This window comes from Nansenia antarctica (assembly GCF_963989245.1).
Source record: "Nansenia antarctica genome assembly, chromosome: 1".
NCBI lineage: Eukaryota > Metazoa > Chordata > Actinopteri > Argentiniformes > Microstomatidae > Nansenia > Nansenia antarctica.
The window spans coordinates 96,371,185-96,514,802 of record NC_137674.1 but is presented as its reverse complement, the minus strand read 5'-3'; the positions used below and the strand labels follow the sequence as shown (position 1 = coordinate 96,514,802).

The 143,618-nt window shown below is 44.5% G+C and overlaps 10 protein-coding genes across 11 annotated transcripts in view; 6 read left to right on the top strand and 4 right to left on the bottom strand.

Moving 5' to 3' along the window:
- Positions 1–18,119: 18,119 nt before the first annotated feature.
- On the top strand, positions 18,120–20,342 carry pdcb (phosducin b; the record flags this gene model as incomplete). The annotated part of the gene is made up of 3 exons (XM_080528039.1): positions 18,120–18,174; positions 19,027–19,172; positions 19,821–20,342. The coding sequence occupies 3 exons, from the start codon at positions 18,120–18,122 to the stop codon at positions 20,340–20,342; spliced, it is 723 nt and encodes a 240-aa protein (XP_080384165.1).
- A 21,062-nt stretch (positions 20,343–41,404) lies between these two features.
- LOC308154809 (kelch domain-containing protein 10-like) lies at positions 41,405–42,508 on the top strand (the record flags this gene model as incomplete). Its single annotated transcript, XM_080528028.1, has 1 exon — positions 41,405–42,508. The coding sequence occupies one exon, from the start codon at positions 41,405–41,407 to the stop codon at positions 42,506–42,508; it is 1,104 nt and encodes a 367-aa protein (XP_080384154.1).
- Positions 42,509–43,220: 712 nt separating this feature from the next.
- Positions 43,221–67,738, top strand: tprb (translocated promoter region b, nuclear basket protein; the record flags this gene model as incomplete). 2 transcript variants are annotated; one of them, XM_080545748.1, is made up of 51 exons in its annotated part: positions 43,221–43,374; positions 43,677–43,781; positions 43,907–43,980; positions 44,126–44,222; positions 44,310–44,413; positions 45,035–45,199; positions 45,395–45,487; positions 45,579–45,659; positions 45,884–45,971; positions 46,556–46,696; positions 47,365–47,471; positions 47,672–47,869; positions 47,997–48,104; positions 48,396–48,622; positions 48,855–49,018; positions 49,283–49,422; positions 49,730–49,878; positions 50,158–50,320; positions 50,417–50,551; positions 50,794–50,934; positions 51,129–51,306; positions 53,973–54,139; positions 54,430–54,582; positions 55,200–55,316; positions 55,744–55,947; positions 56,168–56,355; positions 56,541–56,688; positions 56,869–57,006; positions 57,288–57,419; positions 57,679–57,809; positions 58,115–58,325; positions 58,669–58,815; positions 59,429–59,627; positions 59,712–59,908; positions 60,373–60,458; positions 60,578–60,774; positions 60,975–61,259; positions 61,378–61,526; positions 61,655–61,735; positions 63,021–63,215; positions 63,320–63,475; positions 64,047–64,140; positions 64,438–64,598; positions 65,124–65,177; positions 65,400–65,491; positions 65,670–65,773; positions 65,924–66,022; positions 66,177–66,318; positions 66,703–66,821; positions 67,055–67,156; positions 67,599–67,738. In XM_080545748.1, 51 exons carry the CDS (start codon positions 43,224–43,226, stop codon positions 67,649–67,651), a joined length of 7,110 nt encoding a protein of 2,369 aa, XP_080401874.1. In that variant the 3' UTR covers positions 67,652–67,738. The 2 variants fall into 2 exon arrangements, with proteins under 2 accessions (XP_080401874.1, XP_080401873.1); XM_080545747.1 differs by having other exon boundaries at positions 43,224–43,374; positions 65,127–65,177.
- Positions 67,406–76,456, bottom strand: prg4b (proteoglycan 4b). Its single transcript, XM_080545765.1, has 13 exons — positions 76,252–76,456; positions 76,027–76,116; positions 75,250–75,366; positions 74,069–74,191; positions 73,444–73,518; positions 72,652–72,720; positions 71,447–72,409; positions 70,930–71,016; positions 70,601–70,737; positions 70,090–70,246; positions 69,730–69,837; positions 69,105–69,233; positions 67,406–68,093 (listed from the first exon to the last, which is right to left on the bottom strand). The coding sequence occupies exons 2-13, from the start codon at positions 76,091–76,093 to the stop codon at positions 67,978–67,980; spliced, it is 2,148 nt and encodes a 715-aa protein (XP_080401891.1). The 5' UTR covers positions 76,094–76,116; positions 76,252–76,456; the 3' UTR covers positions 67,406–67,977.
- A 1,637-nt stretch (positions 76,457–78,093) lies between these two features.
- Positions 78,094–86,473, top strand: scyl3 (SCY1-like, kinase-like 3). Its single transcript, XM_080549549.1, has 14 exons — positions 78,094–78,221; positions 78,900–79,105; positions 79,238–79,423; positions 79,563–79,676; positions 80,074–80,130; positions 80,265–80,367; positions 80,632–80,743; positions 80,943–81,020; positions 81,292–81,431; positions 81,964–82,151; positions 82,521–82,692; positions 82,853–83,023; positions 83,121–83,935; positions 86,122–86,473. Exons 2-14 carry the CDS (start codon positions 78,941–78,943, stop codon positions 86,182–86,184), a joined length of 2,364 nt encoding a protein of 787 aa, XP_080405675.1. The 5' UTR covers positions 78,094–78,221; positions 78,900–78,940; the 3' UTR covers positions 86,185–86,473.
- Positions 86,474–87,516: 1,043 nt separating this feature from the next.
- firrm (fignl1 interacting regulator of recombination and mitosis) lies at positions 87,517–98,798 on the bottom strand (the record flags this gene model as incomplete). The annotated part of the gene is made up of 24 exons (XM_080538242.1): positions 87,517–87,736; positions 88,781–88,915; positions 89,010–89,090; positions 89,259–89,363; positions 89,498–89,611; positions 91,200–91,295; positions 91,427–91,543; positions 92,237–92,422; positions 92,542–92,631; positions 92,927–92,978; positions 93,276–93,358; positions 93,738–93,924; positions 94,110–94,239; positions 95,004–95,152; positions 95,316–95,380; positions 95,491–95,574; positions 95,914–96,052; positions 96,220–96,304; positions 96,841–97,003; positions 97,127–97,267; positions 97,488–97,592; positions 97,887–97,975; positions 98,468–98,507; positions 98,709–98,798. 24 exons carry the CDS (start codon positions 98,796–98,798, stop codon positions 87,518–87,520), a joined length of 2,745 nt encoding a protein of 914 aa, XP_080394368.1. The 3' UTR covers position 87,517.
- Positions 98,799–108,382: 9,584 nt separating this feature from the next.
- LOC308175927 (14 kDa phosphohistidine phosphatase) lies at positions 108,383–109,687 on the bottom strand. The gene is made up of 3 exons (XM_080550505.1): positions 109,503–109,687; positions 108,835–108,959; positions 108,383–108,627 (listed from the first exon to the last, which is right to left on the bottom strand). Exons 1-3 carry the CDS (start codon positions 109,645–109,647, stop codon positions 108,535–108,537), a joined length of 363 nt encoding a protein of 120 aa, XP_080406631.1. The 5' UTR covers positions 109,648–109,687; the 3' UTR covers positions 108,383–108,534.
- A 4,597-nt stretch (positions 109,688–114,284) lies between these two features.
- Positions 114,285–123,919, top strand: LOC308154798 (P-selectin-like; the record flags this gene model as incomplete). The annotated part of the gene is made up of 22 exons (XM_080528018.1): positions 114,285–114,663; positions 114,927–115,031; positions 115,161–115,352; positions 115,791–115,982; positions 116,490–116,678; positions 117,115–117,300; positions 117,466–117,570; positions 117,704–117,895; positions 118,334–118,525; positions 118,744–118,932; positions 119,407–119,592; positions 119,758–119,862; positions 119,992–120,183; positions 120,631–120,822; positions 121,038–121,226; positions 121,662–121,847; positions 122,015–122,095; positions 122,414–122,611; positions 122,801–122,998; positions 123,436–123,549; positions 123,726–123,747; positions 123,859–123,919. The coding sequence occupies 22 exons, from the start codon at positions 114,285–114,287 to the stop codon at positions 123,917–123,919; spliced, it is 3,645 nt and encodes a 1,214-aa protein (XP_080384144.1).
- A 3,718-nt stretch (positions 123,920–127,637) lies between these two features.
- Positions 127,638–142,530, top strand: selp (selectin P; the record flags this gene model as incomplete). The annotated part of the gene is made up of 21 exons (XM_080528007.1): positions 127,638–127,755; positions 129,016–129,171; positions 129,709–129,713; positions 131,906–131,984; positions 132,214–132,606; positions 132,892–132,999; positions 133,197–133,382; positions 133,508–133,696; positions 134,285–134,515; positions 134,667–134,855; positions 134,982–135,170; positions 135,655–135,753; positions 135,981–136,169; positions 136,296–136,484; positions 136,982–137,134; positions 137,308–137,496; positions 137,862–138,047; positions 138,217–138,402; positions 138,510–138,698; positions 139,937–140,059; positions 142,220–142,530. The coding sequence occupies 21 exons, from the start codon at positions 127,638–127,640 to the stop codon at positions 142,528–142,530; spliced, it is 3,657 nt and encodes a 1,218-aa protein (XP_080384133.1).
- Positions 142,531–143,029: 499 nt separating this feature from the next.
- Positions 143,030–143,618, bottom strand: part of lmx1a (LIM homeobox transcription factor 1, alpha) — a gene marked incomplete at both ends in the record, with an annotated part of 10,108 nt that continues 9,519 nt past the window's right edge. The window contains one exon of the mRNA XM_080527996.1: positions 143,030–143,172. Coding sequence (XP_080384122.1) covers positions 143,030–143,172 — 143 coding nt within the window. The remainder of the gene's footprint in view (positions 143,173–143,618) is intronic.

Here is a 143,618-nt window from a genome sequence, read left to right as displayed (position 1 = left end):
TGACATCCTTTTCAGTTTCTCCCACTTTAAATACTCTCTGATAGACAGGTCAGACTGCAAAAAACTCCACAGCAATCGTTACAATGGTTATCTCCTCTTAACATCAAGTCCTATAGATGAGGTCAGGGTGATCAGGGTGGGAGGCCAGGGGGATTGTTGTAACTAATGACAAAGGATAAACAGTTGGAGGTGTTAACCTACAGGGGTCAAGGAGTCATTTTGCTAATGAAGATACCAGTGATGGGACATCTCACAAAACACTGCAAAAAAGGGACCAGTGTGTGTGTGTGTGTGTCTGTGTGCGTGCGTGCGTCTGTGTGTGTTTGTGGTAGTGCTATGTTTTGTTGTTGTTTTTAACGCTGGCTGTCTTTCTCAGAAACTGAAACTTCCTTTATGCACTAGACCCATATAAGGACGCTCAGCGACTCCTCCATTCATGATACACACACAAGATGAGATAAGACACAACTGTGAGGCGGTCCAAATTACACCAGCGCCGTCACTGACATACACAGAGAGAGAGGGGCGGGCAGTCCCAACGCATCACACACACATACATCACTCCACAACATCACACACATGCATTACTCATCTCCATACATCACACGCACATCCTTTAGTGGCACACAGCTCCAGTCCCAGACAGTGCGAAATCACATGCCTGTGCTATTAGTAATACCTATATTTAGCCTCCTAATGGAACAGAATAAGAATTATAGCTGTCTTGGTGTGTGGGTGGAAATCCAAACAAGGTAAACGAAAATAATCAATGGGGCTTGTCTCTGACAGGAAGTCATTGTTAAACAGTCCATCTTGTAAAATGCAGTGAGTGGTCTTGTACTTTGACCAGAGAGAGAGAGATGAGATCCACTGTCTGTCACTGTTAGAAGTAAGGAAGCACCCTAACGCCTACCAGGGGAGGCCTTTCAAGTTCACTTTGAGCTCCTTAACTACCGTAGAAATGTTTAATACTCTGTTTGTATATTTGGCCTATGGTAATATGGCGCACCCTCTTTCCCCTCTCTTGTTTCTTGAGATAACACTACCAAATAAGGTGACAAACCAACACCTGTCCTGTGCACACATACCAACTGACCTCGTCAGACCTCTGTCACCATCTGACTGGTAGATCACATAGCCTGTTTGATTGGCAGTGGCAGTCCTATGACAATAGGACATATTCAAATATGCAACACACACACACACACTCACGCACACACACACAGAAACAATGGTTTTGTTTTGCTTCAGAGTGTTCATAGATATCACTACCATGTCATGTCCTGTTCAAACTAAGATATGATTACAGTTTTTCTCAATCGCTTACACACTAACACTTGAGGAACTTGAGACACAATGACCAAAACCTGAAACATTTCCTGCTTTTCACTCATTTTGCAGTTCTAAACCACACCACACACTAAACACAATTCTCTACATTTGGCACAATCTTCCTTGATAAAATCTCTTGTGTTCACATGGAAAACGCTACCATTCAGAATGCTAAATCACACAATCACACCCCTCATATGGGCAAACACCTATTGCTTTTGAATTAGCAATCATAGCTTTAGCAATAAAAGGTGAGCTCTCCTGTGTTGGGGAACAATGGAAGCCAACTTTGCAGAGAAAGGTAAAGTGAGAGGTGTGAGAGTCAGGAGGAGGACGAGGAGGACGAGCAAGAGCAAAAGGACAACCAAGACTATGACTGAGGAGAGCCATCGCCTCTGATGAGATTTGTGCCACTTTGGTTGACCACGTTGATGAAGTGGGTTTCAACCTCGCAAAAAGGACGGCAACGGGGAAGGAACGTCATCGGCCACAATGACATTGTTGAGGTTCCTGGCCAGCGAGGGGGGAACATCACCATGTGCGCAGCTATAAATCACCAAGGCGTCCTCCATCACCATTCAACCCTTGGTCTCTACAATAGTGCCCATCTCATCACTTTTCTGGACACATCCTCACCCCAGCCAAGCAGATGGATAGCCCAGAGCAGCCCAGGTACGTTGTCATCTGGGACAACATACGTTTCCACCGGGCTGCTCTAGTCCACAACTGGTTCCTCGACCACCCACGTTTTTCCGTTCTTCATCTACCACACCATATTCTCCACCATATTTTTCAGCTTGGCATTGGAAGGTATATGAACGCAGGCCCCATGAGCGCATACCCCTTCTACAAGCAATGGAGGACGCATGGTTATATAGTTGCTGAAGTATATCAGAGCTGGATTCGTCATGCCAGGCGATACTTTGCACGCTGCTTGGCCAGGGAGAACATTGCCTGCGATGTCGATGAGGTCCTGTGGCCAGACAGAAACAAAAGCAGCCTAATTTTCTTTTTCTTTACAGTATATACAAAATGCTTTTTTTTTCTTTTTTCTATTGTTTGTTCTGTGCGAAGAACATTTTACAAATCCAACTGTTTGCTGAGATGTACTGTATACAGTATTTCAGAATAAAAAACATTCTATTCTTGTATTTGTGTGTTTTATATTTGAGTATGAAAACATTTTATAATAGGCTACAGTAAGTATGTAGTATGGCAATGAAAATGCAAAAGGCCTACTGATAATCTTATCATAGTAGTGTTTTCCACTGAACACAGAAAAGCCAAATGTGTCATCCGTGTGTGTGTGTGCGTGCGTGCGTGCGTGCGTGCGTGCGTGCGTGCGTGCGTGCGTGTGTGTGTGTTTTGGCCAGAAATCTCTCTGTACTGAATATGTGGTTTTGATATACAGTGTTTCATTGGAGTGCTCTGAGAGGCAGACATCCCAGTGGAAAAAAAAGGATTTGGCAATGTTGCTGGACCTCCTCAAACTCTTTGGCAGAGGTTCCATACGCAGCAATCCCTTTTCTAATTAGTGTCTGTGTTCAGCACGTAACTGGGATTTCAGCTGATCCCGGTGTATGTGTGTGTGTGTGTGTGTGTGTGTGTGTGTGTGTGTGTGTGTGTGTTGAGATTCAGTGTACGCAGACAGCACACTGAGCCTTAACTCAGCAATTAGATGGTCAATTTCTGAATTAAAGCTGGAGGTGAATGCCCTTTCCTGTACCATACTGTACATAGCTACCTTAACTGTACATAGCTCATAACTGTACATATACCTCTAACAACCGTACTTGCAATACTGTACCTATCATTATCACTGTTATGTTTTATATCATGTTTTATATAATATTATTTTATTTGCACTTCTGGTGCTAAACTGCATTTTGTTGTTTGGGAGTCGGGACTACTCTGGAATGACAATAAAGTTGAATCTAATCTAATCACACATGTAGTTGGAGGTTAATCCATAATAAATAATAATAATTATAATAATAATAATAATAATAAAAGGACAGCTTGAAAATCACCCTTCACTCACTTACACAATACTAAGTATTCCAACAACAGACTACATGTCACTAACATTACAGTCTACACAGTCTACACTGTATTATACACTGTATTATATGTATCATCAAATCAAATAACATTTTATTTGTATAGCGCATTTCTTACAAGATGCAACTCAATGCGCTTCACATAATAAACATTCTCGGGGCGCTTAGGTGGCGTAGCGGGTTAAGTGCTGACCATGTAACCGCAGGGTCCCTGGTTCGATTCCGGCCGGGGACATATCCTGCATGTCATCCCTCCTCTCTCTCTCACCTGTCCTTCCTGTCTAAATCTTCACTGTATCTGTCAAATTAAAAAATTAAAAATATGAGTGGGACTGCCCCACTCAGAAAAAATAACTTAAAAAAATAAATAAAAACATTCTCAATCAATCAATCAATACTGACAGAGCCGCAAGCAGGCAAAAGTAAAAACCTGTACACTATGTAGCCAGGAAAATTCCCTTGCAGCCCTCTACACATAGAGCAACTACTAGCCAGTTTGCCTACCAGCACCCAGCGGTTGAATAAGTAGGTTTTAAGGTCTCGCTTAAAGATTTCCTGAGTTTTAGACAACCTCAGGCCCTCAGGTAGGGTGTTCCACAATCTAGGAGCATATATGCTAAAAGCTGATCCTCCAAATATCTTAGTCCTAGCCTCTGGCACTATTAGAAGTTCTGTGCCACTAGACCTTAGGGGTCTAGCTGGTGTGTATTTTATGAGCATGTCCACCATGTAATTGGGCGCGTCGCAGTGGAGTGATTTATAGACTAGTAAAAGGATCTTAAAGTCTATTCTATAACTGACAGGGAGCCAGTGTAGTGATCTCAAGACAGGTGTGATGTGCGCTCTTCGTTTGGTCCTAGTAAGGACACGAGCAGCAGCATTCTGAACCATTTGTAGTCTATTAATCATTTTTTTGGGGAGACCTGTCAGGAGAGCATTACAGTAATTTTGCCTACTAGTAACAAACGCATGCATTGATGGGTGTGTGGATGGGGGTGGGGGTGGGGGTGTGGATGGGGGTGGGTGTGGGGATGGGGGTGGGTGTGTGGATGGGGGTGGGTGTGTGGATGGGGGTGGGTGTGGGTGTGGGGGTGGGTGTGGGTGTGGGGGTGGGTGTGTGGATGGGGGTGGGTGTGGGGGTGGGCATGCGGTGACGGTCTGAGCACTGTCTGACATGAGACAATGGGTGGGGGAGGTGAAGACTTGTTGTCACAACATGGAAATACCAGAGACTCTCTATTCTCACAAAGGCTGTCGAAATACCCTGTTTTCCCAGTTAGGGTCAATTGTAAGGGCTCAAGGCCTTATGACCACAGAGGCAGGGTTCCTCTATTATGACCTCCAGTCATCAATTAGACAACAGTTTGTGTGGATGCTGATGGAGGTTGAAATTGCAAGACAGGCTCATTGCAATGCATGGGATGGAAGTGGTTTCTATCTCCACCAACCTCGTCTTGCTTCCACCCACCACTACATAGAGTACAGTACATACCTCCACTCCTCCAGCTTTTGGCTCTTCATGTTTAGGGAAGTATTTAATGGCGGTATTATATTAATCATTCATCATCACCTGTCAAATGGGATCATGTGAACAAATGTTTGGACATAGTGCATTTTATCTGGCATACATAGGGAATGCGGAAACTGAAATGCAACAGCGGAAACTGAAATGCAACCGCTCCTCTCCTCTTCCTCTCTCACTCTCACAACCCCCCAACTACGTGAAATATAAGCACTACATCACCATCTGGACTTTCCGACCGCCATCCTGCCCAGAAGGATCTGTAATTAGATTATCCATGTTGTTTGTTACTTCGGTATAAACATGTTCAAGTTGTTGCTTCTCCTTGGACTCTGTTGCTTCTCCTTTGCTGCTCCTTTGACACGGTGTGGGCTTTGAAACCCCTCTGTGTTGGACAGATGTATACATCTTCAAAAGTCAAAAGTGTAGGAGAATCTTCTTGTTTAGGTGTTCTAGTTTACCTTGCTATGAAATTGACTTAGGGGCCTGGAAGCGTGGGCTTTGAAGAGCAGAGCATCATGGTTGTGTATGTTTAGAGGTCAGAGAGTGGGGAGTATGGCGTATGTATGGAGAGGCAACTGTATACAGGAGAGCTCCCACTCAACATTACAGGTTGTACCAGCAAAGGGCACTTGTGAGAATAAGGACAAAATCCATAAAAAAAAAAAAAAAAAAAAAAAAAGCCTATTTCGAAGGACAGTAGGGTTGAACTGGAAATTATGGAAAAATGTAGATTTTTACAGCCTTCCATTGAGTTTTTACAATCAAAAGTCTGGTCTTACATAGAAAGGAGAGTGTAGTATGTCTATATTTTATCAGTGGAACGAGAATGAATGAAAATTAAAAATCAGGTAATGCACACTGTCTTTGAATACATTTTGGAGATCGATTTTACATTTTCAGTTGCATTATTTCAGCATTAACTCTCCTTTCTTGTTACTTGGGGTCACATGACGTGCGTCCTCTGCCGCCACTGCTAGAGGAACTGTAAATGTAACATTCTGAAAAAGTGGAACTGTCCTAAAAAGGCTGTAGTAAAATTCTATAATACTTCTATTCTATAAAACTTACATACACCAAAACATTTGCTGCTATTGGCCTGGTATTCATTGTGTGTAGTGTGCTCAAGAGGGAGGCTACAATTGTCCAAGCTGATATTTATGCTTGACTAGTTATGTGAGAAAATTCAGCTAAGGTGAAGATTTTTGTGAGAGTTTCTGATCAGATGAATATGTTTGATGTATATGCTTGATGTATATGCTTGATGAATATGCTTGGTAAAAGTTCTGAGAAATCAAAATGATATTTGACTAGCGATTACATACAAAACATAATTGGAAGCTGCTTCTTCTTTCTATCATAATGTGATATCAGAGCGGCGTTGGCTAATTGAGTAGGCCCCCTGTGTACCCTGTGAGTGTGAGTGTGTTTGGGGCGGGGTATGTGGGATGGGTGGCTTCATGGAACAGTGGAGGCCATCTGGGAGAGAGTTCAGCTGGTTTTGGTGTGTATTGACACATACAGTAAACACCAGGGTTTGTTATCAGAGTCACCATGCTGATACTCTTACATCACCCAATTATAAAAAGTCACCACTACAGTCACCACCACAACCTGTTTGAGATTTCATATATATAACGTCACCCTGCTGATACTAGTACATCACCCCATTCTAGAAGTCACCACCACAACCTGTTTCTGATATACCGGTAGACTACCGGCGGTAGTTCTGAGTCAGGGTGGGTGACCATGTACAATGTTACTGTCTATGAACTATCTGTCGGACAGGAGACAGGATGTTTGTATAATAACAGCCACTAGTTAGCGCTCACAAGTCAAAAACGTGGAAACAAAATATTGCCAAGAAATGACCTAATTGGACAGAGAGGGGCACACTTCCCTACTCCCATGAGCAAAACAAATATTTTATTTTTTAAAGTTTGTGGCCTTAAACGGAGGACTGTGTGGTCTAATGAGATAACAAACGGATTCACATCACATCATGCAATATGACAACCCTCGGGTACATAAGGTTCAGAGATAGGAAATGTTAGGATATTTATAGCATAGCATAGAGTACAGCACAGTGTTTTATTTGTATAGTATAGTATAGTGGATAGTGGATATAGCCTTTATTTATGTAAACCAGCTCTTTTCCCTTCTTGTTTTTAGTATTTTTTTTCCTAGCACCAGGGGAGCCCCCCCTCCCAAATTTCGTTGTATGGTACCTGTACTGTATTAATGACAATAAAGACCATTCATTCATTCATTCATTCATTCATTCATCATGAACCATATAGTCAACTCTTAAGCCAACATTTTTATGTCAAGAATTAACACCAAATCTGAAGCATCTCGTTAAAAGGTACAGCCATAATTCCAGTGATATTAGCCTCCAGCTCTAAAACTATAAATCTCTTCAATCCAGCTGTGCCCCCACAGAGGCAGAAGAAACATTTGGTCACATTCCTAACATTCCAGGCATCATGAAGCCTACCTCAGAAGTTGGAATGAAAAAGTTTTTTTTTTTTTTTTGCAATTAGCATCTTAGGAAACATTTAGACGGACACTTGTATACAGTCTGTCAAGGACAAGGGTCAGGGTGGCCTTTCACCAATGGCGGTTTAACCCGAACCCACTGAGTGAACTCTGTTTGCAGCTGTACTACTTTGTGTTCCTGCAGTGCCTCCCAGTGGCGAGTCTAGTCACTACAACACAACATGAGTCACACACAGCCCGTCATTATTCCACCATGGGAGCCATAAAGGGGGCCCCCTCATTAAACAGAAACAAAAACATTACGGTCAAACTAGTAATCATTCTGAAAGTAAATCTGTCATCTGTCAAAGTAATAACAGGAAGCAGTAGAGGGGGGGCCGGGCGGTCGCTGCGTCACTCCCTCCTCCTACTCTTACGTACTTCTGCTAAACTGACCCAGTCTAATGTTGCGCAATACAACAACACACAGTAACGCACGCTCACACAAACACAAACAGAGAGAGTGAATCAGGGGGTCTATGCATAATTCCACAAAACCACCAAACCGCTAAGAGTTATTTCTCCCGCTGGGAAATATCCTGCCCTGCGCTGACTTTCTCTTCTTTCCCAACCGCATGTGTGTGTGATGATGAAGGGGAAATGTACTGACCCAGTTGACATACCGGTGTCTGCCTCCATGTGTGAGGGATAACCTGGAGAAAGGGGGGGGGGGGGCACTGGGAGCTCAGAGGGGGGGGGGGGGGGGGGGGGGGGGGGGGGGGGCGGGCAGGAGAGCTCAGAATCCCACGTGTGTCTGATCCACGCGAGTGGAGAGAGGGGGTTCTTCCGTTTGTATGCCTCTTCTGTACTCACCTGACTCCACTCCTGAGTTGTAGATTTTGGCACGACAAACTCTTTAATTTGATTGATTGTAAATTAACTTAATTTAATGATGAAAGTGTACAGGTTGTGACAAGATTACAGGTTTCTCATTATGTATTTGTGTGTGTGTGTGTGTGTGTGTGTGTGTGTGTGTGTGTGTGTGTGTGTGTGCGTGTGTGTGTGTGTGTGCGTGTGTGTGTGCGTGTGTGTGTGTGCGCGTGTGTGTGTGTGTGCGTGTGTGTGTGCGCGTGTGTGTGTGCGCGCGCGTGTGTGTGTGTGTGTACTGTAGATTGACAAAGGTCTCTAAAAGGTCATGCAAAGGAGGATTACATTTTCATAGGTCATACAAAAAGAATGTGCTCTGTTCTCCTTCAAGCAGACCTGCCTGTCACTCTACACAAACTGCATGCGTTGTTCTTCACTCACTCACTTAGAACAATCGTTTAAGAGGCAGTATGTAACCACAATGAATCATTCAGACCAAAGTGGTGGTCATTAGCATTCTTCTCCATACTGTCCAGAACACGTGAATACACTCATACGCAGACACATACGTAAAGACCATGTCATGCAGACAGACACAGAGCAATCGGTCAAAAACATACAGACAGACAAAGACACACACACAGCTATGCATACATGCATAGACAGATACAGACTCACTTGTATGCAAATATCCCACACCCATGTTGAAGACAGTGGCTCAGGAGGTAGGCTGTGGCTCAGGAGGTAGAGCCGGCGTCTAATGATCGCAAGTTTGGTGCGTTCGATTCCCAGCTGGCCACGTGTCGAGGTGTCCTTGGGCAAGACACTGTACCCCAAATTGCTCCCAAGGAGCGGGCCGGCGCCTTGCATGGTAGCTTGCCACCATGGTGTGTGAATGGGTGAATGAGAGGCCATTGTAAAGCGCTTTGGAATAAAGATTCCATCCATTCCATTCACACTCAAACAGAAACACGCACACAGATACTCATACTCAGATGAAATATATTCATATGGGGTGAGCTCACTCCATCAGTGGTTAGTTGTAAAAAATCTGATTGATACTTGAATCTACAAGACTAAATTCATCAATTTCCCTGCAACACCTTCATTCATTCATAATTTAGTCATTGATGCATCCGTTACATACTGTAGGCCTACAATATATTCTCTCACCCGTTGGCTTCACTTGTCAGCAATAAATCAATATCAGCATCTATTAGCCACGCAGGGTAAACACACACTTTATTCCATCAGGGCAGTGAACCTGATTTGCCTATAGGAACTATGATACGTTGCTTGGTTTTACTGTAGTCACCACGCTGCGTTCAAAAGTTCACCAGTGTTGTGAGGAGTTGTTCAGCCTTGATTGATTTGTTTATCAGTTTGACTGAAGCAGCCGCCAACCCCCAGCTCACCTCTGTGGTCGCAGCCTCACTGAAGGCAGAGGGAGAGAGAGATACATGCCAGCGGGAGGGGAGTTGGCAATAAAAAGAGAGATTCTAACCAGAGGATCATGCCACCTGGAGGCAAAGAGCAAAACTGAAAATCTCCAAAACTGAAAATCTCATTACATCACAAAGTAATGCATTTCTCTTTCTCTTTAGAAGATCATTCTTTATTTGACTTGACTGTCTTGTGAACACAAGACAAGAGGACCTCTAGGCCTGGATGAGCACTGAAAATATCACGTTCATTTCTCAGAGCCATTGAAGAGCTCCATTGAAAGTGTTTTTTTGGTCCAGGAGCAGACTTCATCTGAGTCAAGAGAAAACAGCTCTTAGACTGCAACAGAATGCTGCAGATGTATCACCTACATCTCCTTATTCCACTCGACTAACCCCTGTTCATCATAGGTCGTCATGTTATTAAAAATCTATGTTCATCACGTTTCTTCACAGAATATGGAAGTGAAAGGACAGAGGTCTGAGTCAGAGCAGCAGGAAGGAGTTGGCTTAATGGTAATCTTGGACTTTCAGAGGGCTAGTAGTGATAATTCTGTAGTAATCATGACAAGACACGGTCTCTTCCTGTCTTCCTGCTTAGCGATGATGATGCATAGGTCAAAGGAAAACACAGTATCATGAAATGACCATATAGCCCACGTTCTTACAGACCACCACTCAGCTTACACTCACACAATGTTATTCATCCATCCCATTAGAACAGAAAGGAATAGAACAGAATGGAATAAAACTAGACTAGAATTCATGAGAGTATTCATCAGTCAAGACAACAAAACTTGTGTGTCTGTGTGCGTGTGTGTGTGTGTGTGTGTGTGTGTGTGTGTGCACGTGCATGTGTGTGTGTGTGGGGGGGGGGATTTTAATAAAATGAAACTTTATTTGTCACTTATATTATATCACAGTTGTACAGTTGTAATTGACATAGAGAAATGTTTTGGGATCTTGCTCCACGATCTTGCGTCATGCTGATTTTGGCAGAGAGGCTATTTAGACTCAGTCATAGCAACACCTTGGTTATTCTCTCTACACCAATGTCAACATTCATTATCATTATTAGGTGTGACACATCTGCAATGTGTATTGTCACAACATAAAATAAATAAATAATGGTCTTTCTTTAAGAAAATGAAATGAAAACAACAACATCACGAAATACCAATAACATCCGCAACCATTCAACCCAGACATATTGTTGTGCAACAAACGCCATGGTAACCGTAACTCAAATAAATGCCAATGAAGTCTCCTGTCACCTGAGCTCTTAGACACCGTCCCGCATCATCACATTGAGATGACGAATCAGTCTGGAGCGCGGGGGAATCCATTTGGCTAAGGGTGGCCTACTGCCCTTCTAGAAACAAGAGGGAGGTAAGGAGGTGACTAATCTGGGAAATATATCCTAATGAAAAGGCCACATACATTTGATGACAGAGAGTGGGAGAACTAGTCAAATTGCATTCAAGTGCTTACACCCACAACATAACACATAACAATGGTACAGGAAATCTAGGCAATAATTGTATTGGATAATAGATCATTTCCTATATGGCATTATACTGTACAGTTTTCATTTAGGCAAATCGTGAGCTTAGAATTATAAGGTTCTATCTCCGTCTAGGGCAGTTCAGAGATATTGAGCGTCAAAGTTTTTACATTCCATCATGTTTTGTGAGATGGAACCTTTGTATTTTATGAATTACTAACTCAAAAATGTCAACATTTTTAAAATAACACCACACAGGCATTAATAAACACCTAATGGATCAGATTATGTAAAAAACTCAATTTGGACAAAAATGGAGATAGAACTTTATAATTCTGACGTCACGACATCAAATTATAACCCTGAGTAGTCAGCCATGATGTGAGTTGTTCTCTCAGGAAAAAGAGCAGAGTAGCTTACTTCCCGGATGTATGAAGTCAGGGGCTGGCTGACGAATGTAGAGGAAACTCTACACCCCCTTTTCCAGGAATGCACGTCAGAACACATAATGTTTCCTATAGGGTCTCATTATAGAATGATAGAATGATAAAAAAAATCTCCTTCATGCCTATGGAGGAAAAATTCAGAAATGGAACTGCACTCACAAGGACTCTCTCCCCACATAACCTCACTGTCTCCACTCAAACTCTCCTTTTATCCCTTTCTCTCACACATACCCAACCGTTCTCTCTCGTTGTCTTCTTTTCTCTGTATCCCGACCCGCTTTTCATCCTTTATCTTTCAAACTCAGCTCTCTCTTTCTTTCTCTCTCTCTCTCTCTCTCTCTCTCTCTCTCTCTCTCTCTCTCTCTCTCTCTCTCTCTCTCTCTCTCTCTCTCTCTCTCTCTCTCTCTCTCGCTGTTATGACACAGGTGAGTCATAAAAGATAAACCATCCACATTTCAATCACTCTTATGGCTTTTCACCATCTCAAACACTGACACATGAACGGTAAATAAGCAATACAACAACGTCTCAATGGCATCAGAGGCTGAGCCCTTCTCTCCTTAAACACTTAGGTACTGTACAGTATATCATCATCAACAAAATCAACTAATCACACTAATCAATGATTTATTACTTCTATTTATCTCACGACACACCTTTCCATTGTGCCGAGATAAAGCCATCAGTGGAAAAAGAGTGTCAACATTCCAAGTCGATGACCAAGTATACACCGTAGGTCAGAACAAAGGGTTACTGTAGAGCTAACCATGCTAATGGAGAGGAGTTTAGCTAGTTTCCAAAGGCTATGAGAGAATAATGCATTATTTCGAGATATCTGCTTATTTCATTGGTCATTATTATTGTGTCATCCATTCTGACAATATCTGCCAGTGCCATTGTAAGACACACTGTATCAATCAACAGGTCAGTGTGTTTGATACTATTCCTCATTCCATTCCATGCATTACAATGAGCCCGTCCTCCGATTTCTACCTCCACCAGCCTCCTCTGGAACAGATGATAGCTTGAGAGACAGTGCATCTTATGACCACGGTCATATCTGAGCCAATTGGATGCTAGCTAGCTTATTGTCTTAAGATCTATGTTTCAAGACAGGGAAAGCAGAGGGACAGGGTGGCAGGTAATATAGATGATCTATGGTGGGTGGATGATGGTCTATCCTGGAGTGTGGTGTTAGAGGAAATGGGGTCAATCCTGTTACAAGTCTGTCTGTTTCATTGTGTGCACTTACAAAAAGAGAGAATGAGAGAAATAGCGGGAAGAGTTTTATAAAAAATGTAAATGTGCCATTGTGACACTTTAAAAACCGTCACAAAGCTGGTGATTGTATTGTGATTTGGGATTGGTCGTGATTCGCGTGGTTTTCTCTCTGATCTAGACACACGACTCTGTTGATTTGAAGTGATAGATTGTGTTTGACACCTGAGTGGGGGGCCATGCGACGATGGTTAAAGAGGATCTGCCAGTTCTTGGAGTCACTTGCCGCTGTAGTATAATTTTTAATTTTGCCATTTAGCAGACGCATTTAATCCAAAGCGATTTACAATTACGAATTAGAGGGACATTCCCCCTGGAGTAACTGCCTTACTCAAGGGCACACTAGTAGTGGTGTGCTTTCAGGTGGGATTTGAACTCACAACCTTCCGATCACAAGTCCAACTCACTATCCACTAGACCACCACTACCCTACAAATTAAAATTAAATTAGTATACATTTCACTGTACACAATCCATCACCTTTTGGCTTGAAGAGGTAGTGATCAGTAAGCAAAGTGTCCATCTCATGTCGTTCCTACCTAGAAAGTGATAGATTGTCTGGATGATGAAACTGGATTAGGGTTAGACGTTATTACCTGTCATGTGATCTAGAGACCACTGATAATGACCACTCATAATTCAATGAGAATTATTAGCATGATAATACTCATTATGACAGGTTATTATGATATATATACTCTATCCGTATTTATGTATTTGTTTATTTGGAATTCATGTGACAGGATTAAATCCGTTGAGATGCAAAGGGGGTCTCAACAGCATTTCAAACTAACAGGCAGAAAGACAATCGAACAATAGGTAAGAAAATATAAGGAATGATAATGCTGAGTATTCATATCATACTGTGAGAGTTGCCACCAATGGTGGGTGGACCTCGAGGATTGTGAGAAGCTAATATTGAACGCCAAACTAAAATAATCTGATGATAATCTAATGATTCAACAGAACCTGAACTCTTGACATTCACTCACACCATGTGTTCGAATAAAGTCCAGTAAGCCTTTAAGCCAATAGAGACAGAACAGTTCTGAACAGAACCGTTGCAAACAGGGCTAGATGATCCGTTCTCACAGATCTGGTTGTGTGTGATATGTCTGTAAACGTACATTTGCTCTGCAGTGACAGCATTCCTCTCCATTCCATTGAATTATAGAAGAAAGAAAGAAGGAAAGAAAGAGAGAGATTGGGGTTTCCTCAGGGTCTTTAATACACACACAGGACATGCATGATTTACGCCCTATACCCTACCCCACCCCACAAATGTTTGGCCTGTGTATGCTGTATCACTTAGTACTGAATGTGTGGTCTTTTTTGGTCTATTAAGTTTGTGTTCTATTCTAGTCTATTGTCCATCATATTAGGCTAAGCTTGTGGTCTATTCTAGTCTATTGTCTATCATATAGATTAGATTCAACCGTTGTCATTGCACAGAGTACAAGGAAATGTATTTCTTGCTCTAGGTACAGGGTCAGCCACAGTCAGTGCCCCTGGAGCAATTAGGGGTTAAGTGCCTTGCTCAAGGGCACAAAGGCAGTGGTAGCCACCTTAGATATGATGCCAGCAAACCTTCAGTCACCAGCTCACATCCAGCTCCCTCCTGAGGCGGGGATCGAACCAGCAACTTTCCGATTGCTAGACGGCCTCTCTAACCTCTAGGCTACCTGCCGCCCTGGCTAAGCTTGGGGTCTATTTTGGTATATTGTCTATTATTACACTTCTCTGTCCTGGAAATAATTAGTGAGGAGTCTCTCACCTTGACTCCATGTGACATTTGTTATGTCACACTGTGACCTGTCATCGATCTCACAATAGGCCTATCTGAGTGTCTTCACCCCCACTGGATTGTGTGATTTGGTTGTGTGAAATGCGTTCCGTTTGGATCTAGGGTAATTTTCATGTCCAACACAATCAACGGTAAGATGAGAAAGCACCGCACATTCCGTGCTTGTTGCTGGCGGTGTTTTGCACTTTGAAAGTTTCCCGCGTGCAGTCAGTTCGTGTGAAGCCATATGCCTCCAAGAACTGGGAATTCCAGAGCAGAATGCTTTTTTATCTGAATTAGGTTCATCTCGGGGATATGGTGCCCTTGCTTGAGCCGCTTTAACTCCTTGCCTTCTGTCAAAGTTCAGATCTATTCCATTCCTTCATGCAAAGATTTCTCATATTAAAAAACAGCAACACAAAATGTCTGTGAAAAAAAAGAACAACAATATAAGCCAATTGATATTTAGAAGGAAAATAAATCTGTTTGTTATATGGCACTACCATTTAACGTTTCCAGTTGTTTCCAGAACATGGCATGATGCATAACCGTTTAGTCCTACTTGTGGCTTGCCCCCTACAAATTTCATCTCAAGAAAACATTCAAACCTCTCATCATCACTTTTGAGATGTTTCGTGGCAGTCTGACAAATGTGGTTCAAATTGCACCAAGTACAAAAACAACACTGGGTGGTTTTAATTGCACGCTTTGATAGAGGTAGTTCTCGTGGTTCAGTGAGCTGCTTGACAGAAACCACTGGTGTGTTGGCACGTTAAGGGTCTAGGTTCTGTCTAACAGAGACATCAACGCTCATCCGTTGAACATTTCAATTAACAAAGAAGCACCTTGATGTTTTCTCATATTTTTAAATGATAGATTAGTAATGTTTGCAAATTGTGACAGATTTATGCACATTGTGTCAGTCAATGTCATAAAAAAATGCTTTGTTATTGACACCACTTGATCATCTTGATATATTTTCATATTGGTAGAAAAAGACACAATTAATCTCATTTCCAGGTAGAGAGCTGAGTGGTCACAACTAATGTGTCCATGGCATTAGCCTTATCTCTTTCTCCTGAATCCCTCCTCTCTCTTCCCTTGATTCCAACTGTTTAGAATCGTTCTATCTTCCTTTATGTCCATCTCTCTTTTATATCCTCTTCATCACTCGCTCTTTCCCCCTCTCTATCTTGCTTGTGTGTTGTTAAACCTTTCCAGGTAAAAGTCTCTAATCTTGCCCATGGGTTGTTGAACCTAGCCAGACAAAAGGGCTCTAATACCCACCTCTAAATCCTCTTAGGATCCATGAGCTATTTTTGGGAAGTGCCACCATGATGCCTAGGGCACCTTCTCTGAAATCTCCTTTAGGGCCAGCCCATACACACACACACACACACACACACAGACACAGACACACACACACACACACACACACACACACACACACACACACACACAGACACAGACACACACACACACACACACACACACACACACACACACACACACACACACACACACACACACACACACACACACACACACACACACACACTGCAACATTAGACATCATTAGTGAGTGACCATAGACCAGTACAAGAGGAGCCACTGACGACAGCAGAGTGCTGAAGGAGCTACTTGATTTTGACACCAGAATCACAGGTAAGTGGAGAGCGGTAGATATTTAATAGTGTGGACGATTAGGACAAGTGGATGGACATGTTTTTGTGTTCACTTTATCAATACCTGTTTTTTGACTGAGCAAAGCAACCCTGGTCAGATAGCCAATGGAGAAATGTACATAACATACCATATCAGGTGGATGGAGTTCATACTGTACTTGGAGGAGAATGCCTCTTCTCTTATGTGGATGTCTTGGCTATCCATTTATGTCTTCGGCATCTTTTTATATTTTCTATCATTTTCATTCATTTCATTTTAATGTTTTGCATTTAGTGCTTATTTTGGGTTGGTCTATAGAGACGTAAACTATTTTAGTTGAAGTCTGTGACAGTGGCGTGTAAACATTTTCAATCTCTTTTATTGATCTGTCTACTCCATTGGTTTTGAAATCAAGACAAACTCACACACACACAGACACAAACACACACACACACACACACACACACACACACACACACACACACACACACACACATACACACCTCGGACCCTGAATCCACAAACCCACCCTGAGAGCTGGCAGTTGCCATGGAAATACCCTTCCCTGATGCAAGCAGTTGGACAGAGCAGGGTGGAGATTAGATACAAGAGGAAGGGAGGAGACTTCCTCTGTCGACTTTGGCATTAAGATTGAAACACTGAAGATTAAGTCCATTTAATCCAATGACGTATTGGCTTTGCGTAGGCCTCTCAATACCTGCCCAACCACAAGCATTACCTTACACGCATAGAAAGACTTTGGAATGCCTTTCAAAGTCACTGTAACCTTTGATGCTTGTCATAGATCATCTACTGTAGCACATAGGAGAATTGATCATGTTAATTCATAGAAAGGTGGGACCATGTCTACGCACATTCTCTTACAGTATGATATCACAATTCCTTCAGATCAATCTGAAGAGATATCGGATACCAGTGTAATCGGCACATATATTTGATTAGCCTTTAGAGTCACCCGTGCTTGCAACACCATAGGCTGACAAGGCCAGAAGTACCTTTAAGTGTAATCAATTACTCTTGAATGCATAACATTGGGAAAATGTTACAAACCGGACGTGAAAAGGGTAGAACAGTCATTCCAGCGGATGTTGACGGCTCTCCTGAATGCCAAAACGGACAAATAGACTGAAGCTCAGCTTCTACCCTAGGGCCATTCAGGCCCTGAACACAGCAAAGACCTAGGTTCTAGGCCCTGGACAATCTAGACAATTTGATGGCAGCTACTAGATTGTAAACATAAGTGCAATATTGAAATACAACTGTGAACATTTCAAACCTGCTAACTGCGACACTTTAAATGAATGTGCAACAATACTATGTGCAATATGACAACCCTTGTGTACATAAGGCTCAGATCTAGGAAAAGTTAGGATATTTATAGCATAGCATAGAGTACAGCACAGTGTTTTACTTTATTGTATAGTATAGTAGTATAGTATAGTAGATAGTGTACATAGCCTTTATTTATGTAAACCAGCTCTTTTCCCTTTTTTATTTTACCCTTGGCCCTCTTGTTTAGTCTTTTTTCCAAGCACCAGGGGAGCCCCCCCCCTCCTAAATTTCATTGTATGATACCTGTACTGTATTAATGACAATAAAGACCATTAATTCATTCATTCATTCATTCATTCATCATTCAAAAAGGATGACACGGGGCCCTCATGTATCAACTGCCACTAAGTGTTCCCTCTCCTCTATCTCCAACAGATCACTCAAACAAAATGTCTGACATGGCAATAGATGACGAGGATCTTGACCTCCCAGTCAGCCACACAGGTGAGGGGGGGGGGGGGTGCTTTTTGATGATTTTCCACTTGTTTGCTATCTTGTGTATAAGAGAGTTTGCAGTGGGCAGGAGGGGCCTTATCGACTTAAATGTCAATCTCAAGCACGTTCATGTTTAATCGGAGCTGCATCATCTACTGTATGCTGTGAACTTCCTATTGTTCGTCTGGGCTTTCATATTAGGCTTGTTAGATTGTTACAGTATGGTATTATTTCATTGACTACTATACAGTAGGTGGCAGACAAATGACAGCATACATACTACAGCCATGGTAGAGAGGGGGTGAGCAGTGTTGAGAGACAGCTCTGTAGTGCTTTGGCAGTTTGACAATCGCTCTAAGCTGCTTTATTTACCTGCTCTTACACAACCAATGTGCAATTAGAAGACAGCCTTAAGGGTCTAGTTTAGGCTTTAATCCATCACAGGGATGCCACACGAACCCAAGGACCTACCAGTGACTCACTGCTGCATGTTGTACTGTCAATCACACTGAGGCTGTTTTACTTGTTGTTATTTTCCCTGACTTGGAGTTGGAGCCCAAAACAAATAATATGGCCTCCGCATTGCTCCTGGCATCAATCCCATTTTGTTTGGGGGGGGGGGGGTATTTTCAGTCTCATTTTGGTGTTCCATAAGAATACAGTACAACATCAGTCACTGAATAATTTGAGCATCCAAGAGGGCCACAACTGATGATATAAATATTCTACATGAAATCAGTATTTACAGTGTTAAATCATAAAATCACGGTTGTATTGTTTTTACAGTATATTCCACCTAATGATGATGATTGAATGCCACAACAATATTGCATTGACTAATTGTTGTATTGATTGATCAAGGTCCAAAGGGAGTGATCAATGACTGGAGGCGGTTCAAGCTGGAGAGTATGGATCAGGAGTCCCTGCCCCCCAGCAAGAGAGAGCTGCTCAGGCAGATGTCCTCCCCACACAAGCCCAACGACGACCCCAAAGGACTCAACCGCAAGGTCTGTCACATTGGCCAATATACAGTATATAGTATGCTGTTACAGTACATGCACACAAACCAGCACATGCTTGCAAATGTCCAGACTAGAGGTGTCGACTCATTTAATCCAGATGGCTAAGCTACTCTATACATAGGGTTTGACCCTAACGGCTCGAACACACACACCGCCAATGTGAAGCTCAGTAGCGTGTGTTCTTTTCATTTTGGTTACCCATGTGAACGGGTTAGAGCAGCCATACAGTGCACGTGAGATGCGTGTCTCAAGCGTGGGTTGAGCCACGCTGGCTGCCGCGACACGCTATCTAGAGATTAGGACTCTTGCCTATTTTTTTTTTACGTGTGCCGCCCGCACGCGCAAAGGCAAAACTGTACAAAGATAGGGCTGCCAGCTAGCAGCTTCTCAGTTAGAGCTGCAGCAGAAACGCTGCCAGTATGGAAGCCGCAAGCGTAAAAAGCTGCAGCAGTTCCGCCACGCCACACACACGCTGCTGAGGTAGAGGTCGGCGGTGCGTTCGAGCCATAAGGATATCTGTGATCACTAACTTGGTAGACTGCACTAAAAACAGTAGTGTGTAATGGTACCAAGCATTTGAACAGTGCATTATTACCAGTAAGGTTATTAGAACACTCTCCATCATGCTTTCAGATGAGCGCCCAGGAGTACGAGCTGATCAAGGAGGAGGACGAGAAGTGCTTGAAGAAGTACCGCAAACATTGCATGCGGGAGATGCACGAGCGCCTCAGCTTCGGGCCCAGGTTCGAGGGGGTGTACGAGCTGGACAGCGGCGAGGCTTTCCTGGAGGTCATCGAGAAGGAGCACCGCCTCACCGTGGTCGTGGTGCACATCTACAATGGTGAGGTCAAAGGTTGCGAGGAGCTCAACAACTGCCTGGACTGCCTGGCCACAGAGTACAACAGCGTCAAGTTCTGCAAGATCGATGCCGTGGCCTCGGGCGCCAGCGAGCGGTTCTCTAACGATACTCTGCCCGCCATGCTGGTGTACAAGGCCGGCGAGCTGCTGGGGAACTTCCTGGCGGTCACACAGCACATGAACGAGGAGTTCTTCGCCACGGATGTGGAGGCGTTCCTCAACGGGTACGGCCTGCTGCCGGAGAGGGAGGGGCCCGGGGAGGACAACGATGAGGAGAACACGCCTGATGTGGAGTGAGAGAGAGAGAGTGAAGTGGAGAAGCGGTTAAGAGAGAGTGTGTTGAGGAGGAGGATAGAGGTTTAATATGCATGCATCTGATATTAAAAAAGAATAAGTTGAATTATTCTTCTGGGTATAACAGTGTAGCAAACACACACAGTCTCCACTGATGTCACTAGAAGTGCTTGAGCATAGAGGGTTTGTCCCCTAACTGAGGGATTCATTCCCGTCCAGTCTGTGAAAAAATACCTGAACAGACTGATTATGGAAGGCCCTTGTACAGTATGTGGATGTATATATACTGTATTTTTCATTTGTAATAGTCACAAGGCATGCTGGGTTTCAGTTTTACTCTTTTGGTTGTATGCCAAAGCTATCCCTAATATTGTGTAAGGAAGGAATACATTTTGTTTTGTTATGATTAGGAAGTCACATGAGGTGTTGACTTGTACCAAATTGAAGTTGTTTGTTAGCTGTCTCTTTTTTTCAGGGGTCACATGACAGATGGTTGTATGGAAGAGTAAATCACATTGTTGTTATTAGTACAGTGTAGAATACTGTTTACATTAATTTCATTAAACTATCTTAAAAAAAAAAAGAAAAAAGAAAGCACACTTGTTCATTCATGAATATCCATTTCTTATTGCCATATTAAAAACACCATGCAATTGTGTAACATTATCAGAATGTTCTGGAGGTATCCTTATGGTTGTCAGCTGGGAGTAACTGAGTCTCCCTTTACATAAACGTATAACACTACTGTACCTGCCCAGGCAATGGAGATGAAAATGTGCTGTTTAGCTATATCTGGTACAACACATCACATGTCAGCTTCTAAGATACAGTATATGTTTTCTGTTATATAATTATTGTCTCATAATAAATCAAATAAATGTTTCCCCTCTTCCATACAGTTTGTAGCCAGTGCTGTGGAGTTTGTTACACAGAACCATCTGGTAGAGACTTTTAACATGCCTGTTAAATGAATCATGTCACCACCCCTGAATTATTATGTTTCCTGTGTATTCTTTTGAGGAGGTGGCCTAAAAGTCATGGAAATAACTGACTTGGTTGTCCAGGAAGTCATAATGGATTTGATGGTTTGTATCCTTTTGTGGGGGCTGACTCTCTACCTAATGCTCAGCACTGTACGTTCATACGCACTCTTCCCGTCTGTGTTTGCATCTGAGTGAGAGACTCTAATATAAATTGTGTACTGCAGCTTTAAATAAGTTATGGCGTCCTGTCTAAGATAGTTTAATAAGGTTAAACATTAAAAAAAAAAACATTGGGAGTTCTTTCAATTGCCCATCTTGTCAGACATGTTGTTGACCATTTCATTTCATTAAGACGTCTCTAGACTAGATAAACATGATTTAAAGATGAGAGGAAAGGAAACTATTGCAGGAACATTAAATGTTAAATCAGGAATATAAAATGATATAAAAGAGATAGAGGATAACAGTGATGGGGGGGGAAAGCATCTCTTCCATTTCTGAATGACAGGCTCACACATGTTAAATCACCTTGACATGTAACTACAGTATAAACTTTGACTTGACTTTACAGTGACCCCAGCAGAAGTTGAAAAGTTCACGCCTGAAACAACACAACATAAAAGCATGTTGAGTTATTCAAGCACAGACTCCTATTATTTACCCACAATTTGATATGTCATAAATTAAATTGAGCTGCTTCCTATATGCCGAAACTGACAAGACTTAAATGCATGCACATGAACCGCTGGAAGCGTGATCTTGGTTGAACGGTAGGTCGAACTGCGGTAGAACTGTGATTAAACTGTGGTTGAACTCTAAGGCAAAGAACACAGGGTTGGCTGTGAAGATGGAAGGTACTGTAGGAGATGCTCCACTGAGTTCATAACACAAATGTAGAAAATAAACCCTTGTCGGTCAACAGGTTGGCCTTGTACTCCCTCTGCCTTTGGAAACCTATATTTTTCTATATTCCTATACCTATATTTTCATATATATATATGTTATGGTACATGTGGGAATACGGTACATGTGGGGAAACTAGGGTTAGGGTTAGGTGCTAGGGTGACTTGGTACATGCTGGCATGTCTAACCCTAACCTTAACCCTAACCCTACCCCTAACCTTCACCCTAGCACCCTAGCACCTAACCCTAACCCTAGTTTTCCCACATGTACCGTATTCCCACTTGTACCGTAACATATATATATATATATATATATATATATATATATAACAGTAGAACCACCTTGACCTCTACCATATTATGCTTTATCGTCCACAGCTGGGGAAACAGACTAACATCAGCATTACTCTGAAATACACAATCCTCCATTTAAGTGTCATATTTTGATGAGCAGTTCTTCAGAGATCGTCACTGAGCTAGGGGTAGTGTTGGTCTACTCTAGTGGATAGTGAGTTGGACTTGTGATCGGAAGGTTGTGAGTTCAAATCCCGCCTGAAGCCACACCACTAGTGTGCCCTTGAGTAAGGCACTTAGCCCTCAGTTACTCCAGGGGGGATGTCCCTGTAATTTGTCATTGTAAATCGCTTTGGATTAAAAGTGTCTGCTAAATCGCTAAATTAAAATTGAGCTGATCAGTTTGTGATCCTCTTGGAGGATTAAAAACCTCATAGGAGCCAACGGACCCCCATGTGGATCCGAAGTGATATAAAGAGTTTACCTCGATCAATTCTCTTCATCGATATCACATTTGTTTCACAACTTTGCATGCTATACGATGCCACCATTTTTTTCCCGAGACGGTAAACACGGCCTAAGTCACATCCAGTTTTCTCCAACTGGAGAATGTGTCATGTCCGGTTTCAACGCCGAATTTCCATACCATTGGTCGGCCAACCCAAAAAAATCCCCCCCCCCAAAATTTAAAAAAAAAATCTGATACATGAGAAAGGTCAAAGGTCAAAGATGGTGCCAAAATATCTCCAAATGGCCTAAACATATAGGTGTCCGCCTAAACATACCTGTACTAAAACAGGTACAAAGTTGCATTTGCTCACATTACTAGCATCGACTTTGGCACAAGTACTAATAAGACCCTGGAGTCCTGATTCCTAGATGATTTGGGCTTCGTTATCAGGTTTCCAATGTGATATTCACTGTAAAAGCTGTTGTTTTTTTAGGCGGAGACTGAATTTGAGATGTTTTATAATGTTCTAGCTCTATTTGCTCTGACACAGTAACATAGATTTTGATTCTGACACTTCTACAGCCACCCCACAGGTGTTAGCTTTCATTTGATAACAATATCATTATGAAGGCCCTTGTGATTGTGGATATATTCTATATTCACTGTGGGCATGTCATTTCGAGCAGAAAACCAGAAAAATGAGGTGGATAAGATCTGGTTAAGGCATATAAGTTATTGTGGCTGTCTTGGTGTGCTTCTAAACGTGTGCGAAAGGCGGTGAAAACAATGATGGTTGAGGCTCCCCAACCTCATAGCCAATACTTAACAGACAGGTAATCGACAAGATCTATCTAGATGCATTCATGACCAATATCCTGAACGACGGCTTAAGGAATAGGTGTTTGTTCCTTTTTTTTTCATTTTGGTAAAATTGCATTGAACTATTTTCATTTTTTGTAATGGGACCTCAAAAATCTGAAACACTTATAGGCCGTTTTTCCCTGTATTTTTGTAATTAAAATTAATTTCCACTAAATGTTAGACATGTGTGCAAAAACCTAAGGCACTGACTGAGCGATCATTAGTCAATTACAAGAACACTGTGAACTGTGACACTGACATATCTTCTCTCAGGGGTATAAAGCACAGGTGTTCCTACTGTGCACGCACGCACACCCACTCACACACGCACGCACGCACGCACGCACGCACGCACGTACGCCCTCACACACACACACACACACACACACACACACACACACACACACACACACACACACACACACACACACACACACACACAGTGTGCCTCTAGCTGGGAATGCGTTTCTCTCCAACTGGTCGCGTGTCTAACCTTGATCATGACTTCAGTGAGACCTCCCACAGCAGGTTCCGTGCCATGAGGTCCTCGTGAGGTGCACATGCGTGTCAACGCACATGCGTGTCACGACAGAGTTTCACAAGACGGGCAGCTCACCGCAACTCACTTTGAATGGGTGGCGGCAGAGTAGCCAAAATATCCCCCATGTCTGTTTCTCTGTCTGTCTTGTCTGTCTGTCTTTCTGTGCATCTGGACTCTTTAGCAGGGACGTGTCCCCACTGGCCCGTGTATGGCTCTCACTAACCTTAGTGTTTGTGCCTTGTGAAGTAGGTGGCTGCACGTCATGGTGACATGCTGTAGGCAACAGCAAGTGCTGCATGACATTCCTAGACGAGGTTAGGGTTCATGGGGTGCAGTGGGAGATCCTGGCGTATGGTAGTTTCACTCAAAAACATGAAGGGTGTTTGGGAAGGATGGGAAAAAGACATACTGTACACTCAAATCGAACAAGATATAATATTGCCCATCTGGTAGTAAGATAAGGTCACTTCTGTGTATTATCAAACTGTTCTAATTATATATTTTTCCTATCTAATATACATAGCAACCACTCTCAATCACCCAAGACCTCCTTCCGATCTGAGCTCAAACAATTATTTACCTACGTACATTCAATGATCCCCCCCCCCCCCTCTAGAATGATGGTTGTTTTTCTGTTTGCACTGCAACACTAATGAGGGAGCTTTTGTTGGTGCATGGATACATGGCCTGCAATACATTTGCATTTCAATGTGATGCATTTATCCAAATAGACTTACAAGAAATACATTTGTCTAAGTAAGTGAATCATCTATCCATCAGTCATCATAAGAAACATACATCTATGCTAGGACCAGGGCCCATTGGCAGTCACGATGCTAGAAGAAGGAAGAATTATAATAATTAATTATTTATTTATTTAAAATGTATTTACAGTAAAGAAACTGTACAGGGAAGTAGTGGGATTTTTTGTTTTTGTTCAAATAAATCGGATGGATGAACACACACATGCCACATGAGCCAACAAATATTGGACTGAGAGACTGAGGCAGTATCTAGAAAAAGATACAGAGAGGCAGGGAGTGGATGAAAAGAAGTAAAACATGAAAGAGATGAAGAAGAGAGAGAGAGGAGTAACAGATATCAGAGGGGAGTGACAGAGCCAGGGAGGTGCTAAACAAACAAAAAAACAAGTAAGTAAGTAAGTAAGTAAGTAACATTTATTTATATAGCACAACAATTTACAACGACAAGAGCCGCCCAAAGTGCTTAACAGATAAAATATAAAGAGAAAAACAAGATAAAAGGGATACAGATGAAAGAAAAACAGACAAATTAGAAAAATACACTAAAAGCAAGGTGCAGTACAAATAAAAGTGCAAGGAGTGCAGTGTCAGGAAGGCAGGCTCACCTCAGGTCAAAGGCCAGGGAGAAAAGATGTGTTTTGACTAGTTTTTTTAAAGCCTCAATGCTCTCCGCCTAAGGGCGGCCTTAGAGAAGGCTCTGTCCCCTCTAGTTTTTAATTTAGTCCTGGGGACCTCCAGGAGCAGTTGCTCAGCTGACCTAAGGGCTCTGGATGGAGTGTGGTGGCGCAATAGGTCAGCCAAGTACAAACAGAAAAGCTGTGACTTTTGTAACCATGGACCCAGGACAACTTTGAGTTTTGTCCGAGACTGTATGTTCTCAGTGATCCACAAATGACGTATCTCTGTGGAGCTGCAGAATTTATTCAGACCAGCATAATGGTTGGAAAACAAATTATTATGAGACACTGGAGGAACGCAGGGGAGCCGTCTTTCCAGGGATGGCTTATGGAGTTGGCAAAGGTGGCAGCATACGAACAAATGTCCTTCAGTTCTATGCACAGAACTGAACAATACACAGCAAAATGAGGAGGCTAGTTGACAAATTGGATGAGTGATGAATGTAATCTATGGGTGCTTTTTTATTTATTTTAATTTTATATTTTGTTATTTTCTCTGTATTATTTCTGTTTGATGAAAGCAAGACTTATTCTGTGATATTGTTATCATTTTATACAAAAGTTGTATAAGTCAAGAAATGTGTTAATTGAAAAATTCAATAAAATACTGATTACAAAAAAATAAATAGGACAGAGGCCTCATAAATGTCTCAGCAAATCAATGGGTCCCTCTAAGAATATTAAATGTATTTGTAAAAGTATACTGTAAACATAAGATAACAAACTATTTTCTTTCATTTCATTGCCCAGTCCTTTTAATTTACAGTAATCCTTAGATTTTTTTTGACTGTGCGTGCAATCCGCCACAAACATGTACTCCAACCATCACTCGGAGAGGAACAGCATGTAGACGAGACAGGCAACCAGGGCCACTCCAGAGGCTACTGCCACACCTACACCAAAACAATAGAGCAGTGAGTATTACTTGCAGGGTAAAGGTAAACGGAAGGAAGGAGGGAGGGATAAAGAGAAAGGAAGTGATAGGGCTTTATTTAGTAAACCAGGTTACCATTGAGAAAGAGAGGGGGTGGTAAAATATGCAGCCTGTGTGTGTGTGTGTGTGTGTGTGTGTGTGTGTGTGTGTGTGTGTGTGTGTGTGTGTGTGTGTGCGTGTGCGTGTGCGTGTGCGTGTGCGTATGCGTGGAGCATGTGCGTGTGTGTGTGTGTGCATGCGTGTGTGTGTGTGTTGGATGGATGGATGGACGGGTGGAGGGTGATGCTCACAACATACCCATGATGATTCTACGCTTTTGTTGCAGCTTGATCACTGGAAGCCATGTGCTGTCAATTCCCTCTTCTGAAGCTGTAGGCAGGAGTAACAGCAGAGAGAGATTCAGTGGAGAATGTCATGGCTTCACTGATAGGGGAAACAGAAACTCAGGGCAAACACCAGGTTGGCCAACCAGACATACCCACGCCTTCCTTAAACACCACTGCTAAGAATGATGAATGTGATCAGAGCCTTGCTATGACCCCTGGGTTTCGCTTTTGAGACATCGTGTCTAATCGTGTCAAATTAAGTGTTGACATCTCAGAGATGGCTGACTCAATGTTGGAGTTATGCATAGCAGAGGAAGGCGAGGCTACTGTAAGTCTATCTATCAAGGCGGGCCAGCCTTTACTGTACAAAAAAAAAAAAAAGATCTGCTGCCTGGAGCCATCCATTGACTTAAATAACTGGTTATTTTTTTCATGCCTCTCTTTCTTTCTGTGTCCAAATTGATGAGTCACCAGTCAACCATTCAGATGTTTGTCAAAACTGGTCGAGACACGGTCTAAACACATACCACGTCTGTGTCATAAAGGCATCAGACATCTGAGGGACTGAAACCGAGGGCCCATACAAAGCCGACACCGGTAGTGAACCGAAAACAATGGATAAGCCATTCCCTGAGTCATCCTAACATTTCCAGTAGTTACATCAGGAGGAATGGACGATGATGGATGGTAGGCTACAGTTTGTGTGAGGAATCTTTCCCTGCAGTGATGTGCAAATATGACACCATGACCCCACATTACAAGGCTGTGACACCACCCTGTCCCTAGAACAGTGGTCAGATTTCCCTGCCAAGTTGTACCTTGGTGCCATTGCAGCCTGCCTTGGACCAGTTCATGGGTGACATGGAGCTTCCCGTCAGGAATGGTGAACCCCACCCACTTACTGATCCTCTCCTGGACGGCGGCCTCCGCTTCCGATGGGAGCATGTAGTCACATACAGAGAGGCCCGTGTGGGGCACGAGACTGGCAAAGACTCGCTGGGCCAGGGGCTGAAAACCCATGAGCGTGTTCACTATGACACGCACATGCACACACGCACACGCGACCCACACGCACACACACACACACACATTCATTCACACACACACACACACACACACACACACACACACACACACATACATACACACACACACACACACACACACACATCACACACACATACACACACATACACACATGCATGCACATAAAATAGCGCATCACCATCGCCATCTAGTGTCGTTTAGTCAGAATCACAGCTAATAAAGGCTCCTAGTAAGGGCATTTTACCAGATATTTGACCAATCTGCGAAGTAAATCGTTACCAAGAAATTTCTTCACCAACGTGTTTCTAAAGGTGTGTAATAACATGTCCTAGTGGGGGTGGTAGTGGAGGTGGTAATGGAGGTGGTAGTGGGGGTGGTAGTGGAGGTGGTAGTGGAGGTGGTAGTAGAGGTGGTAGTGGAGGTGGTAGTGAGGTGGTAGTAGAGGTGGTAGTGGAGGTGGTAGTAGAGGTGGTAGTGGAGGTGGTAGTGGAGGTGGTAGTGGAGGTGGTAGTGGAGGTGGTAGTAGAGGTGGTAGTAGAGGTGGTAGTGGGGGTGGTAGTGGAGGTGGTAGTAGAGGTGGAAGCATTGAATAAATGCTTGCAATCAACTCAGAATCATGAAAAATGCCTAGTTTGACCCCTCAAAAGTTACTCAAGTCCAATTTAAGCATTTTCGAATTTTCGAAAATCGGTTATCGGTACCCCAACATTGAGCAGTTTTTTTATGAGGTTTCCCACAGGAGTTGAATTTCAACCTTTTAGTACATGTTATTACACACCTTTAGAAACACATTGGTGAAGAAAATGTTTGGTAACGATTTACTTCGCAGATTTTCATATGTTTCCCTTACTATCCCATACAATTCTGAAAGTTGTACTGTGTACTGTACTGTACTGTAAAACACATCTAACATCTCAAATGGTGTCTGAGACCATACGTGTCAAGTCATTGATTCTATACTTACCAGCTAAATTATCATCGATCATCAGATGTTCAAAGACGTTTTTGGCACTGCTGGAGACACTCCTCATTATGTCTCTCTTGAGGTACTGTGAAGGATATGACAATAATGACATCGTCCAGAAAGTCAACAAAATGGAGATAGTGGGGAAGGGAGAGGGAATTGAACAAGGACAACATTATCCTTCCCTGTACAGGACACACTACATCCATTTCCAGGCCATATGCAGCCTAGCCTGTGTACCACAGTGGAGGCTGTTGGAGGTCGAAATCAGGGGACGGGGTCATTGTAATGCATGTATGAAGAATGGTATATGTTGGATTCATTCCATTCCATGCATTACAGGATGAGGAATGATGGATATCTGCCTCCACCAGCCTCCCCTGGTACCACCTGGTGTACACCCTGCCACTACACTGCTGCCCACAGGTCCCTACCGTGATGACAGTCTTGGCCGTGACCCTTCCAGCATTCATGACTGCCATGCACGGCAGATGCCCCTTCAGTCTCAGGATGCAACTGCACAGCTGCAGTGATGCAGTAGAGGGCTTCTCCTTCAACTGGCCAGTCTGCAAAATGTCCAGAGAAATTCCTCATTATTCCATACACAGTAGACGTTTACTCTAAACTATTGAAGTCTTATTGTGTACTTCACCAGTTGCTTAACGTTTACTGCCATTTTACTATAGCTAAATAATTGTGCACTTTAAATAATAGTGATACTTACCGTTGGAATCAGGACCTCTGCATGGATCTTTATCCTGGTTGCCTGTGACGTTTTTCCCTAAAAGAAAATAATGTTTGTAAAAACTGTTAGGGAAAATGATCAGAATTAAATTTAACATTCAATGTTCAGTTGTGCACTACACACCTTATTTGGTTTTGTCTCATTGAGGAAACAAACACTGCCTTGAATTTGATCTGCCCACTTCTTCAGCCCTTCCTAAAACATGGATCAGAGGTTTTGTACTGTAAATTTACATGTGTATATAGTATAGTGGATAGTGTACATAGCCTTTATTTATGTAAACCAGCTCCTTCCCTTCTTGTGTTTTTTTTTAAGTTTTTTTTTTTCTTCTTTCCTAACACCAGGGGAGCCACCCCTCCTAAATTTCGTTGGAATGGAATGGACTTTATTTGTCATTGCTACAGTACAGGTACCAAACAACGACATTTAGGAGGGGTGGCTCCCCTGGTGTTAGGAAAGGGAAAAAAAAAACATTTTAGAAAAAGCATAAAATCACAAGAAGGTAAGGAGCTGGTTTACATAAATAAAGGCTATGTACACAATCCACGGTACTATACTGCACAGATAGTCAACTAGGGTTGTCATATTGCACAAAAGTATTTTTTCACGTTATTTTAAAGTGTCACAGTTTGCAGGCTTGAAATGTACATGTTTGTGCCTCAGCACTAGCTGCCATACAATCCGTCCGGACTGTCCTGGGCCCAGAACTTAGGTCTTTGCTGTGTTCAGGGCCTTGACGGCCCTGTGGTAGAAGCAGTTCTTCAGTCTGTTTGTCTTAGCGGCCGGGGTCCTGTACCTCCTTTTCGAGGGCAGCCTGATAAAGTGTACGTGCCCAGGGTGGGTCGGGTCCCTGGAGATCTTGGAGGCCTTCCTGAGACAGCGTGTGTTGTACAGCTCTTCCAGAGAGGGGAGGGGGGCGCCGGTGATCTTCTGTGCTGTTCTCACGACTCTCTGTAGCGCGTTTCTTTCCGCTGTTGTGCAGCTGTGGAACCAGTTGCAGATGCCGTAGGTGAGGATGCTCTCCACTGCGCCGTGGTAGAAGGCCACCAGTATCTCCTGCTTGTTGTGTTCTTTCCTGAGGCATCTCAGGGTGTATAGCCGCTGTTGTGCCCTCTTGATGGTGCCTTTTGTGTTGTCCTTCCAGGCCAGGTCATCCCGCATGTGATGTCCCAGGAATCGGAGGGTTGAGACTCTCTCCACGCTCTCTCCGTCGATGAGCAGGGGCTGGATCTCGGACTTTTTCCTCCTGAAGTCTACGATGAATTCCTGGGTCTTTGACTTGTTTAGCAGCAGGTTGTTAACCTTGCACAGCTTGCTCAGTTGCTCTACCTCATCCCTGTACGCCGCCTCATCCCCCCCCGAGATACATCCCACCACGGTGGTGTCGTCTGCAAACTTTACGATGTAGTTGCTGGGGTGGACGGGGGTGAAGTCGTGGGTGTAGAGGTTGTAGAGGATGGGGCTTAGCACGCAGCCCTGGGGGGACCCAGTGCTGAGGCTGAGGGCTGTGGAGGTGTGGGGGCCCACCTGCACCCTCTGGGGGCGGTCGGTCAGGAAGTCCTTGATCCACGCACATATAGAGTGTGATAGACCCAGGTCTAGTAGTTTGGTCACTAGCCTGTCTGGAAGGATGGTGTTGAAGGCGGAGCTGAAGTCCACGAAGAGCAGTCTCGCGTAGCTGTTTCCCCTCTCCAGGTGGGATAGAGTGGCGTGGAGAGTCGTCGCTATAGCAACACAGCTCTTAAGTCAACCTTAGCCAGGGGGGGAAGGTGGCTAACTTTCTAACCTCAAAATAAGTCTGTGTCAGAGATATTCCATTCCGCTTTGTTCAGCATGTTATATGACAGTGACATTGCCAGGATTTTCCGAGGAACAAGAAGTCGCACTCTCAACTTCATGTTCTAGGCAAAATTCTAATTCATTCATAAACAACGTAGACCAAAACCAACCAGTTTGCACACAGTCTTACCAGAGATGTGAGTCTGCGGGGCAGTGTTTGTGCTGTATCCCTTCTCTGAATACACCTGGCGCGTCTCGCTACAGCTCTGTCTACCCGTAGCTGTGACCGGGCCGCAGGTCCATGACAGGGCAGCCAGCGTGCAGAGCGACACCAGATACGGGTACCGGTACTGAGGAGGGAGCCGGTACTGAGGGGCACCGCATCTTTGGCTTTGGTGATGCATCTTTGCCAAGCCCGAGCACTAAAAACGCCCTTAACGTAAAAAAAAGAAAAAAAAGAATGGATGTTAAGAAGCGCAACAGCAATTAGGGGAAGAAAAAAAAGTGACGGCGTAAAAAAAAAAGGCAAAAGTAATCCTTTTAAGAATTCAGTGAAATTGTATCACCATATTTTCCATGGGAAAAAAAAATCACGGTTTCCCCAAGAAGTCCAAAGACGTATCTAACTTAGATAATTGTTTCTTCCAATCGACAATTCATCTATACCGTATCCCTTTGATAAGGTAACCGTGAGTACAGGGTGGTCTGACCACCGTCCCCATCCCTTGTCTGGCTCTCTGTTGCAGAACAATGAGCCGTGCAGCAGCACGAGGAGACCGTAAGGGGGAGAAGGGGGAGGTGCATGCTGAGGGGGGGGGTGGTACGAGGAGACCGTAAGGGGGAGAAGGGTGAGGTGCATGCTGAGGGGGGGGGGGGGGTGGTACGAGGAGACCGTAAGGGGGAGAAGGGTGAGGTGCATGCTGAGGGGGGGGGGGGGGGGGGGGGGGGGGGTGGTACGAGGAGACCGTAAGGGGGAGAAGGGGGAGGTGCATGCTGAGGGGGGGGGGGGGGGTGGAGGAGACCGTAAGGGGGAGAAGGGTGAGGTGCATGCTGAGGGGGGGGGGGGGGGGGGGGGGGGGGGGTGGTACGAGGAGACCGTAAGGGGGAGAAGGGTGAGGTGCATGCTGAGGGGGGGGGGGGGGGGGGGGGGGGGGGGTGGTACGAGGAGACCGTAAGGGGGAGAAGGGGGAGGTGCATGCTGAGGGGGGGGGGGGGGGGGGGGTGGTACGAGGAGACCGTAAGGGGGAGAAGGGTGAGGTGCATGCTGATGGGGGTGGTGGTACGAGGAGACCGTAAGGGGGAGAAGGGTGAGGTGCATGCTGAGGGGGGGGGGGGGGGGGGGGGTGGTACGAGGAGACCGTAAGGGGGAGAAGGGTGAGGTGCATGCTGAGGGGGGGGGGTGGTACGAGGAGACCGTAAGGGGGAGAAGGGTGAGGTGCATGCTGAGGGGGGTGGGGGGTGGTACGAGGAGACCGTAAGGGGGAGAAGGGTGAGGTGCATGCTGAGGGGGGGGGGGGGTGGTACGAGGAGACCGTAAGGGGGAGAAGGGTGAGGTGCATGCTGAGGGGGGTGGGGGGTGGTACGAGGAGACCGTAAGGGGGAGAAGGGTGAGGTGCATGCTGAGGGGGGGGGGGGGGGGGGGGTGGTACGAGGAGACCGTAAGGGGGAGAAGGGTGAGGTGCATGCTGAGGGGGCGGGGTGGTACGAGGAGACCGTAAGGGGGAGAAGGGTGAGGTGCATGCTGAGGCGGGGGGGCTTAGAGGGGGGTGGGGGGGGGGGTGGTATGGAGAAGGGTGAGGTGCATGCTGAGGCGGGGGGGCTTCGAGGGGGGGGGGGGGGGTGGTACGAGGAGACCGTAAGGGGGAGAAGGGTGAGGTGCATGCTGAGGCGGGGCGGCTTAGAGGGGGGGGGGGGGGGTGGTGGAGGAGACCGTAAGGGGGAGAAGGGTGAGGTGCATGCTGAGGCGGGGGGGCTTAGAAGGGGGTGGGGGGGGGTGGTATGGAGAAGGGTGAGGTGCATGCTGAGGCGGGGGGGCTTCGAGGGGGGGGGGGGTGGTACGAGGAGACCGTAAGGGGGAGAAGGGTGAGGTGCATGCTGAGGCGGGGCGGCTTAGAGGGGGGGGGGGGGGGGTGGTATGGAGAAGGGTGAGGTGCATGCTGAGGCGGGGGGGCTTAGAGGGGGGGGGGGGGGGGGGTGGTATGGAGAAGGGTGAGGTGCATGCTGAGGCGGGGGGGCTTAGAGGGGGGGGGGGGGGTGGTGGAGGAGACCGTAAGGGGGAGAAGGGTGAGGTGCATGCTGAGGCGGGGGGGCTTAGAGGGGGGGGGGGGGGGGTGTGGTGGAGGAGACCGTAAGGGGGAGAAGGGTGAGGTGCATGCTGAGGCGGGGCGGCTTAGAGGGGGGGGGGGGGGGGGTGGTATGGTTTGCTTGTAGTTGAGCTACCCCAAGGTCCTAAATCTGTAGCCGTCTGGTCTATTTGCAGCGACTCAGGCCTGACGCCAGAACCCACACCTTGGAAGGGACATTGATTTGTGTATGGGTGGGTGGGTGGGTGGGTGACAGCCAGGACCGCACAATTCATGGTTTTACGTTGCTTAAGCACTGAAAAGATATACATAGTATATGGGCCTACAGTAAATACTAATATGGAATTTAAAAAATCAAACACGCCCCTGGAATATGAACAATTCATGGGGGGGGGGGGGGGAATCTTCACTTTTGATTGGGTGGGTAAGATGTACGTTTGGGTGGGTTGAGCCTTGTAGCGACCCCCCCCCCACTATGTTACACTCGTTCTCCCTCACAACCTGGTCCTACACCTACTGCACATAAAATGTACCCAAAATTACAATGTGCTGATTTTGGAAATTTTAGGATTTGTCTAAATCCTGACATAGGCACATTTACTTGCATATCTCTCAAGAATAATTTAAGATGGAATATTTGCTTCTCTGATGGCCAAATGCCCATTTATAATGTCCACCCAGACAGTGTTGTATTTTCATTCAAAATTGGGAGATGCAACCCTGTCCAATATCCAAAGCTAGCAAATATTTTGCAGACCAATATTATCAGCCAATACAGACTTAAAATATCTATCTATTGGCTGCACAGAAACTCATGCATTTATCAATAGTTATAATGGTCAATTTTTTTGTTTGTAGTCAACATACAGTATTAACATACTCCACATTTGTATACTGGTTGTTATGACTAACAATGAGGCTTAGGCTACAGGGCAGAATAAGGGGTACCAAAATCCAGATTGCTGTTGTGAGTAAGGTGTATTATGATGATACCCAATGGTAATGGTTTCTAAAAATCAATATTGTAAATTTAGCAGTGTGTTGAGTAGTGGGACACAGTAGTGGCCTGGCCATCTGGAGCACCGGGAGAATTGCCGGTGGGCCGGTCGATCTGCGGGCTGCGTAACCGGTGGACTGAGGGTCTGCAAAGAAAGACATGGGCCAAAAATAAATAAATAAAAGATATGTGAAATGAGCGACGCAGCACACTCCTCCATCTCCGCCAGTGTGGCAGTCCCATTGGTCTATCCTTACATCCACGCAGGCCTGTCTGCCACCCCCACTACAAAACAGACCTGGACTTTCAACTGACACACACACACACACACACACACACACACACACACACACACACACACACACACACTTTCAACTGAAAGAACAAACTAGTGTGACATAACTATATTCAAGCTTGACATACAGTAGTACGCCTACCCACACCCACCATGCCAATGGTCAGAGAGCTGGGGGCCTGTGATCCTTTACATTAGGTTACGTTATATAACCATAATGTATGTGTGTGAATGTGGTATGAACGAAGGAGAAGTGTTACTAGTCAAGATCTTGCCATGGGGCTGTGTGTGTGTGTGTGTGTGTGTGTGTGTGTGTGTGTGTGTGTGTGTGTGTTTCTGTCTATCTGTCTGTCTGTCTGTGAAAACAGATGCAACCACCCCCTAGGCATTCTGTGCCTGATTTGTAATCCACACCAGTGTTCAGGCCAAATCTATGAAGTAAGCATTTACATTTTGTAATTTAGCAGACACCTTTATCCAAAGTGACTGACAACAAATACATTTGTCCAAGTAAGTTTACTACTAAACCTTTTTTTTAGTAGTAGTATCTTCATTAGGCTAATATCAGATTGACACAGAAATTGAGTAGAGGAAATATTTAGGCCTTTGAAATAGAATATTGCAATACTCCTGTGTGACAGAATTTGTGAACATAGATAGATGTCTTTACTCACTTAATGTATCTATTAATTTATTATTATATGGCATCTTTTTATGACGGTATGGGACCACTCGCATTGAATTAGCAAGTAAAAGTCATTGCGGCTTTTTTTCATTGCTGTCTCTCAGGCTTCAAAGCTTGGGCGCCCTGTTTAGTTGGGCGCCCTGTTTAGTTACTATGCAGAAAGGTAACAAGCGACCAATCATAATGACATTACAATATTTAGCCAATCAACATTTAGCCAATCAGCGTCCGAACCAGCGCTCAGAAATACGGATTTCCCCGCCTCTAAAATCATTCTTTCTGTCAACCTGAGACAAGAATATAACAACAACAACTCGACAACAATATAAAGTTGTAATTTCGCAGGTAGGTCGCTAAACAAACGTTTAAAAGCAACGTTTTTTAATTATTATTATTATTACGAAGAAAATCAAAATTTCCACTTGTTCAGTTTGAAGATAACTTAAGTTCGCAGCTAAACGTTTAGCTAGCTAGCTGAAGCCTGTTAGTTCGTTGGTTAACTGCGACCAGCGAGGTAACCACGGTTACCTTAGAGGTTTGATAGTTAACCAACGCGTCTAAACATATAGCTAACTAAGTCTCATTTACTTTCATTTCCACAGTGCTTATCTAACGTTTCTAATGTCTGTTATGTTCAGTTAAATTGAAGTTCGCTGCTGACCCGCCAACGAACATCAAGCCTTGACAGGTGAGGTAACCTGAGGTAACCTGTAGACAGGCAGTGATGTGAATAACGGCGTTATTTTTTTCAGTAATGGGTAATCTAATTAATTATTATTTCCGTCGTTATAACGCCGTTACCGTTACCGGTTAACCCCCTAGGGTGACCAGACTTGATGTGTGCCCCCCCCCAACACACACACCCTCCTACTTTGCAAGTGAAAGTGTGATATTTACTATGGTTACAAAACCCATAGATTTACAAGAGCATAACTACAGTACAGGCTCATCACAGTTGGGCCTAATGCCGTAGTATAGCCTTTACACTGATGCTCAAATCTGAATGCAACTCACATCACAATGCAACACGACTTTCTATATAGGCTAATTATTTCCATCATAAATGGCCTGAGACTACATGCTAAACCATAACAAAGGGGGAAAATGCACATACTGTATACTACAATAAAACAAGCTCAATACCAACCAAGTCCAATAACGACTGTTGCAGGCATATAAGAATAATCCATCCTCCTCTCTCATCCTCCTCTCTCAGTCATCCTCTACATCTTCCTCCATCCTCCACTCTCATCCTCCTCTCTCATCCTCCTCTCTCATCCTCCACTCTCATCCTCCTCTCTCATCCTCCTCTCTCATCCTCTCTCATCCTCCACTCTCATCCTCCTCTCTCATCCTCCTCTCTCATCCTCTTCATCTTCCTCCATCCTCCACTCTCCTCCTCTTCCGTCCTCCTCTCCTCCTTCTTATCTTTCTCTCTCCTCCTCCTCTCTCATCCTCCTCTCTCATCCTCCTCTCTCATCCTCCACTCTAATCCGTACAGCGATTCCCAACCTATGGGCCGCGGCGGCCCTCTGGTGGTCTGCGAGAGTACTGCAAATGCGCCGCCAAATCATGGGCGTATTACAGTTTTTTACGATTGCTAACTCACCATGTTCAATACTGAAACCACAGTTTCACAACTCTTCATACAGTCTGCATTTGTACACTCATGTTGGCCAATGACTTCATTCATGTCTCAAAAGAAGCTTGTTCAACCACACACTGTCAACAATGTTCACTCAGAAGCATACACTGTCATTCATAACATTCTGACTTACAAAATACTAACAACAGGGAGCATTACATAGTTTGAATGATTTTCACAAGAATGAATATTTCATTATAAAAATGGTTTGATTTATAGTAATCATAGACAGAATAGTTGACTGTAAAACTGTTAAGTATTAGGCAACAAGAATGAATCAGAAACGCCACAATTTGCTTCTATCCTTTATTGTATCTTTTGCTTCTATCCTTTATATTCTATGTTTTATCCTTTTTTTTCAGTAACTTTGCAGAAAGTAAGTTATGGTACATTTACTTCAAAGTACACTACATTTACTTGTGTAAAATGAAAAGTGAAAAATAAAGTGGAAGATGCAAAGTTCAAAGAAAAAAATAATAATTAAATTCCAGGGCTACAATACAATAGCAATCACACCAAAAATGTCTCACTCCTGAGGATTTTGGTCCACCCTCTGGTCTGCATCTGGTCACATCTAATGTCTTCCCAGGCAATGCATCTAGTCTATTTCATTTCATTGTATATATTCTGCTAATATTTTCTAGACATTTCAATATGATTACTGCAAATAGTGAAAATACCACCGCTCATCCGTTATCAGACTTTGTTGAGGTTCTGGAACTGAAGAGTAGCAATAGAGTGCAAAATAACAGCATCTGCACACTCAAACACTGTGCAAAAAAACAGTTTATTGCAAGCTTTCTGTCATATGTGACTGCTCCTGGTGTTTCTGGACACCTCTCGGAAATGAGAAAGACGTCAAATTCGTCTTTAAAGTTTTTTTTTTTTTTTTTTAATTTTCGTTTTTTTAGCTAAGATTCAACTCGAAGATGTGAAGTACCCACTCGTTATTTTTCCGAACAGTTTTACGTTCATTAAATAAGTGTAATCTATAACACAATGACTTCGTTTCTTGTTGTTTGATGGGGATTCATTATCTTTGATGGGGATTTTCTGTGCTTAGTGATTTCCGGTGTAGCAACTTTCAAATACTCATGTCGTCTTCAATTTGTTTCCGATTTCAATGTATGATGCATCATTTGAAAGCTTACAATCTGTAGTTTAAGCACATGTAAAAAACTGAAAAATGATTTCGCCTACAGGTAGCCCTTTTCATTGGGCTGTGTCACATGATAGGAATATGATTACTGCAAAATTGCACCAAATAATTCAGTTTTGAATGTGTTCTTCAGAGTTTTGAACACAGTATGTTAGCAATGAAAAAATGTGTTGCAAATACATAGTATTTTGCAAGTGGGGGAGTTTGAATGAGAGAAGTGTTATGGCATTTGGAGAACGTCGTCATTGAATGCATTCTGTATGAAAGCAATGCACAAATCACAGAGAAAGAGTCACAGTTTTGTTCACATGGGTTTCTGCTCTGCTGACTGTATGAAGAGTTGTGAAACTGTGGTTTCAGTATTGAACATGGTGAGTTAGCAATCGTACAAAACTGGTAATACAGTAATACAGTAATAAAACTGTAATACAGTTTTTTACGATTGCTAACTCACCATGTTCAATACTGAAACCACAGTTTCACAACTCTTCATACAGTCTGCATTCGTAACACTCATGTTGGCCAATGACTTCATTCATGTCTCAAAAGAAGCTCGTTCAACCACACACTGTCAACAATGTTCACTCAGAAGCATACACTGTCATTCATAACATTCTGACTTACAAAATACTAACAACAGGGAGCATTACATAGTTTGAATGATTTTCACAAGAATGAATATTTCATTATAAAAATGGTTTGATTTATAGTAATCATAGACAGAATAGTTGACTGTACAACTGCAAAGTATTAGGCAACAAGAATGAATCAGAAATGCCACAATTTGCTTCTATCCTTTATTCTATCATTTGCTTCTATGTATTCTGTTTTATCCTTTTTTTTCAGTATCTTTGCAGAAAGTAAGTTACGGTACATTTACTTCAAAGTACACTAAATTTACTTGTGTAAAACGAAAAGTGAAAAATAAAGTGGAAGATGCAAAGTTCAAATAAAAAAGAAAAACTGAAATTCCAGGCCTACAATACAATAGCAATCACACCAAAATGTCTCACTCCTGAGGATTTTGGTCCACCCTCTGGTCTGCATATGGTCACATCTAATGTCTTCCCAGGCAATGCATCTAGTCTATTTCATTTCATTGTATATATTCTGCTACTGTAATATTTTCTAGACATTTCAATATGATTACTGCAAATAGTGAAAATACCACCGCTCATCCGTTATCAGACTTTGCTGAGGTTCTGGAACTGAAGGGTATCAATAGAGTGCAAAATAACAGCATCTGCACACTCAAACACTGTGCAAAAAAACAGTTTATTGCGAGCTTTCTGTCATATATGATAGGAATATGATTACTGCAAAATTGCACCAAATAATTCAGTTTTGAATGTGTTCTTCAGAGTTTTGAACACAGTATGTTAGCAATGAAAAAATGTGTTGCAAATACATAGTATTTTGCAAGTGGGGGAGTTTGAATGAGAGAAGTGTTATGGCATTTGGAGAACGTAGTCATTGAATGCATTCTGTATGAAAGCAATGCACAAATCACAGAGAAAGAGTCACAGTTTTGTTCACATGGGTTTCTGCTCTGCTGACTGTATGAAGAGTTGTGAAACTGTGGTTTCAGTATTGAATATGGTGAGTTAGCAATCGTAAAAAACTGTAATGATGAAATACCAACAGGGTTCGAGTTATGTGGGAGCCAATGGGAGCTGACCTGAGCTCCCATAAGGAAGGTCTGAGCTCCCATGAAAGCAGTAAAATCATACATCTGTGGGGGTCGCTAATAATACATTACCACAACCATTATTTGATCATAAATGTCAATGTAATGAGTATTATTTATATTTATTTATATGATAAATATTCTAAAATAAACACGTTTTCCAAAAGAACTACGCGCACCAGCATTAATCTCCTGTGAATGACAGTAGGCCTTTGACTGCCTGCACTTTACCACCAAGACACTATGGGGCGCAGTAGAATATTGTGCAACAGCAGAATATGATCGTTAAGAAAGCATTCAGCAGCTAGCTATCATGCCGCCCCAAAAAAGGCCACTGCTGCCGACCGAGTCGACAAGCCTGGAAAGTTTCGGGTTTTCATCCAAGAAACCAAACTTGAATTCAGCTGCACCTGTTATGACACCCAACGTTGAAACTGTTGAAATAGCAGAGCTCAAACAAATCCAAGTGCTTCCGAAGAAACATAATATAACATAAGCTTGGATGAGATAAGATGATGATGAGGCTAACAACAAGAGGCTAACAACATCAAACCAACAAATATAAACTCAACAATTAGAATGTATATTTTAGCTACATTAACCTTATTGTAACATGTAAATACTGATACTCACGGACAAATCTATCCCACGTTTTCAAACTGCCACAATGTAAAGTGCGTTCGTAAATTTGCTCTGAGAACGCCGGAGCGCACACTGGGTCAACGTCATAAAGGGACCAAGTCATTTGATTGGACAAGAGGCATTCCATGAGAGCTGATCAGATTCCAAAGCGATTTTACAAACGCAGCCAATGCAAACTGTAAATAGAGCATCTAGGTTGCTAGGCAACGAACGGGGGGGGGCGGGGCGCTCTCTGATTGGTCCGTAGATGCACAGCCCGGCGTGCATTTTTCGAATGTTTTCGAGTGTTCATATTTGTCATTAGTATTTGTATTAGTAGGATTCTGTCTAGATTTTATGTAACGTTTTTTTTTTTCGGTTGACTTCAAGGATCTGGGGAAACGATGGAGGACCAGCTGAATAGATTCGAGAAGCTGTCAGCAGAGCCTCCTCTCCGAGTAGCAGGTACTCCTCTCGGAGTAGCGCGGAGCGGCCACCGCAGCATGGCAGATAACACCAACATGTACGTGTTCGGAGGGTACGACCCCGACTCCGGCGAGTTCAGGGAGCTGTGGAGGTACCACTTCGCCACGAGCACCTGGCAACAGATCCGCACAGAGGGCTACATGCCCAAGGAGCTGGCCTCCATGTCAGCCATTCTGCACGGCAACAACCTGTTCGTATTCGGAGGCACCGGGATCGGTGCGAACGACGTCCACGTCTGCAACGTCAAGTACAAGCGGTGGTCGCTGCTCAACTGCCGAGGGGAGAAGCCCGACAGAATATACGGAGATTACGGACAGGCCATGGTCATCGTTAACGGCTTCCTGTATGTGTTTGGAGGACAACTACCAGGGTACAACTACATTACAGACCTGCACAGGCTGGACCTGACCACCAAGGAGTGGATCCACCTCAAGCCCAACAACCCCCTGGACGACCTGCCGGGGGGACGGTACAGGTACGAGACGGCGCACGACGGACAGAGGATCTACATCCTGGGAGGGGGGACCTCCTGGACGTCCTACCCTCTGGACAAGATTCACGCCTACAATCTGGAGACCAACTCATGGGAAGAGATCGCCACCAAGCCTGATGATCAAATAGGGTACCCGGCTCCTAGGAGAGGTCACAGCTGTGTGCAGATGAGAAACGACGTGTTCCTGTGCGGCGGGTACAACGGGAGTCAGATCCTGGCGGACCTGTGGAAGATGAACCTGCAGACGTTCCAGTGGACCAGACTGCCGGCGGTGATGCCGGAGCCCGCCTACTTCCACCGTGCCGCCGTCACCCCGGCTGGCTGCATGTACATCCACGGTGGCGTGTTGAACAACATCCACGAGAGCAATCGGACCGGCTCATTGTTTAAGATCTGGCTGGCCGTGCCCAGCCTGCTGGAGCTGTGCTGGGAGCGGCTGCTGAAGGCCTCCCCCCACCTGGCCCGGCTCTCCACCGTGCAGCTGCTCAACCTCGGCCTCACACAGGAACTCATAGAGCGCTTGAGATAGGGGAACGGACGGACGGACGGACAGGGAGGGAGGGAGGGACGGACAGAGAGACGGACGGGATGGGAGGAGAGGAGAGGAGAGGAGAGGAGAGGAGAGGAGAGGAGAGGAGGGAGGGACGGACAAGGAGGGAGGGAGGGACGGACAGAGAGGGAGGGAGGGACGGACAGGGAGGGAGGGAGGGAGGGACGGACAGGGAGGGAGGGAGGGAGGGACGGACTGGGAGGGAGGGAGGGACGGACAGGAAGGGAGGGAGGGAGGGACGGACAGAGAGGGAGGGAGGGAGGGAGGGAGGGACGAACGGACAGGGAGGGAGGGACGGACGGACAGAGAGACGGACGGGATGAGAGGAGAGGGAGGGAGGGACGGACAGAGAGACGGAGGAGAGGAGAGGAGGAGAGGAGAGGAGAGGAGAGGTTGGAGGGAGAGCAAAGGATTTCTTTTGAAGAACAGAAGTGTTCTTCTGCCTACGTAGCCCCGCCTTAAAACCAAAAACAATGGGATGCCTTTTTTTCCCCTTTTGTGTTTGTGTTTGCACTTCTGATGATGATGATGATATTTTTAAAGAGAAAAAAAACAAGTGGAATGGTCTCATTTATAATAAATGAGAGTGAGACCATCAAATGAAACGATCGTGGGCCAGTGTTACTTGGCCTGATGTCGTTCTCACACGAGTGACTACATATCCCACTATGCACCTCGGTTGTCGAGAGGGAAAATGGCGGCAGTGTTGCTGCAGGTGTTGGAGCGGTCAGAGATAACCAAACTCCCCAAAGCTGTTCAAAATAAACTCGAAAAGATTCTTTCTGATCAGCAATATGAGATCGATTCTCTGAAAGCACAACAGGAGCAATTCAGGGTTGACAGCGGTAAGATTTGACTGAGTATAGCTACTTCAATGCAGATAGCTAGCAGATAGCCAACATCTCATGGCTAGTTAGTTAGCTAGCTAGCTAGCTAGCTTACATGTAATGTTAATGTGTGTGATTAAATGCAATGTGGATATAATGGTACTTTTTTCACCAAATAACAATCATGACTAACAACTTGACTGTATGTAGCCCAGCAACACAGCCATGGCATTAGCAGGCAGCTTGCCTGTCGTCTTTGGGGACTACCTGGTGATTGACAAGTGACTTAGCTTGGTGACTGACTCTTGTCACTCTTGCAGAACAACAATTATTTGAGAAAGTGAAACGACTTGAGCAAAGCCAGGAAGAGTGTGTGTCCCAGGCTGAGGAACACCATAAACTGAAAGAGGAGTTCACCAAGCTTGGTAAGTGTGGAGTGTGGTTGATCCTAGTGCAACTGCTGCTAATGGCCTTTCATTAGACTGCCCCTTCTTCTTCTTCAAGCTACTTTACGTTGTGTCTTTGTTGTACATGTCCTCTTATTCATTAGATGAAGAACTCAAGAGCCTACGGGACAGGAACAAAGAATATGAATGTGTCCAAGAAAGGTTGTCATCTGAACAGGTGAGGCATATTTGAATTGTCTTGGTAGTGTGGAGTGTGGGTAGTATTGTTTATAACCAATGGTATGGCTTAATATAGATAACTCATACATGTCTCATGTATACCATATGTCAGACTTATAGAAGTATGTTATGTTTGATTCTAGGCTCTGCTGTCAAAAGCCAAAGATGAATTGGAGGCAGAGAAGCGTGAGCTTGTGCGCACTTTGGAGAGGAGATCCCAGGAAGTGGAACATCTGAGTGGTATGTTTGAATCTATGAGAGGGGTACTGTTTGCTCTCTCTGTCTCACACTCACTGTCTGTCTCATGTGTTTGTATTTCCTCACCAGAGGACCTGAAGCGCCTTAATGATAAGGTCGTGGAGGTCACCGGCTCAAAGTTGGGGCTGCAGCTCAAACTGGACGAGCTCGAGTCCTCAGAGGTCAACATCAAGGTGAGCCACACTGGACTGGCAGCTCAAACCAGCTCCAAATGAAGGTGTAACAGGGAACCTATTCTCATTCATTCGTTGCATCACTTAAGGACCTGAGAAATTCTTGGCCACCTGGGCCCTATTCCTCGTAGCGCGATTAGAGATATTTTGAATCCCAATCGACAGTTGCCTGAACGAGGCTTTCCTTTTAATCGCGAATATACTAATCAGCGTACGTGGAATACCCCCCTGGACTGCTACATTATCAACATGTACTTCAAATCTTCTCCTCGTGGCGGCACTGCATGTCCATACTTTAGACAACAACACAATTTTACTTTAAATGTGTTTGTTGTTTGCTTATATAATTGGAATACTCCTGTGTTCATCAATAAAAGAGAAGTTTATAAGCAAGTGTTGCACGAGGCACCGGTTCTACAAAAGTATCACAATACCCTGTATCGGTTTAGAAGTCAACATTTTGGTAGTGTGAGGAATTTGATGTCAACACGTGGTTTGAGAGGGTGCTATGTCCTCCTCTCTGTCCTGGGGGATGGAACCTCAAGAGAGAAAAAACAAGGAAAGAATTGCTCAGGTCCCTATGTTTAACACGCACTGTTGTGTTTCCCCTATGCCCTCCAGTACAGGGAGAAGCGGATGGAGCAGGAGAAGGAGCTCCTGCAGGGCCAGACAGCCTGGTTGAACGGAGAGCTGAAGGCTAAGAGTGAAGAACTGCTGGCCCTGTCTCGCCAGAAGGGTAACGAGATCCTGGAGCTCAAGTGCAGCCTGGAGAACAAAGTGGATGAGGTAAGGAGGGTCACTAAGTCAGGTCTCTGTCTCCCAGGTCAGTACTGCTCCCTGCAGGATGACTATACGCTTGTTTTCATCCAAAGCATTGAATGGGTTTTCATGCAGATTTAACCAAACAATTGCCATAACCATTTACATTGTATGTCAGGCATGTCTAAACATGGCGTTCTCTGTTTCTTTATTCGATTACAGTTGAACAGAGTGCAGAACCAAGTGGCTAGTTTGAAGACTTCACATGAAAACCTTCAGAAGCAGGCTGAAGACATGATCAGCAAACTCAAAGAGGTGTGAAGATGTTTTAGGCCATCCCAAAAGTTGCCATTTTGAAACTCCTAAGGTATTCAGGTATGAGCAATGTGTGTTTTTTTTTTTTCAGGCTAAGGAGCAACAGGCAAGCGTCGAGGAGAAGTTTAGGAACGAGCTCAATGCCAACATAAAACTCTCCAATTTATACAAGGTATGTAAGAGCTATGATTATTAATTAATTAATGAATAACTGCCTTTTTGATGGTATCGCTCTTTTGTTTTGTGTTGATACGTTTGTGCTAAGCAAAGTTCTGAACCAACTGGCCAACAACACCACTTTTTCGTGGCATACAATGTGAAATGACACCGCGCACACAACACTAACCAGCGTTAGTGTTATTAGCAAATAAACCAACCCTGACTGTGTGCTTGCAGGAGGCAGCGGCAGACTCTGAGTCCAAGAGTGTGGAGCTGAGTGGGGCCGTAGAGGAGCTGCACAACCTGCTGAAGGACGCTGGAGAGGGTGAGAGATGTTTCTGACTGATGAGACCCACACACAAACATGCATCTTACATATCCAGATGTCATCTCTAAAATCTACTGTTACCAATATCTTTTACCAGGGTATCCGTGGTGTCTCGAAAAGTATTAAAAGTTGATGAATCAATTTTGGGAAAATCAAGACCCTTAATAACTATTTAAAAAGTCTTATCATGATTTTATGAGGTTTAGGTATTTTTCTGAATTAGACTCTGTCCAAAGAGTTTGAGTCCTAAAAACTTTTTTACAAACTTTTCATTTTGTGAATTTATTAGTTTTATTAAAAAAAGAAAGATGAAACGGAAATTCTGTTGTATGATAGTGGTCTAGTCTATTGCAAACTAAAACTGTTAAGTTAAAGGTGTCACTGATGTAAACGGTTACAGCTCAAAGTGGCGGTGAGATCTGGAAAAATATTGACACGGTCTTTAAAAAGTCTTAGAAAGGTATTGAAATTAACCTCAAGATTCCTGTATATACCCTGTTTACAGACAGCACCTTCATCCTAATTACTCCTTTTATTAAGCTGAATTCTGATGGCAAACGTGTTATGTCTGCTTTTTACAGCTAACAAGGCCCTGGAGGTGAGGCTGCAGGAGATGGATGGTGCCCGGGACAAGATGGCGGCTGAGCTGAAAGAGAAGATCCAGAGCCTGGAGAAAGAGCTGGACAACGCCAATGAACTTCTGTCTGACGCCAAACACAGAGGTCAGGCCTGATTATGTAGACTCACTTTGTTTGTCAAACGTTTTCATTACCAGTTGCTTTGACTGCATTTAACTGGTGAGAGGGGTAATCGAACGATTCAGTAGTTTGCATTAGATTGATCTGTCTAGCCTTCTCTCAGTTGTTAAGAACACAACTCTTGGGCGCTTAGGTGGCATAGCGTTTTAAGCGTTGACCATGTAACCGCAGGGTCCCCGGTTCGATTCCGGCCGGGGACATATCCTGCATGTGACCTCCTCTCTCTCTCACCCATCCTTCCTGTCTAAATCTCTACTGTATCTGTCAATAAAATAAAAAAATATGAGTGGGACTTCCCCACTCAGAAAAAAAAGAACACAACTCATTGCGTCCTCTTCTCCGTCCTCCACTCTCTCTGTCCTCCAAAAAGCGTTGAAGTGGAGAATATGAAAGTGGAGGACGGAGGAGAGGACGTGGAGAGGACGACAATTGAGCAAAGTCTTCTGTTTCTGGAAATGAAATGAAAATGGAGAATGCTTGTACAGACTTGTGTATGGATATGTAAATGACAATGAGTGTAATTATGTATGAATCGCCTTCAAGTTGTATGTTCTATTGGTATTTTGAATGAAAAAATAAGTAAAAAAAAGAAATGGAGGATGAGCTTTGTCCCATTGCATGGTTGTTTCCAGGCCCTGCTGGTGCTGCCTCTGTGCTCTCAGAGGAGCAGATGACCACCATGTCTCCAACTGCAGCTGCTGTGGCCAAGATCATCAAACCTGGCATGAAGCTGACAGAGGTATCCACAGCAACTACAATCACTTTGCCATAGCAACAGTGGCAAGACCGTCAGATATCATGACACACATGGACATAGTTCACCTGCAGGGATTGTTCACTTTCAATAGTGGTTCCTGAGCAAAGATATGATATGTGCTGATAACCATAACAAATCCAGTGAAATAGGACCAAAGATGTTTTATATGTTTGTATCCCCAGTTGTACACATCGTACGTGGAGAGTCAGGAGCAGCTTGGGTTTGAGCGTCTGGAGAACAAGAGGGTGAATAAGTACCTGGACGACATCGTGCAGGAGGTGGAGGCCAAGGGGCCCATTCTCAAACGCCAGAGAGACGAGCACGAGCGCATGCAGAAGTCTGTGACCAGCCTGTCAGCGAAGCTGGAGCAGGCCGTTAGGGTGAGACAGAAGCTGTGTGCGTGTGGGCGAGAGCTCCGCCCATGCTTTTAAATGGATCATATAAACAAGCCCTAAAGCTCGGTCATGGCCCTTTTTACATGAATGTTACTGTTTGGCTCTGTGTCAGGAGGTGCATCGCCTGCAGAGGGAGTCTGACGAGGCCAACAAGCGTTCATCTGTCCTGGAGAGAGACAACCAGAGGTCTGATCTACAGCTGGCGGACATGGCCAAGCAGGTGGGGCTCCTAGCAGAGCGACCTTAACTTTGACCACGATACTTCTCATTCAGCGGTGCATCTCATTACTAATTGTAACCGTCTTTTTCCACCTCCGCTCACCAACCTCAATGTTGAAGTTGAAATAGGTCAAATAACACAAGTTAGGTAATTAAATCTGTATGGTAGGTGCCTTGACGGGACATGACGCACAGGATAGTAGGAAATGGACTACCAAACAACCAATGCTTAATAGCCCTTGATGTTCATTTCCTGCATTATCCATGACCTCATCTAACCCTACCTCGCCAGGTCCGTGTGCTGCTGATCGAGCTGGAGGAGGCTCGTGGTAACCATGTGGCCCACGATGAAGACGTGAGCTCGGCTGACATCAGCAGCACGTCTGAGGTCATCACCCAGCACCTGGTGACGTTCCGCGGCGTGGAAGAGCTGCAGCAGCAGAACCAGCGCCTCCTGGTGGCCCTGAGGGAGCTCAGCGACGCACAGGAGAGAGAGGAGACCGAGATCATGGGCTCCAAGTGAGTGTGTGTGTGTGTGTGTGTGTGTGTGTGTGTGTGTGAGCCAAAATTATGGAAATTGTGTCACTGTCCAAATACTTCCGGACCTAACTGTATAAATATATATGCTATTGATCTTGACTTGACTCACAGGATCAAGGGGTTGGGTCTGTGTCTCATGGGTCTAAGCTTGTTCTGGAACTTGACTCTCTGCTAAAGAGTAACTCAATGACTTCCTCCTCCCTTTCCCCAGGCGCAGTGAGCTGGAGCTGAGTCTGGAGAAGGCCCAGGTGGAGCTGGAGGGTCTGAGGGACCAGCGCACCCACCAGATGCAGCTGGCAGAGTCCATCGTCAGGCAGAGGGACATGTACCGCGTGCTCCTAGCACAGGCCACCGGCGTCAGCTTTCCTCAGCAAGGTAGGACGCCTCACAGCCTCTCACAGCAAAAAAACACATGTTTGATACCTGGGAGTATCCTATGCTCTTCTACTCTCACATCTTACAATGTGCCTACTTGTACATTTGTAAGACAATGTTTCCTCTGTCATTTTTCTTGGTGGAAATCAATGTAGGTTTTCAACCCCCCAGGTGAAGAGGAGATCAGTGGAACCCTGTATGTCTTGCAACATAGATAACAGTTTGTGTTTGTGTGTACCAGTCTAACCTTTTGACCTCTCTCAGGCAACGCACCCGAGGAGTTCTCCCTGACCTCCACTCCCCCCCGCCTCTCCCCGGCCGCCACCCCTACCACACCCACTGACCATATCACCATGGCAACCGAATCCACTGAAGCAGTGGAGGCCAAGGCGGCGTTGCGACAGGTTAGCGAGCCCCTGCAATCCTGTTCACCCCAGAGATGATTATACACACTCGTCAATAGAGGGCAGTGTAGTCTCACTGCTGGATCTTTCATGTGAGAGATGTAAAAATGAATGCAGCGATAGTCTACCGTGAACTAGCAATAATCTTGTTCTCTGCATGTCAATGTAAAAACAACAATGACGGATATTTGAATCGAAACGTTTTTGGCACAAACAATCGTGTTATAACATCACTGATATCCAAAAACATTTGATAATCGGTAGTGTTTCTGTTATGTATGAACTCCAGGTTTGTTTGTGTGTTCAGCTGCAGGAGGTGTTCTCCTCCTACAAGAAGGAGAGGGCCGAGAGTGTCAAGGCCGTCACGGAACAGAGTGACAAATTGCAGGAGCAGGTGTCCGACCTCCGCTCCCAGAACACAAAGATATCCACTCAGCTGGAGTTTGCCTCTAAGAGGTATGGCCAAAGCCCTCAGAACACAACCAAGACACAACTTAAAGCAATGGCACAAGATGAAATAGGATTTCAGCAAAAACGAGTGGCTTTTAAAAGCCTGACGTGTGTGTGATGATGTTCAGCCCTTACAGCAATTAGCAACCGATGAAACAACAAGACTATGAGCCTAGTGTGCGCAGATACCTCTTCATGAACATTTCAGCTCAGTCACATGTAGTCATTTGTCTCAGCAGAACACTAGATGTTTAGTGTAATCTGTTGGTGTTTTCCCCTGTTCAGATATGAGATGCTGCAAGACAACGTTGAGGGCTACAGGAGAGAGATCGCCTCCCTCCGAGAGAAGGAACAGAAGATGGCCGCCGCAGCCCAGAAGAACGAGCAGGCCGTCCACACCCTGACTCAGGACCTGACTGCTGCTCAGGAGAAACTGTCCATGGCAGAGGTATGTGTACATAATATGTGTTGTCTTATTTCCTTATAAGTATCTCTCATTGGATGTTTGTTGGTGAGATAGATGTGTCCCCTTCCCCTTCTTTAGGGTCGTAGTGAGAACCTGCGTAAGGAGATCAACATGCTGAGGCTGGTGGAGTCCAGACTGACCCAGGAGAGAGACACCATGCGGACCCAAAAACACAGCCAGACCCTGCTGCTCACAAACCTCAAGGCCATACAGGTACACACACACACACACACACACACACACACACACACAAACACAGAGATTTGCCCACACACTAACACCAAGCTCAAGAGGTAGACCATCAATCACACTGACACACACCAATCAATACCTGTACTCTCTATCAATACTTGTGCACTCATTTTCCGTCATGATTATACAGATTGAAGTAGTACTTTCCATCCCAGCCTGTCGATGTGTCTTTGTTCTGACACCCTCCCCGTGCTCTCCTCCAGACCACCCTGGAGCGCTCCGACACCGACACCAGACAACGTTTCAACACCCAGATAGAGAGGCAGGAGAGGGAGATCTCCCAGCTGCAGAAGAGACTGGAACATGAGGTGGAGCAGCGCCACCTACTGGGCAGAAACCAAGAAGTAAGAACCTAGTTAACCCCCCCCCCCTCCCCACTTCTCAGTACCAACCACAACCCCTCTACTCTGTTTCTCTGTCTAATCGAATTTTGTCCTTGAATCCTCTCCTATCGAAACCTTGTCCTGTGTATCCTTTCCCCCTCGTCCGCCTATGAATATCTTACACCCGTCTGTCTGTTTCCTCTCTCTCCCTCCAGGTGCAGCTGATGGATGCCAAGAGGCAGCTGGAGACCCAGGTGTCCCAGCTCCAGAAGACCAGGGAGCTGCTGAGTTCGGCCCAGCTGGATGTCAGCACCCTCAGGCTGCAACAGGGCAGTGGAGAGGGCCATCGTCTGTCCCTGGGCTCCCCCGCCACCCCGACTATGGGCTTCAGAGGTCAGCACAGCACACACACTGTCCTGTTACACAACGACACCAGGCCCAGTCGGCTCTAAGACAACAGAATATTCCGGAGCTGCTGAAAGTGTCAGATGGCCACGAATGTCCTTGAAAGACCTGTTATCTAAAGATGATCCCCGGGTGACATGCAGACAGTCAGCTTACATGCAAGACAGTCAATGTCATTGACGGATGGCTATATATAGGAATGTTGAGGTCTTCACTTATTGTCGTATTTTAATAGTCTGGTTGTTTCTTTGCCTTGAAAGTGAAATGTCAGACCTAAGTTAGTATCATTGAATTCCCACAAATTAGCCTAGTTTTTTGTTTTTGTTTTTCCCCTCTGTAGAGCTGTGGTTGACTGACTTTCTGCATTACTGCATTAACCATCCTTTGGTATTGGTGTCCTGGGAAAGTCTGACTGTTCCCATATGTTAATATAGGGCAGTCTGAACAGCCATGCTTTCATTAGGTTGAGTTGTAGTATTTTTGTATTTTATAGTAAGTAGCGGGTGTGGTTTTGGAGCATGCACCATTTGCAGTGTTATGGTTAGAGATGCTCCGATCAGGGTTTTTGGTGCCGATCACCGATCACTGGAATCAGTGATCTGCCGATCCGATATCACCGATCACAGCGTCGAAAATGGCAATTGAAGCATTCTATTTATTGTGTAGCATTATTTATGTTTTTAATTATTCTTAACACCATTGACATTGTATATTAAGTATTCAAATGAAATTAGGAGATGAGAAAGTATCATGAATTGACAACCATCTGTTTTATTGAATTCACAACCACCTGTAGCTTACTTCAGGAAAAACAAATAAAATGTGAAAATAAAAATCATAATAAATAAAATGTACACTGTCACATCAAATGTGCAACATTCCACTCGAATGAGAGGAACTAGGGGCTCTTAGAGAACTTGGAGCTTATACTGTAGCTTTCCTGAGGAACAATAAACATACCCAAACTAAACTGCAACATAAACAGGCTATAGCCAAATATAAAATACTGTTTCAAGTCATATTTGGAATGGAATGGAATGGACTTTATTTGTCATTGCTACAGTACAGGTACCAAACAACGAAATTTAGGAGGGGTGGCTCCCCTGGTGTTAGGAAAGCGGCCGGGGTCCTGTACCTCCTGTTCGAGGGCAGCTTGACAAAGTGTACGTGCCCAGGGTGGGTCGGGTCCCTGGAGATCTTGGAGGCCCTCCTGAGACAGCGTGTGTTGTACAGCTCCTCCAGAGAGGGGAGGGGGGCGCCGGTGATCTTCTGTGCTGTTCTCACGACTCTCTGTAGCTCGTTTCTCTCCGCTGTTGTGCAGCTGTGGAACCAGTTGGAGATGCCGAAGGTGAGGATGCTCTCCACTGCGCCGTGGTAGAAGGCCACCAGTATCTCCTGCTTGTTGTGTTGTTTCCTGAGGCATCTCAGGGTGTATAGCCGCTGTTGTGCCCTCTTGATGGTGCCTTTAGTGTTGTCCTTCCAGGCCAGGTCATCCCGCATGTTGTGTCCCAGGAATCGGAGGGTTGAGACTCTCTCCACGCTCTCTCCGTCGATGAGCAGGAGCTGGATCTCGGACTTTTTCCTCCTGAAGTCTACGATGAATTCCTGGGTCTTTGACTTGTTTAGCAGCAGGTTGTTAACCTTGCACAGCTTGCTCAGTTGCTCTACCTCATCCCTGTACGCCGCCTCGTCCCCCCCCGAGATACATCCCACCACGGTGGTGTCGTCTGCAAACTTTACGATGTAGTTGCAGGGGTGGACGGGGGTGAAGTCGTGGGTGTAGAGGTTGTAGAGGATTTAGGAGGAGATAAGACAGCAAGTCAGCAATAATCAATAAAACAAAAAAACAAAACATTGCACCTAAGGAGATTTCAGACTCAAACCTTACTTCTGATTAAGCAGCATCACTGGCAGATTAGCCTTGAGAAATACAAGCATCTCAGCGTTTTTGGCACTCACCCTGTTCCTCTTATCATTTAAAATATGTCCTGCTATGCTGAAAAGTCACTCGCTATCTACACTTGTGCAAGGTGCACAGAGGAAGACCTAAAACTCGCGCGCTAATAGTTGTTGCTATGGGCCTTAGCCTAGCTTAGTGACTTCCTGCTCGCGGGGTCACATGACGTCGCTCAACACTACCTACACTACGCTCGTGAAGTCGCGCTGGAACTCTGACCAGCACTCGTGGAACGCCTCTCGTCCAATCAAAGCACTCAGTCCCTTTATGACGTCGAGCCCAGTGTGCGCTTCGGCGCTCTCGGAGCGAATCGACGAACGCAGCAAATGCCGTATGATATTCGTGGTATTGAAAGACCTTGCGTGCGTACCTCCGCGAGGTATTTCTTTTGAGCAGACATTACAAACTGCATATTTGTTGTCTCTTTCCGACACTGTGTAATATTGCCAGACTGGCGACGCCATTTCTCTATGTAAACTGATCGGCCGTGTTTGATCGGCCGTTTTGAGAACTCCGATCAAAACCGATCAAGGGCATATCGGCCGATATCGATCGGCGCCGATCAGATCGGAGCATCTCTAGTTATGGTGATTTCATTAGTGCATACACCAGGTCTCTCTCGCTCTCTCGCCTGCCTGCCTGCTTCCTGTGCCAGCTGTGTCCTTCACACCCTCCCCATCTCTTCCTTCCCCTCCAGGGCTCCAGGGTTCAGAGCAGGACGCTGAGGATCTGCGTGGCCGCCTCAGGCAGGCCGAGACGCGGGTGGAGGAGCTGGCGGAGCGTCTGAGGACCACCACCTCCAGCCTGGAGATGTACCGAGCCATGGCCCAGAGCCTAGAGGACTCCCTGGACAAGGAGAAGCAGGTGACCCGAGAAACCCTCTTTGGCCCATAACCCCTCAACAGTAAACCAACCTAACCTAACCCATGGGAACTGCCTTAATGCTGTTATCTGTACTACCCTAATGGCATATCTGTGTACTACCCTAACCCCCTGCAAAGGAACTACCCGGATCTCATATCAGTCAACTTACCCAACCCTTTTAGCAGTGTACTATCCTAAGCCCTTTATCCTTATAAGGAAACTACCCTAACCCTGAACTACCCTAACCCTCTTCCCCCCCCCGCCCCCTCTCTCCTTCCCTCTCTCTGCAGGTGACGGAGCAGGCTCGCTCCTCCATCGAGGGCCAGGTGAAGGAGGCCCAGGAGCAGCACAGGCAGCTGGAGAGCAAGCTGCTGGAGGCGGAGAAGGAGAAGCAGGACCTGCAGGAGGAGCAGAGGAGAGCCCTGGCCTCTGTGGAGCAGCAGGTAACACAGACACACCAGGACACAAACACACTTGTATACTTTCGTTGCTAGTGTATTATAAGCCCATATGGGCTCAGGGCACTGTCGGAAATAAAAGTAAATCAGTCCTAAACATTTTTTTGAGGCAGTATTGTACAAATAACCAGATTATTGCAGTGAGTACTATCTCCAGGGTATCCGCGGTGTCTTGAAAAGTATTAAAAGTTGATAAATACATTTTGGGAAAATCAAGACCCTTAATAAGTATTAAAAAGTCTTATCGTGGTTTTATGAGGTCTTGAATTTTGTAGGCATTTTTCTGAATTAGACTCTGTCCAAAGAGTTTGAGTCCTAAAAACTTTTAGTAAAAGTTCGTGAATTGATTAGTTTTATTAAAAAACTAAAGATGAACCGGAAATTCTGTTGTATGATAGTGGTCTAGTCTATTGCAAACTAAAACTGTTAAGTTAAAGGTGTCACTGATGTAAACGGTTACAGCTCGAAGTGGCGGTGAGGTCTAGAAAAATATTGACAAGGTCTTTAAAAAGTCTTAGAAAGGTATTGAAATTAACCTCAAGATTCCTGTATATACCCTGATCTCAATCAATTGTTCCCTCTGTGCAATGCTGATGCATCAGATGAGCGAGCTGAGGAGGAGCCTGAGCAGCGTTCAGACGGAGCACCAGGAGGCCCTGCAGAGGGCAGCTGTGGCCGCAGCCCAGGAGCAGCAGGCCGTACTGGACAGCCAGGAGCAGGTGAGGAGGGGACGGGGACCAGGCTTACACTGTCCTAGCATGGGGACAGGGACCAGGCTTACACTGTCCTAGCATGGGGACAGGGACCAGGCTTACACTGTCCTAGCATGGGGACAGGGACCAGGCTTCCATTTTCCTAGCATGGGGGCGCAGGCAGCCAGGATAACATGAGGTTGAGCAGGGCTATGGCTGATGACCATGTGCTCTGTTCAACAGAGGTGGGTTTAGGAGTCGGAGCTGAACTACGCAGCGACCCCAGACCCATAACGTAGACTAGTCGCCCTGTGCGAGACAACACACTCTATCCATTCATATGTCTTGTGTGTTTTGCATGTAATGTATGTGTAAATGCGTGTATATCTAAGAGCTAATAACTCCTCCCCCTTGACTTAACGCACCAAACGCTCTTCTCCGCCTGCCCGCCCAGGCACGTATGGCGTCGGAGGCCCAGGACAAGTACGAGCGGGAGATGATGCAGCACGCCGCGGACGTGGAGGCCCTCCAGGCGGCCAAGGCCCAATCCCTGCAGGCGGCCCAGCTCAGGCACCAGCTGGAGGAGAGGGCCCAGAGAGCCAGCGCTCAGCTGCTGGAGGCCCGCGTCTCCTGGGAGGAGCAGGAGAAGATCTACAAGGTCAGTAACCAGTCAAGGAGATGCTGGATGAATAGATGAGGTGCTTAGGGAAAAATGTGGGAATTTAAGGCTGTACAGGTTTGAGGTTTCGCATTCTTTTTTTTTCCCGTGCAATGTTTATGTGAACCCTTTGATGATGATGGTGATGACATCTGCAAGGGTTAGCCAGCACAGGTTTACACAACAAATCTAGACCGTTCGATTTCTCTCTCTCCATCAGGAGGAGTTGTCTAAGGTGGCGTCTCGTTGCGAGGAGCTGCAGAAACAGAACACTCTGCTCCACGAGCAGCTCCAGACCATGACTAGCAAGATGGCCGCCACCCTGCAGCGGGCCGCCAGCGAGAGCTCCCTGAACATCTCCCTCACCGAGGAGGGCAAGTCTCAGGACCAGGTCCTGGAGATCCTCAGGTAACACTCCTCTCTCCTTCATCTCTCCCCTTACTCCCCCCTCTCTACCTTCTTCTTACCTTCCTTTATGAGAATGTCCACACTGCATCCAAATTGTACGGCAATTCCTCAAAACTAACTCCTTTTTTCTGTCATGATATCTTTCCGTCTTCCTCCTGTGTCGTGACCTGGGCCCCTGGTTGCAGGTTTGTGCGTCGGGAGAAGGAGATAGCGGAGTCGCGGTACGAAGTGGCCCAGGGAGAGAGTCTGCGCCACAGGCTGAGGGTGGAGCACCAGGAGAGAGAGCTGAAGGAGCTGCAGGATAGCCTGAGTGCCGAGAGGGAGAGGATGCAGGTGAGTACTAGAGAGAAAGAGGAAGAGAGAGGGTAGAGAGGGGAGGGAGGAGGGTAGAGAGCTGAGTGCATGTGTGCAGGACAAAAAAACACATGAAAATCGTACTCAAAATTAAACATGATTAAGCTGATGAATTCCAAAGCCACAAGATGATAGCTCTTGTTAACCCCATTGACCTAGGTGACGGCGAAAACTCTGGCTCAGCATGACGAGCTGATGAAGAAGACTGAGACCATGAACGTCCTAATGGAGACCAACAAGATGCTGCGCGAGGAGAAGGAGAGGCTGGAGCAGGACCTCCAACAGACCCAGGCCAAGGTACTGTGGAAGACTGCAGGGGAGGGTTTGTCTACTGTACTAGACGACTAGGGGTTAACAGTGCCCACCATGGAGATTTGGGTCATGCATTCTTCTCTCTGGAGAACCTTGTGAGAGTCTCTGGGCTCAAAGCATTTTTCATATGCCTTTTAGAGAGATCCTATTTTTCAATCTCTCAACCATTTCATTCACCCTCCACCTCTCTCTTTCTCTCTGTGTGAGTCTCTCTCTCTCTCCCCATCCCCACCTCCTCACTCTCTCTCTCTCTCTCTCTCTGTCAGGTGCGTAAGCTGGAGGCGGACATCATGCCCATGCAGGAGTCCAACGCTGAGCTGAGTGAGAAGAGTGGCATGCTGCAGGCAGAGAAGAAGCTTCTAGAGGAGGACATCAAACGCTGGAAGTCCAGAACACAGGTCAGTAGTTGAACACAGGTCAGTAGTTGAACACAGGTCAGACATTCATGTATTTGTCCATATAATGATAATACTAACACTTTAAAGGAATGCTCCATACCTTTCCTAGAGTAACTGTTACTGAAGAATATCTTGCTCATTAGCAAGTAGTAGATTATAGACTCCCCATAAACCCCCCCCCCCCCCCCCTCTGTGGAAAGACGTCTCCAGTGACCTTTAATGGAAACATGCCCCGTTTGTTTCCTGCGTAACCCTGTAGCACCTGGTGAGCCAGCAGAAGGACACAGACCCAGAGGAGTACAAGCGTATGCACTCTGAGAAGGAGGCCCACCTCAAACGCATCCTTCAGCTCACTGAGGAGACGGGCAGGCTCAAGGCTGACCTGGCCAGGTGAGACTGGCATAGAGGACACACTGTAGTTTAGCCTTATATTAGCCTGGTATAACCAGCCTGATCTGCCAAGCTCATGTTCTGGTCTCACTTAAAACTAAACGTGAGAGCAGTGGTCAGTCTACTTGACCAGGCAACACTTGGTGGGGAGGGGTGATATGGAGGGGTACACTGCACTGTCCTCATTCGGGGGTCAGCTTTCATTCGTGGTTTAACTTAATCTATTTCTTTGTCTTTCATTCTCTTGCTCTCTCTCTCTCTCTCTCTCTCTCTCTCTCTCTCTCTCTCTCTCTCTCTCTCTCTAGGAGTGGTGGCTCGGTGACCTCTCTGCAGAGCCAGATGCAGACCTTGCGTGAGGGCCTGGGGAAGGTGTCCGCAGAGAGGGACATCCTGAGGAAGGACGTGGAGGCCAAGGCGCTGGACATCCTGGAGAAGGGCCGCACCATCAACCAGGTCAAGAAGATCGGCCGTCGCTACAAGACCCAATACGACGACCTTAAGTTGGAACACGACAGGGTAAACCAGCCGTCTATCTGTCTGTCTGTCTAAGACAGTGATATGCAGCGGTCATTGCAATTTGGAACGTGTGTGTGTTTGCATAGGAGAGGAGCTATTTTTCTTTTTATCTGACCAGCATTTGAAAGATCTATTCCTTTATGACCTAGCCTTAGTCTGGAATTCATAATCTCCAGCAGGAAATTAATGCAGCTGTGATCTCCTCTTGGTTAATCAAATATTAATTGAGTAATCAAATGTGGTGAAAGGGCCAACTCTTCTAACCTGGTTGACATGGCTCTCAAAGTGTAGATACAGCTCTTGACATGTTGGATTGAGTGTCGACTTGTCTGTGGTTCCCCAGGTGGTGGCCGAGGCAGCGTCTACCCCAGCCCAGGACCAGGAGGCTCGGCAGGCCTCGGCCCAGGAGCTCCAGGGCCTGAGGGACTCCCTGGGGCAGGCTGAGGCCCGGGCCAGGGACCTGGAGGGCCAGCTGGACAACCTCAACAAGGTCAGAAAGAACTAATGTCTCTCTTTAGTTCGTTTTTTTATCTCTGTCTTCTTATTGTTGTTGCCATTTGTTTGTTTCCATTATAATAAAATAAATATTATCATAAAAGAAAATATTTATCATAAAAGAAAAGGTCAAAGAGATAAAGGGGGCCGGTAATCGTTGCAAAACATCCTTATACCACATCTACACAATGTCCTATTTCATACAAATACAAGGCGTCTAGGTAATGTCCTATTCCGTCTAAATAACACTCGCAGTTACATAGCTATACTGTATATGTCTATACTCTCTATGTTTTGTATCTGACCTGGCCTTGTTTGGTGTGTGTATCTGACCTGGCCTTGTTTGGTGTGTGTCTGACCTGGCCTTATTTGGTGTGTGTATCTGACCTGGCCTTGTTTGGTGTGTGTATCTGACCTGGTCTTGTTTGGTGTGTGTATCTGACCTGGCCTTGTTTGGTGTGTGTATCTGACCTGGTCTTGTTTGGTGTGTGTATCTGACCTGGCCTTGTTTGGTGTGTGTATCTGACCTGGCCTTGTTTGGTGTGTGTATCTGACCTGGCCTTGTTTGGTGTGTGTATCTGACCTGGCCTTGTTTGTAACCCTCCCAGGTGGTGGGAGAGCGGGAGGCGGAGGTGCGTAGTGCTCAGGAGCAGTCCTCCCGCCTGCAGGGGGAGCTGTCCAGGCTGAGACAGGAGCTGCAGGAGAAAGCCTCCCAGGAGGACACCCTCCGCCAGCAGATGGCTGAGAAGGAGGAGAAGACCAGGAAAGCCTTTGTCGGTGCCAAGCAGAAGATCAACCAGCTCATGGGTACGGACCAACTTTCACTCCTGAGGACATCTGCATCTAGGCTTGTTTGGTCGGAGAGTCGTTTCTCACCTCTTGTTCTTCCAGGCACCAAGGACCAGCTGCAGAAGGAGAACGAGGAGCTGAAGGGCCAGCGGGAGGAGCTCGAGGTCCGAGTGAGCGCCCTCAAGTCCCAGTACGAGGGGCGTCTGAGCCGGCAGGAGAGGGAGCTGCGGGACCTCCGGGAGCAGCAGGAGAGGCACGGGGAGCAGAGGGACGAGCCTCCCGAGCAGGGCCCCAGCAAGGTGACCGCTGGAGAACACCGGGTTATCACTTTTTTATCCACGATTTTTTACAGACCTTTAATTTGATGGGAGTTATGTCCCTCATTTCCTGTTATTAATAAAAGTAACAGTCCTCCTGCTGATGTCAATCAAATTAGCCTATGTGATTATTGAAGTTAGCTACGTCTAAGTGAGAACGACAGCCAGCGAGAATAAGCGCATGAAGTTGTTTACTGCCAGGCTAAACTTCGTCATAAAATGTTACTGGTGGCGCGCTAACATGGTGCCAATAAAGTCATGGATAGGTGGTGCTGGTGGTCACATCTATTGAGTGGAAAAACATCTGTCAATGTGTGGAAGAAATCACGGATGGTTAAGGAACTGATCGGATGTCGGACAGTTTTCTGTCTAAATGCTAATTTTCATGGGCAGTTTCAGTTTTCTGACTTTGAATGCATGGCTATCCATCTCTGTCTCTCTTGTAGGCTCAGGAGCAGCAGAGGACCACGGAACAGAGACAGATCAGTCTGAAGACCACCCCTGCTGCAGACAGGGACAGGGACAGGGGAAGGTACAGCATACACTCACCTCGCCTTGGATGTGTTATGACGCCATTTTGTTCTCGCTTTGAACTGCTGCGTCCCAATTCAACATCAACTGATTCATGCTCCATGTTTTGTCTTCTGCCAGTGCCAGCAGCTCTGAGCCCCCCACTGCCAACATCAAGCCCACTCCCCTGGTGGCCACCACCAGCAAACCCCCCGCCAACCCCGGGAGCAAGTCTACCCCCCGGGCCAGCATCCGGCCCATGATCACCCCGGCCACCGTGCCCACCCCCACGCCCACCGCCACCGTCATGCCCACCACTCAGGTGGAGAATCAAGAAGGTGAATATTCGCTTGTCCGGTTTTGATAGTTGTAGTGTAGTAGGGTTATATAAATTGCTCTAATTTATATCGATATGGGGTTGAAACAGCAATGAAAGATGAGTTGTTAATGTCAACACGGACATGATTATTTTAGGCAACGTTTTTGCTTACTCTTACACTTCTGATCCTCTGACGACGTAACCTCGGACCTCCCACAGCGATGCAGTCGTCCGAGGGCCCTGTGGAGCATGTGACTGTGTACGGCAGTGCCAGTGGTTCCGTGCGGTCGACCAGTCCCAACGTGGCCAGCCCCATGCTGACCGTCCAGCAGATCCAGACCCAGACCCAGGCCACCGCCTTCGTCCAACCGACACAGCAGCAGAGCCTGCCCCAAGCCGAACCAGCCAACCAGGAGCCTGCTCCCGTCGTCATGGAGGCAGCACCCAGCTCGCAGATGGACAGGCCCTCTACCTCTTCAGGCCCTCTACCTCTATTCGGGACAGGTAAGGGACCAGAGAGATACTTAAAAATAAAAAAAGACTTGTGTGAAATTCTCGCATTGTTATTCTGGCCCTCATTTACCATCTAAGTTATGGTGGAACCTGCCCCCCCCCTCTCCAGTTTCAGCCATGACGTCTTCCATGTCCAAGAGACCCCGTGAGGAGGAGCAAGACAACTCCACGGTCACAGACACAGAGACCCCCCAGGAAGATTCCTCTGAGCCCCCCATCCCCAAGAAACTCCGCATCATCCAGAGAGTGGGGCCAGAGGTGAGCCCAGAGACCACCTATCAGACATATCCATCTGAGAAAGATCAATCCCAGAACATGTGAAGTCTTTCCCACGTGAAGGTAAAACGTCCAGTGTTGTAACTGTGTTGTGGTTGTCCCTTTACCAGGAGGAGGTGCTGGTTGAGGACAGCATAGAGGCAGAGGTGCTGGTGGCAGTTGACAGTCTAGAGGCCCCAGACACCAACCAGGTGAGCCCCACTTAGTGTGTGTGTGTGTGTGTGTGTGTGTGTGTGTGTCGTGTGTGTCAATAGAAATGGTTTTTAACTCATTGACTGCCAAAGACGCCAATTGGCGTCTTATAGAATAGTAACGTTGACTGCCAAATGGCGTCTCTTTTTTTTTTTTTTTTTTTTTCGCGGGAATCGCGTTATTGACATGTTCTACACCTAGTGTGTGAATTTCAGACTTGGGTGTAATGTATTTCGGTCCCAGATGGGGGCAGTAGTTCGATTTAGCTCAGCTCTAAAAGCCTGGAGAAGGAAGTGGCTTGCTGTGGGTTGTAGTAATGGCGAAACGGATCAGGGTATGTGCCAAACGCGGCGCGGAGCATTGCGGCGCGGAGCATTGCGGCGCGGAGCATTGCGGCGCGGAGCATTGCGGAGCATCGCGCGACTCTTCAAACAGTTCAGAGTCGGACGATACAGAAAAAGTGCAGAAAAAAAAATAAAAATCTGCAGAAAAAGCTTGTTTTCTCTGTTTATTGGTCAAAATCTGGTGTTTTTGCTGAAACCACCCTATGTTCTACGGCCGATTTCTAAACACTCAAAGAGGCTAGAAACAAACTTTCTTTTTCTGATGAAAGAAGAGAGTCTAAAGTTTTGGTAGACATGTTCAATGTTTATGTAGTCCGAAAAGTCAATATTTGGTGGGTCTTCAAAGTTCAGCGAAAATGCCCCAAAAGTCTGGCAGTGTGGAGCTCTCCGCTCTGAACATGGCTGGCAGTCAAAGAGTTAATGGTAATGTAATAACCCTGGTTTCTGAATTGCGGGTCTCTATGCTCTGTCTGAGAAGAGATCTGAGGGAAACTCAACTAATGTAGTCTCCAGGGTTCCCGCGCTGGTCTTAAAAAGTCTAAAATCCAGCAATCCTATTTATAAGGCCTAAAAAGGTCTTGCGGGGCAGCTATTAGGTCTAAAAGAACGAGGTGCTATGTCTTAAAAATTATTCTTTTGTCCGGCAAGGAAATCAGTCTGACCACATCTATTTACGCGGCAATTAATCAAGCTGGAACCAATAATTATTTTATATTAATTATCCTTCAGACTTCTTTGTCTGTATGGCAGTGGAATCCCTAATTTCATCACCTTGAGGATGACAAATAGCTATCATATGGTGCTGCGAATAGGACTAAAATTCTATCCAAAGAGGTCTAAAAAAGGTCTAAAAAGGCCTTAAATTTGAACCCTGAGTCTCCCTGATTTATGCCCTTTTGTATGAGGCGATCTATCTATTTCTATGACTCTGTCCCCCCAGGTAGAGGAGTATCCGGTTTTGGAGGAGGTAGATGAGGAGGGTCCAGCGGACATGCAAACCTATTCTTCTGAGCTCATACTCTCCGACACGATCCCCGACCAAGCCCCCCAGCATGACGTCATCGTCATAGTGACCGACACCGAGAGTGAGGATGACCAAGAGGAGGAAGATGAGGATGACGAGGAGGAAGAACAGGTGCGGTCTCAAGGAAGCTTCAAGGAAATGTTCCACGGGGGTTTGCTTTGATTTGGATTCTTTGAAGTGATAATATGACCTTTGACCCCTTTCTCTCTCTGTAGGACTATGATGAAGAGGATGAGGAGGAAGAGGATGAAGAAGAGGAGGAGGAGGATGAGGAAGAGGATGAAGATGATGCCGGGATGGGCGACGAAGGAGAGGAGAGTAACGAAGGAAGTGGAGATGGAAACGAGGCATACGAAGGGGACGACACCGAGGTTAGATCAACACACACTCACTCAAACTTGCACGCACACACACACTCTATAATTTCCAGTATTCGATAGTCCCCCAGAGCCAACCCACTCACTAATTTTTCCACTCTCACTTACGGTACTCCCACATGTGCGACAGAACTGTGGGGTCACTGAAGTTGCGTGTGTCTGCCTATGCATACGCTTGGTGTCTTCATGGCTGGTTGTGTACACAAACGTTTCGTGGGATGAATCAGTGTCTGGGCAATAGCCTTGCTTCACTCTGCCTCTGATGTCAGGGCAGTGATTTGGACTGCTTGTGACAGTGGTGTCGGGAAACTGGAGTTTCTCTAAGGCTGTCAGAGGGAGAGGGGGTGCTATGGTGCTATGCCCCAGGAGTTGGAGTGGGGTTGGAGGGGGGGGGGGGGGTGTGGCCGCGGCCTGGCTCTGTCTAGCTGACTTACTAGACGTCGTAGGGAACGCCTGGGAAGCGGAAATGAATCATAATCAGCATGTGTGTTACTGTGCCAAATACAACCTGGCAGAGTGTGAGACCCATCCCGTAACTCCCTCTCTCTCTCACACTCTGTCTCAGGGTGCTGATGTCACAGACCCGGGCACGGAGACAGAGGAGAGTTTGGGGGCGTCTGACTCCACCCAGCGGCCGGCCGACTCCCAGACACACAGCTGTAAGACGGAAAAACTCTGTGACACACTTGGTTGTCCGGCCATTGAATTAGCCACCTGATACTCATAAATGACTTGAGAGAGTTGTAATATGTTAGTGTCTTGTCTAGGGAAGAGAGGAATGTATGCACCTCTCTTAGACCGTATCTGACCCCACTGTAGACATGAGCCTCTTTCAAAATATTGGTAGTAGTTGTTATTATTAGTCGTATTAGTAGACAGTTATGTAGGACAGAAAATGTTTTTACGGTTTTATTACAATATAAAAATGTTGACCGCTGTCTCTCCTCTTTCCTCAGTCGAGGCTAGCTCAATGGAAGCCTTCTCTGCCGAACAACCAATCAGCAGCTCGGTCCCCCGGATGCCACAGTCGCCACGGAGACCGCCCCACCAGCTGCCCCCCCGCCTGAACATCCACCCGCCCCCCATCCTGGAGCTGGGCCCGCCCGCTCAGGTCCAGGTGTGTAATGGAGCTGTAACACATAAGCCTCTGGTCTGACCCCCTACCATCCTTATTGGGACTCTCTTATTTTATTTGTGACAGTGGCTGGTGAAAGGTGGACCAGGTCATTTTTCAGTTTTTTTTTTACAGATTATGGAAGTGCAGATTGTACACTTTCAAATAATGTGTCATACATTGACATCTGAAAATAGTGGAAGAAGATATGCTGATTTGAATGTTGGTACACTTCAAATGGCACCTCAAACTAACAGAAAATTGCCCTCAAAGTTAGCACAAAGAACATTGCGCTAGCTAGCTAACAACAAAGAACTACCGCCGTCACATTTATCGAAAAGTACGCCCTGTCACGCAATCACAACATGTGAACGGCTGCATGAGCAGGTCTTAAAACGACCATAAGGGACTTGGTTTTCTCTGGAGTGTATATAACATTATCTTCCATGGTGTGTGTATGTGTGTTTAAGACATAGTGTGTGTGTGTGTGTGTGTGTGTAGTGCTTAACCAGCCATGTGTGTGTTCAGCAGCGTGTCCCAGTCCGTCGCCTTCAGCTCACCCCTGGGATGGCCAGCAGCACAGTAAGTGTGTGTGTCTGTGTCTCTGTGTCTCTGTGTCTCTGTGTGTGTCTGTGTCTCTGTGTGTGTCTGTGTGTGTCTGTGTGTCTCTGTGTGTGTCTCTGTGTGTGTCTCTGTGTGTGTCTGTGTGTGTGTCTCTGTGTGTGTCTGTGTGTCTGTCTGTGTGTGTCGTCTGTCTGTCTGTCTGTCTGTCTGTCTGTCTGACATTATCTCCTCACTCTGCAGCAGCACTTCTTTGAAGAGGATGACAGGATGGTCCCCAGTACTCCCACTCTGGTGGTGCCACACCGCTCCGACGGCTTTGCGGAGGCCATCCAGTAAGTAACACACACACAAAGAATGACTAGTTAAAACACTCCCACTACCAGTACAGTTGAAACATCCACTCCTGTTTCAACCCCAGAGTCAATAGTTACCATTCTGTGTAGTATGTTTGTGACGATTCTCTCTCTTTCTCTCCCCCCACCCCTTTTTTTTTATGTTTGTTTGTTTTAGTTCTCCACAAGTGACTGGTGTACCCCGATTCCGTTTCGGTCAGGACGATATGCCTCAAACTAGCTCCCCACACTCTGACTTGGGACAGCTGGCATCACAAGGAGGTACAAGCGGGGACCTCATCTTAATTACCTGACCCAGTCGTCCACGTCATTGTCGTCCCCATGTTATTTTACACTCCTCTTTCTTTGTCCCCTTGGTGTGTGTGTGTGTGTGTGTGTGTGTGTGTGTGTGTGTGTGTGTGTGTGGGGTAGGTCTGGGGATGTATGAGAGTCCTCTGTTCCTGGCTGCACACGAGGAGGAGTCTGGTGGACGCAGTGTGCCCACCACACCCCTACAAGTGGCAGCCCCAGGTACAGTTCTCAAACACACACACACACACACTGCAAACACGCCACTCTCTCCTTCTGTATTGGACTTGTTATGAATGAAAATAGTGGCTATGGGGACCCAAAACAATATGGCTGACAGTGTAATGCTGATCATTGTATGGTCTCTCTCCTCCAGTGTCAGTGTTTTCAGAGGTCCTCCCCTCCGACGGCACGGAGCACGCCTCCCAGTCTGTCCCCCTGGTGAGCACGTCCACCCCAGGCCTGTCGGCGCACGGGGAGGAGAGGGACGACGTTTTCATGGAGGCCGAGGCAGACAGGTGACACATCCTTAGCCCTTAAAACTCATCTGTTCTCCAAAGCCTTTGGCCCCTAGTCATTGTTTCAGTTTTTGTTTTCTGTTTTGTCTGTCTGATCATTCCCCTGCAAAGCGTCCTTGGGCTTTTTGAAAGGCACTATATAAATTAAAGTTATTATTATTATTATTATTATTATTATCCTTCATGTGCCTTTACGTTGCACCTGCACAGCTCATGTGCCTCGTCACGTGTTTTACTTGAGTTTCATGCTGCTCTAAGAATGCTCTCAGACCGAGTACAGCTTTTCATCAAGTGTAGAGTAGATTTACTCTCTTCAGTAGATGCCTCTCAAAATGTCAAAAAAAAACGTCTGTGATTCTGACTGAGCTTGAATCATTGTGTTAGGTCCAGTGCAGAGCTGTCTCTGGAGGCTGTGTCCCAGGGGGAGATGGAAGAACCTGCCCAGCCTTCTGACAGTGCCAGCCTGCCCTCCACTAGCCAGGAGCCCTCTTCCAGCTCTGCAGGTACTGAACTGATCTACCCAAACCCTTACCAGTTGCACCCTGAACCCCTTGTCCTCTATCTCCATCTTAGCCTGTCAAGCCCACTGCACAGTATTCTCACCCCTACAATATAAAGTCATTTTAGAGCCATTCAAAGTTTCAATTTGGTGGCTGTGAAATGTTACATTGATCCAATCTTTGTTGGAATGGGTTGGTTTGTTGAACTCAACTCCTGCTCTCCTCCCCTCCATCAGACACGAGCAGCAGTCAGCCCAAACTCTCACGACCTGCAGCTGGTCGACAGCTACCTGCACCCAGCAACAGACGCTGGGCATTGAGTGGCCGCATGAAGAGTGGTGAGATACCACACACACACACACACACACACACACACACACACACACACACACACACACACACACACACTATCGCTGTGACTATATAGTACATTTATATGCTCATTTACACCAATTCTGTCCTGGTTCTCCAGGTTTAAAGTAAGAAGTGTTGACACTCAGACAAATGGAGGTAGACATAAAGATGGCACACACGTGATTCACGTTCAAAGTACAAGTCAAGACCACCAAATCAAACTAGATCCAGGTTCATTTTAGACTTCAACTTTATTAATCAAAACATACAGAAGATTAGAAATGAATCCAAATTTGATTATTTGTTACCAAGACATCGCTTTTCACTTTTGCATATTTATACAGGCTCTGTACAGAATTATTATTTTTACATTGGTAAAGCAGGCTTAGTCTCATATCAGTATGCGTTGTTTGATTTGGTTACCAGGGCAACCGTTGCCGTCCCGGGGTGTTCACGGTGGGAGACGATTTGCCAGATGAACCACCGGCCAAAGATCCAAACATCATTCCTGTCGCCATGGCACTACAACACCGGTTCCCATGATTCTAAACGGAAAGCTGGTTACCATGATTCTAAACAGAAAGCTGGTTACTATAAATCCTCCTTACGATGTGTTAGTCAACTAACCATGGATGTGTTTCTTAAAATTGTTGTATCAAAATCATATTTTTTTGTAAGTAGGTGGGTTTGGAAGCGCAGTCCTTGCTTGAAGCATCGTGTTTGTTTTTATGAATATTATGATAATAAAGTTTGAGACCTGTGAGAACATTGTGTGACGTGAGTCTGGCTTCTCATGTTCAGAATATCAGACTACTTTTGGACAGTTGAAGAAGTCCTTGGCTGAGTTCTTCTGGGGCGCAGTAGTCACAGAGGGAGCAACGACGGGCCGCTCGTCCTCCATATTGATATTGTAGTATTTGGCTATAAGATGAGGAGAGAGAGGGGGGTGTTAATATGGTCTCAGTCGATGTCAAAGACTCATTGCTGTTTAAAACACAGAGATAAAACATGTATTATAGAAATATGTCCATATATTTCCTGTGCATTGGTGTATGAAATGTGCAATACATATACTGTCTGAATAGATTTTACTTGATGCATTGTGGTGTCCATAAGGTGCTGACAAACTTGAACATGAATTTGGCAGCCCACTTAGAGCAAATCCTGAGGTGTGAGGCAGCCCGCAGTCTTGTTTGTGTTTCTTTACTGACAGAATGACTAGACAGCAACAACTCCCTATGGAGGAAATATTGTGTTTATTCAGCCTCCTGGGACTGAACCGGACCGTGCCAGCAGATGAAGCAACCCCAGCCTCCTGTCTCCACCCCACCCAGACACATATGGGAAGTGTCAGACATGACGTGAGATTAGAAGGTGAACGCGCCTCTCAACAGACTAGACAGGTGCAAGGATCACTGTGACCATCCTTGAGTGTTTTAGTCATTAAAACCATAGAGGTGGAGTGACTAGCAAGCTACATAGGTTTTTTGACCTGATACAATTTTACAACATGACATTAACATGTGTAAATTGTAAAACCTTTAAACAAATAATTATCTGTTGGATTATGAGAAGAAAATAACATTACTTTTTGAAACATTGTCTTTTTTTATATTTTAATGGCCAAACCTGTTGGTAAACAACATCATGTATGTGTTGGTAGCTTTAGGGGTTGTTTTTTTTGCCTGAGAAATGTGACAACCAATGAGCTGAGCTTTGAGGGTTCCTGTGTAAATGCTCATAGTATTAGAAGAACAGGAGAGCTAGAACACCTAGGGCCGGTTTCACAGACAAGGCTTAAGCCTAATCCTAGACTAAAAAACATCTTCAATGGAGATTTTACATTGAAAGTGAGATTTAGTCCAGGACTAGGCTTAAGCCTTGTCTCTGAAACCGGCCCCTAAAGTATTGCTGTATGAATGGATGACTTACATCGTGAGAAGACAAAGTAGTTGTAGCCGTCGACTTTTGTGCGGGTGGGGATGGACACGGCCGAGGTGACGGTGGAGGGGAAGCCCTTCCAAGACAAGCGGATGTTGATCTCCTGCCCCAGAAGAGAGACTGGATGTGCAGACACAAACAATTCAGTTTAGCCTCTGGAAAAACCACTGTGAAACACATTTTACTGCATGACAGAGAGGCTAGTGAAATTCTGAAAAGTGTTCAAGTGTAAAAACAAAACTAAAAAAATACGAATTGTTTGTCCAACTGCTGTGGGTTGAACACCCATTTCTGCCAGTCAGTTGACTTTGACTCATCGTTAAATACATGTTAAGAAGTCTATACTGCCTTCCTCCCACACAATCTGTGTCGATAGTTTTTCTCTGTATATCATGTTTACACACTGTGAACCTTGTTCTTTCCCTCCTCTATCTCTCTCTCCCTTTCCCCCTCCCTCCCTCCCTCCGTGACTGATTTTTATAGAGAACAAAATGGGGCTTCACTTCTATAAAACATTTAACCAGTTTCTAAGGCTTTCACCATTACCTCAGTTTGTAAGAATGTTCACAGGGAGGACAAAAGCCAAACGTGGGAACCTCATCATCATAGTACGTACCTGCCTGCCGGGCCACGCGGTTGCGTACGGTATAGACAGAATACTGGACCTTCCTGCCACATGTCGGGCTGGTGCCAGACTGGTAGGAATACCTCTGCACCAATCCTCCTGTGTGCTCATACAGGACAGACATCAGTACCTCCGAATAGAGGATATGAGATAAGCATGCATACATTAAACATGACACACTATATTATTCATTACCAGAGTAAGTCACAGGACTCTACCACAGGTGGTGACATGATCATGCATCACAATGAGCCCGTGCTCTGATTTCTACCTCCACCAGCCTCCCCTGGAGCTAGTACACTATTATTGATATAGAAATGGGTATATTACACCCTAGCCACTACCACTCACCTCTTTTGAAGAAGTAGACGGACTCCTTCCTCTTGCGGTGCTCAGGCACAGACAGAGCGGCTGTGATCTGACCTTGCAGGCCATTGAAGCCCACCCTGATCAGCTTAGGGAAGCCTTGGTCCATAATGCCATTCTCATACCTCCAGTATTCATCACCCTGTTGGGGTTTACAGGACGCACTTTAACATAAAGCTTAATCAGGACTCTCCCTAACTACATAGATGTAGGTCCAGGGGTTCCAAAACGTTTTTTTCTCCCATGACCCCCAGATTCAGTAACACTGCAATGTAGGCTACAGGTACAAGACATACCAAAAAAATTACAAATGTTTTTATTTCTCAAATCATAGAGGTTAGTTAGATTTTTTTCAAGGGACCCCAATTTGAAATCAGGGGAAACCTACATGGGGTCCAACCCCCCATGTTTGGGAACTGCTGATGTGGGCTCTTGGAATAGATTAGCCATTTTGTCTTACGTATGGTGATACATAGGAGATCTGGGTGTACTGTACCTTTAATAAGTAGGTCTTGCCCTGGCAGTTGCAGCGGGTGAAGGCAGTATCGATGGGAGACGGGATGCCCCACACTTCTGTGATCCCACGGGCAGGACCGGGCACCCTGTTACTGTCCAGCATCCAAAAGTAGTGTCCTACAGGAAGGAAGAGAGGGGTATCTTCAACATCTTTGTGATATTACGTCACATTCTTTTAGTAACACTAACTAGATTATTAACATTCATGTCATGCCAACACAGTAGTGAATGTTCCAACACAGACAGACAGACAGACAGACAGGCAGACAGGGTGCAGACAGGGAGGGTGGCCTAACATCTGGCACTGACCTCGGAAAACCACGCTGGTGCCGTTGCGAAGCGTCGTGACTGCACCAACGGGACGACCGCTGCAGATGTTGGTGTCATTGCTTTCATCTAGAGAAAAAGAAGGACAATATTTACAAGAAGTTGTGAGAAAAATAACATTTAAAAACATATAAAGTGAATCTAGGCCATTTCAAACACTGTCGGGTGTGTTAATTTTTTATGAGGTCATGCTTTTTCCTAGAACTGGAACCCCTGGATGAGGCCCCTTTTTTCGGTTCTATGAGGGAGCTGAGTACTTTTTTCCAAAACTAACGGAACTGCTTGATACGTTACACTCTGGGAAAATTGTCCCCTTTTTGAAAGTGAATACAGTTAAATTAATCCAGTTTAATCAATACAGTGCAGCTACCCTTTGCAGGAACCTCTTTTCATCCAAGAAAAACAGCTACTAAACATGAAGAGAAAGAGAAGAGACTGGAAAATCTTCTCAGCCATAACTTTGAAATGGAAACTCTCACATGGAGTGGGTTTGACCTACCTGCTTGATAGTCCCTGGTGTTGTCTGGTCCCAGAGCTTGAGCGATGTCAGTGGGTTTAGGCTTGGGTTTTTCTGTGGACTTGGGTTTTGGGGTGGGCTTGGTCGGGACAGGGGTGAGCTTCGTGGGATCAGTGGTGGTCTCCTCTGGGGCTGCGTCACCCAATTCCTCCTCCTGTGTCGCATCTGTTGGTGTGACTGGACGGTCTGAGGCCGGACGGGTCGTCATAGCTTCATTCTGGGTGTCATCCCCGGTCCCACTGTCAGGGGTGTCCCCTCTAGTGTCTGACCCGAGGTCAGCCTCAGGAGCCTGGGGGTCTGAGGCGGGGGATGTAGTTGTGCGGGCATCCTTAGGGCTGTCCTGCAGTGTGGTTGGTGGTGTGGTTGCTCCAGGGACACTGGGTGTCTGGTCAGACCTGGTGGAGGCTGAGGAGGGAGGAGTGGTGTCTGGAGAGACAGGGGTAGACTCTGGGGCTGAGGGGGAGGCCTGAGTGGGGCCCGTAGAGGCTGGGGTAGAGGCCGGGGTAGAGGCCGGGGTAGAGGTCAGGGTGGAGGCCAGGGTGTCGTCATTCTCTGGATCTGAGAGTTGATCAGGAGTGGTTGGAGGGTCCACGTTCTGGGTATCTTGCAGTGTGTCATCAGAAAGTGCGTTCTGACCCTCCGGCTCCAACGTGGACTCTCCTTCAGGCAGGATATCAGGGGTGTCCTCTGCAGGAGGAGGCACAGTTTGAGTCTCTGCACTCATGGAGGCAGCTAGGGTGGGCTGAGGGGAGGAGGATCCAGAGGGAGTTGTTGTTTCTGATGTGGGGGAGAGTTCAGCAGGCCCAGGCATATCACTCGGGAAGGGTTCGTACCCACTGGTGCTCTCTGGGATAGGAGGGTCATCTAGCCCAATAGCATCAGGGTCCTCCAGCCAAGTGTCTGGGGAGGGTTCAGGGAGGCTTGGGGAGGTCTGGCCCTTCACATCTGTGTGAGCAAAACAAACGTGAAATTCACATTATTGCAAAAACAAATTGACAACCAGCACAAGTTGGACATTTTTTCAGGTACACAGGTAAAATGATACATTAAAACACAGGAACATTTTGGAAAAATGTATCTCTTTATTACTTGTTACTTGTTGCACAGACAAAAATAATGAAGAACAGCTACAAGTATATGTAAATTAAGTAAGCTGTTATAATGTATGTTGGGAATATATATATCACCATCTTCCTGATCCTGTTGAGGTTTTGGAATTGGAGTGACCAGTGGAATGAGTTGTGTATCCAACATATCTGAAAACAAATGTCATCATATATGAAATAACAATCTTCATTGTGTTTTTCCTAATTTCCTTGGGTTGAGTTATAGCCATGTATGCCCATACAACTCTTTCTGAGATTTTCCTGGTTTTCTATTTCAGCCTTGAGTCAAACCACGGACATTGACAACGGCATTCCTGGCAGGAATCTAGCAAGACTATCCAAAAGGATAAAAAAAAAACACAAAAACATTGTCCTAACATGACCTTTGAATTTGAACCACTACCCAGCTTTCCCATATCCTAATCCCTCTTGGCCTCATCCTTCCTATTCTCTCTCCCATTTTGACTGAGTCTGTATCCATCGCCTTCCTCCGCACGGTCCACTCATAATGACATTATTACCCCTTGTTTCTCTTGGCCAGTGGGGCTGGGACAGAGCTTGGCCGCCTCTGGGGAGAGTTGGCCCTCAGCTCGAGTCACAGGGAAAAGACACAGCGTGCACAACAGCCCAACGAAAAACATCTGGGAGTCACACTTTCTAACATGTGCTTTATCGATTTGGAAAACTTCAAAAGGGCTGTCTTCCTTTTTTTACAGAGAGTATATTACTCTACTTTTCTGTTAAAACTGTTCAGTGACTGTTTTGAGTTCAGTGTTTTTAAAACGTTGGGCTATGTGAATACTTGTGCATGACATGTAGAACTAATTTGGGTCCGTCACTTCCATACTGTACGTCCGTTACTTTAGTACTTACCTTGGTTGACTTGTTGGTTCTCCTTGGAGGGAGGAGTCACCTTTGGTGGCTCAGATGGTTGGCTCTGCGGAGGATCTGTTGGCATGTCATTAAAATATTTTAATTAGATAAATGGTTCAAAAACAACCAACTTTCCTATAATCTCTCTAAAGATCTATTGCTTATCAGAGCTAATTGCTATAGAAATATACCTTTTGGTTTGTTATCATTTACGTTATTGCATGAACTAGTCTTCGCTGTTGTTGTACTGGCTGGTCCATTGGCTGTTTCTGTGGTAATTACCAAGACAGAAAATAGTCAATAATGAACTGATGCAGACTGGAGCATTCATAATGCTTAACATGCATATTTACATGCATATTGAGTGCCATAGATGCATGCCAGCATGCTTATATTCACTATTTGCACTTCTGGTTGGATGCTAAACTGCATTTCGTTTTATAGTACTTGTACTCTGCGATCTAATGTAATCAAAAAAATATTTAAATGAACGAACTACTTAATACTATAGCAAGATGCTGAAATAATGTGCTATCTTAACCTGCAAGACATAACGGTTAGATTCAGAAAAGAAAGTAAGATTCACTTCACAGAACCATGCTGAATAATGTTTGGCAGGGCTTGCCTTCTGTGCCACACTGGCTGCTGTGGTCTGGACAGCACTTGTTGTAGCGTGTGCAGTCAGGATCACAGTCACACAGCCTGCCTCTCTTAAAGGATTCACCACACCGCCCTTGACACGAGTCACCTGTCACACAGGTATACAACTGCTGTCATCAACACAGTCATCCCACTGTCCTGACATCTACAGGTGAAGCAGATTTACACCACTAAAGAGAAATGCAATGTGAACATAATAATTATGCAATTAATGCAATTATTGTATAATATACAGTGTATTCAACCCCCTGGACTTGTTCCATATTGTTGTGTTACTTTAATAGATTTAAGAATATATCAAATATAAATACATTTTTAAAGCATATTAAAATCTAAATAGATTTTTAAAATATGTATATATATATGTGTGTGTGTGTGTGTGTGTGTGTGTGTGTGTGTGTGTGTGTGTGTGTGTGTGTGTGTGTGTGTGCATGTGTGTGCGTGTCTGTGCATGTGTGTGCGTGTCTGTGCATGTGTGTGCGTGTGTGTTTGTTTTGATGCAGCTAGAATAGTTTCTTCACACAACTGACATGACGTCCTTTCAACTGTGCTTTTTTCTCTCAGCTATTCAACTATGTAGATTTGTGTATGTCTCCCCAAGCCTCAGGATGCTATCCTGAGCCGTTTCGTTCCTCTCCATTTGCTCAGTTTGTAATGACAACCTGATCCGCACAATGTGTATTTGATTCCTATGCAAATCAGAGACCCTATAAAAACAAATATAATAAAGCCAAAATCACAGGAACTATTATGTTTGCATTAAGATGGACTCAATTCAACTTGAGTGCCTTGTTGATGACATTTTTGCATTTTGTAAGAGTGGTGAATACTTATTGACTCAAGACATTTCCGCCGTATATTTTTTATTCATTTGTAAACATTTCTAAAACATAATTTTCACTTTCATATTTTCACTTTTGAGTATTTTGTGTAGATCAGTGATGAAAAAAATAATCTATTAAATCTATTATCTAAAATGTATTATTACATCTATTTTATGGTCAGATTGTGACAATAACAAAATGTGGAAAAAACCCAAGGGGGTGAATACTGTATAAACTGTATCTTCAGTAAGTCATGAATAACACAATATAACTCTTGAAACGTTCACAATCCACAACAACAGGGGATTAAACAAAGGCCTACCGGTTGTACACTGGGATTCGTAGTCCTTGCAACACTCATCGTGAGTGAGGCAGTCATAGTCACAATGGCACTGGAAACCCCTGTAGTATTCTTCACCACACCGTCCACTACAGCTCACTACAGAGGGGACAACAACATGAGATTAGAGACATTCAGTACCACACAGTCATGGATGTACTATATCCACAAAAAGAAAATCACACGTACTAAGGAGTGACTAAGGAAGGAACACATCTGTACTGTTGGTACTGTTGTTAACAACAGTGCAAATGCGTCCCATCCGGTCCTTAGTCACTTGGCTACAGCTATGACTGCAGCCCAGTGACATTTAATTGATATAGCTCAGCAATATCAATTTAATGTTACTGGGCTATATTATCACTTTACTTTATTATATTGACATGATTGCTTATATAAAATCGTGCCAATAAAAAGCTGCTTTCCCCTCTAGTTAATCATTTGTAACTGAGTAAATAGAAATAGTACACAAAGAAAGTCTGCCTTCCCAGAAATGTGTTAAATACACAAGACTTGATATTCGTTTTTCATAGAGTAGCCACATACAGTACATCATACAGTACATCCTCATCTCTACCAGACTGACAATATTATTCTCTTTTTTCAACCCAGAAACACATTATGCATAGAACAACTCACCTCGTTGGTGAATAAAGGAGATACTGTTATGGAATTAATTATGGATAATTATTAGTATCTAAATACTATCCAATATCTAAAATAGCAAAAGGCAGCCTGTTATTCCGCCACAATACTCACACTGGGCAGCACTTAATGGGAGAGCACATGCCAGCACAAAAAGGGCAGAAAGCACTGTTGGAGTCATCTTCACAGCTCTATTTAATAAACCTGGTCAAAATGACAAGCGTGGGGGAGAGAAAAGTGCATAAAACACAGTCACAATTCAAATACATTTATTTCAGTGGTCAACATGTCTGTTAGAAATCATATAACTATAATGACTGAAAAAAGATCTCACTGTACCTTGAGAGAGCGAACCTCAGTCCAGATCCACCTACTGAATGCTTGGCCGTGGCCGCTTTTATAAGGAGTGAGAGAGGCTGCGTTCGTCTGACAGCCAGGGATGTCCCTGTTAATTGGCGGATCCGGACCGGTCCAATTAAATCCAATCCCGCAAATGATGGATGTCCAAACTTCCCACGCGGAGAAAACCAGACGGAACATTTCCCCCCGCTAATGTTGGGTCCAGCAAGAGCTGGACCCATGTTGACAGCGTTGGATGACATCACAGACTGCTGCATGGTGTACAAAACGAGATGTTCTTTGCTACAGTACGTGAGCTTAGAATGATACGGTTCTATCTCCGTTTAGGGCAGTTCAGAGATATTGAGCGTCAACGTTTTTACATTCCATTATGTTTTGTGAGACGGAACCTTTGTATTTTATGAATTACTAACTCAAAAATGTCAACATTTTAAAAATAACACCACACAGGCATTAATAAACACCTGGATCAGATTATGTAAAAAACTCAATGTTTACAAAAATGGAGATAGAACCTTATAATTCTAACGTCATGAGTAGGCGCATGCATTTCACAATATTGTCTATGTATCACAACCAACCATTATGTCTATTATTATCCACTTGATTGGGGTGTTTGTTTTTCATTATATAAGAAAGAATGAATCTGCTACTTTTGTTTTCATGAGGATATTGCATGATGATGTAGTGTATATTTTATTATGTAGTCATCATGGTCATCTACTGGAAGACCCAGACACACATGTCGACCGTTTGTTTTCATAGGGCCGATTGCGGTTTTGCCTGTAGGCCTAGGATATCTCGAGTCATAAATAGGCATGGCACATAAAGGCCTACAAACAAAAGTGAAATGTACCGTGACAACTTATAAGTGAGACTAATAATGATTAAAAAAAATAACAAAACAAAAAACGACGTTGTTCTGCCTGTTTGGAAAAACTGATAATGAGTAGCCTAAAGTTTGTAGCTTAGGCTACAGTAGTAAAAAAAAAAAAAAAACTACAACAAAAAAAAGTCGATTTAGCGCAAGGTACCGCCATACTCTACAAGATTTATTGATTTGTCTGTATCCTTTTCTCAAAAGTCACAAGAAATTAGCTTTTATTTATTTCATGTCCAGCTGACTCATACGCCCTTGCTCATGTAATCACAAGAGTCCAATAACTGAATAAGTCATGTTTTATGGCTACCCATATGCGTAAAAAGTAGCTGCAAATGTGCTGCATGATCTCCCAATGACAAATAGTCGGATTCGGCCTCAAGTAAGATACATCAGATATTATGCCATCATATGTTCTTGGCAATATAAACGGACTCACAGGTTTAACAGGAAATATGACATTTTAAGAGCCACCCTGTGAGCTGAGCGGTCTGGTCAGACCTGCGTACCTGCGTTTACCTCGCGCCACTATCGGCACCGACCACTACTAATGGTAGAGGAGGGGGATTCAGGATGTGTAGTATTTTGATTTCTCATACGATTCCGTTTGAATCAGCAAGTTCTACACGAAAGTGAATAAACGACTATCTATTCCCTATTCGAATTGTTTTTAGTTGCCTGTTTCTAATTGTTCAAACAACAATGCATGTCTGACTGTAGTTGATCCCCCCACTTGCCTATAATGGTTCCGTCCCGATCGCAGACAGGAAGAAGCGGAGCCCGGTGTTTACAGTTAGGCCCCTCCCACAGGAAGCAGCGATTGCTTTGCTCCACGTTAACAGTATTACAAAAACATTGACATAGTTGCTAAATAACGTGGATCGGTAACCCACTGGAAGATCATAGTTTGTGGTTAGCCTGGTATTTACTTGCATGAGCGTCATCTGGCTGTCATTGAAGAGCGAGTGACAACCAATGCGATGGCTACCTTTAGCAACACTAGCTGGCGAGCGTAGCCAAGTTAGCAAGCTAGCTGTTCATACATTAGAAGTGGCTCTCAGCTGAACAGGTAATCCAAACTTTGATGTGCATTACGATTAGCTTCCCTGTATGACTGCCAGCTGGCAATCAACCACAGTCAGAATATACATGCGGCAACTCTGCTCAGTAACTAACAGCTCGTTAACGAGACACAGCCTACAGCTTTCTAACCAGGCAGGTGAAGCAAACATCATATTGGAGTCAGACTAGTTGGCTCATGATGATCGGTTGGTTTATTTGACTTCATGACATTTGCTGTTTTATTTGCAGGTCATTACATTGAGACGGTGTGGTTATTGCTGGGCAGTGGGGCTCCTATTGGACGGATTGGGCTGAGGTTAATGTTACCCTTGAATTATGCGTTTTATTATGGCGCTTTTCCACTACCGGCCACATACGGAACTCGAATTAGCAAAAATAGTCTCGATTGTCTCTAATCGCCCTTCTTGGAATAGGGCCCAGAATCTCAAAGGAATGTTTCCAACATCTTGGGGAATCAATGCCGCGAAGAATTGAGCCTGTTTTGAGAGCAAAGGGAGGCCCTACCCAGTATTATCGCATTTCCCCCCATTGAGCTGTATACCAGCACTTATTAAAGTGAAGTGCTCTTATGACACTTAACTCCTCCTACTGTCGCCGCTCGTTCTTGGTCTCTTGTGTATAGTGGAGAACGTATCTTACAAATCCCTGTATGTGTGATCGGCAGGCCCCAGGTTCAGGATAACCGCGTCCACGGGGTGAGCGACCATGGGCGCGGAGAGCAGTGCCCTGCGGAGCTGCGTGTTGGGGGAGCCGCTCTTGACCCTCCCCTCGGGCCTGACCATGCACTCCGCATTGCTCCAGGATGGCAAACCGGCTTCCGTGTTTGTTTACAAGCAGGGAAACGAAGATAAAGTCAATAAAGCTGCAAAGGTAAACAACATGACATCATGACTTAAAAAACACACACCCCTACAAGAGCATGTCATCTCCAGGGGTCACTGTTTTTGACGTTGATCATACATCACACCAGCCCCCTCACTCTTCCCTGCCCCCATCTGGCAGCACCTGAAGACCCTGAGGCACCCCTGTCTACTGCGTTTCCTGTCGTGCTCGGTGCAAGACGGGGGCATCCACCTGGTGACTGAGAGAGTGCGGCCGCTGGAGCTGCTGCTGGACAGCCTCACCCCCGAGGAGGTCTGTGCAGGCGTCTATGACCTCCTGCAGGCTCTGGTGTTCCTTCACGAGAGGGTGAGAACACACACACACACACACACACACACAAGGATCCTGTGTAGCTCTTCTAGTTCCTGGCTTTTGGCCGCAACACAACAGGTTTGCATATGTTGTTGTGATGAGATCTCTTCTTCTCTTCCATTTTTGCCCTCAGGGAAAATCAAGCCACAACAATGTGTGCATGTCGTCTGTGTTTGTGAGTGAAGATGGCCATTGGAAACTGGGGGGGATGGAGACTGTCTGCAAGTTCGCAGAGGCTACCCCAGAGGTAACTGAAAGTTAAGAATTGTTTAGTGACGCACATATACATCAGTCATCATAAAAAATGTATTTTAAAAAATCTATACTAGCACCAGGGGCCATTGACAGTCAGTGCTAGATGGAGGAAGGATTTAGTTATTTTACAAAGGAACTGTACAGGCGCGGGGGGGGGGTTAATAAAGACTGTAGGTCTTTAGGAGGGACAGTCAAGATGTAGCCTGAAGAGACAGGTCTTCAGTCTACGGCAGAAGATAGGTAGTGAGCTTACCTGGAAAGAACTTACTGAGCTACTTCATACAGATACATATGACCAATTAACCTAATGAAGTACTGTGGTGTGCTCAAAAATAGCACTAATGCTGATTTATAACTTGAGTGATGTTTTCTTGTCTTTGTCCTGTAAGTTTCTCCGCAGCATTCAGAATGTGAGGGAGACCAGCACTGTTCCCCCAGAGGAGCGGGTAAGACAAAGAATGGACTGTAGATGGATGAACATGAAAGCTTGTCATTTTGATAAGATGTCTTGGTATAATGTCTAAGCACTCTTTTATTGAGGATGAATGTTTCCATGAACTCATAGTCATATTTATTACAGGTTGATGGCTTTCAAATGCTGCCTGATAAGCACGCCCACTCTCGCGACTGCTTCTCTTTCGGAATGATGGTGGAAACCCTACTCCCTCTCCTGAGTGGCTATGGTGAGTGTAGCTGTAGTAGCTTGTAGAAGCCTGAGGTTGATTGGCTACAGGGCGTTACGTTCTTACTTTACATAGAAGAGCACGAACAATGCTCTTCTCTTTTAGCAGAAAAGGGTGGCATTGTGGCACACTCCCTCCCTTATTGCTTACATCACCCCCACTCTCCCTCCCCCTCCCCCTCTCCCTCTCCCTCCCCCTCTCCCTCTCTCTTTCTCTCTCTCTCTCTCTCTCTCTCTCTCTCTCTCTCTCTCTCTTTCATTGCAGTTACTGAGGAGCTTTCAGAGAGTTTGAAGAGGACCCTGCAAGTAGGCCTGTTGAACTCTGACCCCCTGTCTCGGCCCTCTCTCAGCTCCCTGCTTACTCACGACTTCTTCAGGTTGGTTGACCATATGACATTTCTTTTTCTTTTCTTATTTATTCTGCCTTCTTGAGATTTTCATCTAAGAAGGCAGCATACGCAAAGTTATAAAGACACAAAACAGCATACAACTATTTCAATTGCTTGGTAAAAAAAACTATTTAGAAATAATTCCTCCTAGAAATAAACCATTTTGACTCTGTTTTCACATCACCAGGAATGACTTTCTCGAAGTCATGAACTTTCTGAAGAGCCTTACCCTGAAAACAGAAGAGGAGAAGAATGAATTCTTCAAGTAAGTCTCTAGTCTATGTGGTCACCCTTTGCCGTTTTGATTACCAGGAAACAGGACTGCTGATGTTAAACTCTGTATCAATACATTTCCTGTTCAGAGGTAGGAGGGGGGGGGGGGGGTGGTGGTGGTGGTGTGTGGTTGTGGGTGGGTGCGTCATTGACAGTTCACTCTTTCTCTTAGCTTTATACTGATGGATTACTTCACAAAATGTACATTTCTCCCAATAAACAGTATGAGCTTAACAGAATGTGACGTGTGTGTGTGTGTGTAGATTTCTGTTAGACAGGGTCCAGAGCCTCCCAGAGGAGCTGCTAGCAGCACGTCTTGTCCCCAAACTCCTCAACTCCCTGGTGTTCGCTGAACCCACAGCTGTTAAGAGCTTTCTGCCTCATCTCCTAAGGCCGAAGAAGGGTAAGCAGACCCTAATTCACACTGCAGGGCCAAACCAAGCTGAGCTGTACTGAGCTGGCCTGGTTTCGTATCCACGATACAGTGCTCTGAATTACAATGTGAAAGGAAAACATCAGAGCCAGCACAGTATGGCCTGTAGTAAAGCCACCAGGTGTTTGACAGCGTACTGTATCATTGTTATTGTGCAGCATTCTGAATACATTTAAAAGTACTCTCTCATTCAATAATGCATAGAGGTTATAGATCAGGTATTGCAAAAGGTCAACGGTCACTTGTAATATACATGTTACGGTACATGTGGGAATACGGTACATGTGGGAAAACTAGGGTTAGGGTTAGGTGCTACGTCGACTTGGTACATGCTGGCATGTCGAACCCTAACCCTAATCCTAATCCTAACCTTAACCCTAGCACCCTAGCACCTAACCCTAACCCTAGTTTTCCGTATTGTACCGTATTCCCACATGTACCGTAACATACAGATTGGATAGCTGCTCATCTCTCTCCTCCTTGTCTTGCTCTATGGTGACAGACTCTGGTGGAGGTGGCAGTGAGGAGTGTCTCCTGTCTGTGTTGCTCTACAGGAAACACGTTGTTCCTCAGCTCCTTAAGCTCTACAAGGTCAACGAGGAACATGTCAGGGTCGTGCTGCTGGCTAACATACAAGTCTACGCTGAGTTCTTCTCCTACGACGAGCTCAAGAACCAAATCCTACCTCAGGTCAGACACTCAAGAGCTTGTCATGAGGAAAATGAGTTAAATTAAACTAATGTAGATTACTGTCTAGGAGTAGGCTTAATCTGGGTCTTTGAAGCTGGCCCTACATAATACATTTTTAAGCATAATAGCATAATACAAGCTTACTTTTATATGTATTTAGTGACCATAAAACTGTTGTTTGTTATAATGAGTGGGCTCTTCAACACTTCAACTTTCATAATACACTTTCAATATATAACAATTTTCTTAAGTATTTTGCAGGTTTGCAAGGTTTGTGAGACATTCCCCGTTTCACCAGCTGGCGTCACATACTGTATGTCATGTTTACGTTGATGTTAAAAAATTAGATCTCAAATTTTGACACTGCAGGTTTTGCTCGGTATGAGAGACACCAGCGATTCCCTGGTAGCCATGACGCTGCAGAGCCTGGCCGTGCTGGTGCCGTTGCTAGGGGCGCAGGTGGTGGTGGGGGGGGAGAGGACCAAGGTGTTCAAACGGATGTCACCCAACTTCACTAAGTCAACTGAGGTCACCCCAGAGAGTAAGGAACACATGAAGAGACTCTGCCTTTCCTTGTAATCTACATCTACACTCAAACAGCCATTACTTCTTATTTCTGATTATACTTTTCTCCTTTTTTTTTTTTTTTACACTGGCCATAGTTAGCTCTAATTAATCCCCCTTCCCTCTCTTCTCTGCAGCCTCTCCTGTCCACATAGTGGGGGGGTCCCATCCCCAGATGGCCCAGCCCTCTAAGGTCCTGAGTCTGTTCCCCAAACCAGTTGGGGAAGGAGCACTTGTTCAGGTGAACATAAACAGTCTACAGGGACCCAGAGAGACCCCCAGCAAATACCCACTAGCACCCACGTCAGGTAAGGGAGCCTTTTATAGCCCTAACACACCATTCCAACTCCCCATTCTGTTGTTGTATGGAGCTTGTACTATGTGGATGTTTCTTTGTTTTTTTAGCTATCAGTAGGGAAATGTCTCTACCTCTGAATGGGTTCAGTAAAAACAAGGAGGGAGAGGAGTCGTACAGCCCAGACCGACCTGAGATGACGGAGCGTCCGGCTGAGGACTGGCCAGACTGGAGTGATGCGGAGGAGGGGGAGAAGGAGGGGGAGAAGGAGCGGGAGAAGGAGCGCGAGCAGCCGGTCCAGATCCACATCCAGAACTCAGAGAGAGCAGACAGCAGCACCAGGCTCCCAGCCACACCACGGGCCGAAGAGCAGGAGCCATGGGACGACTTTGAGGACACAGAGCCCACGTCTGACCTCTCCCCCACAACGCCTATACCTGACCCCGTAATACTGACCTCCCCCAGAGGGGGGGCCACTGCACCCCTGAACCTGTCCGCTGATTCCCTGAGGGGGTCCCTCAAACTAAGCTCCACCCTCAGAGCCCCCACGGAGCGGAAGGCCACATCATGGGACAACGGGTGGAATCAGGAGGAGGAGGAGGACGCCGCCAACCCTCAGAAACCTAACAAGCCCCCGTCTGACCCCGCACACAAGCCCCTCGTCGCACGCAAGGACGGCAGGACAGGAGGTCTGGGGGAGGAGTTCACAATAGAGGTGAAGAAGAAGCCAGAGCGAGACCCAGAGCTGGATTTCTTTGCAGACATGGTGCCGGATATCAAACTGTCCTCTCCTGTGCTGCTGCTCCCTGAAGAGAGTGGCGTCCGTGATACTGGACTGTTCGCGGTCGCACCGTCAGAACACACTGATTCAACTGTAGACACACAAACACTGACTGCCAAGTTTGCAGCTGCTGACTTTACAGAGGTTAGTGTTCAGATCTCCAAAAATATGAAAGAACCCATGATCTCTCTGCACAGGGTTGGGTGGGTAGAATACGTTTCAACGGCTTCGATCAATGCTAATTGAATAATATAATAATAAGCTTTATATACAGTGGGGTGCAAACATGTGGGCACCCCTAGTCAAAAATGCTTATTACAATTAAAAGTGAAAAGAAGCAGACCTAACCTCCTAAATGGTACAAAGTTAAACATGACACATTTTAAAGCAAGTTTAAAGCAATTATTTTTGATTTTTTTTACAGTTTCAAAATAATAAAACAAGGTAAATGTTTGGGAACCCTGACAGCTAGTACTTTGTAACTCCTCCTCAGGCAACTATAACAGCTTGCAAACGCTTCCTGTAGCCAGCTAAGAGTCTTTCAGTTCTTGTTTTTGGAGTTTTTCCCCATTCTTCCTGGCAGAACACCTCCAGCTCGGAAATATTCTTCGGCCTTCTTGCATGCACGGCATGTTTGAGATTTCTCCACCGATTTTCAATAATATTCAAGTCTGGAGACTGTGATGGCCATTCCAAAACCTTCATGGTTGTCTTTCCTGGAGGTACTTCATGGTTGATTTTGAGGTGTGCTTCGGGTCTTTGTCTTGCTGGAATACCCAGCCTCTCTTCAACTTCAATATCTGGACTGACCTTCGAACATTAGCCTCTAGATCTAGAATGTCTTGATGGTGGAATCCATTCTTCTTTCCAACCGCACAATATTGCCTGTGCCCCCAGCTTCTACACAACTCCAAAGCATAATGGATCCACCTCCATGCTTAACAGTTGGCATGGTGTTGTTCTCTACAAATGCTTAACCCCTTTTTCTCCAAACATACCTTCTTTGGTCAGTTCAAAGCACGTTGTTCCAATAGGCTTCAGGTTTCTCAAGGTTTTCTTTTACATACTTCAGACGCTTCATTTTGGGTTGAGGTCGTAGGAAAGGCTTCTTTCTGGCAACTCTGCCATGTAGGTCTTTGTTGTTTAAGGTACGCTGTATTGTTGTCCTGTGAACAACTAGACCGGTGTCTGCTACTCTTTTTTGCAGCTCTTTCAGTGCAGTGATGTGTAGGTTCTTCTGAGCATTTCTCACCAGATCTCGGGCCATTCTATCTGAACATTTTCTTGGTCTTCCAGATCTTGCTTTGACTTTAATTGTTCCATTTATTTTCCATTTTCTGATTATGTTTCTGACAGTGGAAATGGGTGGTTGGAAATGTTGCGAGAGTTGTTTTCTCCTTGATGGTGGATTCTGTCAGATCTTGATTCTGTCATCCTTGGACAACTGTTTAGAGGAACCCATGGTTTTTAACACCAGATACAACAGCCACCGCAGTCGGATACTTTAGAAGGCATGGAGGTACTTCAGAATATATAGTTCAACCCTTGAATTACATTCACCTGACTCATTCAAGCCCTAACGAGTAAATCACCTTGGTCTGGGTCTTAGTAATAATCTCCTCAAGGTAACAAAGAATAATCCAAAAGGGTTTCCAAACTTTTGGACAGGGCCCTTTTCCTTTTTTATTGTTTAAAAACTCTGAAAAAGAAAAAGAAACCTTGCTTTAAAATGTGCAGAAAGGTGTTCATGTTCATGTTTAACTTTGTAGCATTTAGTGTTCAGGTTTGCTTTCAATCACTTGGAGATTAATTGTAACAGACATTTAAACCAGGGGTGCCCACATTTTTGCACCCCACTGTAGCACCTTTCATACATAGGAATGCAGCTCAAAGTGCTGTACAATACAGTGTACAAGAACAGAATACAATTAAGACATCATCAGCAAAGTGCAAAAGAAAGAAAAAGGAACAGATTTAAAAACAACAGTAAATGATTATGATTGTAATAAAAGCTTACATGATCTGGTCAAGAGTAACAGGTGGTCCACTACCTCCTTTAACAGTTGTTGGTTTACAGTCTGATTTGTTACTACTAGTCAGGTCATGTAGTTTTAATCAAAGATACACGCTTCCAAATTATGTTCAAATATTCAGGACGATACGGGCCCACATACGTAATGAACTTTCCGTTAAATGCTCTTGTAATGTCTAACTTTGATTGTTGTCTTGATCAGAATGTATTATCTTGCCTTTTCCATCAGAGGTTCAGTCTGTATTCCTGTGTCATGCGTGCTAACTTTGCTCTTCTCTATGGTTCTCTTGTCTTTCAGACCGAAGCAGGAGGCTGGGGCGATGGAGAGGACCTTAACTGGGAGGATGAGAATGCTTGGTGATGAACTTTGACCTAGCTGGTGCCCTGGTGTAGACAAGACCACTGGAACACTTAAATTCCCAGGATGCTCCCCCGCTGTAGGTCCCATTTCTCAAACAGCCAATCAAAGAACTGGAACCAGCTCCATCTGCACATGCTCAGTCATTATTTTAAAATGTCATGAGGTAAAAGTGATCATGAAAATGTCATTGGATGTGACTGAAGAAATGCAGTTTTCAATTGAGATTTTCACTTACTGTGACTTTTCAAATGTTCAATATGATCATTGTCCTCATTAACGAAGGACCCATGTGTGTGTATGAAACTTTACTTTTGTACTACAGTAGAATGATGTGAGGGTCTCGCTTTTGCCTGGGGGGGGGGGCGGGTGGTGGTGTACCCAGCTAGACTGGGACAACCAAGAACATATTATAGTTCTATGCCAAATGTCAGAAAGCTGGTGGACTGTGATGATATGCTTATATAAAGCTAACAGACTTTTTTCATCATCAGGTTTTACTCTAGTTTTACTGTGCCATACATTTCTCACCTGGCAGTTTGATTTTAAGAGGCAAGGTAAGAGACATGTGATTTCTGGGGGGGTTAGTACTTTGAATGAATGTGAAATAGAGAGATTGACGTATATAATTTATTTGTATCTTTCTGGTTGCTGGAATAAAAGGTTTTATGGTATCTTGTATTTTATAAATTTCACATTCTTGTCTGTCTGACACACAAACATGCTAGTCGACCCAGACACTTCATTATCCCCTGACTAGACCAGTTAGAACTTATGAGGACAATTAGCTTATATTTCACACGCAACAAATACATAAAACTGTGAACATGAAAGCCGTGGGCAGTTTTAATGCTCTTACCCGCTCAATAAAGACTCAAATTAGAGGTATTGGATGATTTGAGAACCAATGATCCCTTAATGTACTGGCATTTGGATGTATGTTGTGCTGGATGTATATTCTCTTCTCTGGTGAATTTGAGGTGGAGGTTAAAAGACTTGCTGCCTTGCATTCATGTTCAGATGTATGTACCAACATTCAAACAAACAGACATTCCTGATGGGTGGACACAACACAGACAAACATAAAACAATTAATACCTCAATGAAACAACAGAGAACATGAACAGAGCCCCATATTCAAGGTATTAAAGTTTAATAAACAATTAGCTGTTCCTCAGGACTGACCCTTTTTCCATATAAACACTAATATAAAAGTAGAAAAACATGAGTGACATGCAGACATATTTATCACACAACTGTACACACACTGGTTCAGCTGGTTTTGATGAAAAAGAAAGACAAACAGTAGTTTGGTACTACAAAAACAGGGGAGTCACTAGCTCTTTGCTGGCCAAGCCGTGCTGATTTCGGTTATCAGCGTCTGCAGCTCCTCTAGCTTGGACGTCACCCATTGTGGAGCAGAGGCAGGGTTGGGAGTGTCCAGGCCCGCCTTTGCAAGTGCCTGGAAGGCCTTCAGGGCACTTTCAGCTGTCTGGAGGTAGCGCCTGTACTCCTCCTCAGCACTGGTCTCCAGCCGTGCTCTCTTTGGACATGGCTGGAAGGGAGGTGAGTCAAGTCATGAATACTTTACTAACAGCATTGCCCTGATATAATATGACTACATTGGTGACGGGAAGCTTTGATTCCTTGCGGAATATTACCATATTTAACCTTTGTTAAATTAGTTAAACCTTCGTTTCTTGACCGTGGTCAGAAATAATATTCGTTTTTTGGCCCAATCCCATTTCACCCCAACAGCTCGGTTTTGCGCGTTCACATGTAGGGTAGGGGTGTCCCAATTCTTGTTTTCATTTTGGGTAGGGCTGAGCCGTAGGGCTATTCACGGCTCCGTTTGGAAATGTTTCACGACCAGACTATGTTTGGAGCTATACCCTACCTTCCAGGATGCCTTGCGAATCATCTACAGAAATCAGACTTCACTCTGTCTAGGCAATGCGGAACACACAAATGTAATTACTTTTTCTCTGTTAATTAAGATTTGAAAAATGATGATAACCATCTTATTATCTTAGTTTAATATAATTTCAATGCATTATAGACCTTTTCTTTATAACATCTTCTTTTGGCTCAACATCGAATTTGAAATCAAACAATTACTGTGAGATTAAAGTGTAAGTCTGGTGGGGTCAATGGGTCGCAGACTTCAGGCAGTTATTGCATGCATACGATTGTCAAACAAATACCAAACACAAGTGCCTAATTTGGACATTTGATGATAAATCTGTCCCATCACTTGTGCGTACCCTGAAACAGGGGGTTGTCATTTCTGAATGGTGAAACCACTACGTTACACAAATACTATCAAATAAAAGCGGAGAATCTCTATTTTAACCTCATCATGTTTGATTTCAAATCCGAACCTTTGGAGTGTAGAGCGAAAATAATTGTTGATTCAGTGTGTTATAGGTCCCTAATGGGTACCAGTGCCACTGAGGTGACACAACTGACCAGTAAACTTACTATGAATTTCTGAATTGTTTAAAATGTAGTTAGGGTTAGATTATGGTCAGTTTTTTAGGCAATTGGATGGTGGTCAGACAAGTTTCTTCAGGGCTGGAGCTAGGGTTCCATCCCTCACCTCTGAGTCAGCTGTAGGCATGTCAGTAGCAGTTTCCTTATTGGTCTCCAGCCTCTCATTGTGTTGCTCAATAACAGGCATCTCTAACTGTAACCTCTCCAGCCGAGTCTCCACTGCTTCCTCAGCGTTTAGAGTCTGAAAGAAAATGAGTGATTGTTCCATTTGGTTTCTTTTGTTATCTTCAGATCATGATAATACTGTATGTGGTGGTGGTAGTGGCATTCCATACCTTACTAAGGAAATTCACCACTTTGTTTTTGGTCTCCTCTGTGCCCAGACTCTGGGAGATCACCTCCTCATGATTGGTGATCTTCAACATGAAAATAACACATTGATACCAGTTAGGTATTATTAAAGAACACATTGATACCAGTTAGGTATTATTCCAAAGTGAAAATAACATTACCTTTTCTGGAGGAATAAGAATTTGAGCATCTAAGAGGAATGATAAAAGATACAGAACAATTCAAGCCCCCACCTCTGCAAAGTGGGCGAAGGCCTCAAGGGCATGCTGGTGTAGCAGCCAGGACCTCTCATCCAGAAAAGCTCCAAACAGACGACTCAACCTGGGCAGCACCTGGCCCTGTAGGACGGACACACACGGACGCACACGGACGCACACGGACACACACACAGACGCACACACAAGTGACTGAATAATCTATAATCACTGAAGTTATATTTATGTTATATTACTGTAGGTACATTGAGTATTACCTGGCTATCTGAAGGGATGAACACCTTCCCGAGAGAGGCTAGGAAGTCCAGAGCCGCGAACACCACGTCATCAGGACACTTCTGGGAGACCAGGGCGCCCACACAGACAAGGACCTAAAGCACACAATAACAATCTCTGTAGGGTACATGGTTCGCCTCCCTAATGGGTACTAGGGGTGTAAATCACCAGCTTCATCACGATACGATATTATATCGATTTGTTTGTATGAAGATACAATGTTTGACGATTTCACAATGTCAGTCACGATACGATTTCGATTCGATTCAAGATCGATATGATGATATGATCGATATGACGCGATATCATATGCCAATCTAACACAATTATCAACTCACAAAAACAACTAGAATATGATTTGACCATTTTATTTGTGAGCTCTTCCAGGTATCCAGCATTTAAATCATATTGTATTATACAGTATTCTTCTGTTACAAAAAGAAAAATAGACCCGTTCACTAGTCTCACAAACAAGAGATATTCAGCTTTAAAACATTAATGTCCTATGAAACAAAACTGGAAGAACTTGTCCCCCCTTTTTTAAGGCAGGATTTTTGTAAACGTTCACTTTTTTACTGTCTCATAAACACAGTATTTTTAACAGTTAGAACTGAACCAAGGTCACCATTTAACCTACAGTATATTTGTGCAATAATAATACATAATAATAAAATAATAATAAATAATAAGTGCAAATGCAGTACAGTGCAGTACATCTTATATACATTCTTCTTAACCAAAATAAGCAATTTCAGCTGGAGAACAAAACAAATGTAAACAATTCCGCATTCTTAGTGCATATTGACAGATCACTAAGTATATCCTCCAGTGTTCTTCTTTGGGAGGTTTTTCTTCAAAAAAACTAACTGATCAACATGTTCAGGAGACCTCTCTCTCTCTCTCTCTCTCTCTCTCTCTCTCTCTCTCTCTCTCTCTCTCTCTCTCTCTCTCTCTCTCTCTCTCTCTCTCTCTCTCTCTCTCTCTCTCTCTCTCTCTCTCTCTCTCTCTCTCTCTCTCTCTCTCTCTCTCTCTCTCTCTCTCTCTCTCTCTCTCTCTCTCTCTCTCTCTCTCTCTCTCTCTCTCTCTCTCTCTCTCTCTCTCTCTCTCTCTCTCTCTCTCTCTCTCTCTCTCTCTCACACACCACACACACCACACACACACACACGCCACGCCCCCTCCCTCCCCCTCCTCCCTCCCTCCACACGGGAACACCCTGGCTGGCTGCTGTGCCGCATTTCGTCCTGGCTGGCTGCTGTGCCGCATTTCGTCGAAATGTTTCCAGACCACCGACTTATTACCGAGAGGAGAGCGAATTTCGTCGTCGTTATCCCTGCTACTCGCCATGACTTGACCTGCACAGTGTGCAGCGCTCTTTGACTTTGTAGTTTGCCGCTGCTAGTCGCGCGCTGCACGGAAATGGTGACAGTCACGCAGAATGTGCCATTTCAAAATAAAGGTGTATCTTTAAGATGACGATATAGATCGATTTTTTACATTGCGTCGATGTAATCAGATCGTTAGTCAATGAATCGATGCATCGATGTGAATCGATGTATCGTTACACCCCTAATGGGTACTGGGTCACCTAGAGCAGTTGGCTGCTAGGAGTGTGTGATTCTCATTAACAGTCTCTATAGACCTGTGTGATGGAGTCAAAAACACATCAGCGGGAGGTTGGGATACCTGGCAGATGACCTGTGGGTCAATGTTTTTCACCAACATGGCTGACATTGAGAGGAGCAGTCGCAGAGTACACTGGACGACCGGATAGGCCTGCACCTGAGAGAGGGAGGGATGGGGATACTTAGTTTTCATACACCCAAATGAATAAAGGTGTGTGTGTGTGTGTGTGTGTGTGTGTGTGTGTGCGTCTGTGTGTGTGTGTGTGTGTGTATGACCATGCCCCTCACCTGGTTGGGACACATGCAACCCCAGAGTTGTGTGACTATCTTCAATGCAGAGGACACATGCATTACTTCTGGAGATTCACCTCGAACCACCACTAGTAGAGACAACAGCGCCATGTTCTGGGGGAAGAGGGGAGGTCATAAACAACCTAAAAGCACAAACTTTTGAATGGCTACCTCAGCATCAACTTATGGGTGTTGTGCATGTTTGTTTGTTTTTTACCAATATAGAAACAATGCCCCTTTATTACAATGACTGTATCTCATCTGTCTAGTCTGTTTACCCTGCTGTGAACAAGCTTAACTTGAGGAAGGTCATGGTCGTGCTATTCAACACCTACTTAAGTACAAGACAATCTAGACAATTTGATGGCAGCTACTAGATTGTAAACATAAGTGCAATATTGTAATACAACTGTGAACATTCTAAACCTGCTAACTGCGACACTTTAATGAATGGGCAACAAATATTATGTGCAATATGACAACCCTTGTGTACATAAGGTTCAGATATAGGAAAAGTTAGGATATTTTATAGCATAGCATAGAGTACAGCACAGTGTTTTATTGTATAGTAGATAGTGTACATAGCCTTTATTTATGTCAACCAGCTCTTTTCTCTTTTTTATTTTATCCTTGGCTCTCTTGTTTTTAGTCTTTTTTCCTAGCACCAGGGGAGCCCCCCCCTCCTAAATGTCGTTGTATGGTACCTGTACTGTATTAATGACAATAAAGACCATTCATTCATTCATTCATTCATTCAAGAGACCCGAGGCAATTGCAAACAATGGTAATGAAGGTCATTCTCCTCACCACTTTGCCAAGTTGTCCCAGTTTGCATCCAGCCTGATGCCAGTCAGTTACAGTGCCGTTAGCCAGGGTGACGATATCTCTGCCTATGCACTGGCGGGCATCGTGGGAGAGGGCTCTGAGGTGGATGTGGCGCCACACAGGGAGGTTCTCCACCTGGGAGGGGGGAAACTGCTCCACCATCTCCATCTACCACGCCGCACCGCACCCCACACACACACACACACACACACACACACACACACACAATGTTAACACACGCTTAACATTGTTGTTGAAACCACACATTCCTGTTTCCGAGCTCTGACCTGGTGGTTTGGTGTCATGAGGAACACCATCCGCCTCAGCAGCAGGCCCAGGTGGGACAGCTGGTAACACTCCTCAGGACACGCTTTCACCTGGGGACACAGGAGATAGTTGGGGAAAGGAGGTGTGGGTAGGTGAGGAAGGGAAGGGAAGGGAAAGGTGAGGATTGGAAGTAGGGAAATGACAGTTACTGACAGGTGTCCCATTCCCCCCAGATCCACCAACACCAATTGTCACCTCTGTCAGGGTGCCACTGAGGCCTGGGTGGACCACCTACTGACCCCCCTCCCCTGCCCACAAAAAGAGATTTATGTAGATAAGATTTCCACCACTGAGGAGAGGTCATAGACAGGGAGAAAGGTTGTGATCCCTGTGGTCTAGACTCACCAGCTGGGCCGTGAGGACGACATGATGCAGACAGAGCTCAGCTGACCCGTACCTACAGAGAGGACAGAGTCACTGGGTCTTATATGCGCTGGTAGTGCGATACTAGCTCCCATCTTCTAATGGATGGTTTCACTGTAAACACTTTAAATCTATGGATGTAGACCTACAGTATAAGTAGGGGGGGAAAGGAGTAGGGAGTTTTACACAGGGACTTAAGATGATTAAAGGTAGACGTAGCAAAAATTACGTAGCAAGACAATTCATTCAACAGCCTTTTGCACACTGCTCAAATCTAATTTACAGAAAAACATTTCCTGAGATAATCCGCAGGTATTCGAGGAGACGTTACCGGGCCATGAAACACCACACGTCAGTAGCCAAGAGGGCCGTCTGGGTATCAGGCTGCAACACAGCCTCCAGCAGACAGTGCTCCTAGGGGGGGGGGGGGGGGGAAGAGAGAGAGAGAGAGAGAGAGAGAGAGAGAGAGAGAGAGAGAGAGAGAGAGAGAGAGAGAGAGAGAGAGAGTTAGGATAAGAAAGCGAAGTGAAAAGTTATCATAAAGAACAGGCAAGCTATCAAATGTGGCCTCTGACTATACCCTATTACCCTAGTACAGTATTACTTCCATGTTGTTGAGAGAAATGACAGAGAGGGAAAATGAAAGAAAAACTGACAGAAACAAAGGTAAGACAGGACGCAGTACATACTGATCAGACAAATTCAACTGGTTTCCACTAAACAAGCTCATTGCGAGTTGTGTAACTCAAAGTCGTATCTCCTCTAATGAGAACATGCAGTACATGGGCCTCACCAGCAGGGGGAAGTGTTGAGGAGGCAAGGCTGCCACACAGGCACAGAGCTGCACACAAACATGGTGGTGCAGGGAGACCGTCCCCTGGGCTTGACCCTTTATCATCACTCGCGGCAACCGCACCGGCACCCTCCTCTCCGTAGAGCACCGACGGAAACTCTGGAACACAGCCCGGAAGAGAGGGAGCCTAAAGACCAGAGGGGGGAAAGAAGAAAGACCTTGTTTCAGAGATGTCACAGAATGGTGGCATGTTACCAAAAGTGCTGAAATCAAGAATAATTGACAAAGCCAGATGTTAAGTTAAGTCATTTCTAACAGCAGTCAAATGTTTGATAATGTGCGTATCACAGAGGTGGGTGAACGGGTGCTTACCTGGGTGCCTCCTCTGGGAACTGACTGCCATCGTACCACAACTGCAGCACCTCCTCTGGCTGGGAGGGCAGCTGCCCCATGACGCTCACCAGCAGAAGACATTGAGGTAGATCAGACTCGGGACTCAACTCTACATATACACAAACAGGTCAAAGGTCACAATAAATAAATGTGCAATAACACTATTGTGCAATATGACAACCCTAGTCGTCTATCTGTACAGTATAGTATAGTGGATAGTGTACATAGCCTTTATTTATGTAAACCAGCTCCTTCCCTTGTGATTTTTTAAAAAGTTTTTTTTTCTTTTTTCTTTCCTAGCACCAGGGGAGCCACCCCTCCTAAATTTCGTTGTTTGGTACCTGTACTGTAGCAATGACAATAAAGACCATTCATTCATTCATTCATTCATTCACAAAGAGTCCAACACTAAAGATGAGCAGGGGGGGGGGCCTAGTGGGGGTGTAAATGTCTACTGTATGTAAATAGGGTGTCCCCTCCAAACATTAATGATGGAAGTTCAGTCATGTTTTTGCAAACATTAAAAAAATAAAAAAAATAAAAAGATTGTAAAGTTACAAAATGAAATTAGTGTTATTTATCTTCAGTTATCAAAATGTGTCAAGGAGAGCACCTGGGTAGAATGATCATATCTGAATGCATTGTGTTCCAAGCTGACCTTGCAAAGGAAAAGGTCACAAAGGATTACACTCAGCAAATATGTGTTAGCCTACGAGTACTGTGAATGCGTGTGTCTGTGTGAAAGTCTTTGCGTTACATAACAAAGGTCCGCTCCCCTCAGTTCCTCAGAGGAAAGCATCCCTCATCTCTTTGGTAAACAAGCAACATGAGGACCCAGGAATGCTGAGGAGGCAGATGGGTCGGTGGACTCACGCTGGCTGGGGTTTAAGACGACATCAGCGAAGGGTCTGAGGGGGAGCAGCTGGGAGAGCAGGGCGTCCATGGGCACCAGGGCTGACGCATTCAGCTCCTCAGAGAGAGGGGAGGGGATCGCCGAGGCACACAGGCTTGGGGGAAACTTACTAAGGATAGAAGACCATAATGTTAACATAAGGGAGAGACTGTGTGTGTGTGTGTGTGTGTGTGTGTTAGTATATTTTGGAGTAATGACAGGATGAATCTAAGTTGTCAGTTGTAGTGCAGTTGTTCCTGCAAATGTCACTTCCTCACTTCCTCAAACTTCACCTGATGATTTGGAGGTAGAGTTGATGGAAGCGACCGCAAGACTTCGACAGGAAAGCTTTAAATTCCTGTCATGATGAATGTGAATCATGTGAGCTTGAATTGTACAGCAGGATCAAAATCATGTACACAGCCAAACAAAATAAAGGGTTGTCACAAGAAAAGTTTTTTTTTTTACCTTTATGTAATGAACTAATGTGTTGGCAAAAAATCTGCACATCTTTGTGGTTTTCAGGAACAACTTGTATTCTGGGCTGTGTGCCTTTGAAAAAGACAAAAGAAAAGCTTTATAGATGTTGTTAATGTTTGCTATTCTGTTTCTGATGTTGTTCAGAGAATAAAACTGGAACATGCATCACATTTTGTCGTTGTGTGAAAATAATGATACCATAAACCGCGGTTAAACTGTAAACCACGGTTTAACTTTTTCAAAGATTTGATACCACCCAACCCAACCCTACCATGCCATATTGCAAGTCACCTTAAACACATTCAAGAGCATTGTCCGTGTGTCCACAAATATGTATTGAAAACTGCCAGTAGATTGAAATACAGAATGCTGCATCCATCTATTACCAAGAGTAATGACGATGTCCCATACCTGTAACCCAGCCTGTTTGATCTGCCCAGCCAGCTCGAGGCAGCTGTGGAAAGACGCCTGGAGGTCATCACACAGACATCTGGTGATGTCACCGTGGCGAAGCCGCTCCTCCACCAACAACTGGTTCTTCACACTCTGCCTGATCAGATCAATTCATCAACCAATCAATCAATCAATAATCCAATTCATCATCAATACATGATGCAACTAAAAACAACCAGTTTCCATCAGATATCAGATGGCCGTAGATCATACATGCTGTGCAGTGAAGTAAGTGAGCTTCAATGTCAATGATTCTATACTTACTTGACAATGAATTTCCATGTGTTGGCATGCAGTGCGATGTCCAGGTTTGAGATCACAGAGCATATATCCAGGAGACTGTGAATCACTGAGGGTAATGAACACACCTTCAATGAACATCACATTTAATACCATTGGTGATAACGTGAAAAAATAATGTGGTGTGGTGTTACATTACTGTGGAAAGAGTCAATAATGACCAAAATTACAAAGCTGAAAATCTATTTGAAAAGCCAATTGGTAATTTGTTTTCTCTACTCTGAAAGTGCTAGATGTTCTCAACTCCACTTGCCATGAACAAACATTTGAACAAGAAGCAACTGCGTTCCAGACCAACTCGACCTCTGACTTTGAATGAAAAGCAGCATAAACCAAAAACTGCCACGGTTCACTAGTGTATTAGTGTATTGGACCGTGGAAGGCGAACCGTATGGTTCAATATAAAACCGAGAACCGTTACACCCCTACTTGCAAGGCAGCTCTCAGCCTGTGTAGTAAATAAAATAACTAGTTAGTGAAATCAAAGTCCTATGTTGCAAACAGAATGGGCATTTTTATCTTGGGGCCATCCACAATGAATAACATATTTGTATTCAGGTCCATCCCTAGCACACGCACACCTACCTGTGATGATGTCAGAGACCTCCTCCTCTGAGGCGCTGTTCTCCAGGGAGATCTTGTCCAGCAGCTCCATCAGGCCTTTCTGGAGAGAGTAGGCCTCCTTAAACAGGGCCTGCAGCAGGTCACCCACCAGAGACAGACGCCCACAATACAACACTTCGCTCTCCTGAGGAAAAAAGTTACACGTTTGAATCTGACACCCCAGTTGTATGTAGTCTCACTTTTCGGTGGAGCAAAAACTCAGATTCCCATGATCATACAGGAAGTAATAGAAAAAAGAATGTTCTACCTTGCAGTGCTGGAAGGTGTTCCTCAGGACTTTGAGGATGCAAGAGGGAAGGGAGCGGATGGCATCAAGGGAAGGGGCCGCCTCAAACGAGCAGACATGACGTACACAGCGAGACAGCACCTCCAATACCTGCACCATTACCTGAAGAGTTGGCAAATAGAACCTCTCTGAATAATGGTGTTCAAATGTGTATCAGTTGTACAGGATCCAGTTTAAACTGGATAAACAGCCAATATACCCCAACGTGACAGTCGATGACAACCAAGCACAAAATCAGACAATAGTTTATGTGTAAAGCATCCCGTCTTGTCTGTCATTAAAAAAGAAAAATCACAAAATCAATCAGCCAATCAGAACAAACCTGTAGAATGTTCCTCAGAAAGGTACACAGTTCTGTGTTCTGACTGGACAGCCCTCCAACTTGGTTTGTGATGTCCTCCATCAGACTGTTAAACATCTTGACCACCTGCAGCAACACGTACACATACATGCGTACACACGTACACACACACGCAAAAGTAGTACCACCGCTTTCGTACTTATTACTGAAGGATTACTTATTTTACTTAATTTATTATTATTATTATTATTGTGATTTTGTATCTGTATTCTGCAATGCCAATGTTAAGGAACCAAAGCCAAAGAATTGTACTCTTGTACAATGAGATGTAATAAAAAGCAATTCTGATTCGGACAAAATTGAGGCTTATGAATGTCAAGAAAATACTTGAGCTCAAAGAAGAGAGGAACATTGTTGCACCTTTGGTAAGACCTTGGAGAAGCACTTATCCTCCAGCTCTGATAGGCCAAGGTGAGGGAGGAACATGTCTGTGATGATTTTCAGCACACCTGTCACGAGACAAAACACAAGACATAATGTGGCTTTTTTTCACTGCTGTTTCTTAGCCTAGGATTAAGACTGGCCCATGGCTAGCTCACCCTCAATTCATACATGCATTGTTAATACTGGACTAAGTGTTATTGGATGATAGCATTACATTTAAGATAATTCTAGCCCCTTTTTACACTGGCTATTTTGGCACAGTCTGTTGTGTGATTTCTGGGGTAAACGCAGAAAGGTCCGTGCTAATCCTGCTCCAGAGCAGAGCCAGCTACGGTTAAGTGCAGTGTGAAAAGGCCTAATGTCAAGAAAGAATGACAACATAAGTAAGTAAGTAAGTAAGTAAAGCTTTATTTATATAGCGCCTTTCGTACATGAAATGCAACTCAAAGCGCTTTACAATAAAACATACTAGAGCAAACATTGACTGTACAGATGCTGATTATGCACGTAAAAAACAGCACATCAAATCATATTACAAATCAATATGTAGGACTCACGTATATGCTCATCCCAGCTCTCTGCGTTTTGATGCATGGAGTGCACACAGTTAAGGAGGATCAGTTAGAGCACTGCATTATGACTCTAAACACATCATACGAGTACACCCTGGGGGGCAGGGGGCAGATCTATGCAGATCTCTATTATAAGACCCAACACTGATGTCTTTCAAAAGTCTTTCAACCCCTAAGTAAATGATGCCCTGTTGCGTTGTATAGAAAGAGGCACACAAAAAGATATGATGAGTTTGGGCAGGACTGATTTGAGCTCCTGTCGACAGGTGTCCTGGTTCCACTGGACGACCTCCTCCAACAGGGTGGCCTGCGACATGGTGACAGTGACACCTCGCCAGGTTGTGTCCCTGCATAGAACAGAACATATTCCCACAGTGACTCTCGAAAAAAACATGGATACTGTGAATGTGCAGTAACATTAGGGAGCAGGCTCAAGTCAACATTGCTCTTCTAGCTAGCTACTCAGAAATATCTTGTCAGACAGCACCCATACAGGTGACATCTCAGCTAGCCTAGTTGGCTAGCTTTCGGTTTCTACTTATGGTTACCTCGTAGCTGTTTCCTTCAGCAGCTAAAACATATCCACGAACATTTTCGGAAAATAATTCTTTCACTATTGAATATGCAATATAGCTCGCAGGCTAACTTTCATTACGGAACGGAGGTTGCTCAAAGGTTCGCGCGGGCCGTTGTTTGGGTCGGATGTGGCTGCTTTATTTATCCTTTGATTGGCCAAAAGGCTGTGAGTGACGTGTATTCGACCTATCATCACACTCCAATGGCTAAACACATACCTTATTACACACACACACACACACACACACACACACGCACACACACACACACACACACACACACGCACCGAACACTATACTATTATTAGGAACACTATACTATAATAGCGCTTTTCCATTGACCAGACCGGTTCGGCTCGGCTCGGCTCGGCTCGGCTCGGCTCGCATTTGAAAAGTTCCGGGTAGGATACGTTCTCCATTATACACAAGAGACCAAGAATGAGCTGCGACAGTAGGAGGAGTTAAGTGTCATAAGCAGGGCTGGACTTAGGGGGGTGGGGGCCCCTGGGCTTGAGTCATTGTTCGGGCCCCTACCTACACTAAAAATGATAAGCTACAACTACACCTATGACCAGAAACACACGTATCCCAATGGAGTATGTTATTGGCATAAAGCACATGAAGAAAAAGCAAGTGTTAGGCCTGAACCAAGCGGTCAAATGTGGCAGAACCCCAGAACAGACGGACACAGAGACAAGGGTGACAATAATAACATGTTTATTTAATAAAGACAGACAAAATAACAAACCTACACTAACAGGGCCTACGTGGGGGGAGTGTGTGGGTGCCTGAGACTAAATGTAAGTGAGGTGTGTATTGGACAGCTACAGTATGTGTCTGGGCGCGAGTGTCTGAACTCATGAAGCATCTACGACTGGTTTGAAAAACCCAGTAAGTTTTGGAGTTTTTCTCAGTGTCTCCCTTTCGCGTTCCACTTTTTCATTTTTCATTTTTCTTTTTTGCGCTCCACTCTCGTAATTCCTCCTGTCCGCCATGATCATGACATTGACAATCGCTCCACCAAAGATGATGCCCCTGCCCTGCGCGTGACGCGTCGATGTAAACCTCTCCATTGGCCTAAATATACAGTATAATTAAACAAATTAAAACACGTCATTCATCAGAGCGTCCAGTAGGAATAGTGATAGGGGCAGCTGTATTTCCATGCCCGCGGGGGAGGGGGGGGGGGCTGTATTTCCGTGCCCTGCGCTGCGACAAAACAATTTTTTCCAATTTGAACGTAATTTATGAATTCAAAATCAAAGAGCAAATATTTATTCATACATTTGGATTTATTTTGGGGCCCCTTGTAGCCCGGGGCCCCTGGGCTCAAGCCCAGGGTAGCCCATGCATAAATCCGGCCCTGGTCATAAGAGCACTTCACTTTAAGGTACACAAAACATATTATATACAAATGTGCATCTGGTTCCCAGGATTCCTACGGTGTGAATATCTAAGTTGTGAACCCTAGGTGCTAACAACAAACACAGTCCTAAGAGAATTTAAAAAGAATGAGACATAAATAGACATAACATAGGGGGGATATAAATAGGGGGATAAGTGATCGGTAGGAATCTGAGAATGTATCTAATATGTGAACTTCTATACTTATATACACTATATGGCCTATTCACAGGGGGGTATATAGACAGGGGGAGTTAGCATGTAACTGTGTACTTTTTTATAAACATATACTAGTAAACTTATATACAGTATATGAACCCTAACACAAGAATGTAAACATATTGCACAGTTATAGAATATTGCACTATTCCCATGGTTGATGTGGTGTGATGTGTGGTCTGTTCTAGTCATCGTATGTCTATGTGGTCTGTTCTAGTCATCATATGTCTATGTGGTGTGTCCGGTACCCTGCCAGGGCTATTCCAGGGGACTGGCAGCACTATAATCATAGAAAAACAAGAAGTAGAACTAACATTTATATTCAATGTATTGTTTCGTTTATTGCTCCTTTTACGAAAGAAAAAAGTAAGAGAAGACCGTTCCACCACACCATGAAAACAGTTGGTTTGGTTGGATAATGAACGCACACTTCTTCGCACTCCTTGTCTGTTGTGAACATTAAAACAGTTGTCTTGCTTGTCTGTGTCCAGAAAGACCTCACCATGCGGGAGCTCCAGAGTGTGGAGGGCCACCAAAACACCTATAACTAATAATAAACCTATAGTAGCACACTTCCTAGTCATATTTAAAAAAGAGCTAAAATCATCCAAAGTAATCCAAATAGGAATAACTCTAAAAAGTTGTAGCAGTTGTTGTTGTTGTACACCATATTGGGTGTCCGTACGATGGGGGGTGTAGCCGTAGCCCTGGTCCTCTGGTGAGCCTGTTCCGTTGTCAATTCGCTTCCCCAGCGGTTGAACAGGTCGTCACTCTGGGCCGTGTGGGTGTCCCTCTGTGCCGTGTGGGTGTCCACCTGGAGACCTGGGGACGTGTGGGTGTCCCCCTGGAGAGCTGGAGACGTGTGGGTGTCCACCTGGAGACGCGTGGGTGTCCACCTGGAGATGAGGAGCCCACTGACGGAGCACGGGAATAAGTTGAGACGTGAGAAGTTGTGACACTTGTACTTTTTACAATGCTAAACTGCTATTTACACACAATGACCACTAGTTGGCCGCTTCTAAATTAGCCTGCTTCCTACACAGAAAAACTGCAGAATAGCTTTATATTAGCTTACCCTGATGTGATTTTGAAAATGTAAGAATAGATTTCGCTTCATCAACTGTAGTTATATAATTCCTTCTCTTCACTTGAATATTATTGACTCGGTAGTCAATGGTGACTTTTCAATGGTGTTGTTTTTCTTTTTTTGAGAAGATTGTTGTGACACACACATATCGATGCACACTTAGATGCACTACAAATACTGTCCATCGTAATGTGAATTATAACAAACGTGGTGTTCTCTCCTAGCCCTCCTCTACCCCTCTCAGACCCCCACTGCCTCATCACATCCCTGTACCTGCAGAAGGATCTCTCCAAACTTCCTCATCCAGCAAGCCCCGTTGGCTTTCTCTCTCTCCCCACTTGTGAGGTCAGATACACGGATCGTGTCTGGATCCTTAGACACCCTGGTCCTCTGGTGAGCGTTAGCAATGTCCTCTGTGGTGGCCAGGTTGGTCCTCTCTGGCCCGCCATTAACCTCTCCAACCTTCCTCCACACAGATAGCAGGGGTCCGTTTCACTAACGGTGGCTTAATATAGCGGCGCTATAATTAAATGCGGCGCTCAGGGACCTCGAGATTGGTATTCAAGCCTCAGGTGATTCCTCGAATGAGGATCAGCCTTGTGTCATCAGTGTTCACAGAAGACAGGCTTACAAATCTTCGATATGGGCGCGTGCACGCAGACATAAAAAGCCCTGAAGTGTCGATCTGTCGAAATGAAGATACTCCACTCTGCAGGGGTACTACATTTGCGCAGCATTCCGAATTATTGATTTTTATGAAGACGGAAAAATAAGATGTAAAATAGTGCAATACTGCCGCAATTAACAAGGCGAGGGAAATGGTTTGGCAAGAAATTGCTGACCGATTAAATGCGTAGGTCATACTAGCCCCAGTTATTGTTATATGTTCATATTTTAATAAATGAATATTACTACTGTGGTGATATCCGCAGCAGGCTACAAACCATCATATCGCCACAATGGCCTAGTGGTATTGACTGCTGCCATAGGATTTATTCGACATTTTATATCAGTGGTTCGAATCCCTCTTCAGGCGCACTTTTTACTGCATTTCGTTGTCTGAATCTAATCTAAAATCTCATCTAAAAAAGTATTGTAGGCTATAAAATTATGGTGCAGGCTAATTTACAAGAACTGACACGATTACAATGGTGTTTGAAACCTTTGCATGAAATCTTCGGTTAAATGTAAAAAAAAAAAAAAATGAATGACTTAGTCAAGTCTCGAACTCTCAACCTTTGGAACTCAAGTCCACAGCCTTAACCACTATGCTAGCTAGACCGCTGTCATTATGGCAATGCAAGTTGAGACAATTACTTCTTTTTTTTTTTACACTCTTTTCTTTATCTATCTATCACACTTTCAAAATATCAAGTTATCTATCACACAATCAAACTATCTATCGATCGATCACACTTTCAAAATATCAAATTATCTATCTATCACACAGTCAAACTATCTAATCTATCTATCTCATGTGAAGTGGGAACTAATATTTCCTAAAAGACACATGAGGAACTTTCGTTCAGGGTTTAGTTTCCGCCTGTGAGCCTTTTTTGACGCACGGATGACTATAGCCTGTGTTTTAGCCTGGTCGGGACCAGGCTAATTATATCTGACTCAGAAGGAGCTCAACCAAGCAGCGAATTATTTGAGCCACATTGATGGCACCGAACGCAAGCTAACATTTTCGAGGCTTAAAACTTTATCGAGGCTTAGACCTTTATCGAGCTTCATGGAATAGGGCCCTGTTTCTGTTGTTGTTGTTGTTGTTGTTGTTGTTGTTGTAGTTGTTGTTGTTGGAGTTGTTGTTGTTGCTGTTGTTGTCGTCTAGTAGACTTAGCCACCCTGGTCCTCTGGTGAGCGTTAGCAATGTGCTCTGTGGTGGCCAGTTGGGTCCTCTCTGGCCCGCCATTAACCTCTCCAACCTCCCTCCACACAGATAGCAGTTTCTGTTGTTGTTGTTGTTGTTGTAGTTGTAGTTGTAGTTGTTGTTGTTGTTGTTGTTCTTGGCTACGCGAGGCACTGATGGTGGGTCTCGTAGCCTTAGCCACCCTGGTCCTCTGGTGAGCCTGTACCGTAGTGAGTTCGGTCATCCAGCTTGGCCGGCGGTTGACCAGGCCACTCTTGGCTGTGTGGGTGTCCGCCTGGAGATGAGGGGTGCTGGCCCAATGCCGGAGCACCATGGGCGCTGTGACTGTGTCCAGAAGGACCTCACCATGCGGGAGCTCCAGAGTGTGGAGGGCCACCAAAACACCAATAACCAATAATAAACCTATAGTAGCACACTTCCTAGTCATATTTAAGAAAAGAGCTAAAATCATCCAGTAACTTGAAAAAGCAGCTGCACTCGAAGAGAGTCAGTTGAGTTGTGTCCATGGAACTATCATACAGGGGCCTATGTAATGTCACCATGGGCATTATGACATCATTGCTGTATTGGGAGGTTGAATTCCGATGATTAGAGTGAGAAGAGCCAAACTACCACTGATACACACACTACTATGTAATTTGTAATCATTAATAATAATAATTTATATAAATAATTCCCATTATGTTTAACTGGGGTGATTTTGTTTGTGAATTGTTATTTTCAAACGATTTATTCTGAATTAATAAATTATTAATTAAATATTATGATGGAATGTTCAAAACTCCATTCCAGCAGGAGCTGGTAATTTCCATGTCAAACCCTTTTTCTAACCGCGACAACAGTTTTTAATAAGTGCCGGTATACAGCTCAATGGGGGGAAATGCGATAATACTGGGTAGGGCCTCCCTTTGCTCTCAAAACAGGCTCAATTCTTCGCGGCATTGATTCCCCAAGATGTTGGAAACATTCCTTTGAGATTCTGGGCCCTATTCCAAGAAGGGTAGATAGATAGATAGATAAAAAGATAGATTTTGATTTTAAAAAGATAGATAAAAAGGTGTAAAAAAAGTATGTGTATCAAGTTGCATCGACAGTATCACAGTGGTGTGTTCAATCGATTTACAATATACAATCGATTTACAATATACACATCTGTCTAAGTAAGTGAATCATCTATCCATCAGTAATCATAAGAAATAATAATCTATGCCAAATCCAGGGTCCAGTTACAATGCTAGAAGAACATCATTTACTAGTCATAAAGGCTTCAAACACCATTGTAATCGTGTCAGTTGTCGTAAATTAGCCTACACCATCATTTTATACATACATTTTTAGGTTAGATTCAACTTTATTGTTATTGCAGAGTACAAGCATCAGACAACGAAATGCAGTAAAAAGTGTAGGCTATGTCAGAAGTGGGATTTGAACCCCTGTCTTAAAACAACACTTTGATATTATGGCAGCGGTTTATACCACTATGCCATCATGATGATCTGATAGTTTGTAGCCTGCTGCTAATATCACCACAGTAGTGAATATTTATTTATTAAAATGAACATAAAACAATAAATAGGGACTAGTATGACCTACGCATTTATTCAGTCAGCAATTTCTTGCCAAACCATTTCCCTTGCCTTGTTAATTGCGGCAGTAGGCTATTGCACTTTTTTTACATCTTATTTTTCATCTTAATAAATATCAATAAGTAGGAGCACTGCGCTGTCACTTTCCAGTAGTATCTTCTTTTCGGCAATCAGCTCTTCTGGGCTCGTTCTCTTGTGGGCACGTGCACAAATCGAGAATTTCCAAACCGGACTTCTGTGAACATTGATGACACAAGCCTGATTCTCATTCGAGGAATCACTTGAGGCTTGAATCCCAATCGAGAGTTGCCTGAACAAGGCTTTCCTTTTAATCGCGAATATACTAATCAACGTACGTGGAATACCCCCCAGGCTCTCGGACCATTGTAAACAACAGCTGTATGACAAGTTTGTATGACGCAGTTTGATGAGACTGAATGCATTTTGGGGATTTAGTACCCCAGTAGTGTCCAGGCATGGCATACTCAAATATTCAGCAAAATCTAGTATACATAATAGATTTCTCGCATACTCAAATTTTGCATAGGCCTACTGTACAGTGTGAACGCTCTCGCATACTCAAATCGACATCATATCTATGAGTAGTATGCCATTCCGAACACAGCCTGAGTGTCTCTCCCAGCCTTTTATCCTCCACCTCCACCCTTAAATGAGCAATTGAGCACAGGTGGCAATAGGCATAGAGGAAGGGCAATCATCTGGGAGAAACACAGGAAACAAACAAAACACACACATAAACACACTACGGCCGTAATAGCCTCTGATATGCATCCTTCATGGAGAACTTGGCATTTCATCCCTTGGTAGGTGCTCTTGATGATGACCTTAAATTCTCAATTGAAAATATACCATACAAAGAGAGAGACACAATATCATCAGAGAGATTTTAATAGTTTAAACTCTCTTTGATATTATGTCTGATATCATGTTACATGTTACACGTCACGTCATGTTGACATCTTTAGATCTCAATCATCTCTTCCCGTAAATAACTTTTTTGTGCCCGACACCACCCCGCCTTCTTCAGGGGGACTAATATAACTTTTTTTTGTGTCTCCGTCTTGGCTGTCTGTCTCCAGCTCTTCCATGGTAGTTGAGAAGTTGAGAACAATAGAAAGAATTTCATACAAAAAACAGGGCAGAGTTTCCAGGAGGAGGAAATGATGCTTGCATATGACATTTTAACTAGTGTTTTATTCTTGAGTCACTCACTTGAGGCGCTCACAGATTGAGTGACTCAGATCCAAACAAATGTCAACATTAGTGCTCTTAATAATGCCAAAGATTTAGGCAGGTTATACTAATGTCAACAAATGGGCATCAAATCAGCACAGAAGTTTTTGTTCCAAACTTCAACTTAGGCATCTTCTACTACTTTCAACAAGTCAATTCCATGTTTTTATTGGTGATACTTCTCTACTGGTGATACTTCACCTTGCAAAGCCAACTTGTCTTAAGAGGATTACAATACAAATAAGCCCTAGACTTTATTGTGTAATATTGTTGATGATTTTATTCATGTAGCCTACCGCATGAAAAACAAATAATTATGTTTTTTATGTGTGCTTGTAAAAAAAATAAAAAAATAAACTTAACTAAATAACTGCAGCTGACTCAGATGAGCTATCTAGGCACATTTATGTAGCTGCATCACAATAATGTGGTTTTTGTGTATTATGTCTAGCATTAGTGATTTGTTCAATCACAATCACTCTAATCACTGAATAAATGGCTATTATGATATTAACATCATCCCTCTCTGGCTATTCCTTTGTTCCCACAAGCATGGGTGTGAGCTGTTCATGTGCAGGAAGGGCCCTACTTCTTATCTAGGAAACAGGAGTCAATTAATGTTTAATGATCTTCTTCCTTCAGATTTGAGTCAGGTTTATAGCACATGTTCCTTCTCAAATGTAGCCTACAGATGTTAACAACTAGACATATTGTTTCATCCTGTTCTTTGAATTTTAAATAGTCAAAGTGTTTCAAACTATAGTATATTGGGAAATACTGTGGAAATCTAACATGGGTACACTTATGAAATTGTTAACCTCCCTGTTTGTAGTAGAAAAGTTGTGCCCTTATCAGTGTACAGGAAGCTGGCCGAGAAACTCAGGAGGTGGAAACAGGAGGGAGTTTTTTTTTTTTGCAAGAGTGCAGTGTTGAATGTTTCTGTTGAAGTTTGCTCATAAGGGTCAAGGTTTGTTTCAAGTTTATTTTAACCACTTTTCCATGTGTTCCACTATATTGTAATAAGGAATTCTAGCGTGCTGCAGAACCGGATGGGGTTCTGTTTCTCTGAAATAGTCTGACTTATTGTAACTGTTAGGTCCTAAGAATAAAACCTCCGGGTGACGGGGTGAATGCAGCCTGTCCTGTCATTTCTTGACCAAATTAGACTATGGGACACTCCCCACAGTCCCCATGAGTTCCCCAGTAGCTTTACCCAAATTCAAATGTCACTTTGTTCAGGATTTTAGGGATTCTTGACACTATACATAATAGACACATAATAGATATATATTGGCGAAAAAACATCAAATGTGATTTTTCCAAGTCCATTACAAGAATGAACAACAGTTCAACAGGATGTCCTTCGCTGTCCTCTATTTATGGTTCCCAAAACACACTTTCCCTGAAGGAAACAGGATATGTTTTTGTTTTTTCATATCATACACAGCTTCCTGTGCGGACTTTACGCTTAGCTAATGGTCTCCAGTTCGTGAGCTTAGAATTATAAGGTTCTATCTCCGTTTAGGGTAGTTCAGAGATATTTAGGTTTTTACATTCCATTATGTTCTGTGAGATGGAACGTTTGTATTTTATGAATTAATAACTCAAAAATAATAAACATTTTAAAAGTAACACCACACAGGCATTAATAAACACCTTACATCAATTTTGACCAAAAATGGAGATAGAACCTTATAATTCTAACGTCACAAGTTCTAAAATCCACTATTACGGCTAATGGTCCTGACGTTACAGTTTTAAGTAAACACTAACTGTATATCATTTAACACAACCATTTTCAAAACGGCTACAGACACAGCTACAACTGAGTAAACTATAAATTGATTTATTTCAATTATTTATAGAATACATTAACATACTTGAAACCCAGATTCTGACACCAAAACAATGTATTGTACTGCAGTCCACTTATCCACAGCATTTAGTGCATTAGTTTTTTTTATTTATGACTGTTGCATATCCATATCTGAGTACAGACAAATGTTGTAATAGAAAAGGGTGAAATACTGTACATGCATTGGCACATTGTCCATCTATTCTGTGTCATCGGACCAGGTGATCTCATAGTCTTTAAAGACACTCTTCAGCTTCTCCACAGATACTGAGTGGTCTGCTTTGCCATAGCCCTAAAACAGGTGGTGGAAACAGTACAGTAGGTTACAGTACAGTAGGTTGACACTAACTTACCAAAAGAGTGAATAAAATAAGCGAAATTGAGGAGTAAAAAATAACATGCTGAAATGATAACTTTGAAATGTTTTTTCTCTCCTATACAGTATGTTGGTGGTCCTCCTGAAATGGACTTTATGACAGTTACGCTGAAATGCACTTACAGTTGATTCCCCAAACACCCTGAGTGTTTTGTCTTTGCTGTTGTGCTCAATCTTCCCTCCTCCAAGACAGGAGCACTCCAGTCCCAAAGCCTGCATGGCTGGTTCGACCTTCTCAAATATATGTTCTGAAAATCAGATAAAAAAGAACTCATAAAGAGAAAATAAGGGGAAATAATACATTGTCTAGACTAGGGCATACAATCAGTTTGTCTGCGCAAGTACTCAATCAGGCATAGGTCCTCAAACTGACTGAGGTTTGACATCATTTCTATTCAATTGTCTTAGAATTACAACACTATCGTAGGTTAGGTCTACATTATATTGGTCATTAACTAGACTCTCTTATGCTGCTTTAATCGTGCCCTTCTTGACACTGTTAGTCAGACATTGTTCTTGTTGTATTTACGGTAGAGTATTTACGGTAACTCGACAGCGCATGGCGCATAGGCTAGAACGCTTGAGGTTTGTGCACCGGTTTTTGTGTGGTAATGCCTTAAAACGTTTTACAATTCGAATAGTTTGCAATATAATGCAATTCAATACGTGGACATGTAGTAAGTGATGTGTTTCGCGTGTGACATGGCATCGATGGCTCAGCAAGAGAACAACTGGGCAGTGCGGCAGAAAGCAAAGCTGCATAGCCTGGCTAAAAAACATGGCGAACTTACTGTGATACTTGCCGGCACTTTGAGTGCCTCTCACTATATCTTTTAGTTCAGCTCCATCTTTTACTTTGACCCTCACTAAAATATACTTAAACGTCCCTTCTGAATCGATTTCAGCGTCGGGGAGTTTTGTCAGAGCGTCTGCCATTGAAACTGTGACACTTCGCACCGCACATGAGAAGCGCAAACCTGTCACTGCGACTCTGCCGACGACAGACATCAGTCATGTGCAGTGCTCAATGCCTTATAAGGGTTTAGGGCGTGTCCCACGTGTTAGAGCTTTAATGCGGTAGGCCACTATATTTATATTAAAGATTAGAAAAACATATGAGTTCCAATTTATACAGTGTTGGGGAAGCTACTCAAAACATGTAGTTAACCAAATTACCAATTACTTTACACTTGAAGAAGTTAAAGTACACCAAAGCTATCCTTGAGAGAAATATAGTTTGTCAAACTAAAGCAAAAAATAAAATAAAAAGTTAAATATATTGAAACTACTTTTTGAAATGATACACAATGACTGCAGGACAGGTACAGATCACTCTGGAGTCGGATGTTAACAGTATGTCATTTATTACACAAAGAGGCAAATTGTTGAAACACTTTGTAGAATAATAATTCTGTTATGTTTCTAGGCCAATAACATGTGTTGTCCTTAGCTGACACTGAAATGCTGCTCACATGCAACACACAGAACTGTGTTGAATTTAAAGAATTTTTGTAGAATTTGTAGAACTAGACGATATCTTAATCTTTTCTGGTAATCTTGCTGCAATGTATCATTTCTTCAGATTGTGATGGATGTATCATTTTATTATAAAAAAGGACCCATTTTAAACACAAATAATGATAATAGCAAATAATGATAATAATAATCATTTAAAAAAGAAGATTTCCATTATGTCTATATACTAGGCCGTGTTCGAAATGGCATACTAGCATACTCCATACTACATACTCAATGAGTACCGTCTACTAAATTCTATTTACTCTCCTCTATTTATGGTTCCCAAAACAGACACTTTCCCTGAAGGAAACAGGATATGTTTTAGTTTGTTCATATCATACACAGAACTAAAGAAATTATGTTTATGTGCTTGTCCAACAATCTAAACTAAACTAAACTAAATAACTGCAGCTGACTCAGTTGAGCTATCTAGGCACATGTATGTAGCCGCATCACATTAGTGTGATTTTTGTGTATTATACTGCCTACTAAATTCATAATAAGTATGCCATTACCAGCTGACTGTTCACACTGAAGTATGCAGCTCAGTATCCCAGAATGCATTTCGCACCAGCTGACAGCTGGGATTTTAAATCAAGTTAAACCTCCATGGGCTAAAAGCTGTAATTTTGGCTCTACAAGTGTTGTGTCATTTTATTAAGTTTGAATATGTTTTCAGGCGAGAAAGTAACCATGTACAGTATATTCCCAAAATGTGGCCAGTTTATCAAAATAACCTGTTTATATATCTGATCTGACGTCAAATACTAGGCAAACGAGTATGTGTGTAAGACATGAATAAACTTGGATTTTACACATTTCAAGTGGAATCTTTGTTATCATGACGACGTAGACATGTCTAAGAATGCATTTCACCATGTCAATCCCCAAAATAGTGAAAATACCACCGCTCATCCGTGATCAGACTTAGCTGAGGTGCTGCAGCTGAAGAGTATCAAATAGAGTGCAAAAAAGCAGCATCCGAACACTCAAATCTGTGAAAAAATCTGTTTATTGCAAGCTTTCTGTCTCTTCAGGCTATCGGACCATGTAAACAACAGCTGTATGATGAGTGTGTATGACGCAGACTGAATTTTGGGGAAGTTGAGTATGGAAAGTATCCTCACACCGCATACTCAGAAATGTTGGCGAATCTAGTATACATCCGGACATTTTTCACATACTCAATTTCATGTAGTGTGAATGCACTACATACTCAAATCTACGTCATACATAGTATGAATAGTACACTAGTATGCTATTCCGAACACAGCCATAGTAAATGTATTAAACTTGAAATACAGAAATATGTCATGTAGATAAGTATTCAGACCCTTTGCAATGACACTCTTAAAATGTGCTAAAATGCAAAAATGTCATCAACAAATCACTCAATAAGCATTAACCTGTAGCAAAGCACCACCACACCATGATGTTGCCAGCCCTGTGCTTCATGGTTGGGATGGCGTCTTCGGCTGGCAAGCCTCCCCCTTTTTCCTCCAAACATAACGATAGTCATTATGGCCAAACAGTAACATTTTTGTTTAATCAACTAAGGTACATATATACAACACTACTGAGTCAAGAGAGAGTAAGGTGCAACCAAGTGGAAAGATGGGGGTGGTAGGGCAGGTTGAATTCCAAGGGCTGGAATAATAATGAAATTCCTTTTTATTTGCTATATCGTTATTTCTTTTTGGGTGAGTAGTGACAGGACAAGATTTGAATTTAGTTGACTACCACCAAGCTATAGCAAAATGTAGTTAAGCTAATAGTTGAGCTACATAATGGACTGCACTTATATAGCGGCTTATTCCAAAGCGCTTTACAATGGCCTCTCGTTCACCCATTCACACACACATTCCCATACCAATGGCACCATGCAAGGCGCCAGCCCGCTCGTTGGGGTTCAGTGTATTGCCCAAGGACACCTCGACACGTGGCCAGTCGGGGATCGAACCGCCGAACCGCTGACCTTGCAATCAATTGATGCTCTACCTCCTGAGCCACAGCTGCCACAATAACATGTAGTGGACCTACTCTCCAACACTGAGTTTATACCATATGCGAATATAGTTGTCATTGTTTTTTGTGTTTTTTGTTGCAGATCTGGGGTTGTTAATCTTTTGGAATTTGTTGTCAGTCATTCAATAGTTGTAAACTGTCATGCCTGATACATCATCAATCTGTTCTTTGATTATAATGACCTTATTCCTCTACAACTGTATGGTTATAGTTCTCTATGAAGAAATCTATATTCTCTATAAGAGCTTGCATCTCTCTCTCCAAGGTATTAACAATGAGTAAAAATGTACTTCATTGAGGTTAACATCCAGCCAATTTTTTTCATTTACAAGCTTTTTTTTTTTTTTTTTTACTGGAATGGTTACTAAACCTGCAATATTTTCAATGATGTCAATATTGATTTATATTGTACTTGCATGCGATGATCTTACTGTAATAATATTTGAGGTAGTACTATATTGAGATGTGATCAAAAATAACCCATATTATGTTACATCGTTTAACATGAAATTATAAGCTACTTGGTTATTTCTCAACGTGTCATTGCTCATCACTTGATAATGAAAGTGCATTTGGGATGCCTGTTGACATAGGCTAATCTCGGGGGAATGGGGAGTTTTAATGGGGAGTTTTAACACCATTGTTGTAGGAGATGCTGTTAGATAGATCTAACAGGAAGGAAATGAGCCATAGCAGTGTAGGCAGCCAACAGGAGGTCAAAAGCACTTCCCTAGTGCAGACACCATGTCTATCTGTCTGTCTGTCTGTCTCTCCGGATACTCGTAAAATGATACTGCAGTAAATGTTAACTGATTTTTTAATTGGCTTTACTTAAGCATTTTGCTGAGCTTATCCAATAACATGACATCAATCCAATTAGGAGTGAATAATAGGGTTGTAGGAAACTGCAAGAAATGTTACAGGATTGGTATGTTCAAAGGTCTGTATGATAATACTTGAATTGTGTGCCATGAATAAGACAAGGGTCTCAAAAATGACCCTTCTAACCTCCTCTATTCATGGCACCAAATACTTTCATTTTCATTAACCAATCTGCACACTACACATACAGTGACTCCAAAGGTTGTACTGGCAGCGATAGTCTGCATTGTTTTGGGACAGTGGGAAATGTAACTGGGAATGTCCGTGGTATGCATACTGTAGCAATCTCTAGATAACTTATTGAAGCCCAGGAAAAAAAGAAAAAAAACATATCAAAGTGAGCTCATTAACTAAACATCCCTTGCCTGGGCAGAAGCAGTAGCTAATGAGCACATTTCCTGCATGCTCGCCCTCCACTTAATTTCTGGCACCATTGGCTGTAGGTCTTCACAGAGGGAAAAAAAGTATGTGTCTGTCTGACCAATACATGGATAGAGTCCAAACCTGTGGGGGTACAGAGAGGAAGAAAGAGAGAATGAAAGTTTCCAGAGTAGGGGGGGAAATCCCAGAGGAGTCTCTCGTGTCATGTTGGATTCCGGGAAAGTTGGACCTAAGTGTTGGGGAGTACATAAGGGGCACAGAGCAGCACAGAGAACAGTATCATTTCCTAATCTGGATAAGACAAGACACACTTACCCATTTACCTGCTGTAGAACAACACAAACCTGCAATGGTAAGTACAAAATACCTAATTAATTAAATCATGGCTTCAATCAATCAACATACATTTGTGTATAAGGGATATACAAATATATATTTGTGAGTGCAAATATCTGTTTCTCCCTGTGTCTCCAGTCTTTCAAAAATTATTTGCTAGTGTTCCTTTTCTCAAACAAATATATTTTGTATATCTGCAGGACTTTTGCTTTGGATTACAGCAAGGCCATGGAGCCAGCACCACCAGATGGATCTCTCTTTCCCTTCTTTTCTCAAGTAAGCAAAACATGTACTAAAGATCTTTATTTTTTTCTGTACACAACACAAAGAAAAGAGAACAAACCTGAGTAGGCTGATGAAGTCATTATGCCTTCATCGTGTGTATCACAGACTACTAATATGCATGTTTTTATTATCCCTCAGTGCTGTGCATGTGGAGCAATGTGGAGGGTTGGTCCTACCATTACTCCAACACCATCATGGACTGGCAGACTGCTCGAAACTGGTGCCAGGGCCACTACACTGACATGGCGGCCATCCAGAACCAAGAGGAGATCTCCCACCTGAACAGCATACTCCCCAAGAAGGACAAGTACTACTGGATAGGGATCCGCAAAGTCCAGGGTGTGTGGACCTGGGTGGGGACCAACAAGGCTCTAACCGACGAGGCAACGAACTGGGCCAACAAAGAACCCAACAACAGCAAGAACGACGAGGACTGTGTGGAGATGTACATCAAGAGGCTGACGGACGTCGGAAAGTGGAACGACGAGGCGTGCTCGAAGCGCAAGACGGCTCTGTGCTACACAGGTGAGTTGGTGGTGTTACGGTACACTCACTGGGTGAGAAGAGCATTTCTCAAGTCTCATATTTAGTTTTTTTTCTGTCAAAGAGTATACACTGTACACTGTACTGTGCACAGACAAGGACCTTTGCAGTGCTAGTAAAAACCACTTTGCCCTGACAGACATCCTTGAAGCTACAGTATAACACATGAAAAAAAAACATGTATGACAAATGTATGATTTGGATGAGGGTCATTTAAATGAAACCTTCCTCTCCTGTGTCTATAGCCTCATGCCAGAGTGACTCCTGTGACCACGGAGAGTGTGTAGAAACCATCAACAGCCACCTGTGTGCATGCTCTGAGGGCTTCTATGGAGAGAAGTGTGAGAATGGTAAGAAAGCACGGTCATGAAATCTCAGTATATTTTCAATATGCTTTTAATGTACACAGTATACGGACCATTGTTCTATCAAAGGTTAAAGTCTGAGCCAGTTTTTTTTCTCCCTTTTTTTGTCTGTAGTTGTGCAGTGTAAGAAGGAGGAGGTCACTGTTCCTGCCCAGGCCAGTGTCAGTTGTTCTCACCCCAACGGGAATTACTCTTATGAGTCCACCTGCCAGTACTCCTGTGAGGAGGGTTACCAGCTGAGCAGCTCAGGAACTCTACGATGCACCGCCTCTAAACACTGGTCAGAACCGCCTCCCACCTGTGAATGTAAGTTAACCACAGCTTCAGGAGCAAGGACAACAAATTAGTATCATTAATTCATAGAATGAAGTATTGACGTTTTTATTTCAGTTGTGACAATTTGAAACATTTTAAGTGCTGTGTATTGTACTGTCTGTATACCTTCTTGGATCATCTTAGTGTCGTGACGTTAGAATTATAAGGTTCTATCTCAATTTTTGTCAAAATTGAGTTTTTTTACATAATCTGATCCATTAGGTGTTTATTAATGCCTGTGTGGTGTTATTTTTAAAATGTTGACATTTTTTAGTTAGTAATTAATAAAATATAAAGGTTCCATCTCACAAAACATAATGGAATGTAAAAACTCTCAATAACTCTGAACTGCCCTAAACAGAGATAGAATAGAAGCTCACGGTGTGTTAATAATGTGTCCTCCTGTATCCTTCTCCTCATCTCCCCCAGTGAAGGAATGCAGGGAGCTGCATATTCCTGTGAGTGGCTCCATGGACTGCTCCCATCCCCTGGGTGCGTTCAGCTACCGGTCCACCTGTGCCTTCAGCTGTGAGGAGGGCTATGTGCTGGTGGCCTCCAGCTCTGCTAACCTGCAGTGCGGAGCCTCGGGAAACTGGAACGACTCACAGCCTCAGTGTGCAGGTACGGCCTGGGATGTGTTCTATAGTTCAACGACAACGCAAACCCTACTGCAGTTGTTGTTGTTAAAAATGTCATGCAATATCCATTTGAGATGTAAATGTCAGTTATAGTTTTGCAGGTCTGTCAAAATCAGTCAATCAATCAAATGAATGAATGGTCTTTATTGTCATTGCTATAGTACAGGTACCAAACAACGAAATTTGGGAGGGGGGGCTCCCCTGGTGCTAGGAAAGAAAGAAAAACAAAAAAAAACAAGAAGGGAAAGGAGCTGGTTTACATAAATAAAGGCTATGTACACTATCCACTATACTATACTGTACAGATAAGACGACTAGGGTTGTCATATTGCACATAGTGTTATTGCACATTCATTTAAAGTGTCGCAGTTTGCAGGCTTGAAATTTACACATTTGTGCCTCAGCACTACACCTGATTTTTTCCCCTGAATTGAAACGTTTAAGACCTCACCCTTGACTTTCCTCCTGGTCTCCTCTATCTGTCCTGTAGCCAAATACTGCCCTGATCTACACGACCCAGAAGATGGTTCTATGACCTGCGGAGAAGACGTGGAGATGCGCTTCAGCTTCGGATACAGCTGCAGCTTCAGCTGTGCGGAGGGTTTTCGCCTGCAGGGGGCGAGCGCATTGTCGTGCACGGCTGCAGCCACATGGAGCGACGAGCCGCCACGCTGTGAGGGTAAGGAGGAAGTACTTTAGGAAGCTCTATACTTTAACACTAGAACAGCCATGGGTGGGGTCATTTGACCCTGTGAGTATATATTTTTGTATATATCTTTGCACTCTATCACATTTCAGGCCCCTCCTTTCATGACTTTTCCTCGATCAAAATTGCATCAGGATAAGTTAGTATAAAGCTATTTTGCCGTTTTTCTGTGTAGGAGGCAGGCTAATTTACAAGACGGCCAACTAGTGGTCCTTGTGTGTAAATAGCAGCGTACCATTGTAAAGACTATGGTCATTTGACCCCCCGAGGCGGCTCTTATAGTAGGTAAAAAGGTGTTCTAGTGTTAACATCTTGAAAATAGTCGTAATTTACTGGGCCCATTGGATTGCTGTGAATGCAGACTGCTGCACTGGTTAACTGTTGTCCTCTCTGTGTGTTTGTCCATCAGCTATCAGGTGCATGGAGCCAATGAGAGGAGCTCACCTGCACACTGAGTGTAACGGAGCCCCGGATGAGTTATGGCCCACCTCTACCTGCAGGTTCAGCTGCGATGCAGGCTTTCAGCTGCAGGGTGCAGCCAGCATACAATGCACAGGGGCGGGAGAGTGGAATACAGACACACCCACCTGTACAGGTACAGTAATACCTATGCTATATGTCTGACCTCTAGTAAAAACCACTTTGCCCTGACAGACATCCTTGAAGCTACAGTATAACACATGAAAAAAAAACATGTATGACAAATGTATGATTTGGATGAGGGTCATTTAAATGAAACCTTCCTCTCCTGTGTCTATAGCCTCATGCCAGAGTGACTCCTGTGACCACGGAGAGTGTGTAGAAACCATCAACAGCCACCTGTGTGCATGCTCTGAGGGCTTCTATGGAGAGAAGTGTGAGAATGGTAAGAAAGCACGGTCATGAAATCTCAGTATATTTTCAATAATTATGCTTTTAATGTACACAGTATACGGACCATTGTTCTATCAAAGGTTAAAGTCTGAGCCAGTTTTTTTTCTTCCTTTTTTTGTCTGTAGTTGTGCAGTGTAAGAAGGAGGCGGTCACTGTTCCTGCCCAGGCCAGTGTCAGTTGTTCTCACCCCAACGGGAATTACTCTTATGAGTCCACCTGCCAGTACTCCTGTGAGGAGGGTTACCAGCTGAGCAGCTCAGGAACTCTACGATGCACCGCCTCTAAACACTGGTCAGAACCGCCTCCCACCTGTGAATGTAAGTTAACCACAGCTTCAGGAGCAAGGACAACAAATTAGTATCATTAATTCATAGAATGAAGTATTGCCGTTTTTATTTCAGTTGTGACAATTTGAAAATGTTTAAGTGCTGTGTATTGTACTGTCTGTATACCTTCTTGGATCATCTTAGTGTCGTGACGTTAGAATTATAAGGTTCTATCTCAATTTTTGTCAAAATTGAGTTTTTTTACATAATCTGATCCATTAGGTGTTTATTAATGCCTGTGTGGTGTTATTTTTAAAATGTTGACATTTTTTAGTTAGTAATTAATCAAATATAAAGGTTCCATCTCACAAAACATAATGGAATGTAAAAACTCTCAATAACTCTGAACTGCCCTAAACAGAGATAGAATAGAAGCTCACGGTGTGTTAATAATGTGTCCTCCTGTATCCTTCTCCTCATCTCCCCCAGTGAAGGGATGCAGTGAGCTGCATATTCCTGTGAGTGGCTCCATGGACTGCTCCCATCCCCTGGGTGCGTCCAGCTACCTGTCCACCTGTGCCTTCAGCTGTGAGGAGGGCTATGTGCTGGTGGCCTCCAGCTCTGCTAACCTGCAGTGCGGAGCCTCGGGAAACTGGAACGACTCACAGCCTCAGTGTGCAGGTACGGCCTGGGATGTGTTCTATAGTTCAACGACAACACAAACCCTACTGCAGTTGTTGTTGTTGTTAAAAATGTCATGCAATATCCATTTGAGATGTAAATGTCAGTTATAGTTTTGCAGGTCTGTCAAAATCAGTCAATCAATCAAATCCCCTGAATTGAAACGTTTAAGACCTCACCCTTGACTTTCCTCCTGCTCTCCTCTATCTGTCCTGTAGCCAAATACTGCCCTGATCTACACGACCCAGAAGATGGTTCTATGACCTGCGGAGAAGACGTGGAGATGCGCTTCAGCTTCGGATACAGCTGCAGCTTCAGCTGTGCGGAGGGTTTTCGCCTGCAGGGGGCGCGCGCATTGTCGTGCACGGCTGCAGCCACATGGAGCGACGAGCCGCCACGCTGTGAGGGTAAGGAGGAAGTACATTAGGAAGCTCTATACTTTCACACTAGAACAGCCATGGGTGGGGTCATTTGACCCTGTGAGTATATATATATATATATATATATATATATATATATATTTTTTTTTTAAAAATATATATCTTTGCACTCAATCACATTTCAGGCCCCTCCTTTCATGACTTTTCCTCGATCAAAATCGCATCAGGATAAGTTAGTATAAAGCTATTTTGCCATTTTTCTGTGTAGGAGGCAGGCTAATTTACAAGACGGCCAACTAGTGGTCCTTGTGTGTAAATAGCAGCATACCATTGTAAAGACTATGGTCATTTGACCCCCGAGGCGGCTCTTATAGTAGGTAAAAAGGTGTTCTAGTGTTAACATCTTGAAAATAGTCGTAATTTACTGGGCCCATTGGATTGCTGTGAATGCAGACTGCTGCACTGGTTAACTGTTGTCCTCTCTGTGTGTTTGTCCATCAGCTATCAGGTGCATGGAGCCAATGAGAGGAGCTCACCTGCACACTGAGTGTAACGGAGCCCCGGATGAGTTATGGCCCACCTCTACCTGCAGGTTCAGCTGCGATGCAGGCTTTCAGCTGCAGGGTGCAGCCAGCATACAATGCACAGGGGCGGGAGAGTGGAATACAGACACACCCACCTGTACAGGTACAGTAATACCTATGCTATATGTCTGACCTCTAGTAAAAACCACTTTGCCCTGACAGACATCCTTGAAGCTACAGTATAACACATGAAAAAAAAACATGTATGACAAATGTATGATTTGGATGAGGGTCATTTAAATGAAACCTTCCTCTCCTGTGTCTATAGCCTCATGCCAGAGTGACTCCTGTGACCACGGAGAGTGTGTAGAAACCATCAACAGCCACCTGTGTGCATGCTCTGAGGGCTTCTATGGAGAGAAGTGTGAGAATGGTAAGAAAGCACGGTCATGAAATCTCAGTATATTTTCAAAATGCTTTTAATGTACACAGTATACGGACCATTGTTCTATCAAAGGTTAAAGTCTGAGCCAGTTTTTTTTCTCCCTTTTTTTGTCTGTAGTTGTGCAGTGTAAGAAGGAGGCGGTCACTGTTCCTGCCCAGGCCAGTGTCAGCTGTTCTCACCCCAACGGGAATTACTCTTATGAGTCCACCTGCCAGTACTCCTGTGAGGAGGGTTACCAGCTGAGCAGCTCAGGAACTCTACGATGCACCGCCTCTAAACACTGGTCAGAACCGCCTCCCACCTGTGAATGTAAGTTAACCACAGCTCCAGGTAGCAAGAACAACAAATTAGTATCATTAAATTCATAGAATTAAGTATTGACGTTTTTATTTCAGTTGTGACAATTTGAACAATTTTAAGTGCTGTGTATTGTACTGTCTGTATACCTTCTTGGATCATCTTAGTGTCATGACGTTAGAATTATAAGGTTCTATCTCCATTTTTGTCAAAATTGAGTTTTTTTTACATAATCTGATCCATTAGGTGTTTATTAATGCCTGTGTGGTGTTATTTTAAAAATGTTGACATTTTTTAGTTAGTATTTAATAAAATATAAAGGTTCCATCTCACAAAACATAATGGCATGTAAAAACGTTGACGCTCAATAACTCTGAACTGCCCTAAACAGAGATAGAATAGAAGCTCACGGTGTGTTAATAATGTGTCCTCCTGTATCCTTCTCCTCATCTCCCCCAGTGAAGGGATGCAGTGAGCTGCATATTCCTGTGAGTGGCTCCATGGACTGCTCCCATCCCCTGGGTGCGTTCAGCTACCTGTCCACCTGTGCCTTCAGCTGTGAGGAGGGCTATGTGCTGGTGGCCTCCAGCTCTGCTAACCTGCAGTGCGGAGCCTCGGGAAACTGGAACGACTCACAGCCTCAGTGTGCAGGTACGGCCTGGGATGTGTTCTATAGTTCAACGACAACACAAACCCTACTGCAGTTGTTGTTGTTAAAAATGTCATGCAATATCCATTTGAGATGTAAATGTCAGTTATAGTTTTGCAGGTCTGTCAAAATCAGTCAATCAATCAAATCCCCTGAATTGAAACGTGTAAGACCTCACCCTTGACTTTCCTCCTGCTCTCCTCTATCTGTCCTGTAGCCAAATACTGCCCTGATCTACACGACCCAGAAGATGGTTCGATGACCTGCGGAGAAGACGTGGAGATGCGCTTCAGCTTCGGATACAGCTGCAGCTTCAGCTGTGCGGAGGGTTTCCGCCTGCAGGGGGCGAGCGCGTTGTCGTGCACGGCTGCAGCCACATGGAGCGACGAGCCGCCACGCTGTGAGGGTAAGGAGGAAGTACTTTAGGAAGCTCTATACTTTAACACTAGAACAGCCATGGGTGGGGTCATTTGACCCTGTGAGTATATATTTTTGTATATATCTTTGCACTCAATCACATTTCAGGCCCCTCCTTTCATGACTTTTCCTCGATCAAAATCGCATCAGGATAAGTTAGTATAAAGCTATTTTGCCGTTTTTCTGTGTAGGAGGCAGGCTAATTTACAAGACGGCCAACTAGTGGTCCTTGTGTGTAAATAGCAGCGTACCATTGTAAAGACTATGGTCATTTGACCCCCGAGGCGGCTCTTATAGTAGGTAAAAAGGTGTTCTAGTGTTAACATCTTGAAAATAGTCGTAATTTACTGTGCCCATTGGATTGCTGTGAATGCAGACTGCTGCACTGGTTAACTGTTGTCCTCTCTGTGTGTTTGTCCATCAGCTATCAGGTGCATGGAGCCAATGAGAGGAGCTCACCTGCACACTGAGTGTAACGGAGCCCCGGATGAGTTATGGCCCACCTCTACCTGCAGGTTCAGCTGCGATGCAGGCTTTCAGCTGCAGGGTGCAGCCAGCGTACAATGCACAGGGGCGGGAGAGTGGAATACAGACACACCCACCTGTACAGGTACAGTAATATACCTATGCTATATGTCTGACCTCATACCAAATCCCATAGAAACACTCTAATAATCACATCATTTCAACTGCGATACTAATGAAAGAAATGATCAGATTTAGTTTGTTTTGTTTTGAGGATATTATTCTGACCTTTGTGTGTTGTTCCTCTATCAGCTCTGCAGTGTCCCCCTCCCGAGGCTCCTCTGGGGGGTCGCGTCAGCTGTGTGGCCCCGTCCCTCTCCCCCTCCTTCTCTGGTGAGACCCCCCATCCTTGGGGCTCTGTCTGCACCTTCAGCTGTGATGGAGGGTATGACCACCAGGGGGCCTTGAGTACAGAGTGCACTGGGTCAGGAGAATGGAGCGCTGCCCCCCCCACATGCACAGGTATGTTACCTCTCTCTTTCCCTCCCTCTATCTCTCTGCAGCCATTTAGACTAGCATTTTAAAAACATCAGCTTTAATATATATGGGAATATTTCATTTGATCTTTTTTATTTTTTATTTAAGATGTTATATATTTTAATGACGTCTTTTGGGATAGATCCTGACCTCTGTGTGTTGTTCCTCTATCAGCTCTGCAGTGCCCCCCTCCCGAGGTTCCTCTGGGGGGTCAGGTCAGCTGTGTGGCCCCCTCCCACTCTGGTGAGACCCCCCATCCTTGGGGCTCTGTCTGCACCTTCAGCTGTGATGAAGGGTATGACCACCAGGGGGCCTTGAGTACAGAGTGCACTGGGTCAGGAGAATGGAGCGCTGCCCCCCCCACATGCACAGGTATGTTACCTCTCTCTTTCCCTCCCTCTATCTCTCTGCAGCCATTTAGACTAGCATTTAAAAAACGTCAGCTTTAATATATATGGGAATATTTAATTTGATCTTTTTTATTTTTTATTTAAGATGTTATATATTTTAATGACGTCTTTTGGAATAGATCCTGACCTCTGTGTGTTGTTCCTCTATCAGCTCTGCAGTGCCCCCCTCCCGAGGTTCCTCTGGGGGGTCAGGTCAGCTGTGTGGCCCCCTCCCACTCTGGTGAGACCCCCCATCCTTGGGGCTCTGTCTGCACCTTCAGCTGTGATGAAGGCTATGACCACCAGGGGGCCTTGAGTACAGAGTGCACTGGGCCTGGAGAATGGAGCGCTGCCACCCCCACCTGCACAGGTATGTTATGTTATATATGTTATGTTAAACCTTTAACACGTTTTCACGTGTTTCAGTGTTACACAATGTGTCAGTGTCACTCTCTAGAGTCTAGACAGTAGGTTAAAGACCCTCTCTCTCCTTCTCTCTCTCTCTCTCAAGCGGTGAGATGCCACTTGCTTCAGCCTCCAGTCAATGGCGGTATCAACTGTTCCGTAAATGCCTCTGGTGAGCTCATATACGGCTCAGAATGCTCCTTCACATGTGACCAACGTCACACTCTACACGGACCTGAGGTCGTGACCTGCAACCACTACGGCAACTGGACCAGAGAGGTGCCTGTGTGCAAAGGTAAAGAATGGGAAGAACAAAAACATTCGCATTTTCTGTGAGCTTTTTATTCAACCAACAGATCCAGTTCTCTCAAATGTTTGACTGTTTCTCCTTTTTCCCCACAGCTTCTCCTGAGCCTCTGTGGAACCCCACTACCATGGGTCTAGCAGCAGGGGGCGGTGTGTGTTTATCTGGCCTGTCTCTGGCTGCATGGCTGCTGAAACGACTGAAACAGAAAGGTGAGCAGAAATGGCCACTTCGCTCTACCACTCTCTAATTCTGAGTAATTAATTAAGAATAAGCAGTCTTTTTTTAGACAGACATAATTTATTGATTAGTAAAAAGTTTGTCTCATTTATGATGACTCTATTATTGATCATAATCATCAACGTGTCCTTTCTTTGCCTCCCTCCAGGTAACAAGTTTGATCTGAACAGGTGAGTTTCATTCATGTTTATCATAATAATAAATCAACACACTGTATTTAATTGACATTTCATTGTGTTCAATAGTGAAACTCATCCTTCTCTCTCTTTGTTGCCTTTCAGTACCTTGGACATAGAGGAACCTCCACAGTCCTACAAGAACAGCATTGACAGCCTCATTTAGAGAACAACCAACAAACCACTGATGAATATATGACAACTAAATCAACAACAACAACAATCTCTTCCATCTGTTCACCATGGCCTTTGGCTCCTAGTTTAGTTTTGTCGGTGTCTCTGTGTTTTATGTTTTGTCTGTAAAATTTGTGAAGCGTTCTTGGGTTCTGTGAAAGGCGCTATATAAAACCAAGATATTATTATTATTATTAGTCTACTGAATTGCCATGTGATGAGGTGGAGGTTGAGGTGGAGATGGCATGTCTTCCTGAGTACTGTAGGACAACAGACTGGTTCTGTTTCCTGACTCTGGGAGAGAGATGCTACACACTGACCATACTGACTATGAACATGCTCTATTTTCATAATTCAGGTTGTACTGTAGTAAGGAAACACTGTTGTATTGGGATATTTTATGCTGGGTAATACATGAATGTGCTACAGTACTGTACATACTGTCTGTTCACAAGAGTTTGGGAGATAATATCCCATTATGGGTGACCTACATGTTTTTCTCCCTAAGGGAGTTTTAGTTTGAACACATTGTTCTACAGCCAGCCGACTGTGGTGCTAGATAACCATAATGTATATGGCTGATTCTTCAATAATAACTGATTTGAACAGCACTGTATTGTAATGTCATGTATGATATATTATGATATGTATTATTTTATATATATTTAATATTTACTATTTTATTTTATACTGTATATGTATGTGATTTCAATTTTCAATGCATATCAAAGCGTGTTTTTTCTTATCAAATAAAACGTTTCAATACTGACATCTGTGGTCATGCATGTATCCACTATTTAACATCCAATGCTCTGTTTATGTACAGTATATAAACTATATTCAAATAAAAAAGAAATGACATGATATTATTATATGAACATTATATATATTAACATTATATAAACGTTATATATTATCAACGGGCCAGTAATGTTTTCAGGTAGTGTAGTAATACTGCCAGAGACAGGACCGTTCCACAGAAGCTGGACACAGGCACACCTCTCAACACCTGACACAATGGTACAATCCATACTGTCAGCACTGCTGTTTGTTTCAATCTGTTACGAGACTGGCCTGTTTCAATGACTCAGGTCTTTTAGAGGTCTTGTCTGGGTCATTTGAACATACACATTAATGTCCTCTCGTAACCTGTCCCTCTTCTAAGTGGTGGGTTGTTGTGAGTGATTATATAACACTCTGAGGTATGCTGTGCTCCTTGACGGGGGGTCATATCCATTGCTGTGACACACCATTTCGCAGCAAATCTGGGCCATTGTATTTTCCCCTGAACTTAAGGCAACCTCTCTCTGTCAGCAACTTGGAGGTGGCAGTTGAAATAGATGTCATGTTTAACCTCGGGGTGAAGATGTTCCCACCAGCAGTAGGCTACTTGGGCTCTGTGGTACCGTTGGTGGTGCTGGTACTGTATGTGCTGATCCATTGCACTACATGAACCTTATGAATATCTACCTCTGGGAAAATGATTGGACACTACAATCACAACGGCTTGAAATAGAAATGAACTATGAGACATATTACAGACCTACAGTAGCTTACAGTGGCTCATCTTAGACATCTTTGGCTCCAGCAATCGTCATCATCATAATTAACAACAGCAACAATCACAATAACAAAGACAACAATAACAAAAATAATAATGTAAAGGGTCAAACTGGGAAATGTGTTCTTTTCTATGAATGGGTTTGCCCACTAGCCTTATTCTCTATACTGTTGGGCGGGCATTTCCACTGGGACAGGACAAATAACCGATCACTCATTCAGTCATCACACACCATTCTCTGTAGTGTAAAGTCAACTCTGAAACATCCAGGTATTATATCCAGGGGCGGCTCAATGGCTAAAAGGATTGCATGGGTACATTGACTACAGATAGGAATCAGTAGAGGTATGAAAAACTGTTGCGCAGCCCAAACCAAGCACCATTTTTCTATCTAGCTGAGAGACAACACCACATTATCTCACAATAGCACCAGAGAACGACAGCTCCAGATATGGTAAGTCGTGATTGGGAGCTCTTACTCTCTTCAAACGTGGCTGTACTAACCATAGACTTATGAATAGTAGGTTGTTTTGCATTTCTGAGTGTACTGAATTGATAATACTGTAACAAGAAACTCAACATGAGATTCAGAGTTCTTACTGTACTGTACTGTATATTACTATATTGATCTTATTAAAGAAAAGTGTGTTGATTTCTAATGCTCTTCATGTACAGACACCCTTCTTGAGACAAACTCTACCAGTGACTGTGAAGTGGATCCTGATCCTCATTGGTATGTATGTAGTGTATCATACATGGAATGGAATGAGGAATGGTATCAAAATGTATACCATTCCCTATTCCATTCCATGCATTACAATGAGCCCATCCTCTGATTTTGACCGTCAACAGCCTCCTGTGATTACACTGTACCTTCAGATATCTAACAGTATTACTTGAAAATGGAGGGATGCATTTATTTTTTTAAATTTTTTTTTTGATGGAATTATGCAACATGTTAACAATGAAATTAATTTCCGACCCAACATAGGTGGTTCCATGTGTGGAGGTGCAATGGGTTGGACATATCATTACGACAATACAACCATGAACTGGAAACAGACCAGACAGATGTGCCAGACCAACTACACAGACATGGTGGCCATTCAGAACCAGGAGGAAAACGATTACCTTGTCTCCATGTTGCCCAACAGAACACAGACTCCATATTACTGGATCGGAATCCATAAAACAGACACCGGAAACTGGACCTGGATCGGAAACAATGGAACATGGGTTGGCAACAAGTCATGGGCACCCAACGAACCCAATAATGTCAAAAACGAGTATTGTGTTGAGATTATTGTCAACACAGGGAATAACAGAGGGAGGTGGAATGATGAACAATGCAACATGAAAAAATTCCCACTTTGCTATAGAGGTAAGGGCCATAAAAAGTCTATAAAATACATTAAGGTTAAATATATATGTATATATGTATACCATGTACAGGGTAGGCTGCTGGGGGTAGAAATCGGAGGACGGGCTGATTGAAATGTCTGGAAGGAAATGAGGAATAGTTCCTTATTCCGTTCCATGCATTACAATGAGCCTGTATCCTCCCATTTCTACCCCCATCAGCCTCCCCAGACGACATTCAAGATGACGGCTCTGTTTAGATTATGACAGAAGAATACATTTTTGTCCCACAGTCCAATGCAACCAAACATCATGCAATGGTCATGGGAAATGTTTGGAGACCATCAACAACGTTACCTGTCTCTGTGATCCTGGGTTTGAGGGACACAGGTGCCAAACAGGTGAGCATTGTTAACAGTGTAGGTCGGGTGCTCCTAGGTCTACTAGGGGGCGGTGGGTTTCCACAGATACAGTACTGCTAGACCAATAATCTACTTTTGTTTGGCTCCACAACACCTGTAGAGCAGGGGGGCTGATCGAGGTAGAAATCGGAGGACGGGGCTCATTGTAATGCATGGAATGGAATGAGAAATGGTCAACTAGTCCTCCGGTTTCTACTTTCACCAGCCTCCCCTGACATAGAGGCGTGTCTCTCAGTGAAGTAGAGATGTTTCACTCATAGTCGAAGTTCTGCAATCACAAACCTCGTTCACTCTTTACAGCAGTGACCTGTGGGGAGCCAATCACACCGCAGAATGGCAGGGTGAGCTGTTCTGGTCTCCATGGAAACATGTCCTTTGCTTCCTCCTGTAACTACCTGTGTCTAGAGGGTTATACACTGTCTGGACCAACAGAGGTCAGGTGTAACTCCTCTGGGATGTGGGATCCCACGGAGCCTCTTTGCAAAGGTATGTCTCTCTAAGCTACTTCGACCTCTCTGTTTAATCAAATCTCAGTAAATCCTGCACACTTCCCTCTGTGGTGCAACGTTGTATATGCTCCAGTTTAAGACAAGCTGCGCTGCAGGCTTTCAGCTGCAGGGTGCAGCCAGCAAACAGTGCACTGGGGAGGGAGAGTGGAGTGCAGACACGCCCACTTGTACAGGTACTGTGATCAGCTGATCAGTTCAATCAGGTGTGATAGCACTAGGGTGGGACAACACTTCTGGCTCTCCAGGCCCAGGAGAAGCATTTCTCTAGATACTCTGTGCAGCATGTACAACAGGTGGAGGGCTGGCGGAGGTAGAAATCGGAGGACGGGCTCATTGTAATGTATGGAATGAAATTAGGAATGTTATCAAACACGGTGTATGCGCAAGCATTGAGGTGAGAAACAGATAGTTTCCCACTAGAATCAGTTTGTGTGTCCTCATCAGCCTCGTAGGTCAAAAGTCTCTGCGTGCGTGAAGGCTGTCATTCAAGTTAACAGACACTCTGTCTCTATTTCAGAGGACGTGTGCTGAACACTGTGGTGTTGCTGTGCCATCTGACGGATCATACCAGAACAGCCTCTGTAGCAGGCAGGATATTGATCGTGAGCTTAGAATGATAAGGTTCTATCTCCGTTTAGGGTAGTTCAGAGATATTGAGTGTCAACGTTTTTACATTCCATTATGTTCTGTGAGATGGAACCTTTGTATTTGATTAATTACTAACTAAAAAATGTCAACATTTTAAAAATAACACCACACAGGCATTAATAAACACCTAATAGATCAGATTAGGTAAAAAACTAAATTTTGACAAAAATGGAGATAGAACCTTATAATTCTAATGTGACGTGATGTGTTAGTGTAGCCTCTGAACCTTTTACAGACCCCTGCATTTGTCTAGACCCTGAAAGCTAGGGCCCCCCCTCTGAACCATCATGACAGAATGTTTCCATTTGACTAACATAACATTGTAGTTCTAGATTTACCATCTGTAGTCATTATCAATGATGAAAGGGGGCTTTTTTGTTGTTGCTTGTCACCTCTCGTTCAACCTCTGACCTCTGCATAGGGTCACCATGACTCCAACATCTGCTTCCCCTGTTTCCTGGGGTTAGAACACATTGTCCTTTTCAACTAGGACCACAGTTTGACATGTGGATAAATATGGTCCAGACTGATTTTTTGTTGATTTTAGAGTTCCTGCCACACACTCAAACATGTGTTTGTGCCCCTAAAGCTGTGGAATGTGCCTCGCTGCCCAAGCTTGATGACGGATCCCTGAACTGCTCAGAAGGGAACCCCACTTTCAATTCTACCTGTCGGTTTAGATGTGCAGCACAGTTCCTCCTGCTGGGGTCACGAGAGGTCACCTGTGGCAGAGACGGTGCCTGGAGTGGGCCAAGGCCAGTTTGTGCAGGTGAATAAATCCTCACTATCATCCCTCATCAGTTACTGTTGCTTACAGTACACAGTCATGGTGCTTACAGCCAGTGGAGGCTGGCGGAGGTAGAAATCGGAGGACGGGTTCATTGTAATGCAAGGAACGGAATGGGAAATGGTATCAAACACGTTACAATGAGGCCCTCCTATGCAATTTCTGCCTCTAACAGCCTACCCTGTGTTACACAGTAGGTATAGGTGTCTCAGAGAAGCCAGAGCTCGACTACACTTGCTCTGTTGTCTCTGTTAAAGTGGTGAAACGTCACTGCATATTTGACCGCACGTCACTCTATAGATTCATGTGAATTCGGCCAACCAGTGACATCAGCGAAGAGATCGACAAGCTCTTTCTGTGATAGTTATCTGCCCGGGAACCGTTGAACCTGTGGTGTCATCTCTCCTCAGGGTACAAGCACCTTCTGATGGCTCTGTGTGGCAGTGGAATCCTCTCAGCCCCCTGTTGCATCTGTTTCTGTTTCACACATTGCAGAAAAAGTAAGTCTGGTTGTTGCATTCCTATTTGGAAATCTATATTTTGTGCACTGTACATGATAAGCAACATTTGTCATTATCTTGTACAGTAATGCGCAATGTGTCGTTAACATTTCAGTTTTCTTTTGACCCTCCTACTGTTTCCTCTCAGGAAAGAAGCTTGCTCAACCAAGGTGAGTTGATTACTGGATTTTCGCTTCTAAGCAATGTCTCTGTAGATGTGTTGCAATGAAATTGCAGTGTTATTACCGTTGATATTCTGTCTCTGTCATTCTGTCATTCTCGTCATAAAGGGAACCAGAGGACGGGGGGACTCAATCGAATGACACCAAGGATGCCTGAAGGACCACTGAAACCTCATTTATACTTCATCTTTTAATATGATATAATATCAATAATCTACATATTGCATTAACATGTATGGATCGGTCACTGTCTTACAGTATTAGGGTTTAGGGAAAAACAAAAATCTCTTGAACTGAGGGTAACTGAGGAAGTGAGAGAGGTCGTACGGCCAATTTAGACAAATTAAATAGTCACACCTAATAAGTGCGTGCAATCACATGCAATCAAATAGGAAGTGGGGCACAACAGTCATATTAGGTTATTTAATGGCAATCCTACAATGTTGTATGACATACTAGAGATCACCATATATACATTTTACTATTAATGTTAATCCAAATTAATAGGTGGGCTGTAAGATGATATTCTGTATTATGTAATGTTACAGTATCAATGAATGATGTGTGTCTCTGTGTCTGTGTGTGTGTGTGTGTGTGTGTGTGTGTGTGTGTGTGTATGTGTGTGTGTGTGTGTGTGTGTGTGTGTGTGTGTCCATCCAACTGGAACATCTGTGAGTACCGGAAGATCTCATAGTAGAATGTGGTAGAGCATTGTATTTCCATAATGTATTATACTGTACAATGCTCGACTTTGTGTAAGAAAATTGAATAAAAACAAGTAACAAATCCATATCTGTACATGAATATGCCAGTGTTTGTGTGTGTGTGTGTGTGTGTGTGTGTGTGTGTGTGTGTGTGTGTTGAATGATTGAATGAATGAATGGTCTTTATTGTCATTGCTATAGTACAGGTACCAAACAACGACATTTAGGAGGGGTGGCTCCCCTGGTGCTAGGAAAGAAAAAAAAAACTAAAAAAAACACAAGCAGGGAAGGAGCTGGTTTACATAAATAAAGGCTATGTACACTATCCACTATACTATACTGTACAGATAGACGACTAGGGTTGTCATATTGCACATAGTGTTATTGCACATTCATTTAAAGTGTCGCAGTTTGCAGGCTTGAAATGTACATATTTGTGCCTCAGCACTACACCTGATTTTTTCAGTCCAGCAGCTGCCATCAATCCGTCCAGACTGTCCAGGGCCCAGAACCTAGGTCTTTGCTGTGTTCAGGGCCTGGATGGCCCTGGGGTAGAAGCTGTGCTTCAGTCTGTTTGTCCTTGCGGCCATGGTCCTGTACCGCCATACAGGTGTGTGTGTGTGTGTGTGTGTGTGTGTGTGTGTGTGTGTGTATGTGTGTGTGTGTGTGTGTGTGTGTGTGTGTGTGTCCATCCAACTGGAACATCTGTGAGTGCAGGAAGATCTCATAGTAGAATGTGGTGGAGCGGGGCGCTTAGGTGGCGTAGTGGGTTAAGCGCTGACCATGTAACCGCAGGGTCCCCGGTTCGATTCCGTCCGGGGACATATCCTGCATGTCATCCCTCCTCTCTCTCTCACCCATCCTTCCTGTCTAAACTTCACTGTATCTGTCAATAAAAATGAAAAATATGAGTGGGACTGCCCCACTCAGAAAAAGATAACTTAAAAAAAAAAGAATGTGGTGGAGCATTGTATTTCCATAATTTATTATACTGTACAATGCTCAACTTTGTGTAAGAAAATGTGTGTGTGTGTATCTGTGTGTGTGTGTGTGTGTGTGGGTGTGGTTGTGGTTGTGGACATTTTTCTTAACAGACAGTAGCAGGTCTCTATATTGCAAAACCAAGTCTTGACTCATCCTCAGAAAGGAAATGCAGTGTATGCAGTGAAACAGTTCCTCTGAACAGCCTTTATGATGACTGATGAAAAGGTAAGGCTCTATGCTATACATGAACTATACGTAATGACCATGCATTTATCATGCATTAACACGGTCAACAGTTAACATGATTGTTTGTGTATTTCAGATGCGTCGGGAGTCCAAAGATCTTAGAAAGAGTCCACTCAGCAGGCTGCTGCTGGTTGTATTCATCACAATCAGCCATGGTAAGATAGAGCAGCTTCACGTTTATCATGCCCAGAAACAATCTGTCTATAGATGGATACTCGTATTGTATATCTGTCTATAGATGGATACAAATGTATTGGTCTGTGTACTTTCTATTTTTTTTCCAATGCTATTATAGTATGAATACTGAAGCACTTGGCTCTTAACTTACTATCATCACAACTATATGTTGAATACTGTAAGTAAATCCTTTACCACTGACCACAGACTTAAACATTGAGAGAGGTGTTCGGGCGTGGACCTACCACTCCAGCACCACCCCAGACCGGGACTGGTACTCAGCCCGCCAGTGGTGCCGGGACTACTACACGGACATGGTGGCTATCCAGAACCAGGGGGAGATAGCGTACCTAAACAGCATGCTCCCCCGGAACAAGAACTACTACTGGATTGGCATCCGCAAGTTGGGGGAAGTATGGACCTGGGTGGGGACCAATAAGACCCTGACCCAGGAGGCAGAGAACTGGGCTACCGGGGAGCCCAATAACAAAGGGGTCGGCAACCAGGACTGTGTGGAGATCTACATCAAGAGGGGGAAGGACACGTCCAAGTGGAATGACGAGAGGTGCAGCAAACAGAAAGGAGCCCTCTGTTACAAAGGTAGAGAAGCAATGACTGGTGTGTGTGTGTGTGTGTGTGTGTGTGTGTGTGTGTGTGTGTGTGTCTGTGTGTGTGTGTGTGTGTGTGTGTGTGAACTGAGTGTGTGTGTGTGTGTGTGTGTGAACTGTGTGTGCGTGTGCATGTGTGTGTGTGAACTGTGTGTGTGTGTGTGTGTGTGTGTGTGTGTGTGTGTGTGTGTGTGTGTGTATGTGTGTGTGTGTGAACTGTGTGTGTGTGTGTGTGTGTGTTTTATGTCTCATGTGAACTCTCTCTCTCTCTGTGGAGCCTCTTGCTCAGAGCAGGCCTGCAGTGTTCATGCAGAGTGTGTGGAGACCATAGGGAACTACACTTGCCAATGCTCCCCTGGTTTCCAGGGCCCACGGTGTACGGAGGGTGAGTTAGCCACGTTGTTGCTGCTGTAGAATTCACACATAACTCAGGCCTAAGCCAACAATATAGAAAATCTCCCTTTTTTTATATGGAGATCAACCAAAGCCATTTTACTGAGTTAGAATCTATAGTTGTACTACATACCGGTACTGTATGTGTGTCTGTTGTCAGTACGTTTCCTGTCTATCTTCTATCTTCAGCTGTTGCGTGTGAGCCTGTGATCGAGCCAAAGCAGGGGTCAGTGCACTGTGACCATTCTCATGGAACGTTTCGTTTCAACACATCCTGCCAATTCCACTGTGCCCGCGGGTACCAGCTGGTGGGGGCACCGGGACTACTCTGCCAGGCCACTGGGTTCTGGGACCACCCTACCCCTCTATGCCAAGGTATGAGAAGAAGCAAGATGTTATCTAAAGTCCACCCTTTGACTTGAGGCCTTGACCAGCAGAAAGGTTTTTGGTAGATGTGTTGACTTGAATGTAAACAGCATTTTCCCTTACCACTCCCCCAGTTGAACAGTGTCCAGCGTTGCCTAGCGCCCTCAGTGGAGGGAGCATGAATTGCAGCAACCCCATCACCCTGAACAGTTACAACTCGACCTGTGAGTTCAGCTGTGACGAGGGATTTGAGCTGAGAGGACCGGGAAGGATTCGTTGTGACCATACAGGGCAGTGGACAGGCGACACACCCACCTGTGAGGGTATGTATCACCTGTGAGGGTATGTATCACCTGTGAGGGTATGTATCACTACAGTACCTGAGGTTTCTTGTTGAATGCCAGGTCCGAGTAAAAAACATGAATAATGTAATAGTATACAGCTTTCATTCTAATATTGACAAGACAACATAATAGTATGACAATGTCTCATTTGACCTTCTATTGTGAAATGTAACTGCATTAAATACTCTCAAACAATCACTTTGACTGTAAAAAAAAAAACATCCTGTTTTGCAAGGGATTATGGGCTGTTTGTAAACCCAGTTGCTATAGAGACCAACATCCTTTCCTGTGATAGAACCAACCAGACGTTATCACTTCCTGTTCAGACTCTGATGTTCATACATTTTTTTCATCATAATACTTGACATTTGACAAATAATATCATGTTGCCTGTGCCTGAATGCGGATGAATGCTTATAACAGACTCAAAGTCGAATTCAAGTGAAGTATATTCCACCTTGTTTTGTAAGCCCTAACCATTAACTTAATTGACAATGGGGACATTTGTCATGGACTGCCATTAGTGATAACATGCTGAGTGATGCTTGTATCTGTCCTCTCTCCCAGTGGTGAGGTGCTCCCCCCTCTCCCCTCCTGTCATGGGGAACATGACATGTGTGGACCCCCTGGGAGCCTTCTCCTCCTTCTCCTCCTTCTCCTCCTTCCCCTCCTTCTCCTCCTTCTCCTCCTTCTCCTCCTGTGGGTTCATCTGTGAGGAGGGCTACTCTCTGACCGGAGACCACACACTCACCTGTCTGCCCACTGGTCAATGGACCAAACACACACCTACATGTGAAGGTGAGGTTAAACACATGTTTCTGTAGGTTTTTTCCTATCCCTCTGAGTTACACAAAATATGTCCGTTTATTATAAGCATAAGTGAACATTTAAATCATCAGATAAAAGAAGTATCCACTATGGAAAGTTATTCTTGTTGTTTTTTTGGCAGTGGTACGGTGCAACGCACTAAACCCTCCTCCTCACGCCTCCTCCTTGCGCTGCCGGGACCCTGTGGAGGAGTTCAGTTATGGTTCCACCTGCACCCAGGAGTGTGAGGAGGGTTTTCTCCTGAGTGGAACTAACTCCACCCACTGCACCTCCCAGGGCAACTGGAGCCACGCCCTTCCTCTCTGTCAGGGTAAGACTTCCTGCCATCAGAGTTAGTCATGCATCAACACTTTAAACTGTAATCAACAGCTTTGCTTTAGAATTATTTGACACAGTAAATGTGATATCCTTGAGCCCTCTCTATCCTTTTCTTCAGCTCGCCAGTGCAACAGCATATCCAGTCCCCCTCACAGCAATTTGTCCTGTTCTCAACCCCATGGTGGTCGGTTCCTCTTTGGCTCCAGGTGCGAGGTCTCCTGTGATGAGGGGTTCCTGCTGAACGGGACGGCCGATACAGAGTGCACCTCCCTAGGCACGTGGAGCAGGAGCACCCCCCGCTGTCTGGGTAACTGTGGTTGACACCTTTGTTTTAATGACAGTCCTCTACTTTAAACAGTTGAATCTATGAAGCATTCCAATGTTACTGTTTGTCCTTCATTCAACCCCCCCCCCTCCCCCCCCGCCTTCCCAGAGACACCATGTCACCACTTGTGAAATAGACTGAAACTTGTTTAAGCAACATATACTCTTTCTCACATTTCTTCTTTGCGTGCAACATCCTGTGTAGTGTGCAAATACAACTCACCCATCTAGAAAATATATTTGCCGTGAAAGTTTTCGAGAAGTGAAAGCAGTTAAGAGAAAAACAATCAAACCAGGAGATACAGAAAGAGCCATATCAATGGTGCAGTATTAGGGCTTCATATCTAAACCTGTTGACATGTTTCATCACCTTCTCTTTCATACATACACCACCACCACCATCATCATCATCATCATCATCATCATCTCACATCCCTGTTCTGTTCTCTCCCTGTCCTCTCTCCCAGTGGTGAGGTGCTCCCCCCTCTCCCCTCCTGTCATGGGGAACATGACATGTGTGGACCCCCTGGGAGCCTTCTCCTCCTTCTCCTCCTGTGGGTTCACCTGTGAGGAGGGCTACTCTATGACAGGAGACCACACACTCACCTGTCTGTCCACTGGTCAATGGACCAAACACACACCTACATGTGAAGGTGAATCATATGCCTATCATTCTGTCATTATGCCAAATGCAAAAAGGGTGTACTGTGCACAGTATAGAGTAAGCATATTGACTGGGAATCTAAGTGAAAATCATGATGTAGAGAATACATTTGCTGTCATTTTTTGGTAGTGGTACGGTGCAACGCCCTAAACCCTCCTCCTCACGCCTCCTCCTTGCGCTGCCGGGACCCTGTGGAGGAGTTCAGTTATGGTTCCACCTGCACCCTGGAGTGTGAGGAGGGTTTTCTCCTGAGTGGAACTAACTCCACCCACTGCACCTCCCAGGGCAACTGGAGCCACGCCCTTCCTGTCTGTCAGGGTAAGACTTCCTGCCATCAGAGTTAGTCATGCATCAACACTTTAAACTGTAATCAACAGCTTTGCTTTAGAATTATTTGACACAGTAAATGTGATATCCTTGAGCCCTCTCTATCCTTTTCTTCAGCTCGCCAGTGCAACAGCATATCCAGTCCCCCTCACAGCAATTTGTCCTGTTCTCAACCCCATGGTGGTCGGTTCCTCTTTGGCTCCAGGTGCGAGGTCTCCTGTGATGAGGGGTTCCTGCTGAACGGGACGGCCGATACAGAGTGCACCTCCCTAGGCACGTGGAGCAGGAGCACCCCCCGCTGTCTGGGTAACTGTGGTTGACACCTTTGTTTTAATGACAGTCCTCTACTTTAAACAGTTGAATCTATGAAGCATTCCAATGTTACTGTTTGTCCTTCATTCAACAACCCCCCCCCCCCCCCACCCCGCCTTCCCAGAGACACCATGTCACCACTTGTGAAATAGACTGAAACTTGTTTAAGCAACATATACTCTTTCTCACATTTCTTCTTTGCGTGCAACATCCTGTGTAGTGTGCAAATACAACTCACCCATCTAGAAAATATATTTGCCGTGAAAGTTTTCGAGAAGTGAAAGCAGTTAAGAGAAAAACAATCAAACCAGGAGATACAGAAAGAGCCATATCAATGATACAGTATTAGGGCTTCATATCTAAACCTGTTGACATGTTTCATCACCTTCTCTTTCATACATACACCACCACCACCACCACCATCATCATCATCATCATCATCATCATCATCTCACATCCCTGTTCTGTTCTCTCCCTGTCCTCTCTCCCAGTGGTGAGGTGCTCCCCCCTCTCCCCTCCTGTCATGGGGAACATGACATGTGTGGACCCCCTGGGAGCCTTCTCCTCCTTCTCCTCCTGTGGGTTCACCTGTGAGGAGGGCTACTCTCTGACAGGAGAGCACACACTCACCTGTCTGCCCACTGGTCAATGGACCAAACACACACCTACATGTGAAGGTGAATCATATGCCTATCATTCTGTCATTATGCCAAATGCAAAAAGGGTGTACTGTGCACAGTATAGAGTAAGCATATTGACTGGGAATCTAAATGAAAATCATGATGTAGAGAATACATTTGCTGTCATTTTTTGGTAGTGGTACGGTGCAACGCCCTAAACCCTCCTCCTCACGCCTCCTCCTTGCGCTGCCGGGACCCTGTGGAGGAGTTCAGTTATGGTTCCACCTGCACCCTGGAGTGTGAGGAGGGTTTTCTCCTGAGTGGAACTAACTCCACCCACTGCACCTCCCAGGGCAACTGGAGCCACGCCCTTCCTGTCTGTCAGGGTAAGACCAGGAGTTCAGGGGTTATCTATATTTACATTACATTTTTGGTATTTAGCAGACGCCTTTATCCAAAGCGACTTACAACAAATGCATTTGACTAAGTAAGTGAGTAAGTGAATCATCTATCCACCAGCCATAGCAAGAAAAAGCAATCTATGCTCGAGCCAGGGGCCATTGGCCGTCACAATGCTGGAAGAAGGAAGATTTGTTTTTTAAGTAGAGGGAGCGGGTTAGGGAGTGGCTAACCTCAGCTCCCAGTCTTTCTTCTCACCTTGTACCAACGAGACTCGGAAGTTTGGTAACGCGAGTCTAGGGAGTGGGGAGTACGCTTATTTTCTTGACCCCCTCTTTCTGTGCCCCTCCAGCTCAGCAGTGCAACGCCTTATACTCTCCCCCCCATGGTTCCATGAACTGCACTGACCTCCATGGTCAGTTCCTCTTTGGCTCCAGGTGCGAGGTCTCCTGTGATGAGGGGTTCCTGCTGAACGGGACGGCCGATACAGAGTGCACCTCCCATGGCACGTGGAGCAGGAGCACCCCCCGCTGTCTGGGTAACTGTGGTTGAAACCTCTGGTTAGATTATAGACCCGCTAGGGTAACCCTTCACACCATCAATCAAACCATTAATCAATGAATAAATTCCTCCTCGCCTCTTTGCTTTGAAATGAATGTATGTATGTATACATTAACATTAATGTTGTATTTTATGGCTATCCACAGCACGTGAATGCCCCCTGCTGGTGGAACCTCACTCAGGCTGGACAAACTGCACCCATCCTTACTCCCCCTTCAGCTACAGCTCCCAGTGCCACCTCGGATGCAATGCCGGTTACTTGCTGCAAGGGGCTCCCACAATGCAATGTAACTCATCAGGGGTCTGGAGCCATGAGTCACCCACCTGTCAAGGTGAGAGCACAGACCCAAACCATCATGACATTACAACATCCATTTCAATAATATGACCATACATACATTGATCACTGAGTTGTGTCACTCTGCTATCTCCCCTGCAGTGGTCCAATGTGAGGCCCTGCCCCCCTCACCCCACCCCCTCTCCATGAACTGCTCACATCCCCTGGGGAACTTTAGCTTCCACTCTCTGTGCCTCTTCACCTGTGGGGAGGGGTACTCTCTCAATGAGACAGGGGCGCTAGCCTGTTCCTCAGAGGGGCTCTGGAGTAAACAAGTGCCCACTTGCAAAGGTAACATGTCTTCCTACCTGGGTTGTTTATTCTGACTCATAGGTTATATTGTATCACATCATATAATGTGCACTTGCATGGAAGTCAAATTGTGTCAGTTGTCAGTTGAACAGCACTCCCTACCAAGTCATATAGTTTACTCTCATCTGCTGATGGTATACAGTATATATATAAACTCCTAAAAAAAAGTTCGTAAACGTTATTTCGGTCAATTCTTCCTCCCCTTTAATAATACCAATTGGTATTGTATTTTATATCGTTGGAAAGCCTGATTAGTCACCTTTACAACGAATTACAACTTATAAGGATCATGCATTCATGGAATGAGCAACACAGCTAAACGTGTGGGTAGCGGCCCCAAAAGAAATTGCTTTCTCCATTCTTCTGTTGGTATTCACTCTCGTTTTGAGTTGCTTGGTGGATCGGATGATTGCACTCTCCCACAGTAATAAGGAAAAAACAACACATATTGGCCATTTTTACACTTTATTTATTTTACACTGTCAGGGACCTCAGTAGCGTGTGAAAGATTCATACGCAGTCACAACAGCTTGGCATCTCCTCCGCATGCTGGTCACCAGCCTGGTCACACACTGCTGTGGGATGGCATCCCATTCCTCAATCAGCCAACATGGTTGTGTTGGTCACTCTGGAACGCCCAAACTGATCCCACAAGTGTTCAATTGGGTTGAGGTTTGAACTCACGGCAGGGCCAGGCCATTCCACCCTCTCCACTCCCAAATTCTGGAGGTACTCTGTGATGATCCTGGCTCTGTGGGGGCGAGCGTTGTCATCCTGGAGGATGGAGTTAGGTCCCAGATTCTGGAGATATGGGATCGCCACTGGCTCCAGAATATCATTCCGATATCTCACTGCATTGAGATTGCCTTCAATGATGACAAGTTCAGTTTTTGCCTGTGAGAGAGATACCGCCCCACACCATGACACTGCAGGGGATTTTGGCAAATACTTTTGCTCATTCCACGAATGCATGATCATTACAAGTTGTACCTTGTTGTAAAGGTGACTAATCAGGCTTTCCAACGATATAAAATACAATACCAATTGGTATTATTAAAGGGGAGGAAGAATCGACCGAAATAACGTTTCAGAACTTATATATATATATATATATATTTAAAAAAATGTTTTACTTGATTACTATGATCATGTTGAAAGACGTCTTTGTTTAGTGTGTGTTCTAAACCTGGTGGTGTGGTGACTGTGGTGTGTTCCAGAGGAGGAGATGTCGGTGGGGACGGGGATGTTGATGTACGCTGCAGTGGGGGCTGGCTCCTCTGCTGCGGTCCTCCTGCTGGTGGGCCTGGCTCTGCTGTCCGTTAGACAGCTGACCAAGAAAGGTGAGAGAAATAGACACTTCTGTATGTTTACACAAGCTGACAGGCTACACTCCCCAAAATAAATCTAACTAGAACCATTAAACAGTACGATTCTTTAACCTGTCCCTTTATGGTTCTAGGTAGAACCCCTTTATCATTCTAGGTAGAACCCCTTTATCGTTCTAGGTAGAACCCCTTTATGGTTCTAGAACACTCTGTAGAACCCTCCAGATGTTTGTGGTTGTGGGTTGCATCATAATGCTTACTCATGTTCTTCCACAGACGCACGTGGCAACTCCGCAGAGGAAGAGAGAGAAAATCCTGCTTTTGAGTTTTGAGTTTTAGATGTCATTAAATACTTTATTTTCTTGTGCAATGCGGTTTTTGCAGGAAGTATTGGATATTGATTTAAAAGAGTCGATTGTTTTTTGTGTGTATTTTTCTTTTACATTCGTGTGTATGTATGTAGGCCCAACACAATTACTTTTATCCTACATGTAGTTAAAAATGGCTCATTGCTTTCTCAAATAAATCATAGATCTCTTCATCATATTCATCTGGAATAATGTTTTTGTTTTGTTGTAATATTGGAATCATGCATTTCAGATTCAGACACAACCTGGTTTACTATAATGTCATAATGTTAGTTTAAATAGACAAAACACAAATGTTTAACATCTTGACCTGTCTGCTGCTCAAAAAACAAAACCTACATTATCTCCCTTTTGGCAGTCCAGTAAGTCACCCCCCCCCCCCACTCCCTCCACACACACACACACACACACACACACACACACACACACACACACACACACACACACACACACACTCCCTCAAGCCTGGCTCCAGCCTCCCCCCTCTCCCAAAAGCCTTGCTCCAGCCTCCAGCCTCCCTGCCTGCATCACCCCTCTCTCACCCTGCATTGACACCTAAAGCTATGGGGTCAATAGATAAAGATGGCACATATACTGGAAGGTTGCCAAACCATTGCAAAGTGTCAATCTGGCACATTCACTGGCCTGTCCTCTACTGTGACTGACTGGAGAGGTGATCCATTATCTGAACCTTATGTGCTGTTGGGTACCAGGAATGAGGTCAATTACATTTCAGCTTCATCAAGTCAGGACATTGTATTGAAATTAGTCCCAGACAGCTCACTGCACATTTTTCATTTTCTGTGATCTATATGACAAGATTGGGAGATATTTGGACACATTTGGTAGGCTACTTGACAATGACGAAAAGAAAAAAAGAGTTTCGATCTCGACACAGAATTATTTCTGTTGAGAGTCAACCTTTGTGGTCTGCTTTTAAATATGAATATATGAAATGATCCAGTAGAGACTCTTCTACAAAGCGAGCACATCTGTCTTCGCGCTGAAACAGCATGACGCCAATTATAACGGTTAAAAGACAGAGGGTTTGTGGCCTGCATTTGGCACGAGATGTGCAATAAATAACCGATCCGTTGACGGGCAACGGTTTGGCTACAGTCAGAATAATAATGAGGTTATTGCTGCCCGCTGTGACCGTATGATATCCGTTTGATTATTTTCCTCATCTCACCGGACACTGCTGGCAACCACACCTTCGTGTGCCAAGTGCGCAGTGGAAATACGCGCGTGCTCTGGTCTGCAGGTGAAGCGTTTGCGCAGTTTGGATTGCACATTTTCTGATTTGATTCTCAATCTATATTTATGAAAAAGATAAGGTGGATGCTCTTTACCTAATGGTTTTATGCATAAGACCTACGCACTAAATCTGAATTCTTCCCGATTGCACGCACATGCACACGCGCACGCACGCACACACGCACACACACACACGCACACGCACACACACACACACACACACACACACACACACACACACACACACACTCTCTCTCTCTCTCTCTCTCTCTCTCTCTCTCTCTCTCTCTCTCTCTCTCTCTCTCTTTCTGGTTGGCAAAGGCATACCATGGTGACAGACAGTTAGATTGTTCCTGACCATTGACTTGCGCTCTCTGCTCCTGTAGGTCTGATTTCATAGTAGGAAATGTGAGATGGGCTGGATAGAGGGTTCACCGCTGGGGCAAGGAGGCACAACATACACAAGGGGGCTTCATATCTGTGTGTCACACTGAGCATTCTCCCCTGACACAGCTTTCAGCCCCTCCGCTGTCTGGAACCCCCTCCCCAGGGTTCCATGCCCTCCCTTCCCAGGAGCGATGCATTCCAGCTGGGCACAGTGCCTGGGTGGTCCCCTGTTGGCTGGAGGAAAAGGAAGGCAGAAAAATGCAGCAAGGGGTCTTTGACCAAGAGGAGCACAATGTGAGCGTTGATGATGGGCGGCGCGAACGGGATGCTTACCTGCAGCTGACCCGCAGCACTGTCATAGTCCAGCGTTTACTGTCTGACGGTCCGGCCCCTCATCTTCCATTTGACAACCAGACAGAGATAGATGACTCAGTGACCTGTCACCCAGATCGGATTGATAAGCACTGTGGATAGACTGACCCGGCAGTCAACCCTCAGTATGAATTCCCCCTCTCCACACATTACAGATCAGCTCTTTTTTTTTTCATTTCATCCTGTACATTTTTGTGGCATATTTGCCCCAATTCAGAGAGAAACAAACAGCTTAAACATGATCTGTTATTTATTCAGTGGTTTGATTCGTTCTGGTCACAAACAGCTCACACACAAAATTCAATAAATACAAATACACAACAGAGAGAGGGTCATTTACAACCAGTAGGTACAATACATTCTCATCTGACCTTCAAACATAGTGGAAGAGGCCCAAAAACAACATGCAAAACACACACACACACGATCCTCTTAGAATTGAAACAAAGGCCTCTGTAGTGCAGTATTATTGTAAAGCACTGGAGGTTCCAAACACAGAGAGCAGGGAAACACAGAGGCGGTTCTTCCCAGGGAGATGAGGGTGTGGGTGGGTAGAGTATGGGAGACAGGCCCCCCCTGTCCTGGAGTTGAGTCTCCACACTCAGGAGGTGAAGTAGGAGTTCTGCATGGAGTAGAGGCGGTCAATGGGGGTGAGCAGGGAGGGGTCCCCTAACGACAGGCAGTCTTCGTCGCCGAGGGGAAAGACGGGGTCTCCGTCCATCTCCCCATAAAGGGCTTTGAATCCTGAGATGGATAGAGAGAGAAAGAGAGATCAATCAAAAAGAAATCATGTATTTATTGGTTAATTCGTAATCAGTTTTTATAATAAAACTATAATTATGTATACAGATACCATATTGTAGAGGCGTGTGTTGTATTTACATGAAAGTTGCACTTTTTTCCTTACCACAGAAGTGTGGGCCTACTACACCGTACCGGTATATGGACATTACCATAATACTCTCTGTGTTTGGTACTCATCATAGCACTACCAATACAAGACCTAACAACGCGCCCCGCGGTGGTGCAGCGGTCTAAGCACTGGCCACTAGTGCAAGCTGCCCACCGGGGACTGGGATCGTATCCCAGCTCGCCAGATCCGGATATGGCTGGGGCACACACGGGGAGCGGCATATTGGGCGGCCGCTCCCGAGGGCGGTATAGGAGTATTTCCGGACAAGGATCCGTCG

Coding starts and splice junctions, on each gene's coding strand:
- prg4b (XM_080545765.1), bottom strand. CDS start 76,093: ATGACTCCAACAGTGCTTTCTGCCCTTTTTGTGCTGGCATGTGCTCTC. Junction 70,738..70,929: donor CACCAGCGTGGTTTTCCGAG/GTCAGTGCCAGA, acceptor TCCTTCCTGTAG/GACACTACTTTTGGATGCTG. Junction 70,247..70,600: donor GCAAGACCTACTTATTAAAG/GTACAGTACACC, acceptor AAACCCCAACAG/GGTGATGAATACTGGAGGTA.
- scyl3 (XM_080549549.1), top strand. CDS start 78,941: ATGGGCGCGGAGAGCAGTGCCCTGCGGAGCTGCGTGTTGGGGGAGCCG. Junction 79,677..80,073: donor TCGCAGAGGCTACCCCAGAG/GTAACTGAAAGT, acceptor TTGTCCTGTAAG/TTTCTCCGCAGCATTCAGAA. Junction 82,152..82,520: donor AGAACCAAATCCTACCTCAG/GTCAGACACTCA, acceptor TTGACACTGCAG/GTTTTGCTCGGTATGAGAGA.
- LOC308175927 (XM_080550505.1), bottom strand. CDS start 109,647: ATGGCAGACGCTCTGACAAAACTCCCCGACGCTGAAATCGATTCAGAA. Junction 108,960..109,502: donor AAGTGCCGGCAAGTATCACA/GTAAGTTCGCCA, acceptor TCTGATTTTCAG/AACATATATTTGAGAAGGTC. Junction 108,628..108,834: donor GGGTGTTTGGGGAATCAACT/GTAAGTGCATTT, acceptor CACCTGTTTTAG/GGCTATGGCAAAGCAGACCA.